At 36.3% G+C, this 144,179-nt stretch overlaps 2 protein-coding genes across 2 annotated transcripts; both read left to right on the top strand.

Moving 5' to 3' along the window:
* The first annotated feature begins 36,408 nt into the window (after positions 1 to 36,408).
* On the top strand, positions 36,409 to 92,141 carry LOC134540620 (protein artichoke-like). The gene is made up of 2 exons (XM_063383464.1): positions 36,409 to 36,601; positions 85,584 to 92,141. The coding sequence occupies exon 2, from the start codon at positions 85,589 to 85,591 to the stop codon at positions 89,267 to 89,269; it is 3,681 nt and encodes a 1,226-aa protein (XP_063239534.1). The 5' UTR covers positions 36,409 to 36,601; positions 85,584 to 85,588; the 3' UTR covers positions 89,270 to 92,141.
* Positions 92,142 to 94,573: 2,432 nt separating this feature from the next.
* LOC134540612 (protein slit-like) lies at positions 94,574 to 102,843 on the top strand. Its single transcript, XM_063383452.1, has one exon. The coding sequence runs from the start codon at positions 97,647 to 97,649 to the stop codon at positions 101,343 to 101,345; it is 3,699 nt and encodes a 1,232-aa protein (XP_063239522.1). The 5' UTR covers positions 94,574 to 97,646; the 3' UTR covers positions 101,346 to 102,843.
* Positions 102,844 to 144,179: the final 41,336 nt, after the last annotated feature.

Below are 144,179 nucleotides of genomic sequence, written 5' to 3' on the forward strand. Positions count from 1 at the left end.
TGATAAAATTATTGCATACTTTTATGAATAAAATTGAATCTTTTTTATTGAATTATCACTGTTTTGTATGGATACAAATGAGGAGTGAAATGAAATCTACAATTGAATTGATAAATTTACTTTTATTTTCACTCATTAATTAAAATATGTTTTTTACTTTAACGAAGAGATTATTTTAACTATAACTTTTATACATGTTTGCTATTTAACTTCTTCCTAAATGTGTTATTATGTTAGGCCTACGGATAGGACAATGATAGGAAAAGTAGGAAACAAATGGGAGATTTTCCAGTTTAATGTGCCTCGAAAAAGTCAAATCGATGGTTGTTCCAATCGAGTGGAAGAGAGATACATGTGGCGCAAGCGTAAAATGAGCGTAACGGGACACAGCGTAACTGGGCAATGTGCGTAACGGGACACTTTTTCGTGCGTGCAGCCGGCGTTCATCGATTTATTAGACGTTGTTACATCAAAAAAAAAAATATTGAATAAGTTATTCATAACGTTCGGCAGAAAAATATTATAAGATGTGCATTATTCAGAAATTAGTTAAATTGCATTATTGCGCTCATGTATTACTTAGTAGTGCATGAATTTTGTAAGATCGGCACATTCTAACCACTTTATCGAGGTTCAACATTGAAGACAAACTGAAGGGAACCTATCCTCTTTTTTCAGCTTACCATTGTCAAACATAAATTAGAAAAATTATTTCTAAAATGTCACATAGTGATCGTGATTTCGTTTAATGCCACCTGATCTTTCAGGGCCGATTACTAAAATAATTTCTTCTTTACAAGCATGGACTATCATTGACCTGATACCCTCGATTTCCATTTCATGATGTCACCATCGACCTGCAGGTTGCGCTAAATAAAATGGGGAACTTTGTATCGATGGTGGAGGTAAATAGGTTAATTTTTTGACGTGACATAGTCGAATAAATCGATGAACGCCGGCTGCACGCACGAAAAAGTGTCCCACTACGGATGTCCCACTACGGATGTGTCCTGTTTGCTCATTGTACGCATGCGTGGGATCTCTCTTCCACTCGATTGGAACAACAATCGATATGACTTTTCAACCATATTTTCGTCGTTTGAATTATTAATATTATGTAATTTAACGATTGTCCACCGATTTTCAGCACAATCGGTACGGTTATTTAAAAGTAATGTTGAATATTCAAATACGTTTTGAACCAACAATGGTTTTTTTTTCAGTTACACATAATAATTCAAATTACACCCGGGATCTTCTGCACAATGTTTTAATAAATATTATAACACATTATAAATAATTTTGGTGTATTTGGGATGCGTATTTGTTATAAAATTGTGTTATAAAAACGAAATAATAGTATTTTCCCTACCGTGAACAAAATTTTTTTAAACTATATATGCAGTCTTAAACTATTTATTTTAAGTATGCCCTCGTGGCATGGCGGTCATCACCGCTAACTTCCAATCTAAAGGTTGTCGGTTCGAAGCCTCGCACTGCAAAAAAAATTTTTTTACTTGTAAAAATAAATACGGTGCACGCAACATTTCAAAAGTAATAAATATATTTGAATTAATGAATGAAAATAAAAGTAAATTTATCAATTAAATTGTAGATTTCGTTTCACTCCTTCTTTGTATCCATACAAAATATTGATAATTCAATAAAAATGATTCAATTTTATTCATAAAAGTACGCATTATCATACAAAAGATAAAAAAATTAAAAGAACTTTCTTCCTCAAAGAATATAATATTTTTAATGCTTAACTGGTTTGGTTGCAAAAACCTATTACGGCTCAGTCTCAGGCCGAATATGACATGTCCTTTTCTTCTGGATCAATCATTTCATCAATGTTTTGTTATGACGTTGTCACTTTAAACTATCGTCCGTAAATCGACTTTACAGACAACCAATTATTTTTTATTTAAGTTTTGTTTTACTTCTAATCGTCAACGAGGTTATACCGGACAGTTACAAACGACTATACGATTCAGCCACACTAGGCAGTGGTGCTCCTGTCGCTTGGAGCTCAAACAGAGAGGTACCCAGCCCATCGCTTATTTGTAGCCCCGGTACTACACTGTTAAAATTGCTTTCGATTTACGCAGAAAGCTGGTTACAAACTACCCAGGAATATTCTACGTTAAACATAAATTTAAAAAAAAAAAATTCTTGGTATATTTACAAAACGTTGAAAAACTGGTTAAGTTTACAATCTTAACACACTTATTTTGTCCACCTTTGTTTAAAACGAAACATGCAACTCGAAAGTCGAAATACGTCTTAGTTTCTACGAAGATGTCTTAATTTATTTGAGTTTAATTATTCGTTGAAAATTTCATAAATTTACTGTAATTTCTAGCGGTGTAGCTTCACAGCTATTAGGTTTATCGGGTGGGCCTCCACCAGATCGAGGGTTCCACGGATGACCGAGGAGTCGCTGGCTGAAGGAGAGGGATCCGGTTAGGACCAAAGCAGCACTGGAGTCACTGGTATTGGACTTTCTAGTTATCTCAGTTTTCTTGGAGGGGGGGGGGGGTAAGGACAGGTGGTATTCTGGTGGTGATGACGCTGAGATGGGTTGCCTCAGATCACCTTCCTGATCGCGTTTCCCGTAACTCATGGCAGGTCCGCGAGGCACTGCAGCGAGGGGCGCGAGGGGATGTACTCTGCAGTTTGATAGCTGCAGAGATAATTAAAGATCTTCTCAGAATTTGCCCTCAGTATCTCGGGGCAACTATGTGAAACAGAAAGCAGGACGGCTGGGCCAGGACTAGAAACCGGCTACTCAGAAACGGGCGTCCAATATAAGTTGAATGGAGAGTCAATAATTTTGAAAATTAAAAGTCTTTTAGGCTAAATTAATTCACTTAGAAATTTTAATAGATATTTTTTTATCTCCAGTTAACTTAAATTGTCGTGGTTTTTAGGGGATTCTCATAGGAACGCCCCTGATTTATAGAAATATAGGGTATGTGTCTTCAAACTAATCACAAATATTATATTTCTCAGAAGTGGTATCAATGGTATACATAAACTTTATACACTGTTGGTTTGTTAAATAAGTATCTGTGAACAACTTTATATGGCCGTCAGAGTTCGCAAATAAGAACCACGTCATGATTTACAAGTGACAGTTGAGAAACGAGTTTCACTGGTGCTACTTTTGTAATCTGTCAAATTTGAGACCCGTTTTTTATTTTTTTTTTACCGCTCTCTGACACGTGACGCAATATTTTTTAGCCCCTTGACGCTGGGCCTTCGAACCCATTCGGAGCTCCTCTCGTTTCCGTACGCGATGCGGGAGCGGCCATTCCAACTGCCTGCATATTCATGGGACAAGCTGCCCCTGGGGCATCACGTCACGCGCTCTGCCCTTCCGACGCGCCGCCTGAGCGAGCGCAGCGCCGCGTTGCGGACGAATCGGCAAACCAACAAACTTCGTTTCCTGCCCACAGATTTGACAGGCTCGTTGAAGGCCGAAAGCAAAATTCGTCCATCTGATGGACTGAGCCATGTTAGTTTGACACCCAACACATTGGCTCACGTGTAGTGTTTGGATTCTGGATACAGCTAAAGAAAAACAATGTTAGTGACCGTGTTTTTGACGGAAAAATTTAACTCATGCCTATCAGTTTTTATATCAGGCTTGGTCAAACACCGTTTCCGCAATGTTTAGGATGTTGCAATTTTGCTTTCGATGGGCCCAAAAAATTCTTTAGTTACATCACACCATCCAACTCTTATGGCCCATTCATAATTCCATGCGTTTGAAGAGATGACATTTTTTTAAAAATATGACTTTGTATCTCTTAGACGGCGAGGTGATAATTGAGAGATGATATACACGTATCAAGGGAAATGTAGAAAGGTAGCAGCCATTTGGTTGGATTAATCTTACGTTTTTCCTTTTATTAATTAATATAAAACGTAGGTTTCGGGTTGGTTGGAAACTATTTTGACCCCGAAACCTGCCGGGAACCTAGTGACATACTATTTAAACATAACAACCAATTACCATAATATCAGTTAGCATAGAATTTTTTGTATAGTAACAAAAGTCAAAACTACCCGATCAAAAACTTTTGCTGCGGAAGTCGTGCAAAGAAATCCTCTCCTGCCTTCCCAATCGATGGCATGTCATATTATTTTGAAATTTTATCAACAGTATGGTTATTAGTAGTATAGGAAAGTATATCCGGGCACAGGGTCCCGGGTGAGGAGCTGAGTGTACGCCCACCATCTTAGATTGTGATGTCATGGCTGCAATATTGGATGACCTTGACCTTGAACTTTGACCTTCAAAATTTTCCAATTTGGTCGAATTTGCCAAAATTTGACCAAAATTCCTCAATATTTGCCAAAATTTACTTTTTTTGAAAATAATATCCCGCCAAAAATTCTCAATAAGACGAGTACACACACAAGATGGTGTCCTCCAGCAGACGAAACAAGATGGTGGCAATGTCCTCTAGCAAGTGATACCTCCTGGTAGCATGTACTGAACACAATATGTCGGATCCATAATGGTCGTCAAGGTCAAAATCAAATTTGAAGGTCAAGGTTAAAGTTCAATGTCACAGCCAAAGTTTAAATTCAAGGTCAAAGTTCAAGTTTAAGGTCAAATTTCAAGGTCAAGATCAAAGTTCAAGGTCAAGGTTAAAGTTCAGTTTCAACAGTCGAGGTCAAAGGTATGGTGAACAGGAAATAATACTAACATGGCATCAGCACACGCTAACAGATGAAGACAAAATGGCGACATCCAGCGAACGAAGACAAGGTGGCGAACATTACGTCATATCAGTTGACGATATACACCTTGGTATTGATGGTGTATGGTCAGTTTAGGTGGCTTCTGTGGAGGAAGGATATGTCGTCTTTTAATATTTTTTGCTCTTACCGGTTTCGAACGCAGGACGGGAATTAATATAATGAATCAGTATTCTAATAAATTAATTTTTTGAAGAATTTTGAACTTTTCTCATTAAAATCGGATAATAAATAAAGATTTTCAAGTTGGATCAGTAACGATAATTGGTACAGTGGTGATATAAGTCAAAATGTCGAGTGTGATGTAAGACGATTTTATTACTTTAATTGAGAATTTGTTCAATTCATTAATAAATTACTATTTTACTCTCGCTGGAAATCGAACCGAGACCGAATTCGTTTTGTATCTAAAGATTTTATGTAGGCAATTATTAAAATCTTTTTGGAATTTTTTTGTTATTTCTAGCATTAAAATTGTGGATTGTCAAGATGGCGGCCGAAGCGATACATGCAACATTAATAAAATCCAATATGGCGGTCGTAACGAAAAGTGTAACGATGACATCGTACTCAACCAAGATGATGGGCGTAACGAAACATGAAACATTTATATAATCCAATATGGCGACCGTAACGATATGTATAAGGGTGGTTTTTAAGTAATATTTTATTTAATTTTTATTAATATATTTTTTTATAATTTTTTTTAAATTTTTCCTCGTGTTCCAAAATAAGAATAATGGATTTTCAAGAGAGCGGACTTGACGTCGTACTAGATTTAGATATATATACCTTGACATATGTGGTGGGAGGTCATTCTGCCAGCGGCTTCCGTGGAGGAAGGATCGGTCGTTATTTTAATTTTTTTTCCACAACTGGTTCAAACCGAGGACTCCGAGCTCCATGACGTATGTGTACATTTAATTTTTTTTAATATATATGTTTTTTTTAAATTTTTATTATTCTATCGGATTAAGTATTTTTTTAATTTTTCCCGATTTTCTAACATAAAAATTACGGATTTTAAAGATGGCGGCCGTAACGGAAATTGCAACAGTGATGTCATAATCCAAGATGGCGGTCATGGCATCCTAGATGACGTCCGAGGCTTATCAGAGGCTTTAGACATGGATGCTTAAACCTCTTTTAGGACACTGTGTTCTTTCTAAGGCAAAAAGTATTTTGAGGTTTTTGGAAATCCTAAGTTTTGAATTGTGGACTTTTTTTTGGAATTTTCGGCGGGATATTTTTTTCCAAAAAAATGGAAATTTTGGCAAATTTTAAGGAATTTTGGGCAAATTTTGGCAAATTTTGACCCATTTTGGCAAATTTTGAAGGTCAAAGGTCAAGGTCAAAGTTCTAGGTCACCTAAAATGACCACCGTGACGTCACAATCCAAGATGGCGGGCGTACACTCTGATCCTCACCCTGAACCCTGTGCCCGGACATACTTTCCTATACTACTATTATTCATGATTGCTTAGCAAACATTTGTAGTCTGGGTGTCTATTTATTTCGTGCAAGGCTGGTGTTTTATTGCTCCTGAAAAACTAATAATGGATTTTTTAAATTTCGGATATTGTTTTTAAATTCAGAAACGTAATAATTTGGCCTATCAGTTGTTCTCGGCTCGAAGTGGAGTTTTGAGACTCTCTGCGTGTGTGTATATATAAATCTCTGCGTGTTCTGTAAAGAACGATCCACCTTCTTTGACCTGGACGACTCTCCTGGGAAGGATACATTCTTGTTTGATCGCCAGTCTTCTTTTTCTCTTCCTTCCTACGCGAGCTCTCCTTCCGACTACCCTGTCAGCTGTCCGCCTCCCGCCCCTCTCTTACCCACCTTACCACTTAATTGTTTTTGAAAATGGAACATCCATTTAAATTTACATGAAAACAACAGTATCACTACAAAATAGTGTTCGGAGTAATATTGGGTTCTAATTCTTACCTGGAAAATTTATGGTTTGTTTTGTCCCAGTACCTCCAAATAGTTGAAAATTTTTGTTAACCATTCTTTAAAGGTTTCAAGTATTAACTGTGCAAATTAATGAGCATATTAAAATAAAATAAATTCACATAATTTCCTGGAATGAAACATCAATTTAGTTATATAAATTTGCACCGATTTTCGTAAGAAATACTCAGTATTATCTCGGAAAACGTATTTCTTACATGTGCTGTACAAAGTTACGATATATTAATTTTAGTTTTGAAAATTATTTCTTGGTAAATGGTTTCCAAAGAAATATTTTGTAAAAATACAGGAAAAATTTCTTGTTTGATCTTGTGGACCCAGGGGAGCTTCGGTATCAGCCATTAGCGTCCCTTACGTCTGGAACTGCATGGAATACACAGTCACTAGTGTGCCAATAATAGCTAATAAACCCGCGGCTTGATAGTATTTTACCGTTTAAAGAAACCTAATTTAATAATTCCAAAAGTTTTCACTAATGCCGGTATGTCCCATTTCGTTTCATTATTTTATGTTTACGTTTAACACGGTTAAACCTGTAAACTTTTTGAATGGCCGTACTTCAACAAAATGAAAAAGGAAATACATATATTATGCGTACTTTGTTGCATGATTAGCTGACAAAGTTGTGTTTTTAACCATTTGTGTGCAGTGTGGATAAGAAGAATGGTATAGTTAAGTAAAAATGGTTGGTTTAAAGGCAATGCTGGTGGCTACGCGAAGTGTAGTTTAAGTTTATTTAATTAAAATTGTTTTTTAATTTTATTATGTCATTGAAAAACGTAAAATTTATGAAGATTTTAAAAGGCTAGGTAAAATGAAATCATTACTTTTTCTAAGAAAATTAAATCATATCATATAGAGCCAATAAAAATTACTTTTAAAACAAAAAAACCATTTAATTTTTTTTATCTATGTTTCATTAAAACGTTAAAAATCTAACTGTGCTGGCTAATTATACGAAACGTATGCACAGTATATTTCCTTGTAATTTTGTCGAAAGTTCAGTCGCTCAAAAAAAACCGCAAGTTTAAACGTGCGGAATGTAAATATTAAATAATGATTGAAAATGGGATATATTTCACAAAGAAATATAGAAAATAAAATTCCAAATGTATACCAAATTTAATTTAAAAATAATCACTTTTTATTGATATTATTCAAAGTGGTAATGCGTAAGTCTGTTTTTATTTGATAGTTTATTATTAAGTATTCGCTTTTATACACCCATTATAGTGTATTCGAGGATACAATTTACTTTATTTTATTTTCATGAGGTAGCCAGGTATAAATAATTGTGAACACGCGCCTATTGCATTTTAATTGAGATTTTGTAATTCTTTACTTTTACATTTTCCTTTGTTTTGGTTACAGTTATGCTCAGAATAGATAATTACATACACCTATGTTAAGATATTTGAAAGAAACACATCTTATTTTAAATGTAGAATACAGGTATCAAATTTCTTATCTTACATTTTAGTTGATTGAAAGTAATCCTCATTACTTAAACAAAATTGTGGAAATTTTTACCCCTCTCCACTTTACCCATAGATATGCCTAAGTAAACATTAAAAACTACAATTTTAGTAAGTATGACAATATATATATTAACTAGTCAAGTCAAACTCATCAGTGTTAACCAAAATATTTATAATTTACTCACATGCATATTGAATTTTAGTTTATCTTGTGATAAATAGTAATATAAAGATATTTAGATAAACTAATTTATAGTGTTAAATAGTGATGTATAAATCACATTATATTTTGTGAGTTCCATTTTAGTTTTCATTTTAATTTTATCTACTCTGTCACAAATAAAATTATAATATTAAAAAAATGTTGAATGAAAGATGGTAGTTAATAATATTTTATTAATCATTGCTAATACTGAATGGTGAAAGTTGTAATAAAATTGACTGCAAAAAATTGCTGACATTTATATAACCATGCACAAAATAATTAATGACTTATGTGCACTGGTTTTAAAATCTTAATTTAGCGAAATGTTTTATAGGAAATATAAAAGAATAGTTATAAATAATATTAATGGTTATAGATAATGCAACTGAAATGCAACAAATAAATTGTATATGATCACAAGCAGTTAAATACAGAAAATTTCTTTATATAAAAGAAAAAGGCCGTGATTGGTTGCACAATCTTATTAGAGCAAGTGCTTAACATTTTAAAAAAATTTCAAATAACGTGTACAAATGAATAGAAAACCAAAAAAAAATTATTAATGCAAATATACAATATTTAAATATGCGTAAAAATAATTCTCCCAATAGAATACAGAAACGACGTGTAAATACAGTTATCCGATACGACACTTGTGGCGAAGCCTCAATGACATAACATAGATTAATTTAAATTATGTTTACTATTGTGCAGGCATAGATATATTAATTTTTAGTTGAATTTCATGGCGAAATTTTAAAACTTTATTTTAATTTCTATCCTAAGCTAAAGAAAAAACACTATTTTTCTGACTTTTAAAATAAATTTGAAACATTAGTTCTCTAAATTATTTTAGATTACCATTGCAGTATGCATTTTCTCTTTCCTAAAACAATTAGGAACATGTTTAAAAAAATCATTTTGGTCTTGGTTTCGAAAAATTGGCCGGCCTGTAGCAAGAATTTTAAACACCTCATGAACCTTAAAAGCGACGATATCTTCAATATTATTATTATTGTTTTTAGATTATTTCACTAGAGTGATTGCCTAAATTATCACGGCCACACTGGAACCGCTCAAAAATATGACGTTGTGTGATTGGCCGGTGATAAGACCTCTCAGAGAGATATCAATAAACGTTCGCATAGCGATTCCGTCCACCTGTGTGGACTGCAGTTTGCAATCCATTGAATTACATCACCTGTGACACGTGCGTTTCTAGGTCAGCGATGTCGGCGTTTCCAGCCAGTGATGGCTGTCAGCGTGCCAAGTAATAAAATTCCCTACCGAGTAGACACGAAATGCTGACAATCGTCCGACGGAAAATTACCCGAACTGTCAGATGCTGCGAATGTAATATTACTCTCAGCCAATACCAAATCCGAATTTTCCTCCCCTTTTTTTATTCTTTTTCGTCAAAACTTTTGCCAATTCCTCAATCGCGTGGGAAATTCATGATGATATGTGATGTTCATCTGGAAACTCTAATACCTGCATTTTTTTGTGTCAAAGCACCAACAATTTCTGATAAAATTTTGACGGTTATTTTTCCATAATCCGCACGTGTTTCATATTTCACTGATTGGACTAGCTGAGATCATGTTCTGCGTGTCAGCCATCATCACACACCGGAAGTCGGGCACCATGGTCGAAATGGGAAAGCATGGAGCTCATCAATAAAGCATAGGACATCGAGTCGCCGAATTATGCCCGTCAAGTATCTGGGTAGTTATTTGTGTTATAACAGAACAACAATTAGTAAATTTTAAAAGAAAACTCGACCTGATATTTATAACCATACTTCACGTTTTAACACAGTTTTAGAAATTACATTTTATTTTAAATAAATATCATATTATAATGTGCATAAAGATTAATTATATTGTTGTTATTGACGTATTATAAAAATAATGTTACGAAACGTAATCAGGGCCGCGGCGTGCGCGGGTTCGGAGCTGGCTGGCGGCCCCGCACGGCCACTGACATCACGTGGCCGCCGCAACGTTAGACGTTCCACGCGCTTCTGGTGGATTATTAGGATCGCCACATCACCTCCCTCCAACCCTCCGCACCCCGCGTGACGTTCTGCTTCGGGGACGTCAATCTGACACCTGACAGCTGTGGGAATTCCGCCTGCAGTCGCGCGAGCTCCCGACGCCTTTCTCGAAAAATCTGGCGTTGGGTAGGCGCGGGATGACGCGACTGGCCGCAGCCACGCTCGTCACTTCAAGAAGTGGCACTTGGGCCTATATAAGACTGGGACGCCAGCCTCCGAGGGGATTTCCGGGGCGATAGTCTGGGAGATAGTGCCGCGGGTGCGGCGGAGTTCCTGGGCGAGGACTTCCTCGGTGAGCGAGTTTCTCGGCGATAGTTGGGTGGCGAGAGTGCCGTGGGTGCGGCGACAGTCCTGAACGAAGTTCCGAGCGAAGCGTCGAGTGGAACCTCGGCGAAGGGAAGTGCGACGGCAGCGGCGGAGTGCGGCGGCGGAGATCCACGAGTGGTGATGCGGTGAGAGTTGCGCCAGAGGTGCGGCCCAGCGAGGTGTGCGGTGTGTAAAAACCAAGTGACTGGGGAATAATCATTTTTAATGTAATTGATTATTAGGCATTTTTAGAAGATTATTTGTTAGTGATGTAAATATTGGCAATTAAAAAAAACTCTGTTGTAAAATTTTTAATTGGGCTATCCATTTACGAACCCAGTAGTTTTCCACGACGATTATTATTTTATTTTAATAATAATCGTACCAATAATAACATTTACATATTATTAATTAGTTAATTATTGTACAAATATTGTTGTTATGAAATATTTTTAAGCAGCATTATGTAACAACTATTTTTGTCCTGAGAAAAAAATACTAGAAGTAACTAGAATAATGTTAAATGTTAACCTGTGATCGGTCTGGCAGGTTGTTAACACGAATTTCTAGCTTAAAAAAACATGTTAGAACTTGTAAAGCCGAGCTCACTTACAGGATACAGGACAACGATGGAGCTAATACTTATTCTAAAGAAAAGTGTGCTGCGTAATGTAAATAATCATAATGTAAATATTCTTGAACATGTTTATGTTTAAAGCATTCCTTATCTCAATAAATAACCTAAAATTATGATTGCTGACTGTTTATTGAAGACTGAAACCAATGGAAGTGTCATGTGCCGTCAATTAGTATTTATGGCACAATTCTTAATTTGAATTTTTGAAATATTGTCATGAGTAATTTTTTTGATGCAACAACTTAAACTTTTTCCGCCTCCTGTACACTCCCGTTTAATCTTTGTCAGACCTGTCTCCCCAATCGTTCCCAGCATAAATATAATTTTGCCTACCATCTAATGACCCAGCAAGTGCTATCGTTTTATTCCCGCCTTGGCGCACATACGTCGCCTGTAATTCCTCTCCGAGCCGTGAAAATAAGTGCTATGTCTTGCAAGCCATAAAAGTAGTTAGGTTCTGAGAGCCAGCCTTACGCGAGTGATTTCAGACACACCCGCGGCTCGTCTTAACTTACATTTATTAATCATTCATTCTACGAAAAACAAATTAAAAATAAAAACATAAAAATTACAAAAACATATTCTGCTAGCTTGTGAACGTCTCATTGTTGAGCAAAGATAGAGTTCTAGTACAAGCCAGATAGTTTAATTTTTTTTGTATATATTTTTATATTTTATTAATTTTTTTAAATTTTTTTCTGCAATTTTGTGATATCAAAGAAAACGTGTGGCGGTTTTCTCCGTGTGCTTCCGATTATTCTTATCAATATTATGGTGGTTTTATCCGTGTGCTTCTGATTATTCTTGTCAATATTTTTATGGTTTTCTTTAAGTGCTTCTGATTATTCCTGGCTAGACATCTGATGGTTTTCTCAGAGTGCTCCTGAATATTTGTGAGAAATCGATCTCTGCATGAAGGATTTTTTACTTAAAGAGTCATGTCATTTTATCCTGTGTTTAAATTAAATTGTAAATTTCTGCTACTAAATCAGAACAGACAATATTTTTATTAGGTGGATATAAAATAACATCACTCAGTCCAAAAATATGTGATAAGACGGATGATAAACACTATCAAGAAGGACGAACTTCCTTGTCCTTGGTGTCTAGCGTAGCCTTCCTTCTTTTGCGATCGTTAGTGAGCATCCCATATCCCACATAAAATAAAAATTATATTCACCTGCAAGCAAAATGTGGCGTCATCTGTTGTTGACAAGCAGAACTACTTACAACAAGTTGCTTTGCATAAGATAACATAACTCTCACTGATGAAATATTTAAAAAAATATACTTAAGTAATGGTTCCAATTTGAAAACTGCCAGTTTGCATCTAACATTAGTCACAGAAGCTACCATTGAACCTGGTTTGTTATCTGCAGCTGAATCGGAAGGCAGCCTCTGTAGCAACTGTAGCAAGGATTTTGTCATGAGAAGGAATGCTAGACGTCATGAGAAGAATGATTGTGTTAAAATCCCACTACGAAAATGTTAAGCTGTAATCGGTGTAGCAGGTTGTTAACACGAATTGACAGCTTAAAAATACATGGTAGAACACGTAAAGCCAAGCTTACTTAACGATAGAGGACATCGATAACGACATAACACTAAGGAAGAATGTGCTGGTTGATGTAAATAATTTTCCTTGTCCTGAGCGTGATGGTATTATCTCACCCGATCGTGAAGAAGAACATAAATTGAAGGATGCTGATGGCTACGGGAAGACTGAAACTAATGGAAGTATCAACACCGTGAAAAGTGAGAATACATTCAAGCCCATAATCAGTAGATCCTCCATACTTTGGAATAATGATGGACACTTAAAAAGGAAGATTTTAGAAAATAAAGAAGTTCCAACATAAACGATTTCGAGTTCTTACAGTAATTCGGGTGACGATGCTGACTTCTATGGTGATGACGATAGTGACTCTGAAGCTGGTGACGTGATGGAAGACTGTGCTGAAGCACCTAAAGCAGGCAAGATCGAATACTGTGATGGTGTCCTGAGACCAAAACGATGGATAAGACGTAATAAAATAAATTATCCTGATCAAGCTTGTCATTATCACTGGCTCGATGATGAAAGTGACCTTGTGATTGGTGTTTTAACGGAAGACACCAGAGTTCATATTATTTATTATAAACGTGCAAGGAAGATGGTGGCAAAAGAGATTGATTACACATCATGGGAAGATCCAAACATATTGGTTGACCGGCTAAGACTTCTACATGCCTCTCTTTGTGCAGGAAACTATTCGTGCATCAAAGAAATGTCCTTCATACTCAAAGAACAGAAATATGCTGGCTACATAAAATAATGATTTGTTTTACCTGAATTTGTATAATGTTGAGAAATAAAACAAATAATTTAAATAACAAAAATTTAATGTTTTATTTATTGTATTCTGATTTCCAACCAAGCCTGTGTTTTCGCTACTGTGTGTGTTTGTTCATTCGTTGTCCACTGTGTATAGAGTGTGTTCATTCCGTTTGCTGTGAGTACTGTCTGTTAATTCCGTTTTCTGTGTGTACTGTGTGTTCATTCCGTTTCGTGTGTGTACTGTGTGTTCATTCCGTTTCCTGTGTGTACTGTGTGTTCATTCCGTTTCCTGTGTGTACTGTGTATACTGTATGTTCAGTGCGATATTTTGTTGAATGTGTGACGTTTCTTTTAATGCACGTATCCAATGCTGTAGTATCTTTGAATATTTAAAAGTCCGAAACCTCTTTGTCTTGATAAATCATTTTTCAGGGATTTTTGATTTTCTTGTAAACGTAAAACATGTTACGTGGGTTTAATTGAATAATTAGCTGACATCGAAGAAGGTCATGAGGTTCTAATAAGACTGGTCTATATGTCTGACATTGTTCATGACCAAGTCTCGTGATTCGATGACGCTTGGTCTATATGTATGAATGGCTTTGTACATGAACGGTTTAGAGGTTATTCTAAGTATCGATAAACTAGACTTTCATTATTAGGCATAGCGGCACCGTATTTATTCAGTTGGTGATGTTTATTGTCTTGAGTTGGTTTTCGTAGAGTGAATTATTAATAAACTCCACGAAAGGTAATGGAAAACATTATATTAAATTTATTTAATATTTAGTAACATTTGTCACTAGTTAAGAACCAAACCGAGAACAGCAATCCATTTATTCAATGTGTAAATTTATGAGTTATTTTTTGGTGAATTTTGGAATTTTACCCGAATTTATAGGTCAATAAATACACATTTTCAAGATGGTTGTCATAATGGCTTACTGGAGGCTGGTAGTATAGGTTGTTAAGCATATTTTACGATTTTTAACATGATTTATTAAAGTTATTATTTTTTACATAAAATTAATTTTTTGCATCGACCAGGGATCAAACCAAGAACAGGAATCTTTCGAATCAATAAGTACAATAATTGAAAATTTATTTAATGAGTTTTGTAATTTTTCCCGAATTTCTAGCTAAATAATTACAAATTTCCTAGATGGCAGCTAAATGACAAGATAGTGGGTGCCTCCGTAATAATAATAGATTGCTGCACTCTATCGGGTAAAAATTACACTAACATGGCGTCATCGCACTCTAGGAGCCGAAAACAAGACATTGGCATTCAGCAGACGAAAAAACGATGGCGGTCATGACATCATACCAGCTGATATATTATATACCTTGGAATTGGTGGGTTATTCGGCAGGTGGCTTCCATCGAAGAAGGATTTATCGACATTTTTTTATATTTTTGCTCTTACCGTGTTTGAACCGAGGACTTCAAGGCGTAAGTGTGTTTTAAAATAGTATTTTATTAAAACGTGTTTATTAATTTTGATTATAATTTTTGAATTTTTTTTCCAAATTTCTATCACAAAAATTACGGATTTTCAAGATGTCGGACATGACTTCATACTATCTGATAATATTTATATACCTTATCATAAGTGGTGGGAGGTCAGTCTGCCAGCGGCTTCCATGTAGGAAGGATCGATCGCCATTTTTATTTTGTCCTCGTCGCATTCGAACCGAGGACTCCGAGCTCCATGTCGTAGGTGTATGTTTTTTAAATATTTGATTAAAATTTTATTAGTTGAATTTTTTTATATATTTAAAATATTTTTTATTAAAATTGGATGAAAAATAAAAATTTTCAAGATTGCTGCCGTAACGGAAATTGCAACGGTTACGTCATACTCCTAGATGACGTCAGCGGCTTTGAGCGGCTAGCTCTTAGCACTTTTAAACCGCCTTTACGATTACGAGTTCTTTCTAAGGAAAAAGACCTTTGAGGTTTTTTGAAATCCAAATTTTTTAATTTTTGTGGAAGAAAACGTGAATCTGTCCCTCAAAACGGGAAATTGTGAGTCATTTTTGAAGAATTTTGAGGAATATTTAAGACCAAGATGGCCGCCGTGACGTCACAATCAAATATGGTGGATCGCCTCCCGGCTCCAGCGCCTGGCGCCTGTGCCCGGAGCCCCTTACCTATTCTATTAAAAGTAATGAATTTTTTGTTTTTCTACCCTTTTTATTTCCACCCTTTGCAGTAATGATTAGTTACGTAAATTTTATTCAGATTAATGTTTTTAACACTATTTAAAAAGTTGAACAAAAATAAACATTAATTCGTTAGAGTACATGGTAGGAAATTTATATTTGTTTTCTTATTTCAAACCAAGGTATTTTCAACCCCTTGAAGTAATAGTTTGTATTATCAAAAATTGTTTCATACAAAATATTTCGATAAAAATTATAAGATTTACAAACAATTTGAACGGATTTGATATTGTACCTACTAAGGGAGTTATAATTTTTTTTTTTAATTCTATCCCTTACTTTTTCAACCCCTTGCAGCAATTGTTTGTCTAATCAAGATTTTTTTCAGAAAACGTTTTAATAAAAATTATAATATTTATATACTATTTGAATGGATTTGATGGTGTGCCTACGAATGTAGTTCAGATTTTCGTTTGTCCTCAAACTGTAGTTCTTTCAACCCCTTGCAGTTATAGATTGTCGTATTAAAAACTTTTTCAGACAAAAGATTTTGACATTACTCCTACGAATTATAATACGGTCAAACAAATGTGATATTTTCCATTTATGGGAGTTACAGTGATATTTCTGTTTTTTTTTTTTCAAAAAACATTCCTCATATTTACCCATTAACGAACTCAGCCGAGATTTTCCACTTCTAGATTTTATGTATGAGTTTGGAAGCGATTTGTAAAACATTGCGTCAGTTATCGTGCCACAACTTTGTGATATATATACTTATATATGTGTGATATATATGTATACATATATACATATATATATAAACATTTGATTTGACGATGGTATTGGGAACTCTGAACCATGAAACGAAAAACTATGTAACAATTTTCAGAAAGTAACACAATGGTAACGGCTACAATATGTATTATTTCTTTTAAATCTACCTAAAACAAGTGAAAGAGTATTTCAGTACTTGCCATTGATGTAAATTATCTAACCTAGGTACGAGCAAATTTTTGTGTAATCAATTTTGAAATTCACTTGTAACACGAAACTCGGAGATGAAATTTAATCTAGACTTCTTTAAAATAATGCCGAACTTGATAAATATGGGAAAATTGTGTTTTCAAGTACATTTCATGAATTAAAATACCTGAAATATACTAAACCCAGGTTTTCGATCTGATTTTCGACCAGGAATTTTATTAAAACCCCGTCCATCCTAATAAAATTCATTAAACGGTTGAAACTATAAAGTTTCCTTTGGCTTTGTAAATTTTTGTTCGCGCCGTCCGCCACAGATCGCAGCAGCGTTGTTACACATTTCCGTCCCATTCACGAAACTACTCCTGCCAAAAGCCGTATACTAAGAGCTGGGATGTAAAACAACCAAAAAATTGACATTTTAACAGACAAGAGTCATAAAAATAGGGTTTACAATTTACATAATACTACAATTTTAACTACGCTAGCATACATTTTGTGATATAACATTATGAAACTAACCAAAGTAATAAACTTTCCTAAAAACTCTAATACATTTTCTAATAGAAATTTACACATATTCAGTGCTGTTAAAAACCTTTACCGCCGGAGGCAGAGAGAATAGCGGCTGCCAAGTTTTTGCGAACCTCGTTCCCTTTTGCGAGGGAATGAGTTCCCGAGGTAACACTTTCTCCGGACAAGTTGGCAAGTAATTATCTCTGGCGAAGAGAATGTGAACCTCGGGGCAAAGTTCGAAACTGCACGTAGGCACTCAATGAAACTTTTAGAAGCAAGGCAGCTGGGAGCAGGATGTCTGAGCACACCATCGAGGCATAGAAACAGTTTGGAAAGAAATTTCCGTGTGTTTGACGAAATATTAAATATCCTGATATCGCCGAATTCTGATTAAACGACAGCGAATAATTGTTTCGGGTTATAAAAAAATTCACTTGATGTTTTTAACATTTTAATCCAAAATTTAATAACATTCCCTATTAAGAAAACACTCAAGTAACAACAAGCAGTTCTATCTGTGTGATGTACGCAAAAAAATTAACTGCGCATTATTACCGACTAAAATAACTTATTTATTTTATAAGTGTATTCAGATTTAAATATATTTGTACTAATTTATTTATATATTTGTATTTGCTAAATCAGTGTCGATGTAAAAGACACATGGACTCTTTGATATCTGGGAGCCACAGTAAGTTACCAGGTTCGACTAAATTATTTTATTACTTACAGTCTTACAAAGACGAAGGCCTATTTTTAAAATATCAATGGCTAAAAGACTGATATAAATAGAATTGTTATTTATAGCATGAACACACTTCATGTAACATTTTACCAGAATGAGGGGGCCTCGTGAACAAATGAAGAAATGTTCTGATTTTCGTATTATTTATTCGTAATATTTTCACATTAAAAGAGTAAATATAATATGAGTAATAAAAATTAAAATGTGTTTACTTGTATTATATAATGTTGTTTAAAAACTTTTTGAATACGAATGTAAAAAAGATTATTTTTTTAGTTCCCTCTAAAATCTCAAAAAAAAAATGTTGGTATTAAAGTCCACGATTCGCCTTGACACTAAGAAAGAGCTAGGCTACAATAGTTTTGAGAAATAGAATAAAACAAAATTTTCTTGGTATTCATGTCTCTCTAGCCGTGACACATGTTTCTCACTGGATTTCAGTCTTAAAGCACTTCTTCATATTTATTATCAGTATCCAACAAGTTAAATATGATTACGCTGATTTTAAACACTTAGAAAGTTTTTAAAGTTTCTGTAATGCCATGAGCCATACTTAAAATCTACCACGGAGCTATTAATATAAGCAGTGGCTTTCTGCTTTAAAGATGAGTCCCTCTGGTTAGAAGTTCATACCGTTCCGTACAATGGATTTAGAAGTATGGTTAATAGATATAAATAAACTCTCTAGGAAGAATCGCAAAAATTGCATCATGAAGCGAGTATTGTTATGAAATGTTTTATTTTTATCGAAAAATAATTTAGGAAACATCTTCATACTTTATTGTTACCAAAAAAAAATTGGCTGTCTGTAAAGTCGGATTACGGACGATAGTTTAACGTGACAACGTCATAACAAAACATGATGAAATGATTGCATACTTTATAAATAAAATTGAATCATTTTTATTTTATTAATAAAAGAATAAATACTTAAAATTATGCTAGTAATCAGATTTTTAAAATGCAACAATAATTAACCTTTATTGCCGAAATTGTTGTTGCAATAATCAATGAAAACCACATTAACTTTTCACTTCACTTTATAAACAGTCGAGTTGAAGAGAGATAGATGCGGCGCAAGCGTACAATGAGCGTAACGGGACACAGCGTAACGGAACAACGAGCGTAACGGGACACAGCGTAACGGAACAATGTGCGTAACGGGACCCTTTTTCCTGCGTGCAGCCGGCGTTCTTCGATTTATTAGACGTTGCCACGTCAAAAATTTGTTGTCTGTAAAGTCGGTTTACGGACGATAGTTTAACGTGACGTCATAACAAAACATTGATGAAATGATTGCATACTTTATGAATAAAATTAAATAATTTTTATTTTAAAATAAAAGAATAATACTCGAAATTATACTAGTAATCAGATTTTTAAAATGCAAGAATAATTAAACTTTATTGCCGAAATTGTTGTAATAAGCAATGAAAACCACATTAACTTTTCACTTCACTTTATAAACAGTCGACGAAACAGTTCACATGTAGATGACTTGTACTTAATTTTAAAAACTGGCGTTTAGCTATAAAGTTTAAATATAGCTATGAACAAGTTTTCATATAAATAAACTGTAATCAAATATCTATCATCAATTACATGAATCACTATAATATTTTTGTCAATTGTAACATAACCTATTATTACTGCACTCGCCGACAGCGTAACGGAACACAGCGTAACGGAACATTGAACATAACGGGACACAGCGTAATGGAACAATGAGCGTAACGGGACACAGCGTAACGGAACAATGTGCGTAACGGGACACTTTCCGTGCGTACAGCCGGCGTTCATCGATTTATTAGACGTTGTCACGTCTAAAATGTTCCTTCTATCCAAATGAGAAAAACGGGTGAAGTTCGCTCCCATTTTGACTTCAATTATCAACATGACAAATAAAGCACAGACCAACTCCTAATTTCTTATTTCCATGGCTTCTACTTATTTTCTATCGTCACATAAGTATGGCCATGCAGTTTTCGCGAAAAAATTTTCAGACCCGCTGTGTGTTTACACATTGTAGCATTGTCAGTGTTTTTTTTTTGGTCTGGATTTATTTGATTTGCATGTCTGCTGTCAGCACATCAATCACAGGAATGATCCAATGCGGAAGCAAAACGCGTCCTGAATTTCCCAGCCAAATATGGAAATTATTGCTTCTTTTCCAGACAGCCGCCAATGACAAGGAAACAACCGCTGGGGCAGAAAACCTTATTAGAGTCTGATGCGCGATCAGATTTTTGTGCTGAAGTTACGTGCCCTTGCGCGTTCAACATCGGTGTCCCCGCGCATATTTCACTGCCCGAGCGCGCGAGAGCTCATCCTTGCTCGTATCGGAGTTGTCTGTACGGTCCGCACCTGATGTTGCAGCCGTGCTGTGCCCGCCGCCGCCGCCCCCGGTGAACGGCCGCCTGCTCGACGAGGGTGGCGACTACCGGGCGGGCGCCGCGCTGCAGTTCTCCTGCCTGGACCGCCACCAGCTGGTGGGCGAGGCCACCATCGTCTGCACCGAGACCGGCCTCTGGTCGCACCCGCCGCCCTTCTGTGAGTTGCCCCTTCTTCAACACCTTCCAGCAACACCTCCTGTGCCTGGGCGCTGCATGCTAGCTGTCAGGCGGCTATAGCCGTCATTCCGTAAGTTACATTTCCCTCCCTTCCATTGCTTCAAGACATAGCGCCTAACAGACGTCCTGATACACATCAGGTTATTCTATATTCTAGCGACCAGTCTGTAAGTTACCTACCCACTTCTTTCCAGAGGTATCCAAGCGCTTCAGGATACCGTGGGGACCAGACTTTCTGGTAACTGTAAGGTAGTTACAGCCAAAATTATGTAAGTTACGTCACCGCAACATTCTAGAGGTACTCTGTGCTTCCGGACACTGTGGGAACCAGACGTCCTGATACCTGTCAGTGGGTTCTAGATGTCCGGGAGTTTTAGAGGAACCTCTTATCTTCCGTCCGTCCGTTCGCTTCAATATGCATTGATGACCAGACGTCCTAATAGCTGTCGACGAAGATGAGTGGTTCTCGATACATGAGGGGCAACATTTGTCTGCAATTCTTAGTAATAAAAATAATAGTTGATTTTTTAACGTTATTAAAAGTCTATGTTTCCAAAATAAATTTTATACCCACTATGAATATCAAAATGTTTTCGAAAAACTCCCAAAGCAGTAAGAAAATTATAAACTTTATTTTTACATTTTCTTAATATGAATTTGGCCCTGAATAGCAAGTTTCTATTTTGGAAATATAACTTTATATGAGTTTAAAAATACATCCTCCTCCTGACACCAGCTTCTTAAAATGTCACAAAACCAAATATTATTTTTTATTAAAATAAGTCTCCTTTTATTTGACATATAAATTGTCTTCTTTTTGTATTATGAAACCAAATAGTTTTTTTTATTTAATTACTAACATGCTTTGCAATGCTTCTTAAATTATGTTTTGTAATTTTTTTACGTTTGTACACATACTTATAATCTCTCTATCTATATCTATATTTATCTCTCTGTAAGTCTATATATATTTATATGTCTTAATATCTCTATAGCTCTTTCTATTCATCCCTTCATATCACTCTATCTCTCTCAATCTCAATATATCTACCTATACATCTCTTTATCTCACTACATAGCTCTCTATATTTCTATATATATCTTCATATTATCTATATCTATACATCTGTCTCTCTATATATAAATACAGCTGTATAATTATCTTTATCTCCACATCTCTTATCCTTAATTTTATATCTATATAACTATCACCTCTATTTATGTATATATTTTAATTTATTTTTCGCCTATAGATTTATATATCTCTATATATATTTCTATCGCTATACCTCTCTGTATATCCATCTACATTTATATATATTTCTTTATCACTCTTTATTTCTCTATCACTCTATCTTACTCCATTAATCTCAATCTCTATATTTTTATCAATATATATATATAGCCTATATATATATATATATATATATCACTCTAGACTCGTACGCCACTATTATTATTCGGACCATTGAAAAGTTTGACTGTAATAAAATAATTACTGGTCATTAGCCGATACTACTCACACGCTACTTTAATTTTTGCTTTAAGGTTTGGTTTGATCGAAATCTTTAACTAAACAGTGACCTTCCTCGTGTTTTAAACATGGTGGTAAGAAGTAAGGGAGTTGTTGTAGACAATCTTTGCCATATTAATACTTGAAGTCAAAATAAGAACAACCTCCAACCGCCCTTTTACCTTCTAGACATCAAAACAGCTTTGTTTATAATGAAGTTTAACCCTAATTTCTTGAAGATATGTTGGTAATATGTTTGTTTAGCAAAATTCACTACATGATGGAATTTTTAAGATTCTCCCTAGCGTGTTATATTCAAGTTATTTAACACATTTACAGCATATTATCTTTTATATATCTGCGATTTATTTTCTACCCTATTTCTAACCAGTTCACTACAACATCAGAACAGACCACTCCATGGTTTCAAAGGTCAAGCGTACAAAATTTCATAGATATCGGATGAACAATGAATTATCAATGCAATTACGAAATTTGAAAAATAATAATTAAATTCTTCTTTAAGGATTAGTTTTATTAGAATCTCAGACAGTGACCTTACCCGTGTTTCGAAGGTCAAGTGTGAATAGTTTAAACTCAATCGATGAACGATGCGCGATCAAATAGAAGACGAACACACACAAACACATTAATTTTTATATATAATATTATCTGTTTACAATTGTTATTTGTAACATATATCAGATATTCACTACGAAGTGTGGAATATCTGATAAGACTTGCGTGCCAAAGAGGAACTGTCATAAAATACTTAGTGGTAAATATTCGATACAATTTACGTGGCACCTTTTGTACACTGATGGAACTTTGTCAGAAAATATACAAACCAGTAATTATCTGATACATCTCGTGCGCCACCATTATTATTCGGACCATAGAAAAGAGGAAACATTATGAAATATTTTCCGTGTTTTATTGCATATCCGTCGCACTAGCATATTCGCCCCACTGTTATTTGGAGGAAAAAACTATTATAAAAAAACATAATGTTTTTGGTTTCGCTGTTAGATACCGAGCCCTTTGTGCAGGCAGTAAAGTAGTAAACATTACAGGATTAAGCATCAGGCAACAACAATAGATTTTCAAGTTGCGGTCAGGCAGTTCGGTAGTTATAATGGGAAAGTACGGTAATTACTATTACAAGGATTTCCTGTCCAATACGGTAAAATGTTTCTTTCCCGCTAATATTAAGGTATACGTTATTTTGCCCATAAAATTCTTTTCCCGTATAAATCGATGTATTTTAAAGTTGAAAGCCATTATTTGCTAAGATATTACAGGTTACTTATTTAATTAACAGCACTACTAAGTTTGCGATGTGTAAAGGTTTTTCAAAAACGTTTTCAATCTTACAGACTTAACCTGCAGCGCATTCATATTTGGTTAAGCTGATTACTGTATAGAGTGAGCTCGCATAGTCCAATATCGATATCGATAGCTCGCCGGTTGCATGAAACGCGCACGCCCTGTCTCGTGCCGAGTGAACTACATTAAATAGCCCGCATTCTTTCGTGGTTAGTCTGTACTACGGCGATGGAATGGCAAAATTTCACAAATAATAAATAATTTAAGCTTTAAGGTTTTGTTTTATTGAAATCTTACCCAGACAGTAACCTTGCCCTTGTTTCGAAGGTCATGTGCGCAAAGTTTCAAAACAATCGGATGAAAGATACGCGAGCGCATAGAAGACAAACGCACAAATACACACACACAAACAATTTTTAAATATAATATTCATCCTCTGAATGAAAAGTTTTTGACTGAATTTTGAGCGTAACTCTAAAGAATTCAATTAAAACTCCCGATAGACTAACAGACCTATCGTCACACTCGCGAGGAAAGAACATGGGATCAATACCACATCCCTAGCATTTTTATATTTTTTATTATGCACATCGTGTTAGTGTCCAGCTGTTTTGAAAACCATGATTACCTTTGTGACCTCAAGTTATTGAGTATCAGTGTAAAACAATGTTACTTAAAATCTTTTATTACTTTTTTTAAAACCAATTTTACAAAAAAAATCTTTATTACCGAAGTAGATTCGCGATAGGACGATTTTTTATGTTCCAAAAATGTAATGAATAAAGTTTCTTTGAACGGTGACACTTGTATTTTATATAGTTTAGTCTTGAGCAAAGGCTAAATATATAATTTAATTTTATAAAAATAAGATTGAAGCCATGGTATAACTACTATACGTAAGTAATGTTAAAAACATTCAAATAATGTTTAAAATTATAGTCAAAATTAGTAGTAAGGGCATTTCTTTTAATTGGTATGGGTCAGCACCAAACTTAATTCCTCGAAAAGAGAAAAAATAATAATTTAAATTATTAATTAGAATTTAATAAACCATATATTTCATCTAATTTTTAATACAGCATAAGTAGGATTAAATCTATGGAGAGCCCTAGTTACGAAATTGTTAGGAGAAATTTAGAGAAAACATCACAACTTAAAAAACAAAACTGATCGATTTTGCTAATATTATTAGTTATTAACAATGTTTACGAAATTATTATCACTGTGTGATTTATTATAAAAACATATTTGTCCTTGACAATATTTGATTTTTAGGGACGAAATGGCTTCAATCGGCCAAATTTACTATTATAATTATATTTTTAAATTTACTTTCAAAACGTTTAATGTTCCATCGTAGTAAGCAGCGTACATTAACTTACAAGTGATAAAATAATAGTTACCGCTTAAAATCTTTCACGTAGCAGACCTTACACTACGCTGCACCTCTACGTGACACTATTAAAACTTGAACTGTATTTTCTCTGAGCTATCCAAAGATGAATAGAAGGAGAGAGTAATCATCATGCTGAAAAGGAGAATAAAAAGCAGGGAAGCAAAGAGAACAAATTGAGTTGCTGAATACTGTGCTTGCCACTTCGCGAGGTTTATTTAAAGTGAAACGTGCCCTTCTGTATGGCAGATTGACGCCTGCGTGGCGGCTTAATCTCCCCCCGCCAGAGCGCGCGTTCAGCAAGGGGGCGTGGTTATAGAGATGGAAAGGGGGGGAAATGTAAAACGGTTAGGGCAGGCGTTTAACTACAAGCCAAAATTTTGGAATGGTAAACACGTGATGGTGGCGTCGGAGGTTAATTTGATCCGCTCCTTCAGTGTCGAGGGCCAGGTAGTTACCTCCTAGTGTCTTCTTCGCTCCTGATACCTCGAGGCGCGAAGTAACTCGTGGCAAAAAAGACAACAGCCAGACTACTATATATACATTATTGGTATTGATTGATTCGATGAAGGAATGAATGTGTAACAAACGAAATATGAATGAACATTCTCTGAGGGAACGAAATTTTATTAGTGTGCCACGTACCTACCTATACCTATTTTATACTACAGTTTTATAGCAGGAAATTTGGGTATTGTAAAGTAATGAAATATTACCTTTGTCACATAAATTTAATAACGCTTTTAAAACTCATGTTAGTTAAGAGAGAAGTAGAAATAAGAAAATCATTTTGTAGGTAATATTTAAAAAACAAATTGGTTGTCTGTAAAGTCGGTTTACGGAAGATATTTTAACGTGACAACGCCATAACAAAACATTGATGAAATGATTGCATACTTTTAAGAATTATTATTATTTTAATAATAAAAGAATAAATACTTGAAATTATACTAATAATCAGATTTTTAAAATACAACAATAATTAACCTTTATTGCCGAAATTGTTGTTGTAATAAGCAATGAAAACCACATTTACTTTTCACTTCACTTTATAAACAGTCGACGAAACAGTTTACGTGTAGATGACTTGTAATTAATTTTAAAAACTGGCCTTTAGCTATAAAGTTTAAATATAATTATGAACAAGTTTTCATATAAATAAACTGTAATCAAATATCTATCATCAATTATATAAATCACCATAATTTTTTAGTCAATTGTAACATAAAATATTATTACTGCACTCGCAGACAGATGCTACTTTTTTTAATAATAAAAGATAAAATACTTGAAATTATACTAGTAATCATATTTTTAAAATGCAAGAATAATTAACCTTTATTGCCGAAATTGTTGTTGTAATAAGCAATGAAACCCACATTAATTTTTCACTTTACTTTATAAACAGTCGACCAAACAGTTCACGTGTCGTGGATATATAGCGGGATTCGTTCGGTTCGCGTCCTTCACCATAGATAGCAGCACCGTAAGGGAATAATATTATTTCGTTTTTATGATACGATTTAATAACAAATACGCATCCCAAATACACCAAACTTATTTATAATGTGTTACAATATTTTTTAAAACATTGTGCAAAATATCCCGGGTGAAATTTGAATTATTATGTGTAACTGTAAAACACCATTGTTCGTTAAAAACGTATTTGAATATTCAACATTAATTTTAAATAACCGTACCGATTGTGCTGAAAATCGGTAGACGATCGTTAAATTACATAATATTAATAATTCAAACGACGAAAACATGATTGTAAAGTCAAATCGATGGTTGTTCAAATCGAGTACAATGAGCATAACTGGACACATCCGTAGTGGTACATCCGTAGTGGTACATCCGTAGTGGGACAATGTGCGTTACGGAACAATTTTTCGTGCGTGCAGCCGGCGTTCATCGATTTATTAGATATTGTCACGTCAAAAATACGTTTTTAAGAACAAAATATTTTCATTTAGTCAAGAAAACTTACTTATAAGGAACATTTAAAACACTGCCAGTACGAAAACTAAAATAGCTGAAGTGGCTTCCCTGGCTTGTTTCAGGCAAAGCGAGATGCACGTATCCGGGGGACCCCCCCCACGGCAGGATCGCCCCAGTGAAGTTCTTCTACGAGCCGGGCGACCACCTGAAGGTGACGTGCAGTGCCGGCTACGTGGAGCGGCTGGAGGCGAGACCGGTCTGCCGCGGCGACGGCACCTGGTCCGAGGAGGTGCCCGAGTGCCGCAGCTACCGCGACGTCTGAGGCGGTCGCTCTCCGCTTCTGGCCCCCAAGTGGTGACGCTTATTGACGGCTCTCCCTCTCCTGTCTCAAAGTGGAGACTGCTACGTGGTTCTCAGGAATGTGCAACCATGCTCTCTTTCCTGCCCCAAAGTGACTCTCACACTCCTGCCCCAAAGTGATGTTCCATAGTGACATTATTTAGTGACGACTCTCACACTCCTTCCCTAAAGTGATTATGTAAATAAAGACTCTCACACTCCTGCACCAAAGTGACGATGTGTAGTGATGACTCTCACACCCCTGCCCCAAAGTGATGTCATGTGTGACGACTCTCACACTCCTGCCCGAAAGTGATGATGTGTGTGACGACTCTCACATTCCTTCCCCAAAGTGATAATGTGTGTGACGACTCTCACACTTCTGCCTCAAAGTGACGACGTGTGTGACGACTGTCATACGCCTGCTCCAAAGTGGTGACATCTAGTGACGGCTACGTGGTTCTAAGGCATTTTTGGACATTATCTCCTCGTGCCCCAAAGGGTGACGTGCAGTAAGGGCTCTGTGATGCGGCTAAAGGCGAAGCCAGTATGCCACGGCAAATGCGAGTTTGTGGACACGAGAAGAAACTCTCTCTCTCTCTCTCTCTCTCTCTCCCTCCTGCACCATGGCAGTGCAGCTTCGCTGACTATTGCTCGGATCTCTTGTCAGTCATTCAATCAGCCTTCAAGAGTTGCTGTACCATTGTTCCTTTTTTTTGGGGTTTCTTAAATGTAAGTTCGTCAGAAACATGTGGTTTTTGGCGAACTTATTAGAAGGCTTCTGCCTTCCACATCCAATCGGGTACATCCAACATTTACGAACAATCTAGTGTTATAGTCAGTGGCGGGTATGTTGTCAGCTTACAACATATGATAATTTTTTTAGCCTGTTACTTTTATGTATTAATTCCTTTGTCACTTGTACTTCGATGGATGCAGGCAATAACAGAAAAAAATTAGTTAACTTCCATGGAAGGAATGTTAAAGCTTTAGACTCAATAAACCTGTCCAAAACCTTCTCTTAGTCCAAATGCTTCAGTTTCTGCCTGCCAGTTTTGTTCATCACGTCGGGAGTGAACGTGGTGTGTGAAATATCAGCAGTTTGTCACAGTTATAATATACTTTAAGTTAATAAAGAGCACTATGTTGATTTTCTATAAATGCACTGTAATTGACTGAGGAATTTATAAATTGTCTTTATGACATAAACTTTCAAAATTTTAGTGGTAATTTCCCTTAATGATGATTGGGAAATACAAGAAACTGCCGACGCATACGTTTAGAATCGGGAATGAGAACCCGACACATGGAGAATTTCAGCAAGTGCAACAGTGGGCGGAGACATTCTGAATTGGAATCAAATTCTTGAACAACACTGGAAAACATTCATAGGCCAGAGTTTCGCGTAGTCTTAAAGAGTAAGTATAAGTAAAAATTACTATTTTTGCCTATTATTGTGTTTCTAAGGTGTTACAATGAAATTATGTTTATTATCTAAACAGCCGCTTCTAACAGAAATAAAGAGCATATAGATCATTCTTTTTACAAACCTGAATAATTGTGGACTAGTTATGTTCTATGTTCAATGAGTTGAAAGTTTCAAATTTCTGAACAAGCTAGTGTGTTGTGTTTGAAAATCTTCATTTCATCACCTTTCAACATTTCAAATGTGCAGAAAGGTAAATCGGCATCAACGATGCATTTATTGGTTAATATGAGAAATACTCGTGGTAAAAATGAGAATATTTCTAATTTTCATCTTACGATCTATCTCACCCCAGTGCTGAACGAACAGTAATTGAGAAAGCATTTATTCTTAAACAATGTTAAAATACAAAAATAATTTTGTGCTGCAAGTTTTTCTGTAAATAATATAGAGGTACGATTGTTTTAACATGGTGTTTCCTGTTGATTTTTTTCTTGTTTGTGTAAAAATATTTACTCTACTATTTTTTCTTTTTTTCTCGTTTTAAATGACTCGAAAATTACATGAAACTATTTTTCATTTATTTACATAAACAAACATAAAGTATAGGGCATGAAAATGATAGTTTTATTATTAAATATTGTATATATATTTAATCATATGACTATTTTATTCTTATATACAAATTATATCTGTGAATGTTGTATGTTTTATCAGACGAATCAAACGAAACGGAGAGTAATAAAATCACTTAATATTTATATTAAAATTTTTGATACAATACATATTGATGTAAATATAATCGTTTGAGACAAACATCATAACGAGAAAATCATAATGCATTCTCGTTCGTATCATAGAGCGTAAAGAAACTGTTTATTTTGTTGGTTGTTGCAGGTAAAGAGTGTCCCGTAGCTATTTATAATTTTAAAGTTACAGTCTAGTGTAGTAGGATTGATAGACTATTTTAAACCACTAGAGTGTGATAATATATGTACAATAAATTTTATATTTGCTAAATTATGTATTGCAGAAACGTGTTGTCAGTAAAATGGTTTTATAGAAAGAGCATACATCGATGGAAATGACATATTTTTAAGCATATTGGTGTTAAACATTGTATTACTCGAACTGTGAATAGTTGAGCAGTAAATACCACATGTAAATAATAAAATAAATTTCGAAAACGTGTGTTTAATGTTTACGTCTTTTTATCACAACCCTTTTCCTGGTTTGTTATTTCTTTAATTTGTTTTTACTTCTGAAGACGGCAAATTCAAGTGCCGCTTCATATACTGTGCAGTTAAATAATTTCTGAAGTATTTTCACCCAATTTGTTGTCCTACGAAATTAGTATTTTTATCGTGAGTTGGTTGATTTAATGCAACTTAGTAAATTATATTCCGATATTTAGTGACATGTCTTGGAATTATTCTAATTTTAATGTTTTAAAATAGACTACTTTTGAATACAGCATTTAGATTAGAAGTCAAAATGCAATGTATTATTTTCAGAGGAAAAAAATTCAATTATAGTAATAAATAAAAAACTTAATTTATGAAACCAGTGACTGTAATACAGAAGTGTTCAACAGTGGAACCTTAAAACTTGTAAGAAACTTAAACTTCAGTCTTTAAATGAATAAAAAATAAAATAAATACAAAAACAAGCTAAGTAACTGAGTTCCAGTCAACCAGTTTGAGTTTCCCCGGTTGTTGCCAAATACATTTTTTAATGTTTCGAAAGGTTTTTTATTCCATGACTATCCTGCACTGTAAATTTTTTTTTATACTTTTACAAGGAAAATCCTTGTAAACTCAGTTGCCATTGATATCAGTTGTAAACATACAACGCAGAGCTTTGTAAAATTACAAATGGTTCAAAGCTCTGCCATGCTGTTTTACATGCGATGTTGTTTGCAACTTAGTATCCAAGGACATTCCTTGTAAATGCCAAAAAAATTAATTGTGTTTGTGATAAAAAAAATATTTATTTTCCGTGAAATATCTTACAACAGCCTGGCACTGCTACAAGCATAAAGTGAGCCTTACGTCAAAAACAGACGAACGAAACGAAGTTTCGGTTTGAATTTCTCATCGTTTCATCTTCCCTCCGACGCGTAATCCACTTTCCCTGCGCTGTAGACGCAGACAATATGATTTGCAACAACACCTTGCATTTCTGCCGCACGTGTCTCCTCGCCTCCGCGCGGGTGGGAACTCTCGTTAGCGAACGTTGCTTCGTTGCCGCGAGCCTGCAGCGGGCGTTCCTCGTCCGGGGCCCGCCGGGCGAGCGGCGGGGGCGGGCAGGGCCGGGGGCCGGAGGGGGCGGCGCGAACAGATAAGAGTCTATTGTGATCTCCGGGGGTGCACCGCCAGCCCTGGAGCCCTGGGGCGAATAGGAAAAGGGACGACGATGATAGCATCCCGAACGCCTTCCTCGTGTGTAATATTGCTTCCTGGGACCTTCCAAGAACCTCTGAGGGGAAGGCCGCAGCCGAGGTCTTCCTGCATCCTACACAGTTTCCCGCTTGAGCTTGTCAGCCAGGGCAGGGCAAGCCGGGGAACCACCTCGCTCTGGACATTTCCTTTTTATGGTCCTTTCGGTATAGCTTTATTTTTGAGAAATATAACATCATTATTGGGAAAAGGAACAATTACATTTTTATTTGCATTTTAATTGATTTTTCATTATTTTATATTATAACGCGATTTCATCAGGTAAACTTTTTCTTGAAGGAAAATTAAAATTTGTAGAGTAAAACATAGTCTTTGAGTGTTAATTTTTAATATTTCCGTGCTTTTTTATTAGGGGGATATTTTATACCACCAATCACTTGTAAGGCCCAACTACATAGCACTAGAGCCCCGCAAAGAATAGTATAGCATCTGTTGTTAGCTGTAGCGTCCAACTATTACTCTGACAGCTAGTAGTGTTCGATTTGCTTATTTAAAGCGTGTACCCAAACAGGTTGTATATTTAACCCTTTTAGGATGTTTGTCCATTGCAGTAGACCATTTAAATTGAGATAATTAATCGATTTGATACCTACTAATATTTCGTGGTGCACATTCGAATAAACAAAATCCCTTACGGCTATGTTCATATATTTTATTAATATAGTACTGTATATTTTAGAATATTTTTGATTTAGTAATGTTATTGTAATTTATTTTATAATTTTTATTCGTAACTGTAAATTCAAAAGAAAAACCTAGTTCAATCTAATACAAGTTTATGTTATAAATTGACTAAGTTGGATTAAAAGTTACACTGACATAAATCGTGACAATTTTGTGTTATTGCCCGCTGAGTGCTAGAATAAATAGTTGGGTTCCTTCGTTCCTCACCTAAAGAAATCAAAATACTTGATCGCAGAACACTCCAAATTATGCGCACTTACTCTCTTCCCTTGTATACGCCTTCTCTGTAAAGCGGTGCACAAAAGCAGGTGGTAGCCATGCGTGTATTATTACATAGATATTGCGAAGTGCCGCTTTCTGTCCAGCTGATTGTCTCAATAAAGCATTGAGCGTATTTTGTGCTCACATTGTGGAAAAAGTTTCAAAATACCGCATGTTATTGGATCACCACTGTTTAAGGTTCCCGCCTAGTCGCACGTGTATTTGTGTCAGTGAGGCGGGATGCTAAATGCTTCAAGCGCAGTATCGCCTCAAAGCGCAAGGCTCTGAACTGGAGCGCAGTCTTTTAACTGGCTTATAGGGAAACTATGAGATTTGAGCGTTGTACATAACATAATATGAAGATAAATGTGCAATGCAATTCTCTTGCGTGCTTTCAAGAATATGTACCAAAAGTTTGGTTTGATGCCTAAAAATGGTTCTGAAAACAGTCGTTTCGGCCGTTCCCACGCCTCCAGAAGCACGCGCGCCGCCGGCGACCGACGATGTGGCCTGACGATGGGAGAGACGTGAATCCGAAACGACCTTTAGAATTCCGGATTCCTCCCGCTTACCCTCGAATAGTTTTACTAACTCTCTAACTCTCTCTGCAAAGTGCTTTCCAACTATCCCTCACGGTACTAGTTCGCTATCGGTCTCGTGGTCGTATTCATCCTTATATGGAGTTTGCCACCCACTTAAGGCTGCATTCTCAAGCAACCCGACTCTGAGAGAGACCCATCCGTGCTGAACAGCGGTAACTACGGGCCTGGCGCCCTCTGTGGGTGTATTATTTTTATATAGTTTTGTCGTGTTATTCGGAAAATACACATATTTTGCAGGATTATTACTACATTACACTAATGGTAGGTTTATGCATTAAAAACTCGATAGCCTATTTGTGTTAAAATACACAGTTACAGTGAAAATAAATTATTCTTCTGATAGTTTTACACACACACTGTCCTAGTAAATTTATTTTATTAGCGTAAAGTAAAATTACACGTATTGTTGTGATAATAACACGCAAACGAGATATGTGTATTCTATACAAACTACATGTATTTTAAAACACTATTAGTAAGTGCAAATTGACTCACTTTTATTCCTGTGTGCTTAGGCAACAATCCTTATCAAAAATTAACACAAAATCGTGTAATTTACACAAAAAGTAGGTTTATATTCTAAAAACTCAAAATTTGTGTAAAAATACACAGTTTATGAGTAAATAACTCTTTTTTTTTGTTTTATATCCACAATGTAAACATATTCCTTAAAATACATGAACAAAAGTTTAGTAATTTTACATTTTTGTTGTGTAATCTTTAAAAACTTGTTCAGTTTGTGTAATTTTACACACATGTTTCTTGATAACCAAATTGTGCTGCAGGCTTCTTTAAAAAATACACAAATGTAAATATTTTATTTCAATAAAATATGTGTTAAATAAAACATTTGGATGGATTTGTTTAATGTCATGTACAACAAGGGTTAAATTAATCAATGCGTTTTTTAATACACTGTTAATGTATACACACACTTACGTTACTGTGAAAGAACATAACATGAGCCACAGTGAATTTACAACTACCAAGGAATTACAAAAATATAATTTATTTTACTATTCATAGTGACAAATATCTTTTAATTTTATATTATGTTTCGAAAGTCGTATTCAATTTATTTTCATGATTGTTAATGACCGTGATTTTCGTGAGGTAAAAATGCTTCACTATTAATCAGAAGGTTATGGATTCTATCCTCCACTAGGTCACTCAGATTATATTAAGTAATTACCTGATAATTAAAATTTATCTAATTAAAAAAATCTATAGTAGACATGGTTCAGTAACAGATATAAGCTGCAAAAAGTAAAATGTTTTTGGAAGTATTACAAATTAAAATGTTTATTGTTAGTGTAAATTTAATTAATGATGCAGTAAAATTAACGAATAGCTATGGTAAATTTTCAAATGCAAGCATTTGTAAATTTAAATAAAACGGACTTATAATGTACCAAGATCTATGGCATATTTACCAAACTATAGTTATAAGAATTTTACACTAAATGTATGTGACGGCAGAGGCGCCAACGATGTTAGTGTCATGTAACACCTATATGTGTAGGTGTATTTTTACTCTTTTGTATAAGTAAAATATTATATTTAAAAAAACTAACAAATCACGCTTTTAATAGTTACCACGGGCGAAGATCTCAGCTGACCAGGGGGGACCGACTTCCCCCCTCCCGGGAAATAAGAAGTCCCTCACTGAGGGGGGGTCTGCATGCACTTCCAAAAACGTGACTGTGAAACGGGTTTGATGTCAAAACTATGTTCCATGGAAAACATTATGTGAATTTTAAAGTTTTCTGCTTGTTGCATGCATGTACGCCAAAATATGGACAGCATTCAACATACAAGCATCGTATCCAGAGATAACGTGTCGGTGAATCCCTTATGCAAAACTATCAGACCGCATCGTCCCCCCCCCACCCACCCCCCGTGAAAAATTTCCTCGGGGCCCCCTTGCAGATCCTACATATTTGGGCCCATGTCAGTTACACATTAAATGGTTCATAAATTAAAGTAAAAAAACGCCTTTTGACAGTAATGGACTAAAATGTAAGGGGTTAACTGGTATCCTTTGAAAAGTTCCACTATCTACCTTCTGGCCCCATCATCAGATCATTTCGATGGTACTAAATTATTGTATTGAAATCCGGATTACATACCTATACTTGCAAAGTTTCAAATCGATACGACAGATAGAAGTAGGTTAAAATCGACTTCCAAGATTTGTTTACATAGTTCGTTAGTTAGTTACAAGTAAAGCTTATCAGAGCGTGTTAAAAATACACCAACACGTGTATGTATAAAATTACACCAACATCGGTGAAGTCTCTGCTACTAAATGTATTTTGTTTAAAACTACAATTTTTTTTAAAGTGCAGATTTAAAACGAACTTGGAAACAGGACTACTCATTTGCCCTCAGCGTATTCTTAAATGATTTTCGTAAACAGATAAGTTGAATAGTTTGCAAATCGTGTATTTTTCCATCGTGTGTTACCCGGGTAGGCGGGGGGTGCAACGACAAATCTCTTAATTTACATTCATTAACCACCCATCTTCAGACGCTGTCCATCAACCCTTCCGCAGTGTTTCGGGGGTTGCAAGCCAGCGGTGTCGATGGGGAGAGTGATTTCAACCACGTGACAACATGCCGTCTCCCGAAGCTCCTGTCTAACTCCACACGGGCTGAGTAAGTTGTTGTTCCAAGCGGGGCTTTTCTTCGTGTTCGTGTTCTGACCCGACGACGCAATCAACATAACTTAGCAGCCAGCTCGTCCCACGGACTCACGTTGGTTATGTCTGCTTCGATGTCTCTTCGAGCGAAGAATAAGAAAATGTTAAAAATCATAAAGTAAAAAAAAAAAAAAGATGGAGAGGAAAAGACGTCTAACGTGTGCACACTGGGAAACTTTTATAAAGACACTCTTTATTTACTTTCTCCCCATCTTTGAAGTTCCAACTTGCAATTCGTAACTCACAGACCACCAATGCTGAGTCAGGCAGAAACGCTCTTCAAATTGAATTTCTGGTAAAAAGGTCTCTAGCACACGCACACACACACATACCAACACACGCCCTTTCACCCACCCCAACCCACGAACACACATACACACACAAACTATTTTTTTCTTTCCTCCGCTCTAGCAAAGGAAAAAAAACATAGTGATTGGTACAGGACATATCTTACGGAAAATTACACATATAAAATAATATTCTTTAAAATTTTGTTAAACTTTAAATTTTTTGGAAAGTATCTTTTAAATATGAAAAAAAAAAATTAAACGTAGTGTAATAATGCAGTGTTTTAATTTCTTAACACCAGATCATTATTTATTATTACTGCGAAACACTTTCCCAATCGTAAAATGACAAGCATAGAATAGCTTCGCTGCGGTCATATCTACATGAAAACAAAAATTTGTCGAGCGAACTTGCTACGAGTTTTTTTTGTAGGAATCGTAGTAGTTGTTGCATGGGATATATATGATGTATACATTCTATGGTTGTTGGCTACAAAAATTTACTCCTTCACAGTCTAGCGATCACTCTATCCCTGTAACGACTCTACGACGCGATGAGTCGTCTGCAATGTCGCGAGGTTGACGTGGGGATACCATAAATACGCGCATACCATAAATACGGTACGTGCATGTGTCATAATTTTCGGTGAAGGTCACGAGTGACATAAATACTACTTTACTTTACGGCACGCGCACCAGTATTACTGTTCGCGTGCCGAAAACACTGCGTTCTCGCGCGCGCGCACACACACAGCACGCCCGTCGAAGGTCGCGGATGTTGTCGCGGAGTAGACGACTGACAGCGCGTTATCTTCCGCAGGTGGGAAACCCAGCGCGCCATCGCAGTGCCCGGCCGGCTGGGTGTTTCCCCGCAAGGACGCGACTCTTAGCCGAAGACAACATCTCGTGCGCTGTTGCGTAGCGACGCCCGAGGACAAGGTAAGCAAGTTCGGCTTCGTTTTCGCTCTTGCACGCTTACGTCGCGCCGTGTAGCGTGACAGGAAGACTGCGTTTCACTTTTTTGATGTGTAACAACTTACAATTAGCTCTCGGCATACGGCATTTGGTAGGAGTTATTTCCTGAATGGAACAGAAATGTGTAACCACGGTGCTGTCATCTGTGGCGGATAGCGCGAACTAACGTTCTCAAAGCACAGGGAAGTTTTAATTTTGAACTGTTTGATAAATTTTAACCAGATGGGCAATATTTTAATAAACTTCCTTGTCAGTACTCAAGTCAAAAGTCGGGTTCCGTATTTTTCGCTTTCATCGAAGCCGTTTCAATATATAGTTTAATCTTTCGCTTTTTAACTGCTTCGGAAACGAATTCTAGCGGTGAGTGTGTAAACTAAGTGTGTTTCGCGTCAATAAATATAGTTCATAACACAATTTTCGTATATATTTACACGTTCAGTATCATTTTAAAGTATTCTACGTTAAATTTCGTGTCTGAGTTACGTATTATAAGTTTAATTAGAACATGAACACATGAATTTGCTCGTTACTGATATTAGATGTTTGCACATCACTGGCGAGCACTGAAAGACTAGCTCTTTTTATATTTTTTTTAATGAAACATTATTACAGTTGGCAGAATAATGTCAGAAACACTGTTAACAGAAGTATCGGAGTGTGGAAAGTATGTAACAAATATTGTTCCACGACGCGTGTTTTTAAAACAAGTTTTGAATTGTAACATCTTTACAGCGTGTTACAGATGACAGCAGCAGCGTACGATTTCGTATACTTTCGAACTCTTTTGTAAACTTTTACATATTTTCGCATACTTTTGCATACTTTCACAACTCGTAATTCGCAAATATAAAATCTCAACTCTGAGGTTGGATCCGGTGTTAGCGTTATGATTGTGACAATATGTTAGAAATTTCCAATTGGGGCATGGATCATATTTTAGCTTTCATAAACGCTGCATTATTTTATTTTTTGGTTCCATTGAATGAATTGACAGACACAAGTAAATAAATATATATTTTTAACCTATGATTACGTTTGTTTCAAATATGAGAGTTCCCAAAAATCCTATCCTTCATACCTGTGAAGTTTTACTTTTTTTTTTTTTTTTCCTTTTTTCCCTAACCTAACTAAAACTAAGTGTATTTGTTTGAAGGGTCCGTGTTAAGGAGGGACCTCGGTGCGTCTCGAGCCGAAGCCTATACGCCTATAAGCACCATGTGCTTTGTGTGGGGATTGGCCAGCCATGACAGCGATTGCAACCATGACTAACTCCCCTATATTAACTCTAGACTATAACGATGTCACGTTGGGCCCAGGTAAAACCTGCATGGTCACAGGGAGAACCCTGGGAACAAACATGCTGGTTGCAACAGGCGTGCGTTAATTGCGTAGGAGAATACAGGAGACAGAGGAATGTCTCAATTAAGAACATCTTGAGGGGGGGGGGGGGGGAATGGCTAAATTGTATGAATTGTCACCATATTTTAAATTTATCTGCCCCAACATAACCTATCATTTACTTTTAAAATAGTATAAATAAAACCTAAGATGGACGAACGCCGCTAATTCTGGAGCCTGTTTAGGGTTCACTGTAAGTAGGTTTCCAAACCCTACTCCTACTGAAACGACACTGGGTTCAATTCCGATCAGGAACAACCCAGGATTTTTTTCCCGCAAGTGATGAAACGTGGCGGACTTTCCATGAGCTGGTGTTGTTTTGATTTTCAGGGCGCTGTCGCACAGCCATTTCCATCAAAACCACATTTCCTTCCCGTAGCCCTTCATCGTTTCTAATGACTTCATAGTGAGGTTAAACTCATTGATTCCTTCCAAATTTTTGACGAGAATGCGTCTTATTTGTGCCATTTAGAAAAGTAGAGTGTAACAAGGATACCTACTACGATAAATTTGGAAACATTATGACATACAAACCGGTCTTTTGAATAACTATTAGAGTTGCGTGTATATATATATATATTTATTTATTTATTTATATAAAGTATGTGTGTATGGTAACGGCTTACGCATGTACCAATCTAAACATTTTTGCTATACTTACAGGTCACTATGAGTAACATGCAAGTTTTTCGAACGTTCGATTCCAGGTGACTAATCTGCTTTAAGAGCAGATTTAGTTTGTGCATAAATTAGTGTTTTTTTTTTTTTAATTTTCCGGTACAACAACTTGCTGTGAGACGAAATTACAAAGAAAAGTTCGAAAAAGTTGCAAGGTCGAGGCGGTTGGCAAATTTATACCATCATAATGACAAGAAACGACGATTGTAAGAAAGAACAGCTTGAGACAATTAATTACAAAAAGGAATCACACACCGGTAACATTGATTGGAAATTCTGTTTTTTTTTTGTACTTTCCATTTATGCTACGTATTCACGTTAACAACATGGCGCATTGACCCGACACTGCCCACCCCAATTTTTTTGATGTGTAACATATTAGCTCTTAGTACCTATAAAGATTTTAGTACGAGTAGGCCTAATTTCGTGAATTAAACGGAAGTCGATTGGAACAGAAATGTTTAACCACGGTGCTGCCATCTGTGATAGTTTCAGAAATCTCGAAAATATGGCGGACCCGCTTGAGTCAAACTTTATTTTATAAATAATAGACATTAAAATAATGATAACTTAAAAGCTAAGTAATACAATTTCTAAAATCCATAGTTAAGTTTGGAATGTAGAAATAGGGCAGCGTTCGTCATACTGTAGAGACACAAGTAATTGTTAGTCTACTTGTATTCGACGCCATGTTGAATACAAAAATTTCGTAATGAAATGTTTACTGTTAAATTCTGAATCAGCTCATTAAGGTTAAGGTTGGTTTGTAGCAAGTATTTATAAACTGATTTCAGTCATTTAAGCAAGAAAAAAGTTCAAAAATATACTTAGTGATATAATATGTGTTTTAAAAAATTGCAGGTTAATATTTTAGAAATGCCGTAAAAGTATAGCTTCTAATATATGTACCTAAGTATACACTCCCTTTTTTCCTAAGGGAAAGTGGGGTAAAACCGGGTATCAAATAATTTTGGACTTATAAAACTACCATTAAGTGCTGAATGGATTATATAAATTAACATTTAGTGAGACATCTGATGTATCGAAGACCTAATATAGTTTAAAGAAAATACTATTTTCTTAAACAAAATATATATATGAATATAAAAAAATTTGTTATTTTAGCACAGGGTTAGGTAAAACTGGGTACCTGCGAGGAAACCACTAACATGTAACCTAGTGACGAGATTTCTATATCAAATTTACACTTTACACTCTAAATGTTAAGAAACTGAATACACATAACTATTAAAGCAAAAATATCTAGAAATCAACACTTAAAAAAATAAAAGCAACACTCCGAATATGTTCACTGCAATCTCAATTAGCACTGTAACCAGTCTTCTACTAAAACCAAACATACTGAATTCATGAAAGGTTCAGATAAATCTTGCGGAAAATGAAAACATTATTTACAGCAAATCTGACTAGAAATATTGGTGCAAAAATCACAAACATAAGTTTAACTCAAATCAGGTCCACTGCACTCTTCATGAGCACATTCTCTACACACTGGGCACTGGATCTTTTCTTCTCCTGATCGTGAATACACAAACAATTCAATCCAAAATATACAGGCTGTGGTATCTTCGTCCTCTGAGGACGAACTCACTTCAGCATTTCACGATAACCACTCTTTCTGATGCTTCTTTGTTTGTCGGTTCTTTGACTTTGTCTTCTTCTCAGCTTGAAAGAGCTTTCTTCGTTTTGGATGCCTAAGTGGTTTTGAATTGGCCAAATCTTCTTCAAGTTCTTTCTTATATAGAGTTGAAGTCAAAATTACAGTGTTTCCTCTTTTTCTGTTGGCTATCAATTTTGGTTGTTCATTTTGTTTTGGAAGTGGCCTTAGAATAAAAGGATAAATCGTGATAGCCGATTCTTTACCTTCTGATGTTGATGACTGAGCTGTGTCAATCAGGCCTAGGCCTGCAGATACTAAAGGCGGAGCAGTGTCGCTTGTAGGCCTAGATACCGGAGGCAGAGCAGTGTTAATTATAAGCCTAGATGTTGAAGCCAGAGCAGTGTCGCTTGTAGTCCTAGATGCCGAATGCAGAGCAGTGTCACTTAGCCTAGATGTTGAAGCCAGAGCAGTGTCGCTTGTAGGCCTAGATGTTGAAGACGGAGAAGTATCACTTGTAGGCCTAGATGCTGAAGGCCCAACTTGTATTAATATTTCTCCAGCAGATGATTGTTCTTATTCATCTCGTGAATGTTCTCGACGATGATCTACTGTAGGAATGGGATTGTCAGTGATTTCTGCAAGAGCATACAGATGATCGGGAATTGCATTTCGGTTAAATGGGTATATTACAGTTTTTTTAAACCAACTGACAGCAGTTTTGCATCACACATGCTTTTAAAAATGCACCTCTGAACAATTTTTCCACTTCATATATAGTCACTTGTCCAAGATATTCAAATAGCCATTTCCGAACTTCCTGCTCATAATATGCACTCAGAGGGGCCATAAATGACACATCCTTTGGCTGTACAATGAGGAGAGAAACACAATATGACAACATGATTTTCCCTAGCTAGGTTCACAAGATCTAAATTTTTTGTGTGGGAAACATGGACATCAAGAAGTAATAGCACATGTTTTTCAAATGATGGATGTGTAAATTCTATGAATTTATTGAACCATATAAGAAAAGATTCTTTCTGAATCCATCCACTTTGATGATAGACAGCAAAGGAGCCAGGAGGCGTGTCATCCATTAGTTTGAGGTTTTCTTTCTTCCTTTTGGAAGATAAACATAGGGGGCATGAAGTTGCCTGCTGTGTTCCTGCATGTCTCAACTGTCACAAGGATGTGTATTTCAGATTATGACAAAGACCCCACTTGCTCTTTTCCACAAAGAGCTAGAACTATCTAAGGTTTGTTAGGCAATATCATAATGGCGGTCTCGTCAACGTTATAGACACTGTTGGGAGAGAAATTGTATTTTTCATAAAGCAATTCCAAGAGATCATACAACTTTCCAACTGACACATGGTTGAAACATTTTGCACGTGCAACTGAAGAGTTCTCGGGATTTCTCAATGAGAGTTATTTGTGCCTTTGTAAGATACCATACAGTCAATCCTTCCCTGATTTCCTTTTTTCTGTACTAAATGTATTCGGAATGTCGTTACTTTTTGCTAACTGAAACGCGAGTTCACGAACATCAGTCAAAGTAAGACCAAAAATCCTCTCTTCAAAAAACTAAATAAATTCGACGAGTTCTTATTCTTGTACCACAGAGAACACTGTTTTATATCGACACAACTTCTTTTCGGCAGCTGTTTGTAGTGCTAAACTCTCTTAACGGACCTTCCTAACTCTATCCTCGAGTGTAGACTGTGGAACACCGTATTCCTGTGATGCTATCTTGTAACACATTGTTCCTTCTAGCACATCTCGTATAGCAACTAACATACTTTATTCCTTCCAATTCGCCCTACAATTTTTTCTTACATAATGATGTGATAACCTGATGAAAGAACGAAAAAAAAGTCAATTTAAATTTGATGGAAATATATTCACAAACATTCATTACAGTAGAAAACGATGGTCAATTTATGGTTGGCTACAATGCCTCTAACTGTATTTGACTCCAACTGTCTTTGTCTCCAAAAGCCTTTGACTCCAACAACTTTTGGCTCCAAAAGTAATTGGCTCCAAACGTCTTTGGCACCAACAGCTTTTGGCTTCAACATTCTTTAGCTCCAAAAGTCATTTGCACCAAAAGGATTTGGCTCAAACAGTCTTTGGCTAAAACTGTATTTGACTCCAAAAGTCATTAGCTGAAGTCTTTGGCTCCAACAGTTTTTGTCTCCAAAAGCCATTGGCTCTAACAATCTCTGTCCACAAAAGCTATGACTCCCAACGTCATTGACTCTAGGTGTCTTAGGCCTAACTTCTTCAAAAACATTCAGCTACAAGGCATCTTGGCTTCTAAGCTACAAGACTATAAAACTACAAGGCTATGAGACTACAGTGTTACAGAACTGTAAGACTACAATACAACAGGACTATGAGACTACGAGTCTGCGATGCTCCAACTAGCCACAAGACTACAAGGCTTCGAAGCTACGAGACTACGAAGCTACATAGCAACAGGCTACGAAACTACAGTGCTACAGGCCTCTTGGCTACGAAGCTACAAGTCTATGAGACTACAAGGCCACAAGGCTACGATGCAACATTGCAAATAAAGGCTACGAGATTACAAGACTACAGGACAACAGACTACGAAGCTAAAAGTCTACGTGGCTACAAGGCTCCAGGGCTAAGAGACTACGAGGCTACAGGACTACAAGACTACAAGACTTCTAGGCCATGGGACTACGTGGCTGCACGAATACAAGACTACGAGACTAAAGGGCAACAGGTATCTTGGCTACGAAGCTACAACTATATGAGACTGCAATGCTACGATGCTAAATGGCAAAAAAAAGCTACGAGACTACAGGACTAAAAGACTACGGGGCTACTAGGTTCCAAGGCTACAAGTCTACGAGGCTACAGGACAATAAATCTACAAGACTACGAGACTACGAGGATTCTATTCTACAAGTCTGCAACTGGTGGTAATAGCTACAATTAGAAGCGAAGGTTAATTTATCTCATGCAAATACTTGTTTCAAGTAGTCGCGATTCTTGCAACAGTTGGCGCCACGTGGTGTGTTGTACAGACACCCGCTGTTTTATGTGGGATGCGGGATGCTCACTCAAGATCTTGAGAGGAGGGCTTCGCTAGACATCAAGGAGAAGGAAATTTTCTCACGTATCAATGTTTCTCAGCTGCTTCAAGTCATAGTAATCGTCTAAGTAATGAATATCTTGGTGTGCCATGTTTTACAGGCACTCGTTCTTTCATTTGGGATGCGGTATGTTTATTCATGCTTGCAAGAAAAGGAGGGTTTCGCTAGAAACCAAGGAGATTGAAGTTATTCTTGCATGATAGTGATTCCAAGCTGTCTTAAAGCATATTACCTGACTGATTAATGATTTTTGTTTGATGTTTACCTGATAAATAAACGTAAGTTCTGAACTAGAAACAGAAATTCACTAATTAAATGCAGATCTGAATAAAATTGCAAGTCCCATTAAGTGAAAAAATATTTTTGTGTCCAGATTGATATCTCTGAAATAACTTGAAGCACTCGGAAAAAATCTGCATTTGTTTCGCCATAAATAACCAGGAGCACACGGAGAAAAACAATAGAAGCGTCGCCATGAATGGCAAGAATAACAGGGACAAACCAACAAAATATTGGCAGGAATAATCAGAAGTACACGGAGAAAACCATGAAAATATTTCCAGGAAAAATCAGGAGCACATGGAGTATACTAACAGAAATTCTTCTCGATCAAGATCAGCTAATCACAAAATATATATATATATATATATATATATATATATATATATATATATATATATATATTACAAAAACAGCATCTGTAGCTTTGGAGCGTCTCCTTTGTTCAACAAGGATAGAGTTCTAGCACTAGCCAGAATTTTTGTAACTTCTTATTTGTTTGTAATTTGTTATTTTGTGTGATATTTTTCTTGTGAATCACTGATCCTAATTTAGTAAGATTATTCCTGCCAATATTTTGCTGGTTTCTGTAAGTTCTTCTGGCCGTATTTGGCGATGCTTCTATTGGTTTTCACGGTATGCTCCTGGTTATTCCTGGCGAAACTACTGCTGACGTTATTCGAGTGCTACTGGTTATTTTTGAGGTATCAGTATCTGCATTACAATTTTTTCATTAATTACACCTGAAAATTTATTTAGAGTTACATTTCATTAGTGAATATCTGTTTCTAAATCAGAGCTGGACATAAATTTTATCAGGTGCAATTCAAACAAAAATAAAATTTTATTCAGACAAATAATATGCTTTAAGACAGCTGGGAATCACTATCAGTAGTATATAATAGGGGCTCCTAAAACAGGCGTCAGGCGGTGGATTGTGATTGTCGGTCCGCCATATTTGATTGTGACGTCACGGTGGCCATCTTGGATGCGTGTAACGGGACACAGCGTATATGGAAACAACGTAACGGGACACAGTGTAACGGGACATAATGTAACGGTACAATTTGCGTAACGGGACAAGTAGATCACGGCGGCCATATTATATCCGCCATTGTTGATGACGTCATTTTATTTTCTCAAACATTCCGGCATTGTGTTTTCCGCCATTTTGAATTATGACGTCACCTTTGCATTTTCCGTTACGCCCGCCATCTTTAACTTTTGTATTTATTATCCGATTTTAATGAAATTTTTTTAAAATTTATAAAAAATTAAATAAATAAAATTTTAATAAAATTTTTTAAAAAACATACTTTTACGACACGGAGTTCGGAGTCCTCGGTTCGAACCCGGTGAGGGCTAAAAAATAAAAATGGCGACTGAACCTTCCCCCCGTGGAGGATGCTGGCAGACTGACTCCCACCACTTTTTTTCAAAGCATATATATCGCCAGTGAGCATGACGTCATGTCCGCCATCTTGAAAATCCATAATTTTAATGCTAGAGATTCGGGAAAATATTTAAAAATCATTAAAAAAATTATCAACCTAACTAAATAATAACAAAATCCTTAAAAGCATCGTTGCAAATTTTCGTGACAGCCGCCATCTTGAAATCACCCGCTGGAGATCACCATCTTGTTTTCGTCCACTAGAGTGTGCTGATACCATGTTAGTATAATTATCTGGTCACCACACCTTTGACCTTGACCTTGTAATTTGACCTTGAACTTTGACCTTGACCTTGAAATTTGACCTTGAACTTTGACCTTGAACTTTGACCCTGACCTTTGACCTTGACCTTGAAATTTGACCTTCAACTTTGACCTTGACCTTGAAATTTGACTTTGACCTTGAAATCTGACTTTGTCCTTGAAATTTTATCTTTGTCCTTGTCGTCCATCATGGATCCGACATTTTATGTTTAGTACATGCTACCAGGAGCTAACACCTTCTGAAGTACACCATCTTGTGTGTGTACTCGTATTATAGAGTACATTTCCATCTCGATAATTTTATTCTAACCCACTACAGTGCAGTAATCATTTATTACCGAGGTGCCCCTGCCATTTTGAAATTCGGCCGCCATCTTGAAATCATGTAATTATGTAGCTAGAAAAGCGGGAAAAAATCCAAAATTCATCAAAAAATCACTCATTAACTTACATATTTATTCGATCCGCTCCAGTCCTTGGTTCGATAATCGATCGATGCAATAATGTTTAATTTTATGAAAAAAAATAATAATATCAATAAACCACGTTCAACATTCTTAAAGAGACTGTAAATCATCTACTACATTCATCCTATCACACATCAAGACCAACATATTGGTAATTCATAATTTTAATGCTAGAGATTCGGGAAAAAGTTCAAAATTCATTAAATAAATTTGTAATCTATATACTGATTGATAAGATCGACTAGGGTCCTTGGTTCGATCCCTGGCTGATACAGAACAACTTTAATTTTAAAAAAGTTCCAGAAAAGTGTAAGGTTCGAGAAATAAAACACCACAAAGTCTTTTACAAACATAATATTTATTACACAATTTTTATCCTACAGAATCACTTGCGAAAGCCAGAAATCTTATAAACATTTAGCCCTTCATAGACGTGCAAGACTACTTCTTAGCTCCAACAGCTCCAAATGCTCCAACAGCTCCAACAGCTTTAAATGCTCCAAACGGCATTCAAATGCTTGACAGCTCCAAATGGCTCCTACAGCTCCAAATGCACCAAATGACTCCAACAGCTCGAAATGGCTCCAAATGCTCCAAATGGCCTCCAAATGCTTGACAGCTCCAAATGACTCCAACAGTTCCAAATGCTCCAAATGCTTTAAATGACTCCAACAGCTCCAAATGGCTCCAAATGCTCCAAACGGCCTCCAAATGCTTGACAGCTCAAAATGACTCCAACAGCTCCAAATGCTCCAAATGGCTCCAACAGCTCCAAATGCTCCAAACGGCCTCCAAATTCTTGACAGCTCCAAATGCTTGACAGCTCCAAAACGCCACAACAGCTCCAAATGCTCCAAATGACTCCAACAGCTCCAAATGGCTCCAAATGATCCAAATGGCTCCAATAGCTCAAAATGCTCCAAATGGCTCCAACAGCTCCAAATGCTCCAAATGGCTCCAAAAGGCTCCAAATGCTCAAAAGGCTCCAATTGCTCCAACAGCCTCCAAATTCTCCAACAGCTCCAAATGGCTCCAACAGTTCCAAATGGTTCCAAATGCTCCAAATGCTCCAAAAGTCTCCAAATGCTACATCAGCCTCCAAATGCTCCAAAGGCTCCAAAGGCTCCAAATGGCTCCAACAGCTCCAAAATGCTCCAAATGCTTCAAAAGGCTCCAAATGCTCTAACAGCTCCATCTTCAATTGGTTCCAACTGATTCCAATTACTTTTCTTATCGAACTTGGCATGATTACTGACATGACTTTATTATTATACATTTTGACTGGCAGTGGTAACATTTTTTACACCTTTAAGTTATAAGTTTTATTTAGAAATCAGATTTCGATAAATGGTAGATACCATCTGGAACGAAAATATATTAATTTATCTTCAAGTTTATACACATACATTTAATTTAAGCCATTATTGTATGAAGCCAGCTTCCCTCAGTTCTTTGAGTATGAAGGAAATTTCTTTAATGTTCGAATAGTTTCCTGCACAAAGCGATCCATGTAGTAGTCGTAGCCTGTCAACCAATATGTTAGGATCTTCCCATGAGGTATAATCAATCTCTTCTGCTGCGTTCATCATCATCCTTGCATGTTTATAATAAAAATTATTATCTCTGGTGTCTATCGTTTTAACACCAACCACAAGGTCACTTTCGTCATCTTGCCAGTGATTATCACAAGCTTGATCAGGATAATTTATTTTATTACGACGTTTCCATCGTTTTGGTCTCAAGCCATCATCGCAGTCTTCGGTCTTGCATGTTTTTGGTGCTTCAGCACAGTACTCAATCATGTCCGCCTAAGATGTGTCAGCACAGTCTTCGTTCATGTCAGCTTCTGATGTGTCACCACAGTCTTCAATCATGTCAGCATCACAAACTTTATCAGGATAATTTATTTTATTACGTCGTTTCCATCGTTTTGGTCTCAGACCGCCATCACAGTCTTCGATCTTGCCTACTTAAGGTGCTTCAGTACAGTACTCAATCATGTCAGCCTCAGATGTGTCACCACAATCTTCAATAATGCCCGCTTCTGATGATTCATCAAAGTCTTCGACCTTGTAAGCTTCAGGTGGTTCTCCATCTTTCACATTTTCATGGAGACGACTAGATATTGGAGTAAATATCTTTTCATTTCTAATGTGGTTACAACTTCCTTCGTTTGTTTTAAATTTTAAATTATTATCTTGATCTATATCAGTAATTTTAGCATTAGCTTTTTCGCCTTCGTTCCTCTTCCGCGATGTTGTAGCCCAGTCTTCGTTATCTTTATTCATCTTAATTGTACAGGTCTTGTAATGTCTATCCAAGTAATATCTTCTACCAAAGGATTTCTGACACTGACTGCAATGAAATCGTTTTTGACAAGGACCCAAATTACACTCGCTTCTCTCATGGTGTTTAGCATTCTTTCCCAAGGTAAACACCTTGCTACAGGATCTACAGTGATGACGTTTTGATACAGCAACAAATCCCGAATCAGGATTCATGTTAGTTACTGAGACTTATGCCAGATGCAAACTAAAAGTTTTAAATTAGATATATTACTTAAATAGAATTTTTTAATTATTTCATCAGCGAGAATTAATTTATCTCATTTAAAGGTACTTGTTGCAAGTAGTTCTGCTTTTCAACAACAGATTTCGCCACATGTTACTTGCAGGTAAATAATATTTAGTTCTTTTATGCGGGATGCGGGATGCTCACTAACGATCGCAAAAGAAGGATGGCTTCGCTAGACTCCAAGGAGAAGGAAGTTCATCCTTCCTGTTAGTGCTTCTTAGATTTCTCAGAGATTATTACTATTTGACTGAGAAATGATATTTTTTTTTAATTTCCACCTGATAAAAAAATTACAATTGATGATTAAGTAGCAGAAGTTCACTAATTAAATGCAACCTTGAATAAAAAATGACATGCCTCATTAAGTAAAAAAAAATCCTTCATGCAGAGATCAATTCCTCATCAGTAACCAGAAGCACTCGGAGAAAACCACCATAATATTGACAAGAATAATCGGATGCACACGGAGAAAACCACCACAAGTTTTCTTTGATATCATAAAAATACAAAAAAAAAAAATTGAAAATAAAAACGAAAAAAATACAAACAATCTGCTAGTTTGTGAACTTCTCTTTGATGTGCAAAGTTAGAGTTCAAGTACAAGCCAGAATGTTTGTATTTTTTTCGTTTTTATTTTCAATTTTTTTTTTGTATTTTTATGATATCAAAGAAAACTTGTGGTGGTTTTCTCCGTGTGCATCCGATTATTCTTGTCAATATTATGGTGGTTTTCTCCGAGTGCTTCTGGTTACTGATGAGGAATTGATCTCTGCATGAAGGATTTTTTTTTACTTAATGAGGCATGTCATTTTTTATTCAAGGTTGCATTTAATTAGTGAACTTCTGCTACTTAATCATCAATTGACATTTTTTTATCAGGTGAATATTAAAAAAAAATATCATTTCTCAGTCAAATAATAATAATCTCAGAGAAATCTAAGAAGCACTAACAGGAAGGATGAACTTCCTTCTCCTTGGAGTCTAGCGAAGCCATCCTTCTTTTGCGATCGTTAGTGAGCATCCCGCATCCCGCATAAAAGAACTAAATATTATTTACCTGCAAGTAACATGTGGCGAAATCTGTTGTTGAAAAGCAGAACTACTTGCAACAAGTACCTTTAAATGAGATAAATTAATTCTCGCTGATGAAATAATTAAAAAATTCTATTTAAGTAATATATCTAATTTAAAACTTTTAGTTTGCATCTGGCATAAGTCTCAGTAACTAACATGAATCCTGATTCGGGATTTGTTGCTGTATCAAAACGTCATCACTGTAGATCCTGTAGCAAGGTGTTTACCTTGGGAAAGAATGCTAAACACCATGAGAGAAGCGAGTGTAATTTGGGTCCTTGTCAAAAACGATTTCATTGCAGTCAGTGTCAGAAATCCTTTGGTAGAAGATATTACTTGGATAGACATTACAAGACCTGTACAATTAAGATGAATAAAGATAACGAAGACTGGGCTACAACATCGCGGAAGAGGAACGAAGGCGAAAAAGCTAATGCTAAAATTACTGATATAGATCAAGATAATAATTTAAAATTTAAAACAAACGAAGGAAGTTGTAACCACATTAGAAATGAAAAGATATTTACTCCAATATCTAGTCGTCTCCATGAAAATGTGAAAGATGGAGAACCACCTGAAGCTTACAAGGTCGAAGACTTTGATGAATCATCAGAAGCGGGCATGATTGAAGATTGTGGTGACACATCTGAGGCTGACATGATTGAGTACTGTACTGAAGCACCTTAAGTAGGCAAGATCGAAGACTGTGATGGCGGTCTGAGACCAAAACGATGGAAACGACGTAATAAAATAAATTATCCTGATAAAGTTTGTGATGCTGACATGATTGAAGACTGTGGTGACACATCAGAAGCTGACATGAACGAAGACTGTGCTGACACATCTTAGGCGGACATGATTGAGTACTGTGCTGAAGCACCAAAAACATGCAAGACCGAAGACTGCGATGATGGCTTGAGACCAAAACGATGGAAACGTCGTAATAAAATAAATTATCCTGATCAAGCTTGTGATAATCACTGGCAAGATGACGAAAGTGACCTTGTGGTTGGTGTTAAAACGATAGACACCAGAGATAATAATTTTTATTATAAACATGCAAGGATGATGATGAACGCAGTAGAAGAGATTGATTATACCTCATGGGAAGATCCTAACATATTGGTTGACAGGCTACGACTACTACATGGATCGCTTTGTGCAGGAAACTATTCGAACATTAAAGAAATTTCCTTCATACTCAAAGAACTGAGGGAAGCTGGCTACATACAATAATGGCTTAAATTAAATGTATGTGTATAAACTTGAAGATAAATTAATATATTTTCTTTCCAGATGGTATCTACCATTTATCGAAATCTGATTTCTAAATAAAACTTATAAATTAAAGGTGTAAAAAACGTTACCACTGCCAGTCAAAATGTATAATAATAAAGTCATGTCAGTAATCATGCCAAGTTCGATAAGAAAAGTAATTGGAATCAGTTGGAACCAATTGAAGATGGAGCTGTTAGAGCATTTGGAGCCTTTTGAAGCATTTGGAGCATTTTGGAGCTGTTGGAGCCATTTGGAGCCTTTGGAGCCTTTGGAGCATTTGGAGGCTGATGTAGCATTTGGAGACTTTTGGAGCATTTGGAGCATTTGGAACCATTTGGAACTGTTGGAGCCATTTGGAGCTGTTGGAGAATTTGGAGGCTGTTGGAGCAATTGGAGCCTTTTGAGCATTTGGAGCCTTTTGGAGCCATTTGGAGCATTTGGAGCTGTTGGAGCCTTTTGGGGCATTTGGAGCTGTTGGAGCCATTTGGAGCATTTGGTGCTGTTGGAGCCATTTGGAGCATTTGTAGCCATTTGGAGCTGTTGGAGTCATTTGAAGCGTTTGGAGCTATTGGAGCCATTTTGAGCATTTGGAGCCTTTTGGAGCTGTTGGAGTCATTTCGAGCATTTGGAGCTGTTGGAGCCATTTAGAGCTGTCAAGCATTTGGAGCTGTCAAGCATTTGGAGGCCGTTTGGAGCATTTGGAGCTGTTGGAGCCATTTGGAGCATTTGGAGCTGTTGGAGTCATTTGGAGCTGTCAAGCATTTGGAGGCCGTTTGTAGCATTTGGAGCCATTTGGAGCTGTTGGTGTCATTTAAAGCATTTGGAGCATTTGGAGATGTTGGTGTCATTTGGAGCTGTCAAGCAATTGGAGGCCTTTTGGAGCATTTGGAGCCATTTGGAGCTGTTGGAGTCATTTGGAGCATTTGGAGCTGTTGGAGCCATTTGGAGCTGTCAAGCATTTGGATGCCGTTTGGAGCATTTAAAGCTGTTGGAGCTGTTGGAGCATTTGGAGCTGTTGGAGCTAAGAAGTAGTCGTTGCACGTCTATGCAGGGCTAAATGTTTATAAGATTGCTGGCTTTCGCAAGTGATTCTGTAGAATAAAAATTGAGTAATAAATATTATGTTTGTAAAAGACTTTGTGGTGTTTTATTTCTCGAACCTTACACTTTTCTGGTACTTTTTTTAAAATTAAAGTTGTTTTGTATCAGCCAGGGATCCAACCAAGGACCTTAGTCGATCTAATCAATCTGTATATAGATTACAAATTTATTTAATGAATTTTGAACTTTTTCCCGAATCTCTAGCATTAAAATTATGAATTACTAATATGTTGGTCTTGATGTTTGATAGGATGAATGTAGTAGAGGATTTAAAGTCTCTTTAAAAATGTTGAACGTGGTTTATTGAAATTATTTTTTTTTTTTTATAAAATTAAACATTATTGCATCGATCGAGTATCGAACCAAGGACTGGAGCGGATCGAATCATGATGTAAGTTAATGAGTTATTTTTTGATGAATTTTGGATTTTTTCCCACTTTTCTAGCTACATTATTACATGATTTTAAGATGGTGGCCGAATTTCTAGATGGCGGGGGCATCTTGGTAATTAATGATTACTGCACTGTAGCGGGTTAGAAAAAATTATCCAGATGGAAATGTACTCTATACTACGAGTACACACACAAGATGGTGTACTCCAGCAGGTGGTAGCTCCTGGTAGCATGTACTAAACATAAAATGTCGGATCCATGATGGACGACAAGGACAAAGTCAAATTTCAATGTCAAGGTCAAATTTTAAGGTCTAGGTCAAAGGTCAGGGTCAAAGTTCAATGTCAGGTAAATTTCAAGGTCAAGGTCAAAGTTCAAAATCAAATTACAAGGTCAAGGTCAAAGGTGTGGTGACCAGATAATTATACTAACATGGTATCAGCACACTCTAGTGGACGAAAACAGGATGGTGATCTCCAGCGGGTGATTTCAAGATGGCGGCTGTCACGAAGATTTGCAACGATGGTTTTAAGGATTTTTTTTTTTATTTTATTAGGTTGATTATTTTTTTAATGATTTTTAAATTTTTTCCCGAATCTCTAGCATTAAAATTACGGATTTTCAAGATGGCGGACATGACGTAATGCTCACTGGCGATATATATGCTTTAAAAAAAGTGGTGGGAGTCAGTCTGCCAGCATCCTCCACGGGGGGAAGGTTCGGTCGCCAAGTTTTTTTTTTTGCCCTCACCGGGTTCGAACCGAGGACCCCGAACTCCGTGTCGTCAAAGTTTGTTTTTTAAAAAATGTTATTAAAATGTTATTAATATAATATTTTTATAAATTTTAAAAAAAAATTCATTAAAATCGGATAATAAATACAAAAGTTAAAGATGGCGGGCGTAACAGAAAATGCAACGGTGACGTCATAATTCTTAATGGCGGAAAACACAATGCCGGAATGTTTGAGAAAACAAAATGACATCATCCAAAATGGCGGATACATGATGGCCTCTGTGATGTACTTGTCCCGTTACGCACATTGTCCTGTTACACGCATCCATGATGGCCGCCGTGACGTCACAATCCAATATGGCGGACCGACAATCACAATCCACCCCTTGACGCCTGTTTTAGTAGCTGCTATTATATACTACTACTATCATGCAAAACGAACATCATTCTCCTTGATTTCTAGCGAAGCCCTCCTCTTGCAATCGTGAATGAACATACCGCATCCCAAATGACCATCAACTCGATGTGACTGTCCACCGACTGGGCGTACCTTGCCTACGTACTATATGTGTCTGTCCAATCTATCTGACGTGTCTGGTAAAATGACTGGCATGTATAATTGCCCTGAAAACACATGTAAAGGCGTGTAAACCTTTCGTTTCGCTTAAAGAAGACTGTAAAAAATGAGAATAACTTGTAATTTGCTTTTTTCGAACTTAAAGAATTTTATTTTTTATTTTTGGGTGCTTGTATTTCTTGAAACTGTCATTTATTTTAGTAATTTTAATGAAATTATATTTTATTGCATCAAGCAAGAATAAAACCAAAAACTAATCTCGATCGAATCAATTATTATTTTAACAAGAGATTTTTTAAATTATTTTTGGTTTTTGGAATTTTCCCCGAATTTATAGGTTTTTAAATACAGATTTCCAAGATGGTGGCCAAGACGGCCGACAAGATGGTGGGCGTTCTGGCAAAAAATTATTCCTTCACTCTAGTGGAAAACAATTATATTAATGTGACGGTAACACACTCTAGCAGATGACCTGTGTACTATATGATACTACTGATCCTGGTATTGATTACTGGAATCAATATGGCAGTAGCACTCTCTAGCAGATCATGTGTGTTAACTAGCGCTTCTAGAAGCATTTATAGAAAAAAAATAAACATGACAGCTCAGTCTTGAACAAGTAATGATTTTTATTGTTCCTTCAAATTAAAGAAAAATGTAAGTCCGAATATGTGTGTTATTTTTATATAGCTTATTTATTTCTCAATCTTATAATTGTCACGATGGCCGTGCGGTTAAAGGCGTATGTTTTCCAACTCAGAGGTCAGAGCTGTGATGGTTCAAATCAGAGCGCTTACAATGTATTTTGTATAAGAAAATTAATTTAATTTGTCGATAAGGATCATAATGGCTCTGGTAGGTCATAGATCATCGACCTTAGGTGCATGAGACAAAGCGATACTGGCGCTCTCTAGGAAAAAAACACCAAAATCAAATATAATAGAATCCAAGATGAATGTTTTTCATCAGAACATAAAAAAAATGGTGGCAGTGACATCATCCATGATGGCAGCCTCCAGTAGGCGAAAAAAAAAGGCGTACATGATTTCAGAAACTAAAAAAGTTGTTGTGATATCAGACCTAAAATAGTCGACATGTTTTTAGAATTAAAGATGACGACCATAATGTAAATTGCAACGTTCTAAAATCCAAGATGTCGACCGTAACGAAAAGTACAAAGACGAGATACACAGCCAAGATGGTGGGTATAACGAAAAGTGCAATGTTCGGGGAGTGGGACACTTAATTTTAATATGATGGATATAAGATGGCACCCGGGGTTAAGGTCAAAGGTCAAGGTCATCCATCATGGCTGCAGTGACGACAGAGGTTGGGTGGTCACTAACCCCACCCACAATCAACAACCAGGAACCAGCACCAGTAGCGGCTAATATATAGAGTAAGGTGCCCGAATATGGAATACTTTTTATGATATTTTTTATAAGTTTTTATTGCATGGAGGTAGCGTATTCTGGCTTACTCACAATATTTATGGATATTTTTTGTGCAGTTTATAAATTAATCAATAATTTATTATAAGTTGAAACTAATATAATAGTTGCAGTTTCTGAGACTTACTAGTATTCTATATTAGGTACACAGTGCTCCTAATGTGGAATACATAGTGTCCCTTTTATGGAATAGTGTCCTTTTTATAGAATTACACTTTACATTTAACTGACATAACAAAATTTTACTTATAATTGCATATAAAATATCTCTAAACAGTACTGAAGTATTCAATTGTTATAATTAGTGTTCCTGTGACACTCTTCAAAATTAAAAAGAATGTGTCATGGTTTTTCTTTTAGTCGGTGTAGTTCGACAGCTAGAAAAAAAGGCATTTAGCTTGCACAATATGAGTGTAAATATCATTTTCTTTTGCAATTACAGCACAAGAACTGTTTCTTGGGGTTTCCTGCACATTTGACATGGGCCCAGTTTTTACACTTCTGGCACTGTAATCCACTCCGTGCTGCTTTGAGACCACAACTTCTTGCAATAGATGCACTGTGAATTGACATCTTCTGATGTGTCTTCTTCACTTTCAGTGTTCTGCTCACTTTCAGTATCATCTTCAAGATCACCATCGAGTTCTGAAGAAGAATCTTTACTTTCTATGACCGGTGGCTTAACGTTCCTTCTTCCGAAAAGATTGCGTTTTTTACCATGTGAATTTTACTTCAAACTCGGTGGCAAAACACGTTTCAGTGAATTCCTTTTAGCTTGCAGCTCATTTTTGTTTGGAGTGCTTGTTATAACCGAGTCAGATTCTCGTTTTGGTCCACGGTTACTTGTAGTAGCAAAACTTAATGGAGGTATGGGAAATAGGTCTTCCATACTCACATCACATCCTGAATTCACATCAGCAACCCTGTTAGTTGCTTCAAGAACAATGCCAGAACCTTCACTTGAGAAATCGTAATCACGAAAACTGTCTTTGTCGAATGGATAGATACCTGACAGACGAAAGCCATTCATGGCTGTTTCTACAAGTAGCAGCTCTTGCATATGCTCTGCCAAAAAGGTTCAGACACTTGGTACTGGGTAACTGGTCTTGCTGAGATATTGTGATTAGATAGCCACTTACGAATCTCGGAATTATAGAATTTTTTTAAGGGATGCATGAATGATAAATCTAAAGGTTGCAATTTGTTAGAACTGTGTGGTGGCAAACGCACTATAACAACGTGGTTCTCACGAGCATATTCAATGACATCCAGATTACTAGAATGAGAGTAGTGTCCGTCGAGCACTAAAAGAACAGGGTCGTCAGCACTTGGTTTCGTTATGGAAACAAAATGCTTAAACCACTTTGTAAACATTTCCATCTGAATCCATCCTGATTTATGACAGTCAAAAATCGATCCAGGAGGGGCACCATCCATTATTTCATTCTTCATATTTGTACGCGGAAATATCATTAACGGGGGAATGAATGTTCCGCTGGCACTCATACACGTCACAATGGTAACACGACTTCCTCTTTCGGCAGATGTAAGGGCACCAATTTGCTTTTTCTTTTTTCTTGTTACAACTTTTGTTAGTTTTGACTGTACAACAGTCAGTTCTGTCTCATCACAGTTAAAAACACGATGTGCTTGGTATTTGTGCTTCACATACTAATTTTCTAGGATTGTGAAGAACTTATCAACATTTTCTCGATTAAAACCTCTAATACGGTTCACTGATGTAGCTTGTGGAGTACGAAGAGACAGCTGTGGTTTTCGCGTCAGGGACTGCTTGAACCATTTTCTGCCAGCACATTTGTCATCATTATTGAAAGGACTGGCAATATTGTTGGCAACAGCTAGTTGGTATGCTAATCTCCTGACATCACCTGCTGAGAGACCAAAATAGCCTACCTTTTTTCCATGTCCAAACAATGGTTGGCCAGCTGTGATTCTAAATCTGAGGGAAATACTGGTTTACGGCCCAAAGGAATGGAGACGACATCGTCAACAGAAAGGCCAGGATTGCCCTTCAGTAACTTAACTAGGCGAAACAGTGACCCTCTTGGTACTTAGTAAGTAGTTTTAGCCTTAAGATAGCCCATCTCCTGTGACCTTTCATGTTGCCGCCATCCCAACGACGCCATGAAGGAGTGCGAGACATCTGTCAATCAAAATATTAATATTTTTTAATTGAAAATTTTTGCTTATTTTCCATACATAACAAGCTACTTTCAAAATATAAAATTCAATACAAGTATTACAATCCTGTTTATCTATTATAGTCCCGTATCAAAATATCAATGTTGGCCAGCGAAATGCACAATATAGGCTTATAAACTGTTTGTGATAGAAGTGTTTTAAATTACTTCAACAAAAATAAATCACTGTTATACTTATTGAAGAAAATTTGAAAAGCAAAGCACTACATTTTCTTTATTTGGCCTCTTATTCTTTCTCAAAATAATAATGTTACGATATAATATTAAAATTTAACATTTTCACTGGCTAAATGTGACATCTTATAATAGGCCAGTGGTATTTTAGGTGATGTTATTCAGGTTTTTCATGAGCCGACCGCAGCACGGTCTTGCTCTTAAAACCACATTAAACATAGCCGTGATATCATTACTTAACGTAAGCCCGACTGTATTGGCTGATTTTTATGTACACTTTGTTTTGAAACGTTTTCTACAAGCATAACACAGTTCTGCATTAATTATTATTGAGTGTTCGTAATATGGAATATTCAACATTTAGAAACTACCAGTATTCCATATTACGAACAGTGAAGCCATTTTCTTTTAGAGGTTGTTTGTCACAATCCTAGCATATTACAGATATTTTCATTTTTACAATGTAGGTACATGGTCTTGATTGCTTTATAAAAAAATCTGTCAACCGGTAATCACCTATCTTTCTATTACTGCAACCCCTAAACCTTCATGCACAAAAAAACTTGTTTACGTTAGAAACACAAAACTACTCACTACTCTTCGTGATCACTATCTGGATGACTGGTACACTCTGTAGGCACTATGCGGGACCTCTTCGAACAGTTTACTCTAATACCAACAGATGGCAACTGTCTGCTGATTTGTTAAAGCGGTATTCTTTATTAGGAACGTATTCAGTATTAGGGCACTTTACTCTACTACTAAATTGTGAGAAAGTTTGATGATTTTTTTGAACACTCGTAACCCACTCCATGATATAAGTAAAACAGTTTTACTCTCAGAATTTTGAGGAAGTATTGTATAATAAACGTCGGTAGGTAGCGCTGTCAACACCCGTTGTTATTAGTTTTTATTAAAATGACTACAGATATCATTCCCGACAATGACTAGATGTGGTTGCAACTCAAGAAATTAAATCAAAAGCTCGTTCGTTAGAAGAAGAAATTTTATTATGAAAAACTATTTGTAATCTTTAAAATATTATGTTTAAGAAAAATTAATAAAATTCCGATTGTTACATTTTCCTGCTGACAGTTTTCCGTTACCAAGGGGAACATTGGAATCATGGAAATTTTCTAGAGAACTAAATTAAATATATTTCTCAAACATCCTTTGAAATACGAAGAAAAAAACAATAACGAAGGATGAGTGCTTCTATCCACTTGTTTTAGCGTTACTGAATGCGTTGTTCGTTTTATTATTACGCTGCTAAACAGTAAATCGTGTGCTTTCAGCATAAAATGTTAACTTGTTAATGTTTCTCATTGTTTAATAATCATTGTTTTTAATAATGGTAATCAAAATTTTCCATTTATTGTAATGTAAGTGTAGTCTTTATATATTTTAATTTATTAAAACCTTAATTACTAAACCAATCCTTCAAATTGAATCCTTCCATAATCGCAATCGTATTCTACTGATGGAATCGTATCCTACAGTTGGTATCGTATCCCACTGATCGTATCCTACTAATGGGATCGTATCCTGCTGTTTCCTACCGAGTTAAATGTTAATCCAAATGTGTGTCCTTTTCGTAAAAAATGAGTTGTAAAGTCTGTAGTCGGGACTAGTATATAAATTACGGAGCTGACCCAGGGTTTAAGGTGTGGAGCCAGTGGAGCCGGCCGACATATTGGATTAGTGACGAAACAGTGGCTATATTGGATGACCTTGACTTTGACCATGACCGTGACCTTGACCTTGACCTTCACAATTTGCCCAAAATTCGACTAATTCGTCAAAATCTGCCAAAATTTCCAGTTTTTTGGGGGAAAAAAATCTACCATAAAAATCTCAAAGAAATTTGAAAAATAAAAAATTCCTCTTTTCAAGGGAAAAATTATCGTTTTCTTCCTCAAAAATTAAAAAAATTAGGATTTCGAAAAACCTCAAAAGACTTTTGCCCTAGAAAGAACACAAAATTTTAAAAGAGGCATCCATGTCTACAGCCTCCGATAAGCCTCTGACATCATCTGTGATTATGACGTCACCGTTGCAATTTATGTTACGGTCGTCATATTGAAAAATCTTTTTTATTATCCGATTTCTTTGCAAAAATATTTAAAATTTATAACTAAATTATATTAATAATATTTTAATCAAATGCTATTTAAAACGCACTTACGCCTTGAAGTCCTCGGTTCTAACCCGATAAGAACCAAAATAAAAAAAAATGTCGATACATCCTTCTTCCATGAAGCCACCTACATATTGACCTCCCACCACCAATACCAAGATATAAACTTATAATCAGCTAGTATGACGTCACGTCATCCATCATGTTTTCGTCTGCTGGAGGCCCATAATTTTGTTTACTTTTACTAGAGCATGAAATCACCATGATAGTTTAATTTTTACCCGCTAGAGTGCAGTTATCATTTATTATTACTGTGGCACCCGTCATCTTAACATTGGGATGCTATCTTGGACTTGTGTAATTATCTAGCTAGAAATTCGGGAAAAAATCCAAAATTCACCAAAAAAATTTGCAATTAATTTACAGATTAAATCGATCATTTCCAGTTTTTGATTCGAACCCTAATTGATGAAAAAAAATTATTTTGTTGAAAAAAATAGTAATTTTAATAAATCACAAACAAAATATTCTTAGAGAGGATTAAAAGCCTTTACTACCAGCCTCCAGTAAGCCGTTATGACCACCATATTGTAAATTTGTATTAATTATACCATAAATTCGGGAAAAATTAAAAAAAAACATCGAAAAAAATCATTCATTAATTTACATATTGAATCGATGGATTCCTCTTTTCGGTTTGATTCTCGGTCAGTGACAAGTGTAACTTAATGTAAAATAAATTTTATATTCAGTTTTCCATTAATTTTCGCGGAGTTTAATTATCATTAACTCTAAGAAAAACAACTCAAGATAATATACCTGTCCGACGAATTAAATACGTTGTCGATAAGCCTAACATGAAAGTCTAGCTATTCGATACTTAGAATACCCTCTAAAGCGTTCATGTACAAAGACATACATACATATAGAACAAGCGTCTTCGGACCACGAGACCATGTTATGAACAATGTCAGACATATAGACCAGTCTTTTCTGAACCGCAACACCTTCTTCGACGTCAGCTAATTATATTCAATTAAATCAACGTAACATGTTTTACGCTTACAAGAATACTAAGATTCCCTGAAATATGATTTATCAAGACAAAGAGGTTTTGGACTAGTAAACAGAGATACTAGATATTTGAATACGCACAATCAACACAAAGTAAGCACATTTGGAAGCACATTAAAAAAATATAAGCAAAATCGGATGCACAACCCACGAAAAAGAAGCACAAACATAGAAAAGGAAGCACAATCAACCAAAAGAAGGCCCAATCGGAAGCTCAATTAACAAAAGAAAGCACAATTGGAAGCATATTCGACAAGAGGACGTACAATCATAGAAAAAAAAATCATTTGGATGCACAATCATAAAAAAGGAAGCACAATCGAAAGCAAAATTATCAAAAAGGAAGCTCATTTGGAAGCTCAATTAAAGAAAAGGAAGCACTTTCGGAAACACAGTGGAAAAAAAAAAAAGTGTTAAGAGAACTAAGTCTTAGTCAGAAATAATAATTAAATAAATTATTTTTTGTAATTAAAATAATTTTATTTCTCAACAGTATACACGTCAAGTTAAACAAGTCATTATTGTATGTAGCCAGCCTCCTTCAGTTCTTTGAGAATGAAGGATATTTCTTTGATGTGTGAATAGTTTCCAGCACAAAGCGAAGCATGTATAAGTCTTAGCCTGTCAACCAATATGTTAGGATCTTCCCACGAGATGTAATCATTATCTTCTGCTACGTTCATCTTCGTTGCATGTTTATAATAAATATTATTTTCTCTGGTGTCTTCCGTTTTAACACCAACCTCAAGGTAACTTTCGTCATCGAGCCAGTGTTCATCAATAGCTTCATCAGTATAATTTATTTTATTACGACGTTTCCATCGTTTCGGTCTCAGGACACCGCCTCAGAGTCACTGTTGCCATCATCGTAGAAGGCATCGTCTTCACCCAGATTACTGTACGAATTCTATATTTTTGATGTCGAAGCTTCTTCATCGTGTTCATGCTTCCTATTTAGAGTCCACAATTTTTACAAAGTAGGAAATATATACTTGAATGCGGCTTCAATGTATTCTCACTTTTACGTTAAGGATTCTTCCATAAATCATCAACGTCCTTCAATTTAAGTTCTTTGTCGAGATCGGAAGAACCGTGAACATAATCTCTTCCAAGACACGTAAAACTATTGACGTAATGCTGATCACTCTTCTTTAGACTAGTAGATACATCTTTGTCCTCTAGCTTGTACGCAGGCTTGTCGTTACAATTTCTATTTTGTCTTTTTAAGCTCACTCTTCGCGTAAACGACTTGCTACATCGAACACAACTTATCATATTGCGTAGATGATTTTTAACACAGATATTCTTCTCGTGTTGTCTTCCATTTTTTCTCAAGATAAATTCTTTGCTGCAAAGCTTACACCTGTGTCCTTTCGATACAGCGACAGACACCAAATCAGGATCCACATTAGTTATTGAAACTAATGCCAGGTGCAAACTGAGAGTTTTAAATTATATATGTTAATAAATTAAATTATTTTAATGTTTCATCAGCGAGAGTTAAGTTATTTTATGCGAAGGAACTTGTTGCAAGTAGTCCCGATTCTTGTCAACAGATGACGCCACGTGTTGCTTGCAGGTAAATATCATTTAGTTATTTTATGTGAGATGCGGAATGATCACTAATGATCGCAGAAGAAGGAAGCCTTCGATAGTCAACAAGGAGAAGTAAGTTCGCCTTGCATGTTAGTGCTTCTTGGATATTTCATGCCATATTATTTGACTGAGTAATGGTTGTTTCATTTTAAATTACAAATGATAAAATTATTGAAAGACACAACACAAGGCTGCGAGGCATAGAAGATAAATTACTCTAACTGGCTACAATAGCTTCATTCAGCAGCGAGAGTTAATTTATCTCATGCAAAAGAACTTGTTGCATGTAGTCCCGATTATTGACATGAGATGTCCTCATGTGTTATATTGAGTCAAAATTTATAAAGTTATTTTATGTGGTATGCAGGATGCTTACCAACGACCGCAAAAGAAGAAAGACTTCGCTAGACACCAAGGACAAGGAAGTTCGTCTTTCGTGATAGTGTTTCTCATCTGTCTTAGCACATTTTGTTGGACTGAGTAATGTTATTTTTTTTTAAATCCACCTGATAAAAATAATGTAAGTGCTGATTTAGTAGTAGAAATTCACAAATTAATTGCAACTCTAAATGGCATGACCCATTAAGTAAAAAAGTCTTCATGCAGAGATCAATTTCTCACAAATAATCAGGAGCACTGGATGAAAACGATCCCTTCTACGGTGATGGCAACAGTGACTCTGAGGCTGATGACAAAGGCAAAGACTGTGATGAAGCACCTAAAGTTTAGAAGATCGAAGAATGTGGCGGTGTCCTGAGAACGAAACGATGGAAACGTAGTAATAAAATAAATTATCCTGATCAATCTATGGATGAACACTGGCTCGATGACGAAAGTTACCTTGAGGTTGGTGTTAAAACGGAAGACACCAGAGATCATAATATTTATTATAAACATGCAAAGAATATGAACGTAGCAGAAGATATTGATTACATCTCGTGGGAAGATCCTAACATATTGGTTGACAGGCTAAGACTTATACATGCTTCGCTTTGTGCTGGAAACTATTCACACATCAAAGAAATATCCTTCATACTTAAAGAACTGAAGGAGGCTGGCTACATACAATAATGACTTGTTTAACTTGACGTGTATAATGTTGAGAAATAAAATTATTTAAATTACAAAAAATAATGTTTTTATATAATTATTATTTCTAAGACTTAGTTCTCGTAACACATCTTTGTTTTTAACTTTGTTTCCGAATGTGCTTCCTTTTTGATAATTTTGCTTCCGATTGTGCTTCCTTTTTTACGTTTGTGTTTCCAAATGTGCTTCTTTTTCTACGATTGTGTTTCCTCTTGTCGAATATGCTTCTGATTGTGCTTCCAAATGTACGTTCTTTTTGTTAAATGTGTGTTCCTGTGTGTTCATTGTGCTTTCGATTGTGCTTCCTTTACTATGTTTGTGCTTATTTTTTCGTTAGTTGTGCTTCCGATTGTGCTTCCTTTTTATTCATTGTGTTTCCAAATGAGCTTCCTTTTTGTTGATTGTGCGTATTTAAATCTGAAGTATCTTTGACTGTTTACTAGTTGAAAACCTCTTTGTCTTGATAAATCATTTTTCAGGGTATCTTGGGCTTATTGTAAGCGTAAAACATTTCACGTTGTTTTAATTGAATATAATTAGCTGACGTCGAAAAGGTCATGCGGTTCGGAAAAGACTGGTCTATATATCTGACATTGTTCATGACACAATCACGCGGTCCGAAGATGCTTAGTCTATATGTATGTATGTCTTTGTACGTGAACGCTTTAGAGGGTATTCTAAGCATCGAAAAACTAGACTTTCATGTTAGGCTTATCGACAACGTATTTTATTCGTCGGACAGGTATATTGTCTTGAGTTTTTTTCCGTAGAAATGTAATGGGAAACCAAATATATAATTTATTTCATATTTAGATACACTGGTCACTTACCGAAAATAAAACCGAGGACAGGAATCCATCGGTTCAATAAATAAATTAATCAGTGATTTTTTTCGATGATTTTTTTAATTTTTCCCGAATTTATGGGTCATTAAATACAAAATTTTTATATGGTGGACATAATGGTTTACTGTATGCTGGTAGTAAAGTATTGTATACCTCTTTAAGAATTTTGAATGTGATTTACTGACAATATTTTTTACAAAAAAAATAGTTTTTTCATCGCCTAGGGATCGAATCTATGCCTGGAACTGATCAAATCAATTTTTGAATTGATCGCAATTTTTTTTCGTGAATTTTGGATTGTTTACCGAATTTCTAGCTAAATAATTACACAAGTCCAAGATGGCACCCAAATATCAATATGGTGAGTGCCACAGTAATAATAAATGATAACAGCACTCTAGCCGGTAAAAATTAAACTATCTGGTAATAGCATGCTCTAGTAAGGGAAAGTACCCAAATAAGAGATAGGCGCCTAAAAAGAGACACTGTGATATCCAGCCCGATAGGTGCTGCCACCTCTCGGCTAGGGCAGTAACTAGCTGCGCGTAATCGTCAGACACCATCTCCGTGCGTCGCAAAGCAACAGAAAGTATTCGGCGGAACGGACACGTAATTTAGTGTTTTTAGTCATTTCAAATGTTTCAATAGGGAAGCTTTGAGGCATTGAACAAGTGTGAAGGTAAGTTAATTTGTTATTTACTTATATTTTACTGTGAAGTATATAAAGTTAGCTACATTACAGACCAGTCATAAAATTATAACCATGACATGTTTGAGCTGAGGCAGCCATGTTTGTTTTAAGCGTTCCTGCTACTAATAAGAGACACATTGGGCTCCTATTAAGAGATGGTGTCTCTTATTAGAGCACTATCTCTTATTTGGGTAATAAAATATGTTGCGCAGCCAAATTAACACCATATTTTATATTTAAATTTGTATTGATGTGCCATAGAAATCCAAATGTAGGCCTAGGTATGTATACTAAGTATACCAGTCCTAATGATTTTATTTATCGTAATTTTTCTATATAATTATAGATAACTTAAAGTGACTAATAAGTTATAATTATTTCAATTAATTTTTACTGTTTCAGATGTCTGGTGAGAAAGGAAAGCGTAGAATGTGGAATCCGGAGAAGATGAGAGATGCTGTCAAAGCTGTTCGAGCAGGGGAAATGGGTTACTTGTGTGCTTCAAAATCATATGGTGTTCCAAAAGGAACATTAGAAATACGTCAAAAACCAAGGTAAGACACCTGAACAGTTACTTGAAATGTCATCTGGCCGGAAACCAGTGCTTCCATACGAACTCGAGAAGCTATTAGTTAAATATTGTATGGAAATGGAGGAGAGGTACTTCGGTTTGACCATCGCGGATGTCAAAAGAATGGCTTTCGAGTTGGCAATTCGAAATGGTCTGAGTCATCCTTTCAATCCCAAAAAGGAATCTGCGGGGAAGAAATGGTTCAAATTATTTTTGAAGAGGCACCCAGAACTTTCTTTGCGCACTCCTCAGGGTGTGTCTGCTGCGAGAGTTAGGTCATTTAATGCTGAAAATGTGAATGCGTTTTTTGATATTTATGAAAAGGAATTAGATAAAATTCATTGCAATGCTCACAGAGTCTATAACGTCGATGAGACAGGCCTAACCGTGGTGCAACATAAACTTCAGAAAGTTGTTGCTGCCAAAGGTAAAAAACAGATTTCGAACTTGACATCTGCAGAAAGAGGGTCATTAATCACTACTGTGACATGCATGAATGCCGCTGGTACCTTTGTACCACCGCTCTTCGTTTTCCCTCGGAAAAACATAAAGCTGAATTAATGAATGGTGCTCCCCCAGGTTCCATATCTGCGTGCCACATATCTGGATGGATACAAACCGATATTTTTTCCAAATGGTTTGACCATTTTGTGAACTTCACTAAGCCTACAGAGGCCGATCCAGTAATTCTAATTTTAGATGGTCATCATTCCCACACACGTAAAATTGAAGTGATCGAGAAGGCTAGACTCAATAATGTGGCTATAATTTGTCTACCACCCCATTCTACAGCTAAAATGCAACCATTGGATGTTGGATTTATGAAGCCATTGAAGACCTACTATGCTCAAGAGGTTTCTAACTGGCTTCGGCATAACCAAGGGCGTGTAGGGACTTACTTTCAAGTTACTAAGCTGTATGGACTTGCCTATCAGAAAGCTTCTACAATGCAAAATTCCACCAATGGTTTTCGAAAGACTGGTCTATTCCCTTGCAATAGGGACACATTTTCTGATGCCGATTTCGCTATCCATGCAGGCAGTGTGAGCGAAGATATTGTTATTCCTAATTCAGAAACATATGTTGGACCACTTCAAGTCTCACCACTCCCCACATTACATCAGCCCCAAGTAAGTTCTGTAAGGAGTGAATACACACAACCATCATGTTCAACGTCCAAGCCACCTGGACAGAAACATCCCAGGGCCGGAAAAGCAGCTCTGATAACATCTAGTCCTTACAGAAATCATCTAAAGGAAACTTTGGACAGTAAAAAGAAGCGAGAAAATGCAACCAGGAAGAAATTATTTGCAGAACCATTAACAAAGAAGACGAGGAAATCCAAACCAAAGAAACAGTGTTCGAGTTCATCCAGTCACGATGAGTCTGAAGGTAAAATGCAGCTGATTGACTCCAGTGAATCGGATGTCTGTGCAGAAGATGATGCTGAGTGCTTATTTTGCACCGGACTATTCTCTGAGGACCGGAGAGGAGAAAAGTGGGCACAGTGTTCTAAATGTCGCCGCTGGGCACACGAAGAGTGCGGTGGAGAAGATGATCCTTTTATTTGTCCTTTTTGCCACAAGAAATGTTAATGAGTGAAACAAGCACAACACAATGCATACATTTGTATGTTTGTATGATGACGATGTGACTTTTTTTTGTGTGTAAATAGTATTACTTTTCCAACAGGAAGTGACCCTTACCTTTTTAAATGTTGTATTAAACATTAGAATGAACCTTACTTTTGTTTTGTGTTTAAAAATGGATAAAGTTAAGGTATCTCTTATTTGGAACCCATTCTGAGAATTTAAATTTATACATTTTATTACTTTTTTGATGGTAACACATACTGAATTTCATTCTATTCAAATGAAAATGACGATAGTTTAAAGTTAAGTAATTTTTCAATAGAACTACACTTCCAAAAATGAAAAATTACACAATATAGATTTTATATATATTTAAAAAAAATTATCTCTTATTTGGGTACTTTCCCTTAAAAGTAAACTAGATGTTGGGCCTCTAGCAGACGAAATGAATATGGCGGTCGTGACGTCATACTAGCTGATGATATATACCTTGGTATTGGTGGTGGGAGTCTGTAGGTGGCTTCCATGGAAGAAGGATCTATAGACTTTTTTTTTAAATTTTTGTTCTTACTGGGTTCGAACCTAAGTGGGTTTTAAATAGTATTTAATTAAAATATTATTTATAGAACTTTCTATAAAGTAATAAAAAAAGATTTTCAAGTTGGCGACCGTAACATAAATTGCAATGGTGAGGTCATATTCCTAGATGACGTCAGAGGATTATCGGAGGCTGTAGACATGGTTGCTTAAGCCTCTTTTAAAATTTTGTGTTCTTTCTAGGGCAAAAGTCTTTTGAGGGTTTTTCGAAGTCCTAATTTTTGAATTTTTGAGGAAAAAACAAGAATTTTTCCCTTGAAAAAAGAAATTTTTTAGTTTTCAAATTTTTGGAGATGTTTTGGTGGAATTTGTTTTTAAAAAAATTGAAACTTTTGCGGATTTTGACGAATTAGTCGAATTTTTGGAAATTTTGAAGGTCAAGGTCATGATTTAGGTCGAATTTCAAGGTCAAGGTCATCAAGTATGGCCGCCGTGACATCATTTATCCAATATGTCGGCCGGCTCCACTGGCTCTACACCTTAAACCCTGCGCCAGTTCCACCATTTACCTTCTACTGGGACTAAATATTTAATGACTCAAAACCTCCTGGTCTTGTAGTAAGCGTAAATCATTTTTCTGTTATTCTTGGTTCTTTAGTAAGCGTACGTTAGTTTGTCTATTTGCTCGTAATTAATTATATCCATAATGTAGGTCAGCACTTCCAACACCTTTTTCTTGTCTGCTTGAAATGGGTCATTACTTGTTTGAAAGATATAACACGTATCGACGTAGAAGGCTTCGTTGTTCGAATACACTTGGTCTATATGCTAGTTGGCAATCTAGTAGTCATTGGAGGCGTTGAAATCCACCTGCATGGTAGGCATAGTTCTATTGAGTATCATATTTATTCAGTCGAACAGCTGTCTTGTAAAGAGTCATTTCTCGTAGCGAAAACAATAAACTCGTAAAAGGTCATGTGAAAAAATTTTTAAATGTATTTTAAACTTTAATAACGATTAGCACTGACTAACAATCAAACCAAGGACGTAAATCTATATATAAATAGGCGATTTTTTAAATGATTTTTAACAAATTTTCCTCATATTTAGGTTAACTATTACAGATATTGAAGATGGATATATATTTTCCATCATCAGCTTACTGGAGGCTGGTAGATGGAGAATTTAAGCCTTGTTTAGGATTTTTTATTCTATTTAATTAAATATTTTTAGTTTAAAATAACGTTTTTGCATCGACTAAGGTTCGAAGAATTTAAATAGATTGAATGAACCACTATATCAGTAAATGATTTGTTTGATTTTTTAAATTATTTACGAATTTGTTTAGGTTAATATTTACAGATCTTACTTTATGATGGTCAAGAAGGCTGACGATATGGCGGTTCCTATGTCAGCCTGCGCTTATTAATACTACTGCACACTAGCGGTTAAAAAAAAACTATATTGACGGCCGCGATCTATAGAGGACTACGTGAATGCCTGGTTAATTTAGACAGGAGAATGTGGGGTGGCTGTGGTTAAAACATCAAAAGTCAACCAGACTAAGAATGCTAGTTAAAGTAAATTAAAGTTTGTATTTAGAGTGAGTTTGAATTTGACCGTCAAACCTCAATTGCAGGTTAAGCATGAACAAGAAGTGGAAAACATCCGTATGACTAACAATCTAATATGCTTTCCAAGGCTAGTAAACGTCTAAGAAATTGGAGCTGAAACGCTGGTTTATCGCTACAAATAAAATAAAAATATTGAAAATGGAAAACTACGTGTCTGAACGTATTGCAATCGTAAAATGATATCACTGAAAAATAACAGGTAAAAACTTCAAATATTTTTTTTTGTGACGCTGAGGTACCTATAATATGGTTTTTAAAGACGCAATAATATTCCAAATTATATGAATTAAATACTTTTTTTAAAAAAAAATTCCTGCAATTGTGTGTTGTACACTATAAAATATGTGATTCCTATTTAAGGCAGTTCTGGATATTTTTTTATTTCGCATGTTGCATACCTGTCAGGCGTTACAATTTTCGTTCTTATTTGATACTAGCCTTTCCCAAAAAAAGATGAGTTTTAAGATAAATATTTAAATGAATTTTTTTTATTTGTTTTAATTAAATATTTACATGTATAAAATATAAACATTTCTTTAGTTTTTCGCTAACTCTTATATTTTTTATTCGGCTAGGAATGTATATATTTTGCAAAGCAAAGACTTAAATCCCTGTGTTTAAGATTTAACTAACATATTATATTTAAACATTTCATATTTGAAAACTCTTTAATTTTTTAATAATGCATCAAAAACAATCTTCGTGAAGTCAGAAAAAACGAAAAATAAATAAATTTTAAGCAAAAAAGTGTACATTTTAAGGTTCCCACTGGTTTTTCGAATAAATATTTATAAATTAATATTTTTTTAATCAGTGTTGTCAAGCTAGATTTATAAAGTATAAATTTGTCATTGTGAATAGTTAGTTATGCTCTTCAAAATGAACATCTTATTGGTTATTAAAATAAATATCTTCCCTTTTTGCACGTATTTCTATATATTATTTAGATTTTATTTTTTTATATGACCATTTTGAAAAATAACTATAACAGAACATTTTATTTTTTAACTGTCATGAAAAAAATTAATAATTTAATTGACTTATTAATGTAACTTTAATTTGTTCAAACATTTAGCAATTTTAATAAGGAAAATATTTTTACATCATTTTTATTACATTTAGATTTTTAAAACAGTAATAAAAACTATATTATATGTTTACTTTGTTGTAAAAATGCTTTCGCACATGCATATAATTGACACTAGCTGCAGTACCCGGCGTTGCCTGGGCTGAACACAGGGTGAAAGGGATCTTTTTCGAAATCAGATGTAGACAGTAATATTGTCTTCTTCGTTTGAATGTCAAGTGTTCAAAATAATTTATATCGTTGGCAGAACCCAGTAGACGTTGTTCTGCCAGTGTTTAGTTATTTACCTTTATATATCCAAAAATTGGTGGTCTATATGTAATCTAGACTCTATAAAGCACTATAGATAAAAGCTGAAAAAATAAAAGATTACTTATATAGAAAAGATTCAATTATCTAGCTAATGCTCGGCATGCGTTGCAATGCCTCATTCAGTTTTGTTTTGTAATATGTTTGAAGTAGTTACACAGATACCAATTATCTATCCATCTATATATATATATATCTTTTTCTCTATCTGCATCTATATATCTATGTATCTCTCTATCTATATTTATCTCTCTATATATACATATATACATCTATACCTCCCACCATCTCTATCTCTTATATACAAATCACTATATAGCTCTATACATCTATATATCTCTTTATCTAACTCAATTTCGTTCCCATAACCTAGCTCTATCTCAAACTATCTCTGTCTCTCTCAATCTCACTCTATATCTATTACTCTATCTCTGTCTCTCTTTTATATTTAATTAAATTGTCTAATGCGTGCGCACTTATACAAAGAAAACTGACAAAGTGCCGCTATATAATATGAAATAAACACATTTATTGAAACTACTCTCGGGCTACCTATTAACTCACAAAAATTTCATCGCAATCGGATGAATGGTATAGGAACGCATACGGCACAAACAAACGAAAATTCAAGACATGACAAAGGCATCAAACGATGGTGCGTTTAAAATTCAAGGCAACTCTATCTATTGACGAAGTTAAGAACAAAACTGTTATTAGCGCCTTTATTTTGCTAGCCGCTGCGAGCTCCACTAAGCGGGCTGGTCTCACCAAGGAGAAGGATATGAATATGCCAGACCTTACTATGTTTATGATCGTGTGGCAGACATAGAGAAATGAAACTCACTATTTGTATGTCTATGACCTATGATTTTTTCTGTTATAAAATGAAATGATCACACTTTCACTTCCTTAGGGATGGAATTCCACATGAATATGTAGCCTATGTGTTTATCCAGGTTATAAACTGTCTGTTTGCCAAATTTCAATCAAATCCGTTCAGCCGTTTTTGCGAGATTGAGTAACAAACATCCATCCATCCATACTTACAAACTTTCGCGTTTATAATATTAGTAGGATGTATTGATGCAATTTAACTATAGATTTGTACAAAATTTACACCGTAAGTCTCTATACAAAAAGCTTTTGAGAACTATTATATAATTAAACCACTAAACCATATCAAAAATAAATGTAAAACGCATGTATATAAAATAAATTACAGCTTTATAGTAAACGAGCGTTTAAGGCACCTTCCTTCCTTACATATATAGTTGTCATTGCGCTAGTACAGGTATGATAAATTTTATACTTTAAATATTCTTCTACTTCAAATAATATTCTAGTTTTGTCATAAGGCTTAGTGTACATGCCATGTACCAGGGAAGGTAAAATTTATTCTGTAACTCACAAATTGTTTTTTAAAGTAATACATGCTCATTTTAAGCAGACTGGCCATTTAATTTCAAATCAGTAAAATTATATTTATGTTAGTGTTAAAATTTTTGTTAAAGTTACTGATTTGTTAATGGTATTGTGAAAAAGGTTTACCACGCAAGACTTGTCTACACTTGAAAAAAAAAACATTTTTTAGATATGACCATTTTTCTCAGAAAGTACCTGGCGTTATTAAATTTTTTACAGAATTAAGTTTAAAAACTAATAAAATTTAAGTTTTGGTTTTCGGATTCATACTATGTGACAATTTCTCAATCATTATTATCAAAACTTATACTGTATGGAATAAAAGTTAAATAATGTTTGCATGCTTCGAAAAGAGAAACAATTTACTATCCAGGAGATAAATGTGTAATAATATAGTGGGCTCATGGCACCTTCTACAAAGTTTATCCCGCATTAGTATCCAATATTCGAGGAATTCTATAAAATTTTCCGTCTATCTGGAATAATTCTTACAACTAAAACTTGTTATGTTTTTTCCAGCAATATGTTTTATAAAACAAAATAATTGATCTGGCATTTGAACTTACATTATTTGGCTTAATAGTATACCTGATCTTTAATACTAACTCACGAAACCTAGTTCCTCAAGTCTACAGTACTTAAGCCTAAAATCATTATTCTAAAATCACTTAGCCTTAAGTATTTAATCCTAGAGTAACTAAGTATAAAATATTTTGACATTTATTTGTTCGGTCTCAAAGAGATTAAACTAAAATCGCTTAACTTATTATCATTCTAACATTTTTTCAGGTTTAAATATTTCAGCTCAATTTTTGGCATAAATTGTTAATCTGAGGGAAGTATACCAAGAAAACAACTTTCGCCGTTAATACATAGCGTATTTTAGAAAATTGTTCTTCGCCTATGAAGCGGGCTCAGAAATACCTAACTGCAGTACGTCATATTAAATCCCCAAAAGGTTATTAACAAGTGTACTGAATTTGGTGGGCCTACATTATTAAAGATTCGTAGGCTTTCACGGCCAATGTCTGGAGTGGCTTGGCTTCTGGGTTGTAGCCGCGTCGAAGGCGAAGATATCATCGACATTTTGGTCGACTTTGCAGTTACTATCTTCAGGGAGCAGTTACCTACTGATGATGGCAACTGCAACATCAACCGAAACGTCGGTGATATCTTCGCCTTCGACGTGAGTACAACCCTCAAGCCAAGCAACTTCGGGCCTAACTTATGTTTTAGTTTACATTGTCCTTTAAGACGGCTGCGATAAGACATGCCGAAACGTCGGGTAAATTATATTTACCACTGATGTGACCTTACACCGAAAACCAAGAATGTGTTACTGCTCTGGCCATGTTATTGATACATGCATCTATTGAAGCGAGGTGAGTTTTAAGTAGTTTTAGCACTCGTTATTTAATTTTAAAAAAAAACATATTTTCTAATTATTTAAAAAGCCTACAACTTTATTATATGATTTCATTAAGATTTTATTCCGCTCAACACATCATCGACAGTCATTTTGTTTTACTCCAAAGAACAAAGGACATAAGACCTGCATGCACTACAATCTTGACATAACAATCACATTAATTAATTAAACTAAAACTGGAAGAAAATTTAACCCATTTTACAGTAACCCGTTGAGTCGGCAGCATACACATTGCAAAGGAAGTTCTAAAAGCACCGCACACTGCTCTGACTCTGACCATAACATTACTTCACAGCCATGGCTTAGAACCTACATTACCACCATCAAAATATATTCGTATCAGTGGAAAAGCCTATATTTATACGTAAACAATAAACCTTCAAACAATAAAACATTTTGCGCAACAGAAGATCAAGTAAAAAAAATAAAATAAAATAATGTATTAAAATAACGATCTTCCTAGTTTTCTTAGTTTCATAATTATGAAACACCACTGCTTCAAATAATCCAGAGGTTTTATATTATTTATAAAGCTAAATATTTATTTTCTTGAAAGAAAAGTTAACCTGTAATTAACTATTGATTTATTTATAAATTCTACATTTTAACCATGCACGATTGAAATGACAAAATAATTTCGCAAGGACTTATTTCAAATTATTATCACGACACAATGTTTTCGAAACAGGTATTTACATTCCTATAAGTTTCACGAGCACCACAAAACACATCAGAAAACCAAAATCGATTGTTTATGTTTCATATCCATACACGCAATAGGAACAAAACCAAAAACTTGAAAAACGTATCTCGTTTGGAAAATGTATTATCTATGGTGACAGGCAGTTGACCGGAAGACACTACACTGAAAGGCATTAGACCGAAAATCATTTGACCCAAAGTCATTTCACCGAAAGGCACTAGACCGAAAATTTGAAAATTTAGCTTGCTGAGATTATGTCTTAACACTGGCAACAGGCAAATGACCGAGAGGTACTTGACCGAAACATCGGTACAAATGACATTCGGTCTAGTGACTGCTACTCCTATTGGCACGTTTTTAAAAAATAATTAGAGCTAATTTTTACGATTCGCGCGCACCCTCCAACGAAATTGAATACTGGTCCATATTATTTCGTTGTGAATATTAGTAATATAAATAGTGTTTATAAGCTTTTTCGAATATATTTATATTGTCTGATTTCCACATGATTAAAATATTATTAGTTTTAATTAGTAACTGGAATCCACCTGTTAAACCAAACATGGGGTACAATGACATATCTCATATCGAAAAAAAAATTAGAAACAAATACTTTTTTTTTTCAGAAATAAACAGATGACACATGAGATACCAGCAGAAGTCTGGCCAGGAATAACCACAAGTACTCGGAGAAAACCAGCAGACTTTCACCAGGAATAACTAGGACTCGGACAACCATAGGAGAAGTCTCTCCAGGAATAACCACAAGCACTTGGACACCAGCAGACGTTCGCCAGGAATAACCAGAAGCACTAAGGGAAAACCAACGCATGTTTTGATACATCAAGCTCTGTAATTCACAAAAAAAAATTACAATTTGACTTGTGCTAAAACTCTATTCTTGCTAAAGAAAGGAGAAGTTCACAAGTTGTTAGAAGTAATTTTGTTTTTTTGTGTTTCACAGAGCTTGATTTAGCAAAACGTGCATTGATATTCTCAGTTTGCTCCTGATTGTTCTTGACAATATTTTGTTGTTTTTCTCCGTGTGCTCCTGATTATTCTTGACAGTATTTTTTTCTTCTCAGTGTGCTCCTGAATATTTTTGTCGTTATTTTGTTGGCGTACTCAAAGTGCTTCTAGTTATTCCTGGCGAGACTTCTACTGGTATTTTCCGAGTTCTTCTGGTTATTCCTAGCGAGACTTCTGTCGGTATTCTACATGGGTAAAATGGTTATTCCTTGGGGAAAACAAATCGATGTTTGCAATTTTTTCGATATGAGATGTATTGTATTCTGTGTTACGTATAATTGGTGGATTTCAGTTACATAATAAAACTAATAATATTTTTATCAGGTAGAATTCAGAAAACAATCATTACTCAGTCAATTACTAAGCCTTAAAAGAGCTCAGGTACACAGAAATGTGTGGTTTCTTTCCCCTTAAAGTCTAGAGAAGCCCTCCTTCTCTTGCGATTGTGAGCAGCCCGCAACCTACATAAAACAGTGACTGCCTTGACAACACAGCACGCGTCAACTGTTGACAAGAATTGGAATTTCTTGCAACAAGTTTTTTTAAAGAGATAAATTAATACTCGCAGCTGAATTTACTTATTGTAGCCTGATAGTGACATGTAGACTCATAGCCTCGTAGACTTGTAATCTTGTAGCTTCGTAGACCCGTAGCCTTATAGGCGTGTAGTTTCGTAGCCTTATAGGCGTGAAGTCTCGTAGCTTCGTAGCCTTGTTACTTTGTGGTCGTGTTAGCCTCGTAGTCTCGCAGCCTCCTAGTTTCATGGTCATGTGGTCTCGTAGAATTGTAGCTTCGTAGCCAAGTAGCTTTGTAGTCTTGTAGCCAAATGTTGCTGTAACTGCTGGAATCAAAGACAGTTAGAGCCTTGAATACTTGTAGCCACGTAGCCTCGTAACCTTGTAGACTTGTAGCCTCGTATACATTTATCTTGGTTGCCAAGTACCCTTGTAGTCTTGTAGCCAAATGTCACTGGAGCTGTTGCAGCCACGGACAGTTGGAGCCTTGAACACATGTAGACTCGTAGCCTCATAACTAGAGACATGCAAAATTCGCGCATTCATTTCGCGATAGGCTAGCATCAAAACAACTATACCTTCGTACCGCTTCTGCGATTGGCCCACATTTTATCCGGGGAACTGTGAGCCAATGGGAAACACTAAACCAATAAAGTGCCGAATTACGTACAGCCTAGTTGAGACGTCTCACGCGTCAGTAGCCAATGAACAGGTGTCATTTCCGCGAGTATTTAAAGGACTGTGGAGTCTATCCTAGAGGTCAATTAATCCGCGAATTTTGCAGGTCTCTAGGATAACCGTATGGCCTCGTAATCTTGTAGCTTTGTAACCAATTAGCCTTGTCTTCGTGTAGCCAAATGTCGCTGGAACAGATAGGCCATGTACAGTTGGAGCCAAAGACATTTGGAGGCATTGTAGCCTACCGTAAATTTGTCGTTCATATCCTACCGAGTTGAATGTTCTGGCTAATGTACATCCTTTTCGTTAAATGCGAGTAGATAAGTCAGTAGTATCGTATTTTTCTGATGGAATAGTAAAATACTGACGAGATCATATTACTCTGAATAGATCGTATCCCTTTGATGAAATCGTATCCCTCTGTAAAGATCGTATACCTCTGTAGTAGTATGATTTGGGGGCTCCGGGTGCAGGCTTCAGGCTGTGGAGGTTGGAGCCGAACGCCATCTTGGATTGTGATGTGACGGTGGCCATTTTGGACTAAAATACCTCAAAATTCTTTAGAAATGACTCAAAATGACTCCAAAATTCCAAAAATTTATTTTCATCGAGAGAAAATTTCTCGTTATCTTTCTCAAAAATTCTAAAATAAGAATTTCGAAAAAACTCAAAAGACTTTTGCCTTAGAAGGAACTCAGAGTCATGGAAGCGGCTTAAAAGTCATAAGAGCTAGCCTTTCTAAGCCACCAAGGTCATGACCTTGAAAATAATGATGCCATGGCAGCTATTTTGAAATATGATGTCACCGTTACAATTTCCGTTTCGGCCGCCATCTTAAAAATCTTTATTTATTATACATTTATAAAATTTAATTTACAAAAAAAATCAATTAATATAATTTAAATAAAAATATTTTAAAAACATACACCTATAACATGAAGCTAGGAGTTCTCGGTTCAAACACGGTGAGGGGGAAATATAAAAAATGGCGACCGATACTTCCCTCATGGTGGCTTCTGGCAGACTGATCCCCCACCACTTATGTCATGGAATATATATTAGTTAGCTAGTAAGACATCATGTATGCTATCTTGAAAATTCGTAATTTCAATGCTAGAATATAAGGAAAAAAATTTCAAATTAATAAAAAAAATTAATTAAATTTTAATAAATATCTTTAAACAAACATCGCACCTTTCGTTACGGCATCCATCTTGGAAAACCGGAAATTTTATGGTATAGTTTTGGAAAAAAATTCAAAAATTATATCACAATTTTACTAATCAAATTTTAATAAAATAATATTTTAAAAAACACACTATTTGAAATCCTTGGTTATAATCTGGTAAGATAAAAATAAAAAAAATTCGTTAGATCCTTCTTCCACAGAAGCCACCTGCAGACTGACCTCCCACCACCAATACCAAGGTATATCATCAGCTGGTATGATGTCATGTCCGCCATATTGTTTTCGTTTATTAGAGTGTGCTACCATCATATTAGTTATAAGTTAACCCGCTAGAGTGCAGTAATAATTTATTTATACTGAGGCACCCGCCATCTTAACATTTGGATGCCAAATTGGAAATTCGTAATTATTTAGCTAGAAATTCGGGAAAGATTCCAAAATTTATTAAATAAATTTTCAATAAATTTACTAATTGATTCGACCAATTCCTGTCGTTGGTTCGATCTATGGACGAGGAAAAAAAACTTAAAATTTTTGTAAAAAAAGTTTAAAAAAAAATAGTAAGACATTAAAGAATCATAGTTTCCCAGCCAAACATCATCCTATAAGTCGTTATGACCGTCATATTGGACATTTATATTTATTGATCTAGAAATCCGGGAAAATTCCCAAAATTCATTAATAAAATCATTTATTAATTTACTGTTTTATTAGATCGACTTACGCCCTTGGTACGATCCTGGACGATGCATAAAAATTAATTTAATATAACATCAATTTAACATAATAGTGACAGGTTCGAGAAATAAAACACTGCAAGTTCTTTTACAAACGTAATATTAATTACACAATTTCTATTCTACTACAGAAACACTTGCGCAAGTTCCTTCACTCAGTCTATTGAGGTTTTTCGAATTCCTAATTTTTGAATTTTTGAAGTAAACGAGAAATTATCCCTCGAAAAAGAGAAATTTTTAGAAATGTTGAATTATTATGTCATTTTTGAGGAATTTTGAGGAAAATTTGAGCCCAAAATAGCCACCGTGACATCACAATCCAAGATGGCGGTCGGCTCCAGGCTCCACAGCCTGAACCCTGCACCCGGAGCCCCCAAAACATACTACTCTCTGTTGAAATTGTATCCCCCTTTGAGATCGTATTCCGCTGATGTGATCGTATCCCTCTCAATTGATCGTATTCCTTTGGAGAGAACGTATTCCTCTGATGAGGTCGTATCATGCCGAGTAGAATTTTCGTCCAAATTTGCATCATTTTCGTTCAATCCGCTTCCTAGATGTTATTCCTTCTTCGAGTGTGCTTCCAAATGGGCTTCCTTTTTGAAATGTGTGTTTCCTTTTTTGACGAGTGAGTATCCAATAGTGTGTCCTTTTTTCAAGTGTATGTCTAATTGTGTGTCTTTGATGAATGTTTTTCCAGTGTGTCTATTTTTTTACGAAAGTTAGCCCAATTTTGTGTCTTTTTTGATGAGTGTGTGTCCAATGTATGTCCTTTGGATGAGATTTTGTCCAATTGTGTGTCTTTTTTTGACGAGTGTGTTTCCAATTGTGTACTTTTTTGACGAGTGTTTATCTAGTGTGTGTCCTTTTTTGACGAGTTTTTGTCTTTTGTGTGTTCTTTTTTGACGAGTGTTTGTCATGTATGTAGTCTGGTCATGTCATGATTGGCCTCGTGGTTCGGAGACGCCTGGTCTATATTCTTGAATTTGTACATTAGCAGTTCAAAATATTCACTGAGTATCAAAAAATTAGACCTCTTGTCTACTGCCTGTATGTAGGTGACCACCAAATGAACATGCCTGACCAATCTACTAGTTGTGTCCGTCCAACCTGTCTGACGTCCCTAACCTCAAACTGAATGCGCATTGCCACCTACTGGACGTGTGTTCCTGGCCACAGAATAGGCATACCTTCCCACCAACTGGACATGTTAGCCTGACCAACTGACTGACGTGTGTGCCTAGCCAACCAACTGAAGTGTATGGTCACCAACCTTTCATGAATAGCTTATATCAAGACAAGACTGGCCACTGACTGGGCTATGTTTCCCACTGATCGTGTTAGCCTGACCACAAACTGGATGTGCCCAAACACAAAGTATACATGCCTGGTTAATCGACTATCGTGTGAAGTTGTCCTGAAAACACTGTCAAGGCAAGTAAAGGACTCACTTTACCTTTTAAGAAGACTGTAGAAATTGAAAAAAGGCCTTTAATTTTTTTGGAAATGTAGACTTTACATAATATTTATTTGAATTTTTGTTGTTTTTTCTCAAACCTGTAATTTTTGGTAAATTGATGTGATATTTAATTAAATTTAATTTTTGTATAGACCAAGGATCGAACTATGCACTGTAATTGATGGAATCAATCACTGTTTTAATAAGCGATTATTTAGATTGTATTCTCAAACTTTTAGCTTAATAATTACAAAATGTTCAGATGCGGCCAAGACCACCGACAAGATGGCGGATGACAAGGCAATAAATAATTACTGCATTCCAGCGGATAAAAATTAAAAATATATGGCGGCAGCAATTGCGGATAAAGATGACCGCCATAACGTCACACTGGATGTGTAATTTTTGACTTGGCATTGACAGGTCAGTCTGCCGGTGGCTTCCGTTGAGGATGTATCCATCACCATTTATTATTGCCCTCACCGGGTTCGAACCGAATACTCTAAGACGTAAATGCGTTTTTTTTTAAATTGTAAAAATTCGTACTTAAATAATTGTTTATAAATTTTAAATTTTTTCCCGGTTTTCTAACTTAAAAATTACAGTTTTCAAGATGTAGACTGTAACAAAATGTGCAACGTTATATAATCCAAGATGGTGGCCGTAACAAAATGTGCAACATTGGGAAGTTGGGCATTCGATTCCAAGATGGTGGAATTGAAAATGGCGGAAAGTTCTAAAACTCAAAATGGAGGAATCCAAGATGGACACCAGGATGAAATGTCAAGGTTAAGGTTAAAAGTAAACGTTCAAGGTCAAAGTCAAAGGTCATAGTCAAAGGTCAAGGTCATCTAAGATCGCCTTCGTGACATCACAACCCAAGATGGCGGTCAGCGCACCTATCCACAGCCTTAATCCTGTCTTCGGACATACATGTCTACTATCCATGTCTGATGGGAAGATCCCTGGAAGGAATGCGGTTGCCGAGGCTAGCTCTGACGTCTCAAGGTCAGACAGACAAGGGAATATGTGCTACTACGGAGAGCGAAAACATTTACTCGCCTCGTACACAACGTTAAATTTTCCAGTAACACGAAACACGAATGTTATAGAAGAAAACCTGAACAATTATTTACTACCATCGTTACAAACCGTTATTTTTTTGCTAAAAGATTGAAAAGAGCGCTGACAAAACCATGGAGCGCTGCTATTTTCATGCTATTGAAACCAATTTCGTCAAAAAATCGCCATATTGTCTAAAAACTGAGCGCGTTCCGAAGAAGCTGTTATTTTTATACGCTCGTCAAGTAGTTAATGAGGAAAAAAATAGTAAACATTTTTCCTAATTTTTTATAACGAACCAATATTTGTACGTTTTTTTATAATGACATGAGATTATATGGCTTCACGTTGATTTGTTTCCTAAATAATCTAAAAGCAGAAGCTATTGTAAATAAATTATGTTGGCAACTTGCTGACAACTCCCCTTTAGAAATATATAACGGACATTTCATTCACCACAAATCATCCATACTTAAAAAATAATTTCATTGATTTAACTTACAATTAAAAATTACTTAAATGTATGTTATACATACATTTATACTTGACATACATACCATTTATACTTGACTCCACTTGCATAGACAAATAGGAAGAGGCAAGCTTAGTCACTGTGTAGGAGGCTGCGAATTTGTCTTGGTGGAATTATGTACTCGTGTTTCTTGATAGTCACGCGAAATAAAAAACAATGTTACTTAAAATAGTAACTTAAAAAATACATCTTCCCAATTATGTTAAATTTTTACAATGGCCTCGCCAGTTCAGAGTCAGATTCACTATCACTTGGCTCTTCATCGCATGATGACTCGTCACTTTCAGTATCAGTGCTATCATCGGTACCCAAATTAACAATTATACTGTCAATAACGTCCAGAATTATGCCATCCTTCTTCCAATATCATTCTTCAATGAGTTGCACGTGTCTGCAAAATCCCTCCCAATCTTATTTGGTCACTGACGAAATGGCAGCTTTGTCAGATCATTTAGTTTCGTAAGTGACCAGTCACCAGTAACATTATTTTCTCTGACTAGCCTCTTGATATTCCCCCATGCCAGTTCAATTGGGTTAAGGTCACACATGTAAGGAGGTAGCCTAAGTACAGTATAACCAAACTACCTGAGTTAACCATCTATTCGGTATGTTTTTTTCCCTTGAGCTTATGTAGTTCTACGAGCGTATACAAATCAACTTTACGCATGCTCTCACTGAATCCAACACCGTTTTTTCTCGAGCCACGTCATAACATCGGTTTTTGTAGCATACTTTGACGGCGGTTTGTTTATTTGCACAGTGTGGTACGGTGCATTATCCATCACAATGACAGAATTTGGCGGAAGATTAGGTAATACTTATTCGTCTATCCATTTTTCGAAGTTTGCATTGTGCATTTGTCCGTGGTAGTCTCCGGTAACAGTTCCAGCTTTGTAAACAAGTGACGCATTAGGAATAAACCCATTCTGGCTACCTGCGTGCAACATAATAAGCCTCCTACCTGCGCTTGAATTTGACTCAACTCCAAATTCATCGTCGTGCTGCCAACACTTGGAAAACGTTAAATTGTTGTCAATCAAACTTTCATCGAGATAAACAATCTCGGTGCCGACTTCGCGGTAGTGCCGTAATTTGCGTAGGTAATCATGACGCCACGTAACAATATCTGCTCTCTCAACGAGAATTTTTCTCTTGGATCTGCATTTACTCCACTCGAAACCCATACTTTTAATTAGGCGATGCAGTGATCTTGCTACCCATGGAAAATCTATTCTATTCTTAATTATTGGCAGCAATTTCGGGACTGTTGGAACTTTCTTCTCGCGTACGTAAAAGTCATGTATAGCATTTCTTATAACGCATCTGTCGAAATCGTCTACAGTCATGGTAGTGTGTTTTCGCCAAGCAGAACGATCTTTTCCAGGTGTTGATAATTTATTCGTAGAATCTGTAGCGTTTCTTACTTGGTTTTCCTTTCTGATTCGCTTCACCGTCGCTTCACTCACACCTGTATAAAAAGCTGCGCGACGTGTGGCTTGACTCACAGGAAAAGCTAAGTTACCTTCTTTTGCTTCGTTGTCACACTTCTCTTCAACAGTGTTTATAATTTCGCGTCCTTCACTATGTATAACGTTTCTCTTTTTCCCGGTAGAAGCCATTGCTAAAATGAGGTTTATTTTTACTATTTAAATTTATCTATAGTTACGTAAATAGTAGAGTTTGATAATTACTAATTAAATAACTACATATAAATTTCAAATATATACATTTAGTGAAAATACTAGTGGACCACGCGTTGCGCCTCAACTAAGAAACGATGTTAGCGTGCAGAACTGTAGGTACACTGCTCAGGCGACAAGCGATAACTGGCGCCCACCCCTCTTGTTTCCGGGTAGGGACCGGTTTCCCCCCCCCCCCCCCCCCAAACACCACCACACCCGCGACTAAGGATCTTCCCATAAGTCACGTACAGTAACACTAAGTGTTTTAAATAGTATGTTTTAAATTTTTTTCGGTTAAATCAATAGCTCTATATTTTGGCTTGTTTCAAAATTGCCTTAAGTTCAACATTATAGAAAAATATTTATTTCAGTATAGTTGAAACGTGAAACTTATTCTGGCAGATATTTAAAATTTCCAATTATTCTCTCTCTGCTATTTTCATGATAAATTTGAAAACTGTAGGATTACGGGAAAAATACGCGTTTTTTGCTCTATCGGCACGTGAAAAAATTCCGGCCTTGGTTCAATATTGCAACAGACAAAAATGCGGCGCTCTGATTGGCTGTTACAGGTTTCCGCTCTGTGAGAGCGGTATGATTCAAGCTTCATGCTCACTACAATGTGACCCAGGATCGTAGGGCGCGGACACGGATCACGGAAGTGAAAGATGTTTTTACGTTACGCTGTTTCCTGTCGAACGTAACTGCCTTCCTTCGGTCCGCTCATCGCGGCACGACATTCCGCCCGCTCTGGCGTATTCTCGGACCATATTCGAATTATCCGTGAGAGCGCTCTGTCGCGCCTTTCGTCTGTTTGCATCAGAAAGAGTGCTTGCTTGCCAACTCGCTGTCTCTACTCGAGGGAAAAAGACGAAAATAACCGCAGATTTTTCATGAAAACATCTGGATGAAATCTGAACTTTTTCGTATTAATATGTAATTTAATTATCAGTAGTATAGAATATCCAGTCCTGCGGCAAGGTTCCAGGTTGTGGCTTTAGAGGTATCGGCCGCCAGCTTGGATTGTGACGTCACGGCGGTCATATAAAATGACATTGACTCTGACTCCGGCGGAAATTTTTTATCCGCCATCTTTAATTCAACCATTTTGTATTCTATAGTATACCAAAACATTGTTTTCCACCATGTTGTTTTTCCGCCATCTTATAATCGAATGCTCCACTCTCTAACATTACACTTTTCGTTACGGTCGCCATCTTGAATTCCTCCATTCGGAAATCTAACGTCCCACTCCCCGAACATTGTACTTTTCGTTACAATCACCATCTTTAATGTTGACGTCAAGTCCGCCATTTTGGATCTGAGAAAAAAGTTTTTTTTTAGATTCTGACGACACAGCCGCAATTATGTTGTAGTATGCTGGAGGCCACCATCTTGGATGATATCACAAAACTCCATCTTGTTTTTTTCTGTTCTGCACGGGGACGACATCTTGAATACCGACATCTTTGTTTCTGCTGTTTGTTCGAGGAGAGCGCCAGCATCGCTCTGTCTCAGCACGTAAGGTCGATGTTCCAGTACCAACCAATGTAAATTTGGTCCTTATAAAATAATTATGATTAATTTTTTATTCCAAATATATTGGAACCAAAATGATTCCAACCATGACAGCTCGGATCTTTGGGTATAAAAACACACACCTTTAACCGCTCCACCATCACGACATTTTTCAGACCGATAATTAAGTAAGGCATAAAAACACACATTTTCGGACTTGTATTTACGCCAGTTCACATTTTAATTTTTCCCAAAACTTTCAGTCCAGGCATACGGGCATGGATTGATATTGTCATAAACCCGTGACCTTGATTGACGTCACAGCTGACATCTATAAATTCACAATTTCTCATTTTGACCAAAATCTCCTCAAAAGTCTTGAATATAGATAAATGTTTTTTTATTTATTTACAGAAAACAATATCTTATTTATTTTCGGTAAAAATATATTCCTAAATCATTAAACCAATTTGGAGAAAGGTTATCTTTTTAATGGATAAGATAAATAATAAAATTAAACTTGAGTACAACGCGAGACAACCTCGATGATCAAACCGCTACAAGTAGTTCCCACTTTCTTTCTTCCAAGCTGAAATTGATAACATCCGATAACGGCAGCAGTTCCCACTAACAACAATTTAAAAACGGTTTATTTGAAGTAGTACACTAAAAGAGAAAATTTAACATATGTATGGAGTTAAAAACGCAACAAAATGAAGGACAAATCAAACTATAAACATATGGAATAAGTATTAGTTATAAAACTAAAAAACAATATACAGTTCTTCATACAAATTACAATAAAATTAAATATAACAAATAAAATAACAATGTGGAATGTAACAACACATTTTATATAAAAATATTTTAAATTTAAAGCTGACAAGAATTCTATTAGGTCAACGGTTTATGAATCTGACTATCTTCATACATTATTGATATTAGTTCAAAGTCTTGTGTCCGTCAGGAGCGATGCAGCGGTCCGTGTTGGTGGTGGCTGCAGTGCTGCTGCGGCTGGCAGCCGGCGCCGACACGAGAACCAGCTGCGCGCTCAGGAACACGTCCCGCTCGCTCACCGCGGACTGCCGGAGCCGCAGTCTCCAGGAAGTGCCCTCGGACCTGCCGTCCGGCCTCACGGGCCTGTCGCTCAGCAACAACCACCTGCCCGCCCTGGACGACCAGCTGCGGGTCGCCGGCTGCGCGCCGCCTGGGAGCGCCGCGTGCAGCCGGTTCCCGCGCCTGGCGCAGCTCAACATCACCCACTGTGCGACTGCAAGCATCAGCAGTCGCTTCCTGCACGGCTCGCACTACTTGGTCTTTCTATCTCTCAGCAACAACCAACTTAGTTCTCTCCATCAGGACACGTTCATCGACAATAAGAACTTGATGCATTTAGACATTTCTCACAACAGGATCAGTTCCATCCCGCAAAAACTATTCCAAGGCTTGCGATATTTAGAAAACTTGGATCTTAGTAAAAACCAACTCCGCGAGATACACTGTGAAACATTCAGTGGCTTGAGTAACTTGGACGCACTCCTGTTAAACCACAATAACATTGAGGTTTTCTGTGAAACTATATTTGGTGATCTTACAAATATGCGGTTGTTAAATGTGGGCAGTAACAATTTGACAAGTTTACCTAGAAACCTACTTCGAAATCTTTCAAATTTGGAAGAATTTTTAGCCTCTAATAATATTATAAGTGCATTAGAGCCAACTTTTTTCTCGAATTTACATAAATTAAATTTAATCGTGTTTCAGAACAACATGCTTAAAAGACTTTCTAAGTATATATTTCAAGATTTGTTAAAAATACGTGAGGCAGACTTCTCTTTCAATAAGTTAGAATCTTTATACCTCCATCGAATCCCTGTTTCACTTGTTGAACAAAATGGAACTTTTGTTCTTGACACAGGCACGAATATTTGCAAAAATAAAGTAGGCACTGAAAATCCATGTTTTATTTCAGAGTTGAGTGGAAATAAAAACCCAGTGCTCTTTCATGCTATGGATTTTTCCTTTAATAAAATAAGTTTTATTAGTTTCAACACTGCTAATTTCTCTCACTCATTAGAGTTACTAAACCTCAGCCTTATAGGGAATCCAAGAGTGATAATTCCAGTAAATTTTATAAAAAGTGAGAGGTTTATTACTGAACTCTATTTAGATGGCGTATATTTCAACTGGAAAAATTTAACTCTAATTAACGAAATTTTTGGACTAAAGAGTTTGAAAGTTCTTAGTATTATAGGATGTGGAGCATGTGAATACTACACTAAAAGCTTGTTATTCTCAATTTTTAATATAAAGAAAACTGTTAACATACTTTGTAATGATAACACCACCGAGTCTAACCATAAGGACCGAAAAAATCTCGGATCATTATCTATAACAAGTACATCAAACATTAAATACAACTCTTATTCAAATAAAAGTTTACAAAGTAATTCAAATTATTTGAGTCAGTTCCCATGTGAAATTTTCGAGAGTAAAACAATTGTAATTCCTCGCTTTGACTTTTGGAACTTGTCGATCAAGATGTTATGTCTTCACACAATTGATTGCTCATTTTCCGTTGTTAAGGTGTTGCCAGACATGAGAAATTCGTCATGTGTTCTATTTTCACATAGCAGAATTAAAAATGTGAAAGAAAATTATTTTCAGGAATCAACTTCATTAAAATATCTAGACTTATCATTCAACAGTTTGTCATTCTTACCAGATAACATGTTTTATTCCTTAAAAAATCTTGTTATTTTGAGACTAGAACACAATATGTTATACTTCCTGCAGTCTTCATTGTTTATAAATTCAACTAAATTGATTATCCTCTCTCTTACAGGGAATCGAATTCATTCTTATGCTCCAAATGTGTTCGCCCCTTTAACTCAGTTAGAAATTTTACTGTTAGATATATACAACCCTGCTAATTTACACAATAAAATATTTATTAATCAGAAAAACTTACATGTACTTGAAGTTAATCAATTAGGTAACAGCTATAGTTTAACTAATAATTACAATTCAAGCATTAAATACTTGAGTGGATTAATTTCACTTAGGCTACGGAACTTCACAATAAACTCAAATATAAGTGACTTTCTATCTAACATTACTGGACTAAGCGAAGTATATTTTGAAAATATATTTTTGCCAGAAATTACTGATGAATTTTTTAATAGGTTCACAGACCTAAATATACTTAATATAAGGGGAAATAATATCGAGAAAATAGGTGAAAATGCTTTCAGAAACCTCACAAACATAAAACACATCGATCTTTCTGTTAACAAAATTTATATTCTGCATAGAAATTTATTCCTTAATACAATACATTTGGAAATACTGAATATATCTTACAATAAAATTAAAAACGTTCCTGTCACTTTATTTCACAAATTAACTCTGTTGAAATTGTTAGATATCAGTAACAACCTCATTGTGGAACTTGAATGGTTTTCATTTTCTTACTTGTATTCTATTCGTGGATTAAAATTAAATAATAATATGATTACTAAAAGCAAACTAATATCATTTAACAAAGACAATGGTCTCGAAAATCAATGTGCTGCTAACTTGACCAAGTTGGTGGACAATTCCAAAGAACTTAGTAAACATATTTTATCTTCTGAACAACCTCTAATTTTTGGCAGAAAATGTCATAGAAATTTAAGTGAATTTTCTTGGGAAAGATTAGACTTAACTGTTATCGATTTATCAAATAATGAAATTAATTTTGTATCAAACGAAACGTTTATGGACAGTCCCACTCTTCAGCATCTGTTTTTATCAAGAAATAATATAACTGGGATTGATAACGACACTTTTAAATACACACCTTTACTCAAGAACCTGTTTATAGACAACAATTCTCTTATTTTTATCAGTGAAACATTGTTCAAAAACCTCACTCAATTGGAGTTGCTTGACCTAAGCCATAACAGCATTGAAATTATAAAAGCTAGGGCGTTCGAAGATTTAAAATCTCTGGAGGCCTTAAATCTTCAATTCAACAGATTAAAAACGTTTAACGCCAAATCGTATTTTTCCGAAAATATGTTAACTAGCTTATTTCTTAATGACAATTTGATAATGTTGAGTTACACAAATTTCTTGGGTCTTGATTCCATTGATATTATAAGTTTGCATAACAACGTGTTAGGAAGTGTGCCAGAAGAAATGTTTGAGTTATCGCATAACCTCGGAAGCCTTGTTATCAAAAACTGTAGCATTCTGACCCTTCATCCAGATGCATTTCAAAACAACCCAAATCTTACTGTTCTCTTGATGAACAAAAATCCTGTTCACTCTTTGACACCACGCCATTTCTCCTATTTGCGAGACCTAATTTACTTGGACATGAGTAACCCAAAAGTTATTCCTGGAAGCGATGCCTTATATGCAGGTCTCAGTTGGAAGAACATGACTTTACTGAACTACTTTTTCGAACTCTTTGAACTTCAATATTTTATTCTCGCAGGCAATCCTATTTGTGAACAAGTACAGTGGGCACAAATAATTAATAACATTTTTCTCTCTGAGAAATGGAGAACAGTCGTTTGTTCAGAAGAATTCATAGCACCTCCATGGTATGTGAACTCGAAGGGGTATCAACTGTCTTATAATATAGATAAAGTAACTCATCTTTAAAATGACAAAAAATCATTATTTAAGCTGTGAAATTTTCTACCAATGAAATGTGAAAAATGACACCAATGACTCATTTGAAAAGATATTTTTAGTATTATAAAACATATCTTTTTGTTTCTAAACGAAATGACAAGTAAAAAAATAACACTTAATATTTTGAAATTATGGTCGTGCAAAACAATGTGTATTTTATCTCACTTTGTTTGAATTTGAGTTTTGTTTCTGATAGAGAATCAAATGCGAGAAAGAACAAATGTTTGGCAAAAAAAATTCAATCAGCTGAAAACATACAAAATTTCCATTGTGTCCACCTGTGAGTTCATATTTCGTGAGAAGACTTACATTTAAAAACTTTATTATCTTTCACGAAAGTAACGAGAAAGTAAAATTAAGATATAAAATTAAAATGTAAATATATGTACTACAAATTCAAACTAAATATTTGGAACATAACGAATTCAGTAGATTAAAAAACCTGTCTCATCTTATTTCGTTTTTATAGAATAATGTCATTTTACAATGAATCGATTCAGTCCTTAAAACATTTCTTACCTTTATGAAGTCTCAAAACTTTACGAATAAACCATATCATGTTATGAACAATAAAATTATATATATAAAGTATGTATCAATATTCATGTTACAACGCTTGAGGGTAGAAAGCTATTATTATTTGCAACCATTTTTTCCAATAAACATGCTGCCAGAAACTCATAGTTAAGCCCCTGTAGCCCCAGAATGAGTCAGCGTAGGCAACCCGTTGGGCTTTGTGCGAGACAGACGATGCTATGGTGAATTACGTGTTTACGACGCCGGGCAGCGCTCGAGAGGACTGTACGATGTCGAATGCTGACCCCCACCCCTTATTACTTCTGTTGGTGGCGCCCTCACCTCTTTTCTTCCGTTCGTGCCGTGCCATAGCACTGCGCAGCGTGACATCGCAGTGTCGCAGTGTAATTTGATATCACTGGTGGTCTGTCGTTGACTGTTCTGACGTACAAGAAAACTCGTGGTGTCATTTCTTTCGCTGTGGTTCTGAAAAGGGCGACGTGTTATTGGAGCTCAATGGAGTACACGTTTAGTGAGTACACGGACATGCTGCTTGTTTACGGGTAAGTTAGACAAAATGGACGAGCCGCCCGTCGTCTGTACGAAGAACGATATCCGGGTCGTAGGATTCCAGTTCACACCATGTTTGCAAGACTTACTCAATAAATGCGTGATACTGGTACATGTGCCGTCACAAGACCAAATGCTGGTGCTCCACACAGGGTTCGTACTCCCAGTTTTGAAGAAGATGTACTTCAGAGATTTAAGGAGAGTCCGGATACAAGCACAAGGGCAGAAGGTTCCGATATGGACGCTGACAAAATGGCTGTTTGGCGAGTTCTTCATGAGCAACTCTTGTACCCGTACCACCTTCAAAAAGTGCAACACGTGGGTCCGGCGGACTATCCTCTTCGCATGACCTTTTCTCGTTGGTACATTCGATGAGTATTGAGGAACCCCGAGTTAGCGGTTTTATTCAGGGATAAAGCCAAGTTCACTCAAGATGCTATTCTCAATTCGCACCACAGTCATGTTTGGAATGATTTCAATCCGCATGCAACGTGTGTTACAGCTCGCCAGGAACGTTTTTCAGTTAATGTGTGGGCCAGTATTGTTGACGGCGTACTCATCGGGCCATTTTTTCTTCCGCCACGACTTACCGGCGCCGGATACCTCCACTTCCTTCAGAACGAACTACCAGGTCTTCTTGAAGAGGTTCCATTGCATGTCCGACATGTGATGTGGTACCAACATGACGGGGCACCACCTAATTTTTCCCTGCAAGTGCGAGAGTATTTAAACCAAACATTTCCAAACCGATGGATTGACGAGCGGGCCCTGTCGCATGGCCGCCAAGGTCACAGGACCTAACCCCGTTAGATTTCTTTCTGTGGGGTTACGTAAAAGGGCTTATCTACGCTACGCCAGTAGAAACTGTAGAAGAGCTTACACAGCGAATCATTGAAGCGTTCGAAATCATAAGGTCGACTCCACACATGCTTCAGCATATCCGTGAAAACATGATTCGCTGTTGCTACCTCTGTGCCGCTCAAGGTGGGCGTGTTTTTGAACCGTTGCTTTAAGCTGTCACGTTGTTAAAACATATGCAACAATTTCAATGTTGTGAAACAAAGCCGAAGGTGTGATTGATTTCAGAGTGAAATTAAAATCTGTGCTACGATTAAAAAGGTTATTTCTCTACTCGAACCCCCACACATGCATAACATAACACTTTACAACGGGTTGCCTTACCTGACTCTTTCTGGGGCTACAGGGGCTTAACTACGTGTTTCCGGCAACAAGTATATTGGCAAAAATGGTTTGCAAATAATAAGAGCTTTCTGCCCTCAAGCTTTGTAACATGAATTTTGATACATCCTGTATACAGTAGTCATCGCCAACATTATTTACCCCAATCAACTTTAACAAATCAAGCAGTACTTAATAGTTGCGCAGTTACTTTAATAAAATGGACGGTAGCACTAAATATGTTTCAACAGAAACAATAATTGAAATGTGCAGAGTCGACTTGGTCGCACCATGTTCATTGATATTGCCTACATTTTCAGTACCTGCAATCACGTGGTACTTTGACTTCAAACTGTGCCATGTCTGTTTGAACTATCTCCATTTCAATAGTATTCACATTAAATTGCTTCTTGTCTTGACACATTTAAAATGTATTAAAAAAAATAATATGGTGTAGTTATTAACTGCTTCATAGTTATACTATTTTACGAGACTTGAAAGTTTATTTCAAAGCGCAGAAACCAGCAACTGAACTAAACTTATGCAGAAGCCAGCAACTGTCAAAAAAATAAAATTGAAAATGCTTTATATTTACTGGCTCAACATGTCATTATAGACAATGAGGTGGATAAGAAAAACCAACATTGACGAAATTAAAAGGTGGGGAATAAATGTCATTTCCCCAAACTTCGCAACTGTTTTGTCGTTGTGTTGGCCATATTATCTGTTATGTATCATCTTTGGATTCGTCTGTTTGACGCAGTTTTGTCCAAGGTTAATTGTTTGTCTGTATTTTATGTTCTGGTGGCAACTGTTTAGTCGTTCTCGGTCCACTGTGTTTGGCTGTACCATGATTTTGTTTTAACTAATTCCATCTTATGAATTTAATGTTCTGGCTATGCATTTAAAATGCAACCGTTTGCTATTTTTCTGTGTTATTTTGTACTAATTTTTGTTCATTCTTGAGGTTTCTCTATGATGTACAGAGTGAGCAAAAAAATGGCGTACAACCATAAAATTTTCTTTAAGAGCACTAATTTTATTTGTCTTTTTATGTAAAAGAGCATTTTCACAATCGAATGGGGGCCTTAATTAGGCCAAAATAATGTAAAATATGAAGCTCCTTCAGTAGCTACCGTTGTCTAACAATAAAACTTTAACTCTACCAAACTTTATAATATTGTATGTTCTAATAAAAATAACATCATTTTTGCACAATAATGCGAATTGCTATCATCAGAGGTGAGCATAATTAATATATTGTAACGACCTATGTGGAGTGAACTGGGTTTTTAAGGGATAGCCCAATTTAGTTGTATTACAGTTTTATTAATTTATAATATTTACATTACTAATAAATACATGTGATTAAAAATGTCCGATTACCAATCAGTAGCCCTTAAAAGGTTTTATCAAGTAACTCCGCAGTTCGCACTCCTCACTGGAGCTAGGCTCAACAGTGGTTCGCCCCTTACCACGCGCCTGTCCACACACACAGTCTCGCGCCACTCGGTCGCACTCTCTCGATCCCATCGCTTCTCGTCGCACCACTCTCGAAGGGGTCTCTCACCCTCTTCGCCGTTGTCGCACTTCCCTTCACTTTTGGAACTCGCCAGGAACTCGCTCGGCACTCTCGTTGCACTGCCGCGGAGGCCGTTGTCGCTACTTAAGTACCTGTGGCGACTTTCTCGAACTAACGAAAGCGGCTGTGGCGAGTCACGTCGTTTTGGGCCGACCCGACACCCGAAACATCGAGAAAAGCGGCGCCTTTACACACCACTCCCGCAGAATTCCCCATGGCCGCTCAGCGATAATATCCCGAGGCGAGAATGATGCGTGAAGAGCGGTGGGGGGAAGGTGTTAGCGAGGACCCTTGTAATCCGCCCAGGCACGCGTGATCTGCCTTTCGTCAGTGGACGGCACGGGACACGGCGCGTGACGCCAGTGACCGTGCAGGGCCACCAGCCAGCTCCGAACCTGGCGCGTGTCGCGGTCCTGTCAGCGTTCGTAACAATATTATTCATGTACATGAGTGTCACCATAGTAAACACCAGTTTGTTTATAATAAATCACATACATAAAAGCCATTCAAAATCTGGAATACTCTCACACATAGAGGACGAATTGATCGTACTATTTTTTACGTAAATCAATACCAAAATATTTTATGTAAAATTGATAAATGCCAAATTTTCGATTATTTTTTTTTTATTAATTGTAGACCCCTTGATTATGTGCACCAGTACAAGTGTATATTTTGCTCCTCCACCAGTGGCAGGCCTAAGTAAGGGGTCAAGTTATGACGCCCCCCCCCCCCACACAATTAAAAAAAAAATCATAATCTTTAGACTAAAATCAAATCTACTTCATACATTTGATCATGAATTTTTAAGGTATAGGAAATGTGTTGAAATAGCATCTTAAATTCATTGTCATGTGTTTTGATGCAATTTCTACAGAGTTCGATCATTAGCATTTTTTTAAAAACTAACCCAAGTATAATTTATCAGGAAAGTTTCTGTAAAACTTTTAGCCCAATCAGAAAAACTTTAATCTTAATTTTATTTCCTGGTTGTCTTAGTGTTGTTTCAAACAGTTTAATCTTCGTATTTTTCGGTGTAGACCCCCCAAACTTCCTTTTCTCTGGGGGATTTTCCTTCTGCCTTCCCAGGCACCCGGTCAGGCCCTCCCCAAAATACAGGACGTCCATAAAAGAATTTCATATTTCTAATGGCATTTATAACAGTTTAATTTTTACTATTTGCAACAAATCATACATCGAATTGAAGGTAAATAAACCTAGTTTTTCATTAAAATTATCAATATATGCACCTTTAAGTATATGGCACACATCTAACTTAAAGTCCAATTCGTCCCACACTTTGGTTAACACATCCAGAGTAATGGAAACAATAGCCTCTTCATTTATGTATCTCAACTCTGACAAATCATTAGGTAGCAGTAGAACATAGACACAATATTTTATAAAAAGCCCAAAAGAAAAAAATTGCATTGCATAATTCCAGAGAATGTGGAGGCCAGCGAAAAATATCTATGTCGTCTCGACCATTTCGATCAATTCAACAGTCAGGGACTTCGATGTTCAACCACTCTCGTACAAAGATATTCCAATGGGGAGGGGCACCATTCTGTTGCTAAATAAAGTTTACAGGATCACACTCTACTAACTGGGGAAAGAGCCATTCTTTCGCGCTGCAAGCGTAAGCGCTTATATAATACTGTTTGGGATACTCTTTAATTGTGACCTTGAACCAACACTCTACAACGCTTACTGTTGGTTCTATTAAATTTTAAATCTGGGTCATTCTTGTATGGTTGTACTGAATTACGGCCCCTAGAAAGGAAATGGGCCCCGGGGTCCCGCAAGGTCTAGGGCCGCCACTGCGGCGAGGATTGATGCAGCGCCCGTCGCAGCGAGCCTAGGAGGATTGGTCACGAGTGCACGATGGGCGGTCCACTTCCATGCAACCAGTAAAGATACCGAGTGAGCAAGTAAGATCCTGCCAGTATTTTTTACTGACGATATTCCTGTCTATCTAAGGTGATGTGGTCCAATGATTAAATCATCCTTTATGAAGTTCATGTTTTTGCTCACAATCTTTGTTTGCCAATTTGGAGTGTACTTAAATAGGCATCCCTTGTAATAGTACTTTTTCAGGAGAAGCAAAACTAAGGATTTTATTAACCCATAAGCATCCAGTGTAACTTGTCCTTCACTGTTTGTCTGTCGGGACTTCGGACGCAAAAGATTCTTTCGACTCAAGCTGGTATTTTAACTTGTGCTCATCGGCTGTGACATTGATAGCACCGTACAATCTGGTGCGAATGTTTGTAGACCAAAATAATTACATTTCCATGATAGGTCTAATAACGAGTCGGATCCAACGAAATGATTCAGTATTTCCTGTCCAGGCTTGTAGACATAATGCACATGATATCTGAGTGGCAGAGACCATGATTTATAAATTATGATTTTTTTTTGTTCGTCACAAACTTATTATACTTAGGCAGAGATCTGCAAATATTTTGTGAATGTTATCAGGTTGTGATATATTGGCTAATTTCTTGTTTGCATCTTGAAGGGTGTGTTCGAGGCAATTATGTACACCCCTTGCTTTATTAAGTAATAATTTATTGGCATTGATCAAGAATCGTTTGATACATTTAATCCAGTACAGTATTATGACACATCACCAGTTGCGTGTATTAAATGTTCACACTTCGCACATCCCGAAGAACAGAGTTTTTTTGTAGCTGATGACTTTGGGTTTATATTACATTTATAAAACTTTATTTTGGAAGATTTAAGGATTTGTAGGCAAAGAAGCTAAATATATAAGCAATTTCAGAGACTTACAAAGACTAGGTTATGGCTAATATATTTTTATCTCTAGCTATTTATTTGTATAATAACTTAGTTGTTTGGTTCTGGGGCTGATGAAAGATTACTAAAGACTTTTTATAAATAAGATTTAAATAAGATGCGTTTTTTAAGTAGGTTTTTCATAGTCGTTGTAAATTTTCAGAGATTTGTATTAATTGAGGAAAACAGTACATTCTGGTTGCTTGCAAAGTATCCAGAACTAAAGCAATTATTTCCCATTTCCAGCTATTTTCCTATTATCCTATGTTATTCTCTCTAAGAAATTTATTTATAATCAACCCAGAGGCAATTGTTATATTTCTTTTGCACTTGAGACTTCTGTTGCCTTCAGATGTTTTAATTTTGGCCCCCTAAGAGGTAACCAAAATCTCAGTAAACCTGAGATAAAATATCGAGATAAACTAATGTGCATGCATTTTTTTATCTTCGATATTCCAAATGTCACCTGCATTCCTTTCAGAATGGTTTGTTAATAGTACAATTCAATATTGTTTTCCTATCTTCAAATTTATCTTCTTATATTTATCTAATAAATTAAATATCTCAATTTTGTTTTAACTTTACTCAAATAATACTTTCAACAAATGGATCCATATAGAAAAACAGTTTTTAAAGTTAAAATGTTTATCCATTTTTAGCTTGTACCTTGGTAGGAATAAAAAAGTTTAATATGAGAGATTATAAATCTGAATATATATCGATATCATTTACATCCAGAATTAGCATGAATTTTTTCGCATATTGAATGACAGTCTGGAGCATGAAGCTGTTCACTTTTCTTTTTAATTTTTCTATCTATACAGTGGTGAATGTACCAAAGTCAGGTGGATGGCTTACAGGAGGGAAATTTAAAGCAGTGTTCCTAGGGCTTTAGACATTTTATTTAGCTTATTGTGAGCTAACTTTTAATCAGGGGAGGTGCAATAGTGAAATGTTGAACTCGCATTTGGGAGGATAAAGGTTTCCATGTTTTTTTCAGAAATTACTTCAAAAGTATTGGTGTGTTTCCTTACAACATGGTGCAGCCGATTCCTCTCCAACTTGCCCGACTTGTAGGGCGTTGGACATGTTTAATGATGTCACTGTCAACAAAAAATAAAAAAAAATATATTTTTAAAAAAATTTATTTGTACTAAAATGATGTATAAAATAAAATCGATTATATTAATCATTTAGAAAAATATACAAATATAAAGCCTCCAAAAAAAGAATTCGTACATAAGTTACATGTACATTTTTCTTTTAATCAAATATTTAAAATTTTAAATATTGTTCAACCAATGAAAAACAAATATTTGATCTCTTTTAAAAATACTTAGCATTTAATTTTTTTATGTTTGTTTTTCCTTTTATTTGTACTTTATATATTGCTTTCGATTTCATAATGTGGTTAGTAAAGTTAAAATGTCGCACTAATGTCGAATTTCTAGAAAAACTTGCTATGATTGTGTGAATTTTGTAAATTAAAAAAATAAAACATATAAATAATGCAAATATGTTTTTATCTATTAGCCCCCATTCCTAGAAGGATCTGCATGACAGTAAATCAATAATGCCTGGTATTAATTGTGAGAGATCTAATTTTATAAGCTAATTGATGTAGAGTGGACAGAAAGCAATGCCTGACTCTCTACGGTATGGACTAAGTAAGAATTTTTGTGTCCGTCAGGAGCGATGCAGCGGTCCGTGTTGGTGGTGGCTGCAGTGCTGCTGCGGCTGGCAGCCGGCGCCGACACGAGAACCAGCTGCGCGCTCAGGAACACGTCCCGCTCGCTCACCGCGGACTGCCGGAGCCGCAGTCTCCAGGAAGTGCCCTCGGACCTGCCGTCCGGCCTCACGGGCCTGTCGCTCAGCAACAACCACCTGCCCGCCCTGGACGACCAGCTGCGGGTCGCCGGCTGCGCGCCGCCTGGGAGCGCCGCGTGCAGCCGGTTCCCGCGCCTGGCGCAGCTCAACATCACCCACTGTGCGACTGCAAGCATCAGCAGTCGCTTCCTGCACGGCTCGCACTACTTGGTCTTTCTATCTCTCAGCAACAACCAACTTAGTTCTCTCCATCAGGACACGTTCATCGACAATAAGAACTTGATAGCTATAGACATTTCTCACAACAGGATCAGTTCCATCCCACAAAAACTATTCCAAGGCTTGCGATATTTAGAATACTTGGATCTTAGTAAAAACCAACTCCGTGAGATACACCGTGAAACATTCACTGGCTTGAGCAACTTGGACAAACTTCTGTTAAACAATAATTTCATAAAGTCGCTCGACGAAACGGTGTTTGGTGATCTAACAAATATGAGAGTGTTAGATTTGGAACATAATAATTTGGCACACTTTCCAAGAAATATTCTACGAAATATTTCAAGCTTGGTTCTATTTCAGGCTTCTCACAATTATATAACCGATTTGGATCCATCATTTTTCTCGAATTTGCATGAACTGCAGTTCATTTTGTTCCGCAACAATTCGCTCAAGAGACTTTCTAAGTACACATTTCAAGATTTGTTGAAGAAATACATAGTAGATTTTTCTTTTAATATGATAGAATCTTTATATCTTAATACAATCCCTTTTTCATTGGTTGAACAAGATCAATATTATGTACTCGACACACTCACTAATTTTTGTTATAATAACATTAGCACTGAAAAAGCTTGTTTTATTTCAGAATTGGGGAATAACCGTTCTTCTGGTATCTTCCATAACATTGACTTCTCATTTAACAATGTAAGTGTGGTTAGTATCCACGATGCTAATTTATATCACTCCTTAGAGTTCCTAAATCTTAGTCTCACCGGAAATACCAGAGTCAATATTCCAGTAAAATTTATTAAAAGAGAGGGGTTTATTACAGAACTTTATATTGATGGGGCAGATTTCGACTGGAAAAATTTTACTCTTGTTAATGAAATATTTCAACTTAAGAATTTGAAAGTTCTTAGCATTATAGGTTGTGGTGCTTGCGAATATTACATTCGAAATTTGTTATTTTCTATTTTTAATCCAAGAAAAACTATTAAAATAATTTGTAAGTATGAAACCACCGAATACGACCAGGGATTCAAACGTCTCGAATCATTAACCGACTATAATTCTCCTACGCGTACACCAAGCATTGTATACCAGTCTTTTTCAAATAAAACAATGTCATTGGAAAACTTCACAAAAAATTTAAACCATTTTGATCGGTTACAATGTGAAATAATTGCAAACATCACAGTTATTGTCCGCTTTGACAATCCAAACGTGGTCGTTAACGTAACATGCGCCCGCGCAATGGATTGCTCATATTCCGTTGTTAAAGTTGTTGACATTTTTACGAACTTGAAAAATTTGTCATGTGTTCTCTTTCAACATAGCGGCATAAAATTTGTTCCAAAAAATTATTTCCATGATTCTGCATTTTTAAAACATTTAGACTTATCATTTAACAGTTTAAAAAGTCTTCCAGATGATATATTTTATTTCTTGGAAAGTCTAGTTGTTTTGAAATTAGAACACAACATGTTAACCTACCTGCAACCTTCGTTGTTCATGAATTTAACCAAGCTAAGTTTTCTCTCACTTAAAGGTAACAGAATTAATTCTTATGATCCAAATACTTTTGCCCCGTTGTCTCAATTAAAAGTATTGCTACTAGATTTTTATGGCATTTCTTATTTACACAATGAATCTTTTCTTGCTCAGCGTAATTTAATTTTTCTTGAAATAAATCAATTTTATAACAGCTCTCTGTTTACTATTCATCACAATTCAAGCCTTAATCACTTAAATAAACTACAATCAATTACGCTTAATGGCTTCAATATAAACTCCAGCTTGAGTAACTTACTTTTTAGCGTTACGAAACTTAAGGAATTAACTATCAAAAATTCGTTGCTTGTGGAAATTTTTTATGACACATTTGGTAGGTTCTCAGACCTTGTAAATCTTAAAATTACAAAAAATCAAGTTGAAAAAATAAGTGAAAACGCGTTTCAAAACCTCACCAAAATAATTTCAATTGATATTTCCTTAAATAAAATAAGCATTCTACCGAGAGATTTATTTATTAACACATTACAGTTGGAAACACTGAATTTGTCCTACAATAAAATTGAGAACTTCCATGTAACATTGTTTCATAGATTAGCTCTGCTGAAAATTTTAGATATCAGTGACAACTTCATTGCGAAAATAGATTGGTATTCATTTGCATACTTGTTTTCTATTCGTGGGTTAAAATTGCAAGGGAATATGATAATCGAAAGTAATTATACATGCTTGGGTGAAAATTACAGTTTAAAAAATACTTATAGTGTTGATTCACCAAATGTTGGTGATAAGGAGGCATTTGGAAAACATTTTGCTGGTCCTACCCAACGGTTTTCTATAAACAGAACTTGCCCAAACAATACTGCTTTTAAAAAATTGAACTTAAGGATTATTGATTTGCAAGGTAACGGCATTACTTTTTTATCTAAAGAAACATTTTTTGACTGTCCAATTCTTCTAGCGTTGACTTTATCTGAAAACAAAATAAGTGTGATTGATAACGAAATTTTTAAAAATACCCCACTGCTAAAATTATTGTATCTACATCACAACTACCTGGTCTCTATTAATAAAACGCTTTTCGGAAATCTGTTCCGATTAGAGACGCTCGATCTTCGGTTTAACCAGATAGAGTTTATCGAGGATGGTGCATTTACAAATTTGAGTTCTCTCAAAACATTAAGACTTAACTCCAACAGATTAAAATCTTTTAACGCCAAATCGTATTTTTACAGAAACATATTAGTTAGCTTATTCATTCATGACAATTTTATAACGATAAACAACACAGATTTATTTCCCCTTAAGGACTTGAATATTATAAGCTTGCATAACAACAACTTAGGAAAAGTAACAAAAGAAATGTTTGAACTATCGCGTTCCCTTGGTAGTCTTGTTATAAAAAACAGCAGCATTCTGACCCTTCATCCTGATGCATTTCAAAACAACCCAGAACTTACTGTTCTCTTGATGAACGAAAATCCGGTCCACTCATTGACACCACACCATTTCTCCTATTTGCAGGACATAGTTTACTTGGACATGAGTAACCCAAGAGTTATTCCGGGAAACGACGCCCAATATGCAGGTCTCAGTTGGAAGAACATGACATTACTGAACTACTTTTTCGAACTCGACGAGCTTCAGTATTTGATTTTCGCTGGCAATCCTATATGTGAACCAACACAATGGACACAAATCATGGATAACTTATTCCTCTCTGAGAAATGGAGAACAGTCGTTTGTTCAGAAGAATTCACAGTCCCTTCTTGGTATGCGAATGCCGAGAAGAAAGTAGTTTCTTTTAATATAGATATGGTAACAAGACTCTAAATAATGATTAGGGTTTTTGGAGATTACGAACAGTGCTATCGTTCAACTGTGTCAAACAAACATAAATAATGTAATTAAATAAAAACTATTACTATTTTTATACGTGCTTTGTATGTATACCTAATAACAAAAATTCAGTATTTCAAAAAAAAATACCACCTCATATGTAATGTGATAATGCAATGGAATGTAAACCAAGCTTGCTCATACCTATAGTTTCTGTTTTATTTCTGTTTATAAAAAAAATTAAACAATTGATTTCTACAACTATTAATTGACTGTAAAATATAAAAATTACATATCGTTACCAGTCAGCTTCTATGGAAACATTAATTTGTGAAAATAAGTCATATTTATTTTCCCATAAACAGTCACACATAATTTTATACTCCAGAAAATTTTTAACTCAAGTGTCATAATAAAGAAAAAGGTAATTTTAAGTTTTTAATTGACCATTTAATTTAAAAATATTTTTTAAGAGAATCTTAAGTGAAATTTTGATTTAACTTCTATCACTCTGTTAAAAAAACTTTTACTTAGATTAATTTTAAATTCAATTATCAGTATTATATTACGTGTATTAAATTTTTTCCCATCAGAACTAATTTTTTGTACCAAATAATGTTTATTAATATACAATATTACTAATTCAAATAATTTTTTTTCATAAACTATTGCCAACAGCGGTAATCCCATGGAATATGAAATCGCAAACATAAAATTGCACTGCAGCTTTGAATTTGCCATGCCTTGTACATATATTAATAAGGTAAAAAACCGTACATATATTTCATTTATTAACCGCAAATAGCTTTACTTATATAAATCAGTTTTAAAATTTTTATTTTTAAATATCAAAATCTATTAGGAATATTATTTCAGATCTGCAAAAGAATGTGTTATGGTAAGGAGTTATTATTCTTATGAACAAATATTTTACTATAGCCTCTCTCTTTATCAAAATCATATAGGAAGGATTTATATTATTAAGTACATGCAAAATTGATGTCATTCAACGTTATAAATGTATGATTAACTACGGTTGAGAATTATAAACTAAGAAATAAAATTGTCCTGTTCTTGCAACAGCCTATCACACATCGTTTCAGCGAACAACCCATGCAAATATAACGTGGAAAAGAGACAACGCCTAGAACGTTGGCAATACTTAATGCATGCTTCATAGAGTTATAGTTAAGTGGCTGAGATAATTCGTATTATTATACATCAAATTCTGCAAAGAATCACCTTCAAGAAATGTTTTGGTTAAGTATCTGAACAACCTCTCGTGGCACAAACCTTCCAAATATTCTATAATTAAATATACCCTATAAAATTTTTCCTCGTTAGAGAAATTTGCTTCATAGCCAAAAATTTATTTTTCAAATATCCAACCGGGTACGTTTATGTATGGATGTTGTGTAAGTGTTATGTGGTTTTTTTTTTTTTTTTTTTTGCAAATCACGTAGTAAAAAATGCCTGGCAATAAGAAAAAAAATGTATTGCATATTTTAAATTAAAGTACGTCTAAAAAAACGCCTCCCAAAAGGTGCGGTTAACACAATCACAATCTCCTGCGAACCACGGCTCGCTGTGGCTTTGTTCCGACGAACGAGGACAACCTACGTTTCACCGGACCCTGAAGGTATCCGAATTACACCATTCACACGAACAAATTCAGGGTTGGAATTTAAAGAAAACTAATAATTTTAGGAGATTTTATACATTTAAAATATTTGACAGAATTTTCAATGTTGCTTACCTGACCTAGCTAACGTTTCATTTAGTGACAGCATCTACACGAACAAAAAAAATAGTATAAATAAAAATTCTTAATTACTGTAACAACAATTTTAAAAATGTTCGCAGGATTTCACGGCCATTGTCTCAAGTAGCTTGGCTTCTGGGTTGTAGCCGCGTCCTTGGCGATTAATTCACCGAAGTTTCAGTCGACATTGCAGTCGCCATCATCAGGGAGCAGTTACTTACTAAAGGAAACAGCTTCCTAATGATGGCGACTGCAATGTTGTCTGAAACGTCTGTGAATTATTCGCCAAAAAATTTTAAGAATTTCCTATGCAACTGATTAAACCAACTATTTACAATTAACTATATGTTTAAATACCTACAATTTCCCAATAATAATAAAAAAGAGCGAATACATTCGAGGATTTAATTTTTAACACATCAAACTCAAGTTTATCTTATAAAAAGGTAAAAAATAAATCAGGATTACACGAACGCAATGCTGCAAGCAACGCACGGAGTTCCGCGCGAGTTGGAGGAGCTGATTGGCTCGAACGAACATACGAGAGACATTCGTAAAGTATTCTCCATTTGGTCATTTAAAAAATATAAACTCGTGAGAAAACATTTTTATTTACAGTTTAGTTTACTACAAACCTAATATACACTTAAATATATTCGCTATTCATTTCCAATCCCATTTCGCAAAGCTGCACCAGTTTTTCTAACCCCTTTGCAGAGGCGTTCGCCGCCTGGAAACTAAACCAGTTGACGATCGTAATTTTTGTAATTTTCGCTGTAATTTGTTAGCCATGTTTCATTAAATCGTTTTTCGACTAGAGCACGGATGAAACGTTTTCCGGAGCGCCTGTACTCAGGCTACACGCATTGCGTATTTGATGTCCATGATAGTTCCACGTATCTTCTTAACTCTAACTTCACAGTGACTTACACTTGAACATATTCATACGTAATTCTAAGTCCATATCACCAACGGCGTGGATGGAGTGGTGATGGTGCAGGATGGTAGCGGAGTCGGGCGTGACGTCATCGTAGATCGGGTGCTTCCTTCGGTGGTCTCCGCTGGTCTGTTTCGCTCACATCTAAGATCGGGGGGTTTACACACCCCGAAACCGCTACGGGTGACTAGGCCCAGAACAATCTGCACTAGTCTCGCTGAAAACTACAAAGAATATATATACGATTAATGGAATGGCATAGCAAGCTATGACAGCCGCCAAAAGTTTTGGGCGTTATATATAAAATATTTGCTGGTTTGATCCCCATCGGCAGCGATGAACACATATGGAGGCACTTCATGTCCTCCTGCTTCGTTAACACTGCAGAGCGTGAATTTATTAGGAAGGGGGCGCAGTGGCGGACGAACAACAACCACTCGGTAAGTAAACGTGTTCGTATATCGAGGTCAGCGTGGCCTTAAGTTATTATATCACCACTTTAACGAGCATACGCTAGTAGGTTTTCTGTATACAACTATTGCTTGGCATCGTTTGTGCTGTACAATCTCCCCAATTTCCCAATTACTTCTTCGACAACCGAAAAAGGAGATAAATTTAATGATAACATAATCAATCGGTGGGTGAATATGTTGTAACGTAACTTTGTATGATTTAAATGTTACTAAGCATTCTTCGCATATTGTGCGTTCTGATTTATAACAATTTGTCCCTTAGCTATTTTTACTACCTCGAAATGCCAATTTGGCTCTTGTGCGTATCAAAAGTCACGGAGTTTTTACGAATCACTAGCCCAAATATGTGGTAAATACTTTGGAACTTGTGACTGGGTTACAGCATACGACTCGTAACACTGGCGCAACAAGGATTTCATTTCGTGGGGAATGACCTCACTGTGTCTCGTGCTGATATCATAACTGTTTTGTCATCAGTTTGACTGCTGCGTGATGTATCTTGAAGTAACTGAAGCCACGTGTTTTGGGGGAGTAAATACAGTTCGCTCATTAAAAGAACATCGGTGTACAAGGCTAGAGGCATTAATTCAGTGGTGAAAAAAGTAATATTTTTCTTTGTTTGGGAGGAATTTAAGAAATATAGAAAATTAAAATTTTTTTGGTGTTCACGTAACGTTACATTACCATTGTCAACATTCATCACTTACTTTGTCTTTGCAGCCTTACTTCACCCAAAATAACATACTGCCTTTACCGAGACCTCACATATTTTATGAATACTTCTGGGGGATATACATCTCCTCCCTAATTCTCTCTCCCTGCAACCAACCCTGCATGTGTTGTTACTTCAGTTATAATCCTCATGCCTTCTGTAACAACAGTCCCAAAAGTGACTCTATATTGATCGTGTTCTGATATCAAGCAACAGACTACAGATGTGAGTCATGCGAAAAGTGCTGGGTATAATCTCGGGTAAGTTTATTAGAGAGAGTGGAAAATATTCTGCCTTTCCTTTTATTTAAATACAAGGCAGTGAGCGCGATGGATCGTCAATACTAATCCAAACAGAACAAAAATAGTTATTAGCAATTTTTTTTAATGTTGGTGAGTTTATTCAACAGAACTTTAAAAATTTTCAAAGTCACAAAGGTTTCACTGTTGTATATGGCGTTAAATATGAGTAAATAAATTAAATAAAAATATCGTTAAATTGACGACTCACTACTGTGTGTTTAAACGTAAATATCCTTTGTCTGGATGAGAACCTAGAAAGATAAATGTAATCATCAATATCAAAACTATGGGTGTGTCCTTTAAACTTCTCGAGAAAGTTACAGTCGGCAGACAAAATGTTAGGACATTGGAATTACATTGCAAATGAATTGTGTTCTAATCCTGGTCAATCAGTTTCCAAACTCATTGCAGACAAATGATAGAACGGTTCTATTTTATAGGTCATGGCTAGAGCCAAGATTTTAAAGTGTTATAAAAACGCGAATTTCGTCATTAAAAATAATGGATTTCGTCTTTATCGTCATTAATAATTAAAACACGTGTAAAAATAAGTGCATGTCAAACCAAATTACATTTATCAACTGCTTCAACAATTCGTAGTAAGACACTTCAAATGTGTACATTAAACAATACTATTACATATAGGTATTGATGAATGTTAAACAAAATAAGCAACTAAAACATTGACTAGTAAAAAAATTAAATTTTAAAAGCACAGAATTGTTACCCATGTAAGTACATTTTTTATGGTATTTCTCTATGGGCCTTTACCCATGATTGTATGGTATCAGCTATAAATTGCTTTTCCTTACTTTACTTTGAAAAAAGTCATAGATAGAAACTAAATAATGTTTTGTTTTTACTTTGTACATACCAATTTAGGTTTTTAAATAAAAACTAGAACTAAAAATATGAAATTAATTGTTTATTTTAATAACTAAAATAAGGTTGTTATTTGAATTTCACTGAATTTCGGTGTTATGTGGTGTTATTGACTTCCGTTTCGATGTTTGGCGGTGCATTGATTTCCATTTCGGCGTTTGGCAATGCAGTGACATAATTTCGCTGTTATTTCGGTTTTAGCGATATTCACGATGCAATCTTACCTCTATTAATGGCTGATTTCTTTCTTAATCCCCTTCAATATTTAGCTTTTACTGTATTTGTCCATCTCTTATAACCTCATTTTGACCATAAGCAAAAAAAAAAAAAAAAACCTTCAGACAACAATCAAAAAACTAAAAATAAACCAAGAGATTTCTACTTCTTAAATTTTTTCTGTTTTGAGAATTTAAGCTGCCTCAATATCCTGAAAAGTAGTAAATGTATGTACGTGAAGTTGTTTCAAGCCAGAGTAAAAATTTTAAAAATATAATGTCGGTGTCAGTATTTATTTTACTGCGTAATAATACTTATTTGGAACGACTTGGCGACCTTACTAAATATAGGTATTTGTTCATAAAAATAATTTTTTCTCTGTTTTGGTTGGAACATCAAGTAGCTTACTGAATTTTAATGTCATTTTAAAAACCTCTGTCATGAAGTTTACCTCACAACTTACAAAATATACTATGAGCTCAACTGATTTGATATTTTAAAAAAAGGTTTTGCAGATTTAGTGTTTTAATGATTTTGCAACCCATGTACGTGTATTCTTACGAATAAAGGTGATACTAAACCACAATGCAGTGAGTAAAGCCCGCAGGTGTATGAGAACTAAAAAAAGAAAAATTAAATACGTCTTCACACTCGGGAACCAACAGGAAGATTGATTAGTCTACATTTCTTCTTTGGTAGAAATACCTGTACTGGTAGGAAAAGTGCACATGGTTATTTTCCCCCGCAGAACGGGCTGTGTTTCCTGTCGTATAAAGTATTTGTAAGATTAATTACTTAAGCATGTGTGGAGCTGGCTAGCACACGTAACTTCAATACGTTTGATCTCATTAACACCTAGGTTTTTCTTTGGCTGGAAGCAGAGTTACGTCTATGACTGGAAAAACAGGTTTAGCGCATGGTCGTAGAGCAGGAAAGACTTCTCCCGTGGGAGTCGCCGAAAGCAGAACTTCCAACAAGACAATGGCAAACGTGAACAAGGTTAAGAGGATGCTATCGTTCCCCCAGCGAGGTTTGAGCGCAACGTCGCTTCAAACTCGCACTCCTATAACGGTTTCAAGAAAGTAAATTCTGAACGCTAGCCTTGGATATTCAGAAAGAAAACATTGAAAGTTTGGATTTTTAAAAGTTGCCGATCCAGGCAAATATAGAGTTGCTTTGACTTTCAAAAATTAAGGCTTTTAACTTATATTTTTACCTTAAATAATGTAAAAAATTGCATTTATTAATTCTACTATTGTTAAATTTTAAAACTTTTTTAATACTGTTTGTTTTGCTTTAGCTTTTGTCAACCCTCCCAACAGTGCTGCGCGTGGTTCGTATGTTACATTAAAAGATCCGCCTTTACTCCTTAACATGGTATAAAACACTCCAAAATTGTTTTAAAAATGAGTAAGCACATTTTACTCTGTCATTAAATTAATGTATATAACCAAAAAAATTAAAGTTCATATTCGCAAACGAAGTTAACATAAAATGTTTAAAGCAATTATGTTTCATTAAAGTTTATTTTTCTGTAATATTGAACATACCGTTTTTAAACGTGGTTGAAACTGGTCGTATATGCTACTTAATATATTCCCCAATTTTATTTAAATTCATCTCTTTCCTAACTTGACAAATGAGGCTGACAGAACTGTAAAAACTGCTGCCGGAAATTGAAAAGAAACGCATTTGTAAAGTCGCTAGCCGAATGGACTTGCTCGTATCTGCACCTGCCTCGCATCAGGGAGTGGTACGAGGAATGTAAGTAAGCGACAAAATGAACAAAAAAATGTGAGCGAGTCTTTCAGTACTCGCCAGATATGTGTTCCTTCTAACCTCGGTAAAGAGCAAATTCTTGTGTTCTCCTGTTGCAAAGACACTTATAATACGAAGACCGGACACGCAATTTAACGTACTTTTATTTAAAATCTACAATTAACATATGGATTGGTTCTATGGATTGCTGACCTTTGTTTGATCCTTTGTCAATGCAAAAAGGTAATTTTATGTAAAACAAATACTCTTATTTAATCAATCATGTTCAAAATCATACAAGAGGCTTATGTTCCTCATATACCAGCCACCAGTAAGCTGTTATGACCACCATATTGAAAATTCGAAATTATTTAGCTATAAAATCGGGAAAAATTCCAAAATTAAAAAAAAAATCATTAATGTACTGTTTGATTAGATCAATTCCTGTCCTTGGTTCGATCCCTGGGTGATGTGAAAAACAATTTATTGTTTACAAAAAATAACCTTTTCAATTAAATATAGTATAAAGTCTTTTAAGAGGCATAAGTTCCTCATATACAAGCCCCCTATAAGTCGATATGACCACCATCTTCTCAATTTGTAATTATTGACCTAGAAATTCAGAAAATATTCCAAAATTTATAAAAAATTAACTTTTTTAAAATAATCATTAACGCAATGGATTTCCGTCTTTGGTTTGATTCTCGGCCAGAAATAATAACTAAATCTAAAAATATTTTTAATTCTGTTTCCCATTACCTTTTGTGAAGTTTATTAATCATTTACTCTACGGAAAAAGACTCTATACAATATACCCGTCTGAAGAATTAAATATGTTGACGCGCTGCCTAACACGGAAGCCTATTTTTTTATGCATGAAATACATTCCAACCAGTTCATGTACAATGTTATACGAACGTCTTCGAACCACGAGACCAGGTCATGAACAATGACAGACGTATATACCATACATTTCCGAACCTCAAGACCTTCTTCGTCGATAGCTAAGATAACATATTTAAAGCAGTCAAGACAGAGTCTTCGAACTGTCAGACCTAAAGTATTGATAAAATTAATTACAAACATTTAGACCAACAAAACATGTTTTGACTTATTAAAGGACTAAGAATCCGAAAAAAATGTTTTATTAAGAACAAGTGGTTTTGAATCATTACATATTCAGAGCTACTACAAATTTCACTACGCACATTTAACGAAACGACACACATTCATTCAACAAAAGAACAGAACACTCAGTACACACAACCGGATACACAGTACACACACTGGACGCACAGTGCACACAGTACACATACTGAACACATATCACACAGGACACACAATGGACCCACAGTACACACAGGTCACGCAATGAACACACAGTACACACATTGGACACTCATAACACACACTGTACACATGATGAACACACAGGAACACACATTTAACGAAAAGGACGCACATTTGGGAGCACAATCAACGAAAAAAAAAGGAATATCGGAAGCTCAATTAAAGCAAATGGAAGCACATTTGGAAGCACAATCAACGAATAGGAAGCAAATTTGGAAGCACAATCAACCAAATGAAGTACAGTTGAAACCACAATCCGAGAAAAGGAAGCACAATCAGAAGCACATTCGTGAAAGAGGAAGCACAATCAACGAAATGGACGCACATATGGAATAACAATCAACGAAAAGGAAGCAAATTGGAAGGACAATCAAAGAAAAGGAAGCACAATCAAAGAAAAGTAAGCACAATAAAAAATAAGCACATTTGGAGGAACAATAAAAATAGGAAGACGTATTACGAGAACTAAGTCTTAGTTAGAAATCAGATTGCAAGAAATAAAACATTTAATTTATGAAATTTAAACAATTGTTTAGTTCCTCAATATTAAACACATTCAATTAAACAAGTGGTTACTGCATGCAGCCAGCCTCCCTCAGTTCTTTAAGTATGGAGGCTACTTCGTCGATGTGCGAGTTATTTCCTCCATGAACCGATGCCACCAACAGTCTCAGGCGACCAATCAATATGTTATGATCTTCCCGTGACATATAATCAATTTATTCTGCTATTGTCATCTTCCTGAAATGTTTGTTATTAATATATTTAAGATCACTATCATTTCAGTGTTTATCATAATCTTGATCATGATTATTTAACACACTGTTTCCATCGATTCGAACTCAGGGCTTCATCACAGCTTTAGGTGCCTCATCACAGTCTTTGCTTTTGTCACCAGTCTCAGATTCACTGTCGCCATCATCGTAAAAGTCATCGTCTTCACCCAGATTACTGTAAGAATTCGAAATCATAGACGTAGAAGTTTCTTCATCTTCTTCAAACTTCCTTTTAAAGAGTCCATAAATTTTACAAAGTATGGAGGATATTCTTGAATTTGGCTTTAATATATTATCACAGTAGTGTGTAATAGCCGGTCCTGCGCCAGGCGTCAGGCGGTGGATTGTGATTGTCGGTCCGCCATCTTGGATTGTGACATCACGGCGTCCATCTTGTATGAGCGTAAAGGGTCCGGCGTAACGGGACACAGCATAACGGGGCACAGCGTAACGGGACAAGTAGTACCGTGACCTTGACTTTGACCCCGGCGGCCATATTGGATCCGCCATCTTTAAATCGAGCGACCCACTCATTATGATGAAATTTTCGTCTCTGACGACATAATAATTTTTTCTGTTCCACTGGAGGCCGCCATCTTGGATACCGTTGACTTTGTTTCTGTTGTTTGTTCTTAGTCAGCACCAGCGTCGCTCTTGATTTTTTTCTGTTCCACTGTAGGCCGCCATCTTGGATACCGTCGAATTTGTTTCTGTAATTTGTTTCTAGACAGCGACAGCGTCGCTCTTGATTTTTTTCTGTTCCACTGGAGGACGCCATCTTGGATACCGTCGACTTTGTTTCTGTTGTTTGTTCCCAGATAGCGACAGCATCGCTCTTGATTTTTTTTCTGTTCCACTGGAGGCCACCATCTTAGATACCATCAACTTTGTTTCTGCTGTTTGTTCCTAGAGAGCGCCAGCGTCGTTGTGTCTCATCACATAATGTCGATGTTCCATTAACTACCAGAGCTATTATGGTCCTTATTGACATATTAATTTTAATTTTTTATACAAAATACATTGGAAGCGGTGTGATTCGAACCAGCTCAGCTCTGATCTCTAGGTTGGAAAACATACGCCTTTAACCGCTCGGCCATCGATACATATACCAGACTGAGAATTAAATAAGGTATATAAAAAAATAACATGCATATTGGGACTTGTATTTTTTTAAATTTTAAGTAATAATAGCACTACCTGTTCGAGACAGAACCACAATCTTGTATTAAGTCATAACTGTTACAATTTTCGTTACAGTCGCCATTTTGAAAATCCGTAATTTTTATGTTAGAAAATCAGGAAAAATTTTAAAAATCATTAAAAAAAATATTTAATCGAATTGATTAATAAAAATTTATTAAAAATCTTAAAAATTACTGTTGCACTTATTGTTATGGTCGCCATCTTGGATTATATAAACGTTGCATGTTTCGTTACACCCGCCATCTTGGTTGAGTAAAATGTCATCCTTACACTATGTTATGACCGTCATATTGGATCCTATTAATGTTGCATGTTTCGTTACGGATGCCATCTTGAAAATCTGTAATTTCAATGCTAAAAATTCGGGAATATTTCCTAAATTCATCAAATATTAACTTATTATAATTCCGATTGATTAGATCGATTTTTTGTCCTTGGTTCAAAACCACTAAGAGCAAAAAAATACATCAGATCCTTTCTCCACAGAAGCCACCTACAGACTGACCTACCACCAACACAAAGGTATATATAGTCAGCTGGTATGTTGTCATGTCCGCCATCATGTCTTCGTCCGCTGGAGACAGCCATTTTGTTTTCGTTTGCGAAAGTGCGCTGACGACATGTTAGTTGAATTCTTACCCACCAGAGTGCAGATATTATTAATTATTACTGTGACACCTGCCAACTTGGAATTTGGATGCCATCTTTGAATCATGTAATTATTAAGCTAGAAATTCGGGAAAGAAATCCAAAATTCACCAATAAAATTGGCAATCAATGTACATATTGATTCGAACAATTCCTGTCCTTCGTTCGATACTCGATCGATGGAATATTGTTTAATTTTATGTAAAAAATAGTAATTTCAATAATCCATGTTCAAAATGCTTAAAGAGACTTTAAATCGTCTACTACCATCATCCTATAAGCCATCAAGACCACCATATTGGAAATTCGTAATAATTAACCTAGAAATTCAGAAAAAAGTTCAAAAATCATTAAATAAATTTGCGAACAATTTACTGATTAACTAGATGATCGAAAGTCCTTGGTACGATCCTGGACCAAGCTAAAAATAAATTTAATTTAAATACCATAAAAGTGTATGTTTCGAGAAATAAAACACCACAAGTTATTTTACAACATAATATTTATTACATAATTTCTATTCTAATACAGGATCACTTGCGAAGGTCAGCAATCTTATAATCATTTAGCCCTGCATGGGCGCGAAATGACTAATTCTTAGATCCAATCGGTTTATACTAGACAGAGACCAACCAGAACATTTACTAACATAAGTAGGTGTATTTAGTTCATATTGTGGCAGGGGAGGGGGGAGGGGGAGCCGGGGAGCCACGGTGGCCATCTTGGATTACGTCACTTCCGGCGGCCATCTTGGATTACGTCACTTCCGGCGGCCATCTTGGATTACGTCACTTCTGGCGGCCATTTTGGATTACATCACTTCCGGCGGCCATCTTGGATTACGTCACTTCCGGCGACCATTTAGTTTTTATCCGCCATTTTGTTTTCTAGAACATCCCGACATTTCGAGTTTCATCCGCCATCTTGAAAATCCTTATTTATTATCCGATTTTAATGGAAAAAAATTATAAAAAAATAAATATTCAAAATTTTAAAATAAAATAAAAAATATATTATTTAATAGAATTTTAATTAAAAACCTATGCATCAAACACCCCACACCTCTAAATTACGAATACACCATCTAGCACCCCACTCCTCTGTTACAATGACATCATCATCGAACACCCCACTCATTCCTGTTACAATTTTTCGTTACACCACATTCTTTAAAATAAATTTAATATCAAAATAAAAAATATATACCATCGTTGTCTGCGGAGGCAGCCATCTTATTTAGTGGAGACCGCCATCTTGATTTCATCTGATGGACGTCGTCATCAGGTGTAGGTTTATTAAGTACGTTAGTGTATATAAGGCCGAGTTTCAACTCTCTACCAACATTTTTATGAACCTTATAAGCCAAAATCCACAAAAATCCAGTAATTTTTGTTGTATTGTTGTAACCATCATTTTTTCATAAAGACATATCATTTATAGGTTTTAACTAAAATATATGTTATCAATACTGTCATTGTGGATGCGATAGTTAAAGTAATGATAATTTTAAAAACATTTATAACTCCATCTTAGCGGACCAGAAATTTTTCAGAGTCCTAACTCACAAGTAATATTCTCTTATCATGTTTGCGTACTCGTGTTTTAAAAGCTGCATGGAAGCAGATATTTTAATGTTTGTGTATAATTGCATTTCACCATTCTGTAAGACATTTATAAGTATCAGTAACTCGTGGGATATTGGTTCTATATTAAAAATAATAAACAATATGTAGGTAAAATTGTATTTACTAAATTAATAACATATTTTACACAACCAAAATGGAGCAAAAACAGAATCTACACATCAAAAAACTGAAACTTTACAACAAAAATGGAAACTATACATCAAAAACATAAACTGTACAACAAAAATGGAAAACTGTACAACAAAAATGGAAACTGTACAGCAAAAACATAAACTGTACAACAAAATGAAAACTATAAAACACAAAACAGAAAAACTATACAACAAATAGAAACAACTACCAAACTGCCAAACTATTTAAATCAAAAACTATTTTACAAAAAAAAATTATTCGTCGCCTCCAACATATCCGTGGGGGACTGTGTGGATACCATCTTCGCAGATCAGTCGTTTGTCGTCCTCCCACGTTATGGCCAGCTTATTACTGTACTCAGTATAGAGTATGTGCTGACGGGAGCGAATTGCTCTAACGTCTGCCCTCATTGTGCGGTAGTCTTTCAGAGCATCCAGGTAATCATCGAATGTTATGTGGTTTTTGACCACACATCGCTGGATGCCCTTGGCCTTTTTCTCGCTCTTACCACCACACCTGTAGGCGTACAGTTTGGCCCGTAGGCTTACAAACTCCTCCATCACTTCTCCCCCACATTCATCTTTGAATTTACCGACAACTTTTCCGTTGATGGGGGAGAAGCATGGGTGGCCGGAAGGGTAGCAGCTGGTGTCGAATTTAGCCATCAGTGTAGGGTCGGCTTTGAGGTCTGAGTAAAAATCTGTTGTCTGGATCTCATACACAAAACTGTCTGTATCCATATACATCAGGTGAATATTGTCATGGTAACGGGGTTTCATTGTATTGTAGTGGAAGTCGTACATGAGAGTCTTTGAAAGATCTAGTACGGCCAGTCCGGCATAAATCGGCTTGTCGAAAATGATGGTCTCATGATTAAGGTGGACTAGAGACAAATTCGGTTCGTACATTGTACGGTCCTTGAAGGACGGACGACACACCAACTTCTTGAACCTCTTCTCAGAGCACACTAACTCCATTTTGAGCCTCCGCCTTTTATTTTCCATCAGTTTACCAAATGTAGAGTTCACAGCGAGCTTAAAGAACTCCTTCTCGAACTCGTTGGTTGCTGCTTTCCGGTTTGTTGGTATTCAGCCGAATATAGGGCTCCAACCATGCCGACTGCTCAAACTGCAGGACTCGGTGTATCTTAGTCACTCTCAGCCCATGAGATACCGCTTGCTGTGGGTTTTTGTAGTGGACAATGTAGTGCTCTTTATTTTCAAGTGTTGTCATCAGCTTTGATTGATTTGAGCCGGGCGGACACTGATTTACGGGGAGAAATGGCAGGTCTTTATGACTTTCGTGGAGCTCGGGAGGGTACTCCACATCACACTCCATAATGTAGCCTGTAGGAGAATCATCTGGGACAGACACGACATCAATTGATGTGTCTGCCCATTGGAAATGCCGAATGGGGAGCGGCAGAGACATCGCCCACCCATACAAATTATTTGCATCAATGTACTCCAGGAATGTGGATGGCTTGAATGCATCATGTGTTTCTGGTACGTAGGAGTTATTGGCTACGCAATGACGTTTAATGCTTTGCGCTACTCCCCCCCTAATACCGGCCTCCACAAACATGTACATATCATAATCGGTAAGAAGCTCTAGCTGTACACCTGTGGTTCGAAGCATCGCATCGAAAGCGAACCCTGGACAAGAAATATAGTGAGACGGATCTAGGCTGTATGTCTCCAAACATATGGAACGGAAATTCTCGAATAAATCCGCCAAAATCAGAACATCCGTCTTTAGGTACAAGTCAGCGTACTCCCCCAAAGTAGCACACTGAAACTTGTCCCAGACTTTCACCGCATGTGCGTACTCCATCTCTGAAATCATGGAATCAGTCAGACTATTGTATAAATCATCGATGTATGGAAGACTAGTATCATCTAGTCGAGCAAAAGAATACACAAAATCATACTGGAAGACACCCTTGCGGGTAACCAACTCCAACTCATCAGGCGCGAAAAACTCAGTAGTACTGACAAACTTGTCTGCAGGCAAGAACTCAGCGAGCGAAGCAAGACCCCGACTCATAAAACGGAAGGTATCGACAAATTGAATGCTGAACTTATCATGTAACTTCTTGGAAAAAGTTATCAGCTTCTCTTCCGAATTCGGAATGATGAAGATGTCTTTACTATCATACCCCAACTTCCTGATAATGAAGTTCTGATCGTATGCCAGGTTGTGGAAGAACACAATCAACTTTTTCGGTCTGCGCCTGAGAAGGTTGCAGTTATTACATGCAGGTCCAATAAATTCGCCGGTGAAGTGATTGTGGTCACGAACTTTCTTTACAGCCCCTCCAAACTTTCCTCCACAGTAGCAACAACACCTTGCTTGCAGAAAAGCAATGTTCTGTGCATGTGTGAGCGGAGTCATAGGAACAGACGTAGAAAATATTTTCTGAACATCATGTCCAATCTCCACAATGCGGGATATGAATTTATCTTCTGCGTCACAACCGCGATACAATTCAGGCTGTGAAGGAAGTGAAGAAGTGAGGTATGCAGGAATGATGGAGTTATCTGCTTTCACGTAAATGCAGTAGCTGTATGCCTTATGCTTTTGGTACTGCAGCGTGTATGCTTCATCAGGATTCGGGTGACACGTATGGATTTTCTCCAGAATAGCTTCAAAGTCGCAATATACCACAATGGGCATCTTGTCACTGTGATGAAAGTTTTTGAACTGAAGTACAGGTGGCTGGCCGTTTTCATCAAGCTGTGGCATCTCCATTCGAACAGCAGCATGTTGTTTGCAGAGCTCACTGTGTTTTTCCAAACACTGAAGACCGGTGAGCCCGCTAACCCTATCCCGATCATCATAATGCTTGAAGCATCTTTTACATACGTGGATAGCGTCATGATGTGCAGTGAGTTGGGACCGAACCAGGGCAGAAAAATTTTTAATGTAGGTGAAATGGGACGAATTGTCATTGACCAAGAGCAGCAGATCGAAATGATGTTCTTTCTCTTCAGGAGCGACTCGTGCAGGAACAACATTCAGATTTTCGTCGATACTGTAAATGTTGATGGAGACTCCGGGGTTCTGTTTTTCAAACAGCGGTATTTGCCTGATTGGAGTAGGAAACTCGATGTTGTTGAAGTTGAACTTCCCCTCCAAGTCATGGTAGCGCTGGTTGACACGTTCAGGATTCCATCCTTCCACATACTTGACAAGAATTGACCACTTAAAGCACACGTGGTCTTCAAGATTTTGCGGATTGATCACTGCGTATTTGTCTTTGATGGAAGTAGGTAGTTCGATGTAGGAGCTGGCACGGAGTGGATCGAGCTTGTTTATTCGTAGTTGAAGTCGCTTAATGGCCGACAAAGTCCATCCGGACCACTTCCCCATGTAGTCTTCCTCCTCCTTGCAGATCTTGGAGATGGACTCGGCAACTGCTTCCTCCACCTCGTGAACTGCGTAGAGGGGGACATTCATGGTTTTGAAGGCCCTCTTGTCTTCACTGACATCTACTGGTTTTTCATAGTCGCACTCGAGCACGATATTAAACTTCAGTGGTCCGTTCTCTTCAATATCCTCCACAAGTTGGTTTATTATTTTGTTCTTGATGGAGTCCAGGTACGTACAGATATCCTTGGAAGAACTTGACGTATTTACTGCGACATATGTCTTCAAGTTACCCTTGAATCCCACTTCGGCGGTGATGAAGCCGTGGGTATTGGCCAAACCCGCGCCGGTCACCACCTTTGTTCGGCTGGTCGATGGTTTAGGCAGTACTGCTGGCTTAACTGCTGACATTCTCTGCTTCTTTGTTGGAGGTGGAGCAGGCCCCTTGCATACCTTGATGTGGGCTTTCAATTTGTCAGCCCTGGCGAACTCCTTAGCACAGTTGTCGCAGGTATGTGCTATGCGGTTTGGGTTGAGACCGCAAGCCGACTTCTCATGTCGTCTAGCAAAATCAGCACGGGCGAAGGCCTTATAGCAGAAGCTACACCGCATGCCTGATGTCGTAGCAACAGCTCCAGCACATAATGCAAGGTGCTGCTGCATCTTATCGCTGCGTGCGACCGTCTTTCCACATAAGTGGCACTGCTGGTAGTCACGGTGCTGGTTCTCGGCACACTGTCGCTCGTGCCGGTAGCAATAATTCTTATATGCCGTGAAGGAGGCAGAGCAGAAACGGCATTTCTGAACAGTAGACGCCATCATCACGTCGGTAGACTGGTCTCAACGTACGGAACACACAACGGTAGCTCGACGCACGGAGAACTATAACAAAAGAATTAAGAATACAATGTAGCTAGATGTCAACACGAAAAAGTTGCAAAACATAACCTCAAAACCCTAGCCCTCAAGCTTACTAACCTAAACTGTTAGCAATGTTACTAAATAAAAAATTTGCCTACATAACCTTAAAACTCTAGCCCTCAAGCTTACTAACCTAAACTACTAGCATTGTTACTAAATAAAAAAGTTGCAAACATAACCTCAAGGCTACTCCTTCATGTACAATCCTAAAAATGGTAGAATACTTAAAGTACTGATAAAAGTTAAAGCTGAAAAATATTCAATGCTAACTAAAAATTATTGATTAGATAACCTCAAAACTACTCTAATTCACACCCCTAAAATGCTAGAATATTTAAAGTAGATACTGATAAAAGTTTAAACTGAAAAAATTTCTGGTTACCTACATATAAGTGTGCAGAGAAAAAAACTAGCTAGCTGATAACCTACAAAAAAGCTGAGAAACATTCAATGTTAACGAAACATGTAACATAGCTCAGAAAAATATGAAGTGGAGCTGTAGAACACGAAGTAGCGTTGGCGGTAGAAATCGTGGTAGCAGCGAAACTCACACACGAACTAGCTCACTCAAACTCTAAGAACACACTGAAGCTCCGACAGCTAATCGCGGCCTTTTATAGCCTCGGACCTGCCTGTTCTTGGAAAAACCATTAGGAACAGAGTATTTTTGTTGTATCTGCCAATAGGAATGTAGAACATGAAAGTGCCATTGTCTTCGGAAAAACCCAGCATGACTCATGTGCATGTCATAGCAGGTCTGTGAGGGGTGGTGTTAGAAATGTAACCTGACAGCCAAACATGGGAAACCACTCTCGCGTAAAACCACTAATGACCTAGGTTATTAGAGATTAGGGCACGAGGCACTGCCTGCACCGTGACTCATCACTCAGGAATGTCGTCTCGCAGTGCTGAGAGGGCCCGAACAATATACTTGACCGTGCATGTCGTAGCAGGTACATTAGTCCGCGACTTTGTGGCATCATGAGGAATGTCTGAGCCTGCCACAAACAGCTCGTCAAAGTGTCATCACGAAGCACTCGAGCTGCAGTCATGACGCGCATGCTACAACAGGCCCGCTAGTCACCGACTTCATGGCGCCAAGCTGACATATCGGGTAGACAGGTAGCTAAATGATAATACTAGTAATGCAAGGAAATAAATAATCGGGTATGTTTAATACATTTATTTTAAAATTAAGAACACATTACAAAACTAAAACATTCTTAATTTATTCTACATTTATTATGACCAACATTCGTTTAAAAATTTTTAGCATTTCATTGCGAACAATCAGTTGAACATCCACAGTATGACACAATATGCTGATGTTCCAGAAACAACCCTTTTCACAACCATTTAAGGAGACATTCCTTAAACTCTCTTTTAATTGGTCAAATAAAACATCTCACTCTCTTCCCCTTTTACAATGATGTTGCTTCACCATCATGCTAAAATTCTGTAAGACCAAAAAAAAATTTTCTTCCCTTAAATCTTAAGGTAGAAATTTCATCCTAGGTTGCTGTTACTACTTCTAGAAATTAAAAATTATTTTATCTCATATAGGTTTTATTTACATGTTTGACTTAACCATCCTACCACACACACACACACACACACATATGCACACACTTACACACACATGTGTGTGCATGCGTGCACTGGGATGAAATACTTACTTGCCCACATAATGTACTTTTATTTACAAAGGCATCATATTAAAACACATAATATTTAAATTTTGTCTAGATTGGATGGTACCAGACACCATACGGCAAAACGAGCGGACAACACTCGAGTCTTTACTAGGATTGGGCTGACGGATTGCCTCTGGAACGCCCCTGTTACCTTCAACGACTCAGAATTAATACTTTTATCAAGGAAGCCCAACGTATGGAGAACTATAACAGAAGTCTTAAGAAAACAATGTAGCTAGCCATTACATGAAAATGTTTGCATACATAACTTCAAACCTACAAACTACAGTTTCAACAAACCAATCCTTAAGTCAGCACTACCTTGCCCGAAAATAATCTAAAAAATCACTATAGTGTTAAAGTAATGAAACTGACCAGTTACACAGAAGTAGTCAAAAAATATTCAAAGTCCTGCTAGGTAACTGGTAACTTTTACAAAATTTTAAGTACAGAGAAGCATTTAGCTGAAAAAAAATTCAAAGTCCACACAACCCCCTCTCTAAACAAATGTTTAAGTACAGAGAAGCATTAAACTGAAAAATATTCAAAAGCCCTCACAGCTACATTTTCACACAAACGTTTGAGTACACAGAAGAAGCTAGCAGAAAAATGTCTCAGGAGGTACAGCATTAGATGCGTTAACTCCTTTTTTTTATACATGGTGAGTTTCCCCGAGAGGCCTATTTTCCATGTTTAACAAGGGCGCAAGCATTATGCTTCACCGTCACTCTCTCCGAAGCCGCTGTCCACTCCATCATCTGGCTCCACTTGCTCTTGAGCCTCCATTACAGCTTCAAGGCATGCTATAATACCGTTGTAAAGGTATGTTAGAAACTCGTATTCCTCTAAAAATGCAGCGAACAAATTGATCGCGGAGACCTCTAGATGGTGTACTATCGCATCTATATTCATGCCGATGCAAGCATGAAGTGCCCCAACATTAATAGATTTCTCTCCAGGTGCAGGGAACCCTTTCTGGACGTAGTGGGTGGCGTTCTCCTATTTACAAAAGGAAAAAAAAATGAATACACAGCCTCAAATCCACTCATTTACACGAAATCCAAAAATTTCACCCACAAACTACAACTAATCATACTACCCCTCAATATAACAAAGAAGCCACTTGCTTGAAACCAACCAAACCTAAAAATTGTTACAATTTTAGCACAATACTTAGCTCATGTGCAGGTTTTCATAACAACTCCTGAGTTTCGGTAGGTCTGTGATGTGTGAAGTGGCATGGGGTAAAAAACATGTAGCAACCATGCAACAAGTATGATTAACCTCTATAGCTTGGACCAAGTACAACCACTATTGGCTTTACCAATTAGAGATGGGGTCGCAAGGTACTTTCACAATCATGATTCAATAATGTCTGAGAGCCTGAGCTATCCACAACAGTCTCAAGCAATTCACGACATCGTGGACCCAAGAGTCCCTCAGCACACAGACATTATCTACACACACAGTTAAACTTCTACATGACAATACTTGACATGGTAAATGTTATAGTTATAAAAGGAAATAGTTAGAAAAATTGAAATCTAATACTTTTTGGATTCAGAACATACACATACATGTGTGAAACTAAGCATGAGACTTGAGCGAAAACATTAGTTGCTCACGAGACATCTTGTGTAAATAACTTCATACCTACAAACCCACATTAAATCCATAATTCATAGTGATAAATTAACAAACCAACCCACAACACCATCAAATTAATCCGCACAATAGCATTTTTCAGTGAATTCTGGTGTAATAATCCACCATAGTCAGATTATTTCTACCTATTCTGGCATGGATGAGATCACCTCCATACTTGAACTCATGCATAATTTTTCGACTTGTAATTTTTACATTGGTGGTATTTGAGTGATTTTTATGTTAGATTGAATTCAAAGGGTGGTGGGGGTAGCTGCAATATGCTATTGTGCGGATTAATTTGATGGTGTTGTGGGTTGGTTTGTTAATTTATCACTATGAATTATGGATTTAATGTGGGTTTGTAGGTATGAAGTTATTTACACAAGATGTCTCGTGAGCAACTAATGTTTTTGCTCAAGTCTCATGCTTAGTTTCACACATGTATGTGTATGTTCTGAATCCAAAAAGTATTAGATTTCAATTTTTCTAACTATTTCCTTTCATAACTATAACATTTACCATGTCAAGTATTGTCATGTAGAAGTTTAACTGTGTGTGTAGATAATGTCTGTGTGCTGAGGGACTCTTGGGTCCACGATGTCGTGAATTGCTTGAGACTGTTGTGGATAGCTCAGGCTCTCAGACATTATTGAATCATGATTGTGAAAGTACCTTGCGACCCCATCTCTAATTGGTAAAGCCAATAGTGGTTGTACTTGGTCCAAGCTATAGAGGTTAATCATACTTGTTGCATGGTTGCTACATGTTTTTTACCCCATGCCACTTCACACATCACAGACCTACCGAAACTCAGGAGTTGTTATGAAAACCTGCACATGAGCTAAGTATTGTGCTAAAATTGTAACAATTTTTAGGTTTGGTTGGTTTCAAGCAAGTGGCTTCTTTGTTATATTGAGGGGTAGTATGATTAGTTGTAGTTTGTGGGTGAAATTTTTGGATTTCGTGTAAATGAGTGGATTTGAGGCTGTGTATTCATTTTTTTTTTTCCTTTTGTAAATAGGAGAACGCCACCCACTACGTCCAGAAAGGGTTCCCTGCACCTGGAGAGAAATCTATTAATGTTGGGGCACTTCATGCTTGCATCGGCATGAATATAGATGCGATAGTACACCATCTAGAGGTCTCCGCGATCAATTTGTTCGCTGCATTTCCAGAGGAATACGAGTTTCTAACATACCTTTACAACGGTATTATAGCATGCCTTGAAGCTGTAATGGAGGCTCAAGAGCAAGTGGAGCCAGATGATGGAGTGGACAGCGGCTTCGCAGAGAGTGACGGTGAAGCATAATGCTTGCGCCCTTGTTAAACATGGAAAATAGGCCTCTCGGGGAAACTCACCATGTATAAAAAAAAAGGAGTTAACGCATCTAATGCTGTACCTCCTGAGACATTTATCTGCTATCTTCTTCTGTGTACTTAAACGTTTGTGTGAAAATGTAGCTGTGAGGGCTTTTGAATATTTTTCAGTTTAATGCTTCTCTGTACTTAAACATTTGTTTGGAGAGGGGGTTGTGTGGACTTTGAATTTTTTTTCAGCTAAATGCTTCTCTGTACTTAAAATTTTGTAAAAGTTACCAGTTACCTAGCAGGACTTTGAATATTTTTTGACTACTTCTGTGTAACTGGTCAGTTTCAGTACTTTAACACTTTAGTGATTTTTTAGATTATTTTCGGGCAAGGTAGTGCTGACTTAAGGATTGGTTTGTTGAAACTGTAGTTTGTAGGTTTGAAGTTATGTATGCAAACATTTTCATGTAATGGCTAGCTACATTGTTTTCTTAAGACTTCTGTTATAGTTCTCCATACGTTGGGCTTCCTTGATAAAAGTATTAATTCTGAGTCGTTGAAGGTAACAGGGGCGTTCCAGAGGCAATCCGTCAGCCCAATCCTAGTAAAGACTCGAGTGTTGTCCGCTCGTTTTGCCGTATGGTGTCTGGTACCATCCAATCTAGACAAAATTTAAATATTATGTGTTTTAATATGATGCCTTTGTAAATAAAAGTACATTATGTGGGCAAGTAAGTATTTCATCCCAGTGCACGCATGCACACACATGTGTGTGTAAGTGTGTGCATATGTGTGTGTGTGTGTGTGTGTGGTAGGATGGTTAAGTCAAACATGTAAATAAAACCTATATGAGATAAAATAATTTTTAATTTCTAGATGTAGTAACAGCAACCTAGGATGAAATTTCTACCTTAAGGTTTAAGGAAAAGAAAATTTTTTTTTGGTCTTACAGAATTTTAGCATGATGGTGAAGCAACATCATTGTAAAAGGGGAAGAGAGTGAGATGTTTTATTTGACCAATTAAAAGAGAGTTTAAGGAATGTCTCCTTAAATGGTTGTGAAAAGGGTTGTTTCTAGAACATCAGCATATTGTGTCATACTGTGGATGTTCAACTGATTGTTTGCAATGAAATGCTAAAAATTTTTAAACGAATGTTGGTCATAATAAATGTAGAATAAATTTTGAATGTTTTAGTTTTGTAATGTGTTCTTACTTTTAAATAAATGTATTAAACATACCCGATTATTTATTTCCTTGCATTACTAGTATTATCATTTAGCTACCTGTCTACCCGATATGTCAGCTTGGCGCCATGAAGTCGGTGACTAGCGGGCCTGTTGTAGCATGCGCGTCATGACTGCAGCTCGAGTGCTTCGTGATGACACTTTGACGAGCTGTTTGTGGCAGGCTCAGACATTCCTCATGATGCCACAAAGTCGCGGACTAATGTACCTGCTACGACATGCACGGTCAAGTATATTGTTCGGGCCCTCTCAGCACTGCGAGACGACATTCCTGAGTGATGAGTCACGGTGCAGGCAGTGCCTCGTGCCCTAATCTCTAATAACCTATGTCATTAGTGGTTTTACGCGAGAGTGGTTTCCCATGTTTGGCTGTCAGGTTACATTTCTAACACCACCCCTCACAGACCTGCTATGACATGCACATGAGTCATGCTGGGTTTTTCCAAAGACAATGGCACTTTCATGTACTACATTCCTATTGGCAGATACAACAAAAATACTCTGTTCCTAATGGTTTTTCCAAGAACAGGCAGGTCCGAGGCTATAAAAGGCCGCGATTAGCTGTCGGAGCTTCAGTGTGTTCTTAGAGTTTGAGTGAGCTAGTTCGTGTGTGAGTTTCGCTGCTACCACGATTTCTACCGCCAACGCTACTTCGTGTTCTACAGCTCCACTTCATATTTTTCTGAGCTATGTTACATGTTTCGTTAACATTGAATGTTTCTCAGCTTTTTTGTAGGTTATCAGCTAGCTAGTTTTTTTCTCTGCACACTTATATGTAGGTAACCAGAAATTTTTTCAGTTTAAACTTTTATCAGTATCTACTTTAAATATTCTAGCATTTTAGGGGTGTGAATTAGAGTAGCTTTGAGGTTATGTTATCAATAATTTTTAGTTAGCATTGAATATTTTTCAGCTTTAACTTTTATCAGTACTTTAAGTATTCTACCATTTTTAGGATTGTACATGAAGGAGTAGCCTTGAGGTTATGTTTGCAACTTTTTTATTTAGTAACAATGCTAGTAGTTTAGGTTAGTAAGCTTGAGGGCTAGAGTTTTAAGGTTATGTAGGCAAATTTTTTATTTAGTAACATTGCTAACAGTTTAGGTTAGTAAGCTTGAGGGCTAGAGTTTTGAGGTTATGTTTTGCAACTTTTTCGTGTTGACATCTAGCTACATTGTATTCTTAATTCTTTTGTTATAGTTCTCCGTGCGTCGAGCTACCGTTGTGTGTTCCGTACGTTGAGGCCAGTCTACCGACGTGATGATGGCGTCTACTGTTCAGAAATGCCGTTTCTGCTCTGCCTCCTTCACGGCATACAAGAATTATTGCTACCGGCACGAACGACAGTGTGCCGAGAACCAGCACCGTGACTACCAGCAGTGCCACTTATGTGGAAAGACGGTCGCACGCAGCGATAAGATGCAGCAGCACCTTGCATTATGTGCTGGAGCTGTTGCTACGACATCAGGCATGCGGTGTAGCTTCTTCTATAAGGCCTTCGCCCGTGCTGATTTTGCTAGACGACATGAGAAGTCGGCTTGCGGTCTCAACCCAAACCGCATAGCACATACCTGCGACAACTGTGCTAAGGAGTTCGCCAGGGCTGACAAATTGAAAGCCCACATCAAGGTATGCAAGGGGCCTGCTCCACCTCCAACAAAGAAGCAGAGAATGTCAGCAGTTAAGCCAGCAGTACTGCCTAAACCATCGACCAGCCGAACAAAGGTGGTGACCGGCGCGGGTTTGGCCAATACCCACGGCTTCATCACCGCCGAAGTGGGATTCAAGGGTAACTTGAAGACATATGTCGCAGTAAATACGTCAAGTTCTTCCAAGGATATCTGTACGTACCTGGACTCCATCAAGAAGAAAATAATAAACCAACTTGTGGAGGATATTGAACAGAACAAACCACTGAAGTTTAATATCGTGCTCGAGTGCGACTATGAAAAACCAGTAGATGTCAGTGAAGACAAGAGGGCCTTCAAAACCATGAATGTCCCCCTCTACGCAGTTCACGAGGTGGAGGAAGCAGTTGCCGAGTCCATCTCCAAGATCTGCAAGGAGGAGGAAGACTACATGGGGAAGGGGTCCGGATGGACTTTGTCGGCCGTTAAGCGACTTCAACTACGAATAAACAAGCTCGATCCACTCCGTGCCAGCTCCTACATCGAACTACCTACTTCCATCAAAGACAAATACGCAGTGATCAATCCGCAAAATCTTGAAGACCACATGTGCTTTAAGTGGTCAATTCTTGTCAAGTATGTGGAAGGATGGAATCCTGAACGTGTCAACCAGCGCTACCATGACTTGGAGGGGAAGTTCAACTTCAACAACATCGAGTTTCCTACTCCAATCAGGCAAATACCGCTGTTTGAAAAACAGAACCCCGGAGTCTCCATCAACATTTACAGTATCGACGAAAATCTGAATGTTGTACCTGCACGAGTCGCTCCTGAAGAGAAAGAACATCATTTCGATCTGCTGCTCTTGGTCAATGACAATTCGTCCCATTTCACCTACATTAAAAATTTTTCTGCCCTGGTTCGGTCCCAACTCACTGCACATCATGACGCTATCCACGTATGTAAAAGATGCTTCAAGCATTATGATGATCGGGATAGGGTTAGCGGGCTCACCGGTCTTCAGTGTTTGGAAAAACACAGTGAGCTCTGCAAACAACATGCTGCTGTTCGAATGGAGATGCCACAGCTTGATGAAAACGGCCAGCCACCTGTACTTCAGTTCAAAAACTTTCATCACAGTGACAAGATGCCCATTGTGGTATATTGCGACTTTGAAGCTATTCTGGAGAAAATCCATACGTGTCACCCGAATCCTGATGAAGCATACACGCTGCAGTACCAAAAGCATAAGGCATACAGCTACTGCATTTACGTGAAAGCAGATAACTCCATCATTCCTGCACACCTCACTTCTTCACTTCCTTCACAGCCTGAATTGTATCGCGGTTGTGACGCAGAAGATAAATTCATATCCCGCATTGTGGAGATTGGACATGATGTTCAGAAAATATTTTCTACGTCTGTTCCTATGACTCCGCTCACACATGCACAGAACATTGCTTTTCTGCAAGCAAGGTGTTGTTGCTACTGTGGAGGAAAGTTTGGAGGGGCTGTAAAGAAAGTTCGTGACCACAATCACTTCACCGGCGAATTTATTAGACCTGCATGTAATAACTGCAACCTTCTCAGGCGCAGACCGAAAAAGTTGATTGTGTTCTTCCACAACCTGGCATACGATCAGAACTTTATTATCAGGAAGTTGGGGTATGATAGTAAAGATATCTTAATCATTCCGAATTCGGAAGAGAAGCTTATAACTTTTTCCAAGAAGTTACATGATAAGTTCAGCATTCAATTTGTCGATACCTTCCGTTTTATGAGTCGGGGTCTTGCTTCGCTCGCTGAGTTCTTGCCTGCAGACAAGTTTGTCAGTACTACTGAGTTTTTCGCGCCTGATGAGTTGGAGTTGGTTACCCGCAAGGGTGTCTTCCCGTATGACTTTGTGGATTCTTTTGCTCGACTAGATGATACTAGTCTTCCATCCATCGATGATTTCTACAATAGTCTGACTGATTCCATGATTTCAGAGATGGAGTACGCACATGCGGTGAAAGTCTGGGACAAGTTTCAGTGTGCTACTTTGGGGGAGTACGCTGACTTGTACCTAAAGACGGATGTTCTGATTTTGGCGGATTTATTCGAGAATTTCCGTTCCATATGTTTGGAGACATACAGTCTAGATCCGTCTCACTATATTTCTTGTCCAGGGTTCGCTTTCGATGCGATGCTTCGAACCACAGGTGTACAGCTAGAGCTTCTTACCGATTATGATATGTACATGTTTGTGGAGGCCGGTATTAGGGGGGGAGTAGCGCAAAGCATTAAACGTCATTGCGTAGCCAATAACTCCTACGTACCAGAAACACATGATGCATTCAAGCCATCCACATTCCTGGAGTACATTGATGCAAATAATTTGTATGGGTGGGCGATGTCTCTGCCGCTCCCCATTCGGCATTTCCAATGGGCAGACACATCAATTGATGTCGTGTCTGTCCCAGATGATTCTCCTACAGGCTACATTATGGAGTGTGATGTGGAGTACCCTCCCGAGCTCCACGAAAGTCATAAAGACCTGCCATTTCTCCCCGTAAATCAGTGTCCGCCCGGCTCAAATCAATCAAAGCTGATGACAACACTTGAAAATAAAGAGCACTACATTGTCCACTACAAAAACCTACAGCAAGCTGTATCTCATGGGCTGAGAGTGACTAAGATACACCGAGTCCTGCAGTTTGAGCAGTCGGCATGGTTGGAGCCCTATATTCGGCTGAAAACCAACAAGCGGAAAGCAGCAACCAACGAGTTCGAGAAGGAGTTCTTTAAGCTCGCTGTGAACTCTACATTTGGTAAACTGATGGAAAATAAAAGGCGGAGGCTCAAAATGGAGTTAGTGTGCTCTGAGAAGAGGTTCAAGAAGTTGGTGTGTCGTCCGTCCTTCAAGGACCGTACAATGTACGAACCGAATTTGTCTCTAGTCCACCTTAATCATGAGACCATCATTTTCGACAAGCCGATTTATGCCGGACTGGCCGTACTAGATCTTTCAAAGACTCTCATGTACGACTTCCACTACAATACAATGAAACCCCGTTACCATGACAATATTCACCTGATGTATATGGATTAAGACAGTTTTGTGTATGAGATCCAGACAACAGACTTTTACTCAGACCTCAAAGCCGACCCTACACTGATGGCTAAATTCGACACCAGCTGCTACCCTTCCGGCCACCCATGCTTCTCCCCCATCAACGGAAAAGTTGTCGGTAAATTCAAAGATGAATGTGGGGGAGAAGTGATGGAGGAGTTTGTAAGCCTACGGGCCAAACTGTACGCCTACAGGTGTGGTGGTAAGAGCGAGAAAAAGGCCAAGGGCATCCAGCGATGTGTGGTCAAAAACCACATAACATTCGATGATTACCTGGATGCTATGAAAGACCACCGCACAATGAGGGCAGGCGTTAGAGCAATTCGCTCCCGTCAGCACATACTCTATACTGAGTACAGTAATAAGCTGGCCATAACGTGGGAGGACGACAAACGACTGATCTGCGAAGATGGTATCCACACAGTCCCCCACGGATATGTTGGAGGCGACGAATAATTTTTTTTTGTAAAATAGTTTTTGATTTAAATAGTTTGGCAGTTTGGTAGTTGTTTCTATTTGTTGTATAGTTTTTCTGTTTTGTGTTTTATAGTTTTCATTTTGTTGTACAGTTTATGTTTTTGCTGTACAGTTTCCATTTTTGTTGTACAGTTTTCCATTTTTGTTGTACAGTTTATGTTTTTGATGTATAGTTTCCATTTTTGTTGTAAAGTTTCAGTTTTTTGATGTGTAGTTTCTGTTTTTGCTCCATTTTGGTTGTGTAAAATATGTTCTTAATTTAGTAAATACAATTTTACCTACATATTATTTATTATTTTTAATATAGAACCAATATCCCACGAGGTACTGATACTTATAAATGTCTTACAGAATGGTGAAATGCAATTATACACAAACATTAAAATATCTGCTTCCATGCAGCTTTTAAAACACGAGTACGCAAACATGAGAAGAGAATATTACTTGTGAGTTAGGACTCTGAAAAATTTCTGGTCCGCTAAGATGGAGTGATAAATGTTTTAAATATTATCATTACTTTTACTATCGCATCCACAATGACAGTATTGATAACATATATTTTAGTTAAAACCTATAAATGATATGACTTTATGAAAAAATGATGGTTACAACAAAAATTACTGGATTTTTGTGGATTTTGGCTTATAAGGTTCATAAAAATGTTGGTAGAGAGTTGAAACTCGGCCTTATATACACTAACGTACTTTATAAACCTACACCTGATGACGACGTCCATCAGATGAAATCAAGATGGCGGTCTCCACTAAATAAGATGGCTGCCTCCGCAGACAACGATGGTATATATTTTTTATTTTGATAATAAATTTATTTTAAAGAATGTGGTGTAACGAAAAATTGTAACAGGAATGAGTGGGGTGTTCGATGATGATGTCATTGTAACAGAGGAGTGGGGTGCTAGATGGTGTATTCGTAATTTAGAGGTGTGGGGTGTTTTATGCATAGGTTTTTAATTAAAATTCTATTAAATAATATATTTTTTATTTTATTTTAAAATTTTGAATATTTATTTTTTTTATAATTTTTTTCCATTAAAATCGGATAATAAATAAAGATTTTCAAGATGGCGGATGAAACTCGAAATGTCGGGATGTTCTAGAAAACAAAATGGCGGATAAAAACTAAATGGTCGCCGGAAGTGACGTAATCCAAGATGGCCGCCGGAAGTGATGTAATCCAAAATGGCCGCCAGAAGTGACGTAATCCAAAATGGCTGCCGGAAGTGACGTAATCCAAGATGGCCACCGTGGCTCCCCGGCTCCCCCTCCCCCCTCCTCTGCCACCATATGAACCAAATACACCTACTAACATAGTCCTCTTCTTAGCAGAATTTCTGGATACTGTGTTTAACAGATTGCTTCACATCGTCCTAACTGTAAATTGTAACCGTCGTTGTCTTGAGAAGACTTCTCTAGGTCCTCAAACGGATACGATTTACCATATAAACAGTCCAGCCACAAGTTATAATTTAAAGGTCGTTACGTTGTTACTTCATCAGTAAGCTGATTGATTATGTTCTACCTGATATCCTCAAGAAAAATAAAAATGTCTTTAGCTCCAAATGCTCCAAATACTCCAAATTGCTCCAAATGCTCCAAATGGCTCCAAATGCCCCAAAAGGCTCAAATTGCTCCAAAAGGCTCAAAATGCTCCAAAAGACTCCAAAGGCTCCAAATTCTCCAAAAGGCTCCAAATGTTCAATCTGCTCCAAATGCTCCAACAGCTCCATCTTCATATGGCTCCAACTGATTTCAATTACTTTTTTATCGAACTTTGAATGATTACTTGCATGCCTTTATTAGTATACATTTTGACTGGCAGTGGTGACGTTTTTTACTCCCTTAAGTTATAAGTTTTATTTAGAAATCAGATTTCGAGAAATGCTAGGTACCATATTGAAAAAATATTAATTTATCTTCAAGTTTATACACAAACATTTAATTTAACCCATTATTGTATGTAGACAGCTTCCCTCAGTTCTTTGAGTATGAAGGATATTTCTTTAATGTTCGAATAGTTTCCTGCACAAAGCGATCCATGTAGAAGTCTTAGCCTGTCAACCAATATGTTAGGATCTTCCCATGAGGTATAATCAATCTCTTCTGCTACGTTCATCTTCCTTGCATGTTTATAATAAATATTATTATCTCTGGTGTCTTTAGTTTTAACGCCAACCACAAGGTCACTTTCGTCATTGAGCCAGTGATTATCACAAGCTTGATTAGGATAAATAATTTTACTATGTCTTTCCATCGTTTTGGTCTCAAGCCACCATCACAGTCTTCGCTCTTACATGCTTGTGGTGCTCCAGCACAGTACTCAATCATGTCAGCCTTAGATGTGCCAGCACAATCATCGATAATGTCAGCTTCAGATGTGTCACCACAGTCTTCAATCATGTCAGCACCACAAACTTGATCAGGATAATTTATTTTATTATGACGTTTACATCGTTTTAGTCTCAGACCGCCATCACAGGTTTCGATCTTGTCTGCTTTAGGTGCTTCAGTACAGTTCTCAATCATGTCAGCTTTAGATGTGTCAGCACAGTCATCGATCATGTCAGCCTCAGATGTGTCACCACAATCTTCAATCATGTCAGCTTCAGATGATTCATCGAAGCCTTCGGCATTGTAAGCTTCAGGTGGTTCTCCATCTTTCTCCTTTTCATGGAGACGACTAGATATTGGTGTAAATATCTTTTAATTTCTAATGTGGTTGCAACTTTCTTCGTTTGTTTTAAATTTTAAATTATTATCATGATCTAGATCAGTATTTTTAACATTAGCTTTTTCGCCTTCGTTCCTCTTCCACGATGCTGGAGCACAGTCTTCGTTATCTTTATTAATCTTAGTTGTACAGGTCTTGCAATGTCTATCCAAGTAATATTTTCTACCAATGGATTTCTTACACTGACTGCAATGAAATGGTTTTTGACAAGAACCCAAATTACACTCGCTTCTCTCATGTCGTTTAGCATTCTTTCTCAAGGTAAACACCTTGCTACAGTATCTACAGTGATGACGTTTTGATTCAGCTTCAGACATCGGACCAGGGTATATGTTAGCTTCTACGACTAATGGCAGATGCAAACTAAGAGTTTTAATAAATAACCATTACTTAAATACAATTTTTTAAATATTTCGTCAGCGAAAGTTAAGTTATCTCATGCAAAGGTAATTTTTGTAAGTAGTTCTGCTTTTCATCAACAGATGTCGCCTCGTGTCGCTTGCAGGTAAATAATATTTACTTCTTTTATGCGGGATGCGGGATGATCACTAACGATCGCAAAAGAAGGATGGCTTCGCTAGACTCCAAGGTGAAGGAAGTTTGTTCTACCAGTTAGTGTTTCTCAGAGCTTATTATTTGACGAGTAATGGTGGTTTTTTTTTATTCCACCTGATAAAAATATTGCAAGTACTGATTAAGTAGCAGAAATTCAATAATTAAATGTAACCTTGAATAAAATGTCATGACTCATTAAGAGTAAAATTCCATCATGGAGAGATCGGTTTCCCAAAAATAACCAGAAGCACTTGGAGAAACCACAGGAATGATCACAAGCACACGGATAAAAACCATCATAATATTGTCAAGAATATTCAAGAGCAAACGTATTGTCAAGAATAATTGGGAGCACACGGAGAAAACCACCACACGTTTTCTTTGATATAAAATTACAAAATATATATATATATATATACATACATACATATATATATATTTATATATATATATATATATATATACACAAAAAATTCAAAAAATTCTGGCTTGCACTAAAACTCCATCTTTGCTCAACAATGAGAGAATTCACAAGCTAGCAGAATTTGTATCCAGCCTTATTTTGTATGTAGCCTTATTTTGTATGTAGCATTATTTTGTATGTAGGTTAGTCTTTTTTTCATGGTATGAATATTTAGTTGCTTGCTGGGCACGCATCTTATAAATTCACTCTCATAAATTTTTCATAATGTGCCCAAGGAAGTATAACATAACCTCACTTATGTATTATTAGTATGCAGCCTTTTTTTCATCCTGTCAATGCTTGTTGCATGCTGCGAGCGCATCGTAAAAGTTCACTCTTTTTTTATAACGTGCCTAAAGAAGTATAACATAACCTCACGTATGTATTATTTGTAGACTTTTTTTATCCTGTCAATATTTGTTATATAATTCGCCAGCATCGTAAAAATTCAAGCTCTTATTTTTTTCATAACGTGCCTAAAGAAGTAATATAACATAACCTCAATTTTATATTTTCATTTGAAAAATCTCTTGAACACCGCTGCTGCACAAGGTGAACTGCAGGGAGGCCGTAACCATAGCGGTGCATACCTCCAACGGACGCACGTGTAGCAACATAATCCTAGCGCATGTGCGGTTAGAGGTATGTACCGCTACGGTTACCCTAGATGCAGCTTATTGCGTGCACCAGCCGCAGGGAGTCCTCTGCAATTGTATTAACACGTTACATTAAATTTTTTTTTTAAATGTAAATATATGAGTGAGGTTATGTTATCATCTATGAATATAAAATTCAGCCTCCATATGTTTGTGGTCGCAAAACTCTAAAAATAGTCTATCGATTTACTTGAAATTTTGTCGCACGGTTGCACTTCAATACGCGTGTGTTTTTATAGTAAAAGTTTCGAAAAACAAAAAATTAAAATTCGAAAATTTTCCGGGCAGTCTGTCATTTTCAAAGTAAGAATCATGAATTTTGTTTTATGGTGTTCGGTTATAAATAAACATTTAAGGGTATGGGTGTTTTTGGAAAAGAAAAATATACGTTTTTAATAGAATTTTTATACTTTTTATTCTCATATGTAGTTTAGAACATAATTATCACTGGACAGTATAGCGAGGGAAAAAATTAGACTCTTCAAGGAATTTATATATTCTCTTATGAATCCACGCGCGAAAAAAATAAAAATTACTTATACTGCCGTCTTTTGTTTTCGCTTGCCTTACTACGCGTTTTACGAGTTGGCTCACAAGAAGGCATTAGAAGCATTAGAAGATACATTGAAAGACCAGAGAAATAATCAGGTTCAGTTTGGTGGAGTATTGGTGTTACTATCCTGTGACTTCAGGGAAACACTTCTAGTTATACCTCGCTCAACGCCAGTTGATGAATTGAATTCGTGTTTGAAATATTCAACTTTTTGGAGCACAGTCAAAAAATGCATTTATATGAGAGTAAAGCTTCAAACCGATCCAACAGCTGACATATTTTCAAGACAATTAGGTACTTTAGTTCGGTAACGATACAGTACTTATAAATCCGGAAACAGAAAAAATCACTTTTCCATTTAATTTTTTTTTCAATATCGTGAATTCAAAAGAAGAATTAGTAGACAAGGTTTTCCAAAGCATCGAAACAATTTATCAAAATCACGCATGGTTAAGTGGAATAGCCATTCTAGCGGCTATAAATGTCTAGCTATATAAACGAAAAAAACAATATAATTCTTAACAGAATCGCAGGTAAAACAGTGACATACAAATCCATTGACTCCGTAATAAACCAAAATGAAGTAATGAATTTTTCAACGGAATTTCTTAATTCACTCGGTGTTACCTGATTACCGTCATATATTCTGGATTTAAAAATTTGCGTGCCAATTATATTACTTCAAAACATCAATCAGCCAAAGTTATGCAACGCCATACGATTGGTAGTTAAAAAATTGATCAACAATCTAATTGAAGCAACAATTATGATTAGACCTCATAAAAGTGAAGACGTACTACTTACACGAACACCACTTATTCCGACCGACATAGCGTTCGAGTTCAAACGGCTACAATTTCAAATACGCCTTGAGTTCGCTATGACTATCAATAAAGCGCAAGGGCAATATATACAAGAGTGCAGTTTGAATTGAGAAAACGAATGCTTCTCTCAGGTATATTATACGTCACATGCTCAAGAGTCGGTAAACCATCTGATCTTTATGTTTATGCAGAAAACTGACGTGCAAGAAATGTAGTCCATCCACTAAATTTAAAATAAAAAATGATTTTTTTTATATAAATACAAATTTCATCCTTCCCTTTATTTACACAGCATAGCAACAGAAACACAAAGTAGTGTATTAAATTAATTGATGTATTTTCTCGGTGAATCTATGTTCGCTAGAATGCTTTGTTTACTTTCCTATTCATTTCAGACTGAGCCACAGCAAACCGTGGACGGGTTTAGCTAGTCTTGATATAAGCTTATATTACACATAAGCACAGTTCCTCATTTTCACCTTTATATTTTTCACTTGTGTTGTAACTATGGCTTAATATATCTTTGAGAAGAGAGTTTTGGATTTGAAACACAGTCACTGGTGTCCAAAAATATTTTTTTTAATATGATACACTGTTAGTTAAACATACATTCTTCTGCTCACACATAAACTGTTAGGATTTAAAAGATAACATTTTCGATAGAATCTCAAACCCTTAGATTGTTTAGCACTTGTTAAATGAAGTAATAATAATTGCATGCATTTAAATTATTTTTAAAACTTTTGTGAAAAATTGTGATTTCAAGCTATTAAAATAAAAATACTTTTTTTTCTGAAGTCGGTTAAAGTATATGCCATTTCAATAAACTATTTATTTTTTATGATTGATGAATATAATATGAAACTGAGGCTACCATTAATATAATTTTATTTGATGTATAATTTTTAATATTTCTGCATATTCTGGAAATTTCCAAACAAGTTCAAGTGCAAGTGAAAATAATTAATTCCAGCATATTTATTCAGAAATTAAACAAATTAGTAACGCCCCAAAACGTTTACTTATGTGAATTTAAACTCAACTAGCTAGGTAAACGTGGTTAAAATAAAATAATCCGCCTCCTTCCTTTTGAATTTATAACACTGCCAGATATTCCAGACAGGCTCTTTGTGGTAGGAATTACACTTGGGAAATCTCAAGCTCGGCATATTATCAGAGTTTTCTAAGATAGTCATTGGTATTTTTGATAAGAAACGTCAGCAAATTGACTTTGGTGATCCATCACTGGTTATGAAATATTTGGTCCTATAGCATGTCTCATCCTTAGTCTACAGGGTGCATTTTAATGTATATTTGCTCTCTCTTTCTAATGCATCATTTCTGATATTAGCGCTCTCCTTGTTTTGGTATTCTCTGTTGCCATATACATCCAATAGAGAACAAAAGTTTTAGAAACAACTTTATAATTTAATTTAAAACATTTGGAATATATCTGTCAAATTGTATATTTTAGAGGAAAATTTTACTTAAGAATTTTTGAAATACATTTTCATGAATTTCATCAAGATAATAATGTGGTAATCCTTACTAATATTATAAATGCGAAAGTAACTCTGTCTGTCTGTCTGTCTGTTTGTCTGTTTGTTTGTTTGTTACCTTTTCCCGGCTGAACGGCTGAACAGATCGTAATGAAATTTGGCAAGGAGATAGATTATATTCTGGGGATGGACATAGGCTATATTTTGTCTAAAAAAAATAAATTTTAAACGGGTTAAAAAAATATATCATAATTTTATGTAATGTGTGTCATAGATATACAAACTGTTAGTAACATTCCTCTATGTCTGCCGAGCAATAGCTTTCAAGCCATTACGTTAAGGCCCGTTTAGACGAGCAATTTTTTCCCGGCAATGTGTGGCGGCAATACAGTTGCCGGCAATACTCGGCAACTCTCGGCAATGTTGCCGACAATACGACCACAATTGCCATTTTCTTGGTCAATATTTCCGGCAACTTTCGGCGCGGGCCACACATTGCCGAGGGTTGCCGAGTGTCCCACGGCGGATGGGACACACGGCAATATTGCCAGTCTGTCCAGCGTTTTTGAGTCGAGTGTGTGCATTGCAGCTTTCCGTATTTTCCGAGTATGTCGTGGAGTCAAGAGCGATTGATTCATTTCGCTAACGAAGTTCAGCTACATCCTGAACTATGGGAAATATCACATGCAAAGTACCGTGACAGGAATTTAAAAAAAGATGTTTGGGCTGACATTGGCAAACAATTTTATGTTTCGGGGGAAGTAGCGCAGTCAAAATTTAAAAGTTTGCGCACTTACGCGAAAAGCGAGAAAAAAAAAGCTGCAAACGAAAAACAAAAGTGGCAGTGGTGCTGCTGACGAAGACAGTTCGTGGTTCCTCTTCAAACATATGATCTTTATTTTAAGCAGTAATATTCCAGATGCGGGTAAAGAAAGCTTCTCTGTAGAAGATGAGGTAAGACCCATTTTATATTTCTGAACAGCTAGTATAGGCTTATATATTTATTTTTCCCATAGGGGCCTATACATTTTATTATCAAAGAAATTGTTTACACATTTGTGTTTTTTATAAAAACAATATTTTGGCCAAAAAATGAGACAACAATTGTAATTGTTCTGTATCGCGTATCCAAGTTTATCCCTCGCTCCTAATGGCATAATCCTATAAATATTGATCATGTGATATATGATGCTTGCTGTTATAATTGTGTAAGTCGAAAGATCCTGCACAAATAAAAACTTGTGACATGACAAAGAATTACAATTTTAATTTTAATAAAAATAAAAACATATCTTGCATTCAACTTACGATTATTATTAATTGTTATAACACGAGTTTTGATTATGTTCAAGATCTTTCTATGTACTAAATTAAAACAGCAAGCATCATGTACAACAAAAAAAAATACAGGTTCATGCCATCAGGATCAAGGGATCAATATATGCGATACTGAATTTTACCTCCACACATAAATTGAAACCCACTAACACTTGTTACTGTACAAAACTATTTTTTAACACATTCAAATACTGGCACATCTCACAAATGTTTGTCCTGCCACGACACTTTTCCAAGTGGAGTCATGAAAAATTCTTTGAATTCTTCCCTGACTTGTTCTGAACTTTTTTGGGCCCTTCTTGGTAATCGTGGCAAATCCCTCATTGCAGTTGTAAATTCGTTTCTCCATGAACCTGACATTATTTCTCCAGTGTTCGTGTCTTCTGTGTCAAATGTGCCCGGTGGCGAATACAGTGCTCTTGCTTGAGGATTCCTCCGTAGAAAGTTATGTAAATAGGCACAGGCTAACACTACATCTTGCAATGTTTCTGTTTTTAAGTTCACAACAGACCTAAATATGCGAAAAACTGTGGCTAATAAACCAAATACATTTTCAACGATTCTGCGAGCTCGTGACAACCTGTAGTTGAACACTCGTCTCGGAGAACCTTTTCCTAACTCTGTTGAATATGGTTTCAAAATATTTTCAGTCAGCGGAAAAGCATCATCAGCCACGACTACATAAGGCGATGGTTCAACTCTTCCTGGCAATGCTTCTGGAGTGGGAATATTCAATGTCCCACTGAGTAAAGCTTTTCCGAATGACGTGTTACGAAAAACGCAACCATCAGATATAGATCCCTGGCATCCAACATGTGCGTATAAAAATCTGTATTGAGCATCCACAGCAGCAAATAAGACAACACTGAAATATCTTTTATAGTTGAAATATTTACTTCCGCTGTTGGATGGACACTGTATGGCGATATGCTTTCCATCTATTGCAGCCAAGCAATGAGGAAAATTCCATCTGCTATAAAAATCCCTTTCCACTTGCAACCATTTTTCTTTTGAATTTGGTACCTGAAAATAAGAAACATTAAATTAACTAAAATTTAAAGTACAAACACATGCATTAATATATCACTTTGTTGAGTAAATACATTTTACCCAACCTGTGCTGTTAATAGACGCACAAAACGTACCTAAGTGGATCATTTTTTTTACCAGTACATCATTGCAGTTTTACTTTAATTATACTCAGAGTCAAAAAACGTGTGTTTTTTCCACACAATTTTATTCGTATTTATTTATTTATATATTGCACTATCCTTGCAAGTAAGAGGAATTAAGAGGGAAAAACCCCACCCTCTTCCTTTCGGGAAGGTTTGAAGTTATATGTGGTAGTTATGTTGCTTCAGATTGTTTTGTTGGTTTGCGGTACATATGATTTAAGATAATATATGTATATTTCAGGATTCCGACGGAGAGAATAATGAAGAGGTAGGTCATTCCCCATCACTTCCTAATGAATGCAGTACAGAAGTTTTCCCACAGAAAAAAAAAGAAAAATGCAGAAGGAACGAGAAGAGAAGCAGTTGGAAGAGGCATACAGTCTTCTTCAGGATGGGGTGAACAAGTCAAGAAACCAATTCACACACTTTGGGAACAATGTCGCCTATAAATTGAGTACATACAGTACTTATGTGGCGAACCAAGTGCAGTTCAAAATATCTCAGCTATTATTTGAAGCTGATATGGGGCATTATACCGGTACAGAATTTCAACAAGAAGCAGGCTCATCCCAATCTTCAGTGCATAACGAAATTTCCTCACTTAAAGGCGGTACCACTGTTTATTCGCAATCGTCACAGTATGTCCCATCGCCAGAACCACCTGCTCATCCACCTGCTTCAAGCACACCTACACCTGTGCCGCAATATGTTACAGAAACAACTGAAGAAGATGGCAGTACTGTACTTTGTGAAGTTTACCTAGCCAGCTAGTGCAACAATCGCTAGATTGGTCCTTAATTTTGTGAATTTTTTTCCTAATACATTTTCTTTTGTGTGTAAAAAAATAAATTTAATACATTTGTTATATTTGTAAATACTTATTTGCATGTACTGCTGTAAACCTTCACACAATGCTCTGCAGACTTCTGGTATCATTATAGAAATTGTAGCTGTAGACACTCTAAACAAATACATTAAGCTTTTAAAACTGTCACCGGTAGCTAGAAATCGTAAGGTTATAGCTAACTTTGTAGCTATAGGGATTGCTGTTCTCATTGTGCTGTCCTTTCTCTCGATTTTTGGTCCAATTAAGTTTAACAACTCTTCAAAATCACTTTTAGACATACGTGTAAAATTCTGAAATAAATAAGAGTCAAGTTTTAATTCATTACACAAATTCGTGCTGCTTTGATTTCGTCTTTCTAGATAAGCTCTCATCCATAATGTTCTATTTCTTCTTGCACGTCGTTTTAGAATAATTCTATGTATTACTATGAACGCGGCAGCCGCGACTTCAACTTCCATGACATACAACGTCGGCGAGTTCCGGCAACACACTGAACTTACTTGACCGTCTAAATGCATATTGCCCATCAACTCGTATTGCTTCAACATTGCCGGAAAAGTTCCTGGCAACATTGGTGGCAAGTATTGTCGGGAAACATGTTGACGGACAATATTGCTGGCCATGTGGGGCAAGAAATTGCCGAATATTGGCCAATTTCTGTTGCTCGTCTAAACGGCCCTTTACGTTTTGCTATTGTAGGGAAATAAGTTGAGAGTAAGAAAAAAAAAAGATCTTGACAGTTTGTAGTGTCGCCATATTTGTTTCAATTTTCAATACCGTTTTTGTATATTACAATTTAAATTGCAGAAAAAAATCATTTTTCATAGACACATAAATAGTGAGTGTGTGTCATTTCTCTATGTCCACGAGGTCTCGCCGCGTCAATTTTCTCCTTCGGACGAACCCGTCCGCTTGATTTAATAAACTGCTTTTATCGTTGAATGATTTCATGATTTAGTTTATGAAAATCTGCTCTCATAAAAAAGTTAGTTTTATATATTCAATAGGTCTCTCTCTCTCTCTCTCTTTCTCTCTCTCTCTCTCTCTCTCTCTGAACATCAATATACGAATCGTTACAAATTTATTTCCTTTGTTTTTTTAATTTGATTTGATACAAAATGATTTCACTAAAAATCAATTTCTACCACTTCCTATTTTCATTTCCACATTACGAAGTTTTACTTCTTCCACGCGGAGGAACTCCACGCAATATTTTTGCATGCAATTAAAAACTAGTTTTTAATAATGCCTAAGAAGTATAACTTCTCATGCGCGTAACTAAGTACACGCACCCATTTGTTTAATTTAATTTCTTCTATACATATTTTTTCTCCCTACCTAGGGCACTCATAATTCTTTTAAATTTCACGTGTATGTTTTCAATGTCATTCGAGTTGTACAATTTTTTTTTTGTCAAATTGGTCATTATTAATACTTTGTTTCATTTTCGAAACATACGTATTTTAGGTATTATGACAAATAAAAAAAATTAGTTTCACTAACATTCTTAGGTTTTTATTGTGTGGATAGTTTCAAGTTTAATATTATGTAGGTACATAAATTCTTAAACTTATAAATTTCTTCGAAAATTATTTATAGGTTGGTAGGGCCTACTAATATTTTCTATTTGTCAATATTGTTATATTTTTTACATTACCTACTTATTTGCAAGGAGTTTGCTTTAGAATTTATAATTTATCTGCTGAGCGTCAAGAGTATTAGGGCTGCTGAGACCGAAGACCAGAAATATTTATCAATAATGTAATATATTGTTGAAAATTTTGAATTTTACTATTTCAGGAAAGTAGATTTTTTTTATTAATTAGAATAGTTACGTGTAATTGCCATCTTCCTTTATTTCATATTAAACAATATGTTTGGTTGAGTGTGAGATAATTTTATTTATGTATGTTTTAATTTTATTTAATTTCTTATATATATTCTTACCTATCTACTTCTATTAAATTTCAGGCGGATGTTAACATTGTCATTCCAGTTGTATAAATTTTTTTGTCAAATTAGTTGTTATTTAAACTTTTTGTTTCATTTTGGACTATGTTTTTTTTTTTACTTAATTCAAAGATTTGTGGTGTGTACAGGGAGTGATATCTCTATTAATTTCTATACTCCTTTGGATAAGCGGAATATTGCCACTTCAGTTTTACATATAAACAAATTCTACAAATGTTTTAAACATTATGACAAATAAAAAATAATTTCATAAACATCCTTAGTTGTTTTTTTGTTTGTTTTTTTTGGTGTGTATAGTTTGAAGTTTAATATTTTGTATGTACGTAAATTCTTAAACATAGAGTTATTTATTAATTTATTTAGATAATTATTCATAGGTAGGTAATAAGCTTTCTATTTGTAAATATTGTTATTATGGTAGATAGTACAGTAAATGCCTACATTCTTATATTCCTTTATATCTCTTTCGATTTGGAGTGTTTCCGAGCCATTCGGGGTCCTCAGCGTCAATCCCCCCCCCCCCTCCAACCCTTCCACAGGTGGTTAAAGCCCCAAAATTTCGAAAGTTTAAAAAATTTGAAAAATCTGTCTCTTTCGATTTTAAGTGTTTTCGAGCCATTCAGGGTCCTCGAACCCCCCGCCCCCCTCTGGGAACAAAGCCCCAAAATTTCGACAATTTCAGGAATTTCAAATATCTATTCTTTCGAGATGGAGTGTTCCAAACCATTCGAGGTCCTTAACATCCACTTTCCGCAAAAGTTAAAGCCCCAAAATTTCGAAATATTAGAATATATATATATGTGTGTGTGTGTGTGTGTGTATATAAATATATATATATATATATATATATATATATATATATATATATATATATATATATATTGGATGTTGGCATGTATGTCGTCGATAAACTCTTACACCGTTTGACCGATAGCCATGAAAGTTGGCACATCGAAGTTTTTTTATCATAGAGAAGGTTTTTATGCTAACCATTTTTTTTGTAACTTGCCGCTAGATGGCGCTGTAGCGCATCAACTTCTAAACCTTTCAACCGATCGCCATGGGTAGACATAAAACCATAGCGATGGCTTAGAATGAAAACCTTGTATCTCATAAAATGCAAATTTTACAGGAGAGACAAAAAACTGTTTTTTTCGTCCCCATCAATCAATGCTTGTACAATTTTTTTATGTGGTTATTGATAAAATATTTTGGATGCCTGAAGAGGGCGTTTTCATGTAATTGTAAAGTCATTCCTGCTAATTATGACATACAAGGTTTTATATCTTAATCGGCATACTGCACGAGAATGATATAAGTGGGTTTCATTGTTAAATTGAGATAAGTGGTTTTCATACATGGCTTCTATAAAAATATACATGGTTTTCAGTGCACTTAGGAGGAAAATAAAAATGATTTTTAACACACAATACCCATTGCATAATTTGTATTTTCCTATAAAATTTACAAATAATGAAAAGGAACACATTAGCTTACAATAATATTAGACTAACTTCAGATAAAATAATGTAAAATTTAGTTATTAGTTGAAATGAATAAAATGAAATATAAAACCATGTAAGTTTAAAATATTTACTAAAGTACAACATAAAGAAATAACAAAAAAACAATTATTGCCAAATGGATGAAACATGGCAGGAAAGTTAACAAAGTGGCAATTAAAATAAACATCACATTCAATAAAATGCATAGTAGGTTTTTTCAAAAATGAGTCATAAAATACCTTTTTAAGGAGAAATCGTTTAAGGAAAGAAAATATAAACAGTAGGTAGGCTAGTTTATAACAATAGTAGACTAGTAAACACTACTTAATTTTAATGCAAGTCATATGAAGGCATGAAGATGACATGTAACATAATTACAATTACCTATTGTACGATACACATAATTATTAAGCCATGACATGTACATTCTTAAGGAATAACTAAACTACTTAAAGGGAAAGTACACATTGTTAGAAGGATGCAAAAACAAAATAC

The sequence above is a fragment of the Bacillus rossius genome, chromosome 1, assembly GCF_032445375.1.
Source record: "Bacillus rossius redtenbacheri isolate Brsri chromosome 1, Brsri_v3, whole genome shotgun sequence".
In the NCBI taxonomy this organism is placed as follows: domain Eukaryota; kingdom Metazoa; phylum Arthropoda; class Insecta; order Phasmatodea; family Bacillidae; genus Bacillus; species Bacillus rossius.

Excerpts from the sequence above, each read along its gene's own strand:
- LOC134540620 (XM_063383464.1), top strand. The coding sequence starts at position 85,589 with ATGCAGCGGTCCGTGTTGGTGGTGGCTGCAGTGCTGCTGCGGCTGGCA.
- LOC134540612 (XM_063383452.1), top strand. The coding sequence starts at position 97,647 with ATGCAGCGGTCCGTGTTGGTGGTGGCTGCAGTGCTGCTGCGGCTGGCA.